Source organism: Puntigrus tetrazona, chromosome 21 (assembly GCF_018831695.1).
Source record: "Puntigrus tetrazona isolate hp1 chromosome 21, ASM1883169v1, whole genome shotgun sequence".
Classification (NCBI taxonomy): Eukaryota; Metazoa; Chordata; class Actinopteri; order Cypriniformes; family Cyprinidae; genus Puntigrus; species Puntigrus tetrazona.
This window is the reverse complement of record NC_056719.1, coordinates 1,910,440-2,054,618: the sequence shown is the minus strand read 5'-3', so window position 1 is coordinate 2,054,618 and position 144,179 is coordinate 1,910,440. Positions and strand designations below refer to the sequence as shown.

At 36.8% G+C, this 144,179-nt stretch overlaps 8 protein-coding genes and 1 long non-coding RNA gene across 10 annotated transcripts in view; 5 read left to right on the top strand and 4 right to left on the bottom strand.

Moving 5' to 3' along the window:
- The window catches only part of stxbp1a (syntaxin binding protein 1a), a 26,570-nt gene extending 2,055 nt beyond the window's left edge, over positions 1-24,515 (bottom strand). The window contains 23 exon segments of the mRNA XM_043221760.1: positions 3,863-3,938; positions 3,940-4,018; positions 6,090-6,175; positions 6,267-6,368; positions 6,466-6,575; positions 6,671-6,809; positions 7,420-7,500; positions 7,586-7,651; positions 8,052-8,112; positions 8,226-8,333; positions 8,810-8,892; positions 8,894-8,941; positions 9,245-9,328; position 9,450; positions 9,554-9,702; positions 11,252-11,343; positions 11,346-11,354; positions 12,035-12,113; positions 12,382-12,390; positions 12,392-12,459; positions 13,042-13,126; positions 13,428-13,477; positions 24,240-24,515. Of these exon segments, the coding sequence (XP_043077695.1) occupies positions 3,863-3,938; positions 3,940-4,018; positions 6,090-6,175; positions 6,267-6,368; positions 6,466-6,575; positions 6,671-6,809; positions 7,420-7,500; positions 7,586-7,651; positions 8,052-8,112; positions 8,226-8,333; positions 8,810-8,892; positions 8,894-8,941; positions 9,245-9,328; position 9,450; positions 9,554-9,702; positions 11,252-11,343; positions 11,346-11,354; positions 12,035-12,113; positions 12,382-12,390; positions 12,392-12,459; positions 13,042-13,126; positions 13,428-13,477; positions 24,240-24,276 (1,702 nt within the window). The 5' untranslated portion in view covers positions 24,277-24,515.
- A 31,056-nt stretch (positions 24,516-55,571) lies between these two features.
- Positions 55,572-58,832, bottom strand: slc31a2 (solute carrier family 31 member 2). Its single transcript, XM_043222176.1, is given in 7 exon segments — positions 55,572-55,639; positions 55,642-55,719; positions 55,722-55,772; positions 55,775-55,811; positions 55,813-55,835; positions 57,305-57,371; positions 58,650-58,832. Coding segments are annotated over 7 exon segments (330 nt in total). The 5' UTR covers positions 58,656-58,832.
- A 726-nt stretch (positions 58,833-59,558) lies between these two features.
- On the top strand, positions 59,559-68,045 carry si:ch211-282j22.3 (ER degradation-enhancing alpha-mannosidase-like protein 3). Its single transcript, XM_043222142.1, is given in 22 exon segments — positions 59,559-59,842; positions 60,801-60,846; positions 60,950-61,050; positions 61,279-61,318; positions 61,425-61,537; positions 61,705-61,858; positions 62,474-62,608; positions 62,691-62,796; positions 62,929-63,026; positions 63,135-63,260; positions 64,402-64,485; positions 64,624-64,707; positions 64,874-64,979; positions 64,982-64,997; positions 65,103-65,268; positions 65,414-65,565; positions 65,649-65,769; positions 66,322-66,498; positions 66,592-66,757; positions 66,852-67,043; positions 67,296-67,376; positions 67,379-68,045. Coding segments are annotated over 22 exon segments (2,556 nt in total). The 5' UTR covers positions 59,559-59,696; the 3' UTR covers positions 67,525-68,045.
- A 2,483-nt stretch (positions 68,046-70,528) lies between these two features.
- LOC122326018 lies at positions 70,529-72,696 on the bottom strand. The gene is made up of 2 exons (XR_006247411.1): positions 72,590-72,696; positions 70,529-70,749 (listed from the first exon to the last, which is right to left on the bottom strand). It is a non-coding gene; the product is annotated as an uncharacterized LOC122326018 (long non-coding RNA).
- A 99-nt stretch (positions 72,697-72,795) lies between these two features.
- npdc1a (neural proliferation, differentiation and control, 1a) lies at positions 72,796-92,603 on the top strand. The gene is given in 10 exon segments (XM_043220692.1): positions 72,796-73,048; positions 83,008-83,166; positions 88,040-88,123; positions 89,223-89,426; positions 89,848-89,914; positions 90,258-90,339; positions 90,450-90,462; positions 90,465-90,528; positions 91,085-91,184; positions 91,594-92,603. Coding segments are annotated over 10 exon segments (951 nt in total). The 5' UTR covers positions 72,796-72,942; the 3' UTR covers positions 91,666-92,603.
- Positions 92,604-97,194: 4,591 nt separating this feature from the next.
- pou5f3 (POU domain, class 5, transcription factor 3) lies at positions 97,195-100,427 on the top strand. Its single transcript, XM_043220923.1, has 5 exons — positions 97,195-98,547; positions 98,640-98,751; positions 98,833-98,963; positions 99,493-99,657; positions 99,751-100,427. Exons 1-5 carry the CDS (start codon positions 97,801-97,803, stop codon positions 100,012-100,014), a joined length of 1,419 nt encoding a protein of 472 aa, XP_043076858.1. The 5' UTR covers positions 97,195-97,800; the 3' UTR covers positions 100,015-100,427.
- Positions 100,428-100,508: 81 nt separating this feature from the next.
- clic3 (chloride intracellular channel 3) lies at positions 100,509-110,770 on the top strand. Of its 2 annotated transcripts, none has more exons than XM_043221807.1 (6): positions 100,509-101,368; positions 108,232-108,341; positions 109,208-109,333; positions 109,516-109,622; positions 109,793-109,968; positions 110,113-110,770. In XM_043221807.1, the coding sequence occupies exons 1-6, from the start codon at positions 101,366-101,368 to the stop codon at positions 110,275-110,277; spliced, it is 687 nt and encodes a 228-aa protein (XP_043077742.1). In that variant the 5' UTR covers positions 100,509-101,365; the 3' UTR covers positions 110,278-110,770. The 2 variants fall into 2 exon arrangements, with proteins under 2 accessions (XP_043077742.1, XP_043077741.1); XM_043221806.1 differs by lacking the exon at positions 100,509-101,368 and adding an exon at positions 107,603-107,871.
- LOC122326700 (fucosyltransferase 7 (alpha (1,3) fucosyltransferase)) lies at positions 101,393-104,883 on the bottom strand. The gene is made up of 2 exons (XM_043221805.1): positions 103,996-104,883; positions 101,393-103,114 (listed from the first exon to the last, which is right to left on the bottom strand). Exon 2 carries the CDS (start codon positions 103,105-103,107, stop codon positions 102,043-102,045), a length of 1,065 nt encoding a protein of 354 aa, XP_043077740.1. The 5' UTR covers positions 103,108-103,114; positions 103,996-104,883; the 3' UTR covers positions 101,393-102,042.
- Positions 110,771-111,769: 999 nt separating the features above from the next.
- Positions 111,770-133,349, top strand: pnpla7a (patatin-like phospholipase domain containing 7a). Its single transcript, XM_043221638.1, has 36 exons — positions 111,770-111,949; positions 112,389-112,435; positions 112,819-112,884; positions 113,679-113,766; positions 114,328-114,407; positions 114,747-114,835; positions 114,965-115,105; positions 115,220-115,379; positions 115,946-116,026; positions 116,109-116,237; positions 116,519-116,599; positions 117,672-117,813; positions 118,294-118,377; positions 118,484-118,569; positions 118,663-118,815; positions 118,921-118,998; positions 119,122-119,327; positions 120,250-120,381; positions 120,993-121,116; positions 123,150-123,263; positions 123,372-123,438; positions 123,544-123,693; positions 123,771-123,834; positions 125,687-125,855; positions 126,722-126,904; positions 127,944-128,062; positions 128,617-128,773; positions 129,439-129,555; positions 129,649-129,718; positions 129,806-129,922; positions 130,365-130,513; positions 130,995-131,147; positions 131,258-131,374; positions 131,452-131,536; positions 131,719-131,834; positions 131,961-133,349. The coding sequence occupies exons 1-36, from the start codon at positions 111,886-111,888 to the stop codon at positions 132,120-132,122; spliced, it is 4,140 nt and encodes a 1,379-aa protein (XP_043077573.1). The 5' UTR covers positions 111,770-111,885; the 3' UTR covers positions 132,123-133,349.
- The last annotated feature ends 10,830 nt before the right edge of the window (positions 133,350-144,179 follow it).

Here is a 144,179-nt window from a genome sequence, read left to right as displayed (position 1 = left end):
GGCATATTGGAATGATTTCTGAAGGATCATGTGACACTGAAGAATATTTAAAATGGTAATGTTTTCACTTCAGTTTTAATCAAATAAACGCAGCCCTTGTGAGCAGAAGTTATTTTCAAAAACATTAAAAAAAAAAATCTTACCAACCCTTTTGAATGGTAGTATATGTACATATATTTATTCAGCGAGTTTTCGTTTGGAACGTGAACATTTTACAATCGCTAAATATGGAAATATTTCAATTTGATTAGATAATTAGCTGAAGACACAGTTCTAACACATCACAAATACTGTACACTTAAACTATCCAAAAACATTTGTGCCACAGGGTCGTCTGAAAAAAAAGCAAGGGTGTGCACTGAAAAATATTTTTTTTCCTTTTTGGTGCCCTGTGGAACAAATGCCTATTCTACAATATTTTTTAGCAAAGCTGCATGTTCCCACTACTTGTAATGCGATAAAAAGTGATTGAAAAAACGCTTGATGGTAAGTGTCACATTAACTTAAAGAGTGAGGGTTGCCTACAGAAATACAGCTGAACAAGTAGGACCGAATGTGAACGTACAGCTGAATTGCCTGGCTCTGATCACAACTGATATAATCTTCCGGGCCAAGTAAATGCAAACATGCAGTTTTGCTAATCGCTAATCGGATTCACAATGTGATTTGTAGCTCTTCAACTAGATGAGCGGGTCTAAACTAAAGATCCATGGAAACAAACCATATTATTGTTCAGTAATGGCTGGAACAGTCAAGAAGTGTTTCATGTTGCAGTATGGGTTAGGACTGGCATACTGCTTATGGTGTGATCATTAACGAACACGAAAAACCAACAGAAAAAGGGGAAATCAAAAGGGATATAGCTTTAGCAGCCTGACACTTGAGTGATGGATACTTGATAGGGTTAAGCAATGATCGTTCTTGTACGATGGTTTAGTCAGTAAAGCTGTTTGAAAGGATACTTTGTATTACAGGACCTCATTTGTGTGCATTTGTTGGCTATTAAATGTTATCTGCTCTTTGTAATGCTTCGGAGGAAAATACCGGGTTCAATACAACTTAATCTCTATCAACAGCATCTATGATTACCACAGAAAACAATTTGACTTTTCTAGTTGTTTGACAAAAATGCTGTAATGCTCTTAAAAAGGAAGTATATGGGGCAAGGTATTCAAAAGAGTTCAAAAGACTAAAATAAGAAAGTAAAATATTATATACCAGGTTTATGGCTGTACTTTCAGAACTGTGCGTGCTGTTTTTGATTGTTATTACAATGTAATGCCCCATATGTTTTCATTTTAAGATCATTACTGCAAACGAGTTTAGCAAATGCTTTCAAACGAGTTAAAATGATTTCCTGTGGTAACTGAGAGCATGTGACAAAGTTGTATTTAACCCATAAGCACAACTAATAGTATGTTTTAAATGAATTGCAATGATTAATTCATAACATTTAATATAACCACAAGCTTGCACAAGAATTACAGTGGTGTAATATAAAGTGTTGCTTAGCTTGTTCAAAACATCATCTATTTTTGCTTACCAGTCATGAACTAAATTGCCATTTAATAATATAGTAAGTTATTTTTAATGCAAAAAACAGCACCTGAGGCATAACACATGAAGGTTTCTGAAAAATGACATAGCCAGGGCCCAAACTAGTTAGTTTCAAAATGTTAGTGTCTGGGGAAAGCGTTAGTGCTAAAGCATATCTGAAGAACACAGCTACATTTCAAGCTTTGGCATCTGCAGAAGAATTATAAAGAAGGAAATGAGCCAGTCGCTGTCTGGCGGAGGTATTTTTACATATATTCTTTGCAGACGGCCACTTGGTCATGTAGACGTGATGTGAGGTAGTTTGAGGAACTAGATTGAAAACAAAACCAAATCATCCTGCACTTGGCATCAATTACCTCTCCAGAGGGGGAAAAATAAAGTTAATATGAGTGATTGTCTTGAATTGTTTTTCAGAAATAATTGGAATATGGTGAGACTTAAGGGTAGATTAAATCTGCGGGAAAATGGAGCTTTAAAAATTAATGATATTTGGGAGGGCAAATGGAGGAAGCCCTTCCTCGTCGGAAGAGGAGACTCCATTGAATTAAAAGGCGCATAGTGGGGAGAATGCAGTTTAATCCACCCAAACTGAGAGGATGCGGTCAACAGGGATGGGGTCAGGACTCCTACTGCATCTGTCACTCAAAAAAAAAAGGCTCCGCCCACTGCAGTTCTGAATGACTCATTCAGCAGATCAATATTGGCTGGTCCCAGTCAGAAGGCGGAGCCCGAGTGAGACTTGCAGATCGGAGTCAGGAGCCGGACGCCCATCCCTGAGGCGTGGTGGCGTAGTAAAACGGTAGAGTGTGGTAACAGGAGCAAGAAAAGAAAGCCCTTGTGCTGTGGGGTTCAGAAAGGGTTTCTTTGTTCGGCTGCCTTTACTTTGTCAGAGTGTGATTTCTCTCTCCCACCCTTCCTCTCTTTCTCTCTCTCACTCGTCTGAGGGGTCAGGGTCCTCAAAGGACACCCTAGTGGATTCTCGGAGTCGGGTGCATGCAGGTCCATTAGAAATTTGGTTGGGGTGAGCGTGTGAGTAGAACCTGCGGAGGAACAAAGGTGGCTTCACGCTCAGAATGAATCTCACACCGCACCTCACGTTCTTTCACCACCGTTAATCTTTATGGGGACAAAAGAGGGTTAAAAACCATTTCCACCATCTGTAGATCTTGATGTTTCAGAAATATCGTCCTAGAACCCCGACAAAGAAAATGATTTTTTTGGAAGCTCTGGCTGGACGAATCAGTGATGGAAGACTCAATAAATGTCAGGCCTCCTTCAATCGACTTAAAAAAGTCATTCCGCAAATTAATTCCATAGAGGTCCTTCTGATGCATTGTTCATCTCTAATAGACCTCATGCTTGGACAAAATTGTGCAGGTTGCACAAATCCACCAATTAGAAATTCTGTGTTAATGTAAAATCTTAAATGCTCAAAATTCTTCTCAGAAAACAACAGACTGATACCATACTTTAACATTAAATTCTAAAGGGCTGTTCACACTGACAGTAATTTGCAGTTACCAAACTCAATAATTTTAATGAGAACTCATAATAGTTCACCCAAAAATGAAATATTGCTCACCCTCAGGCCACTTAAAGATGTATATTTTTATCATTACATCACTTGCTCACCAATGAATTCTCTATAGTGAATGGGTGCCATCAGAATAAGAGTCCAAACAGCTGACACATTTTGAAAACATCTTAATGATTGATTTATTTCTTACAAACATGCAGTTTTCACTTAATTGTTTGACTAGACTGTGGATTACGTGTGATTGTTTTCATCAGCTCATTCTGACGGCACCCATTCACTGCAGAGGATCCATTGGTGAGCAAGTGATATAATGCCAAATTTCTCCAAATCTGTTTAGGTGAAGAGAAAAATCGTAGACAATAAGTTCATTTTAAGCTAATTTTCATTTTTGGGTAAACCATTCCTTTAAGAGCAGTGTGTGAACCCTTGAAAGTAAGCTTAAAAGACAATTCTAAACACAAGTACAGATCTTAAACATGAACCTTATCACACGCACACAAGACACACACAAAGAAGAACTTACGAACATAGACTTATGAACACATCAGAGGCTCTCGACTGCAATTTAAAAGCAGTTAAAACATGACAGGCACAAAATACCATACAAGACAAGAGCACAGGAAAAATATACAAGACAGATTTTTGTCTGATTACACGTATTATACAACAAAAACACATGTATAGTTAAATATGAAGATATTAATCTAAATCTTAAAGGGTGGTTGCTTAATTTACAGTGACTTTTAACAGTATCCTCTGCAGACTCACCAATGATGGCCTCCCATTTGCCATTAGCCTGTGTGACCTCATAGGCACAGCGCATCTCGCTAAAGGACGCGCCCAATAATAATGAAGACCATGATGCGAGGGCCCGTACGGTACTCTCCAGGGGTTTTGTTCTTGTGCCAGTGGCCATATCGAGCACTATTATGGAAAGAACACAAGAATGCATGTTAACTTCAAGGTTAGTAAGGGAGTTACGTTTCTGACACATGCTTGTAGGGTTCGTCCAATCACAAAGCACTGTGCCAGCTGGCCAATCAAAGCAGACTGCTTGGAAGGAAGGTCTTTGTAGAAAATGATGCTTTTGAAAGAGCCGGGGCATAGAGGAGTTACGATAACGTACAGTATTTGATTAAAGGTGATCAAATTTGATTATTATTAAAGTATGTCAACGTATTCTGTTACACCAAATAAGGATTTTAAAAATAGCATCATATGGCCCCTTTGATATCTTTAGTTACTTATTTTCTAGCGATTATTATCGATTTGATTACAAAGATCCAATTGAAACTGAGCTGATCTAGACAATGACGTCTCTGCATTCAAATAATGAAATGCCTTTAGCTGAAAATTGAGTGTTTAATCTTGTTATATTTTACTGACACTCTATTTTCCAATTTGATACTGTTCAGTGCTTTGACACAATATGTATTGTTAAATAAATAAAGGTGATTGATTGATTGATTGATGAGTGACTAAAGACTAGACACTACAGGCAAAAACATCGATTTTTATTATAATTTGCTCTGGTAGCCATTGACTTAATATGGAATATAATATGGAAAAAGAAATACAATGAGAATCAATAACTTATTATTGTAGCTACCTACGTTCTTCAAAATATCTTCTTTCGCGTTCAGAAAGAAATTCATAGAGGTTTAGAACAAATTTAGGGTGAGTAAATGATGGTAGAATTTTCATTTTTGGTTGAACTTTCCCTTTAAGGAATGGCAGTTATTTGCAAGTATAATGAGAGTGAACGCTGGTGATCTCGAGTCTAATCAATAGCTACACAATGGGACCCATCAGCTCCCAGTTCTCCCTCTGTGGGAGTCAGGGACATCCTGCTTTGCCTCTGCTACTGTTTACAGGAGCTGTGCTGGTTTGTTTGTCCTGAAAGCAGAACAGTGCGGCGGGATCATTACTGCTGACCCTGAGGAAATATCCCAGTTTCCACCGCTTCTGAAAGAGACTTGATGTTCACCCACACCCCACATCGTACCACCCACCGATCAAGGTATTGATCTCAATGTTCTCCTTACCCCTTGGGTGCACAAATGATTATTGATCCAAGTTGCTTCTATCTTTTAAATTGTGCAATACAAAAATGCATACACCTGTTTATTGGGGTTTTAGTGTGTGTGTGTGTGTGTGTGTGTGTGTGTGTTAGGGTTGCCTTTGAAATTTCAAAATGAAATGGAAGTGTAATGGACATTTAAACTAAATAAATAACTGCTAGCTTTTGTTCATTTAAAATGTTGATTATAAAATCGATGATAATAAAATAAAAAATACAAATTTAACAGTAGGGTCCCTTTAGTTATATATATATTAGTGCATTAACCAATGCATTTGTTACAGAATTTATAAATCTTTGTTGATTTTAGGTAATAAAAACACAACTGTCAATTAAATAATATAAACATTTTAATTATGTATTAATATTTAACTAAGATGAATACATGCTTTAGAATTTTATTGAAAGTAATATCATATAATATAATATAAAATATAGAATTTGATTCTATTGTTAGTGTGTTATTTAATGTCCAGTAATGTTTAACCTTATTGTAAAACAATAAAATTAAGATTATAAAAATGAATATGTGAAATTATATATATAATGAAATTAAATGATTTATAAACATCATATACATAATATAATTTTTTTAAATATGGTAATACCAGAAGCATTAGAGGATATTAAAGATGTATATTATATTATTTTAAATATATTTAAAATGATTATAAAATGCCAAATATTTGTATTTTCTTTTTTAATTGTTTTACGGAAAATAGTAAAAGAACACAGAATGCTTTAATATATCTCTCATTAATTAAGCATAAAACACCTGAAAAATAATTTCTTGCTCATTTCATTTATAATTTGCTTCCTTTTTTTGCAAGTATTTTCCCTGTCATTCCAATTGAACTTCCTAAAGAAGTGTACAATTCAAATTCCTTTTTTTTCCGAACCGGTGAGCGAGCGTACCTGACTGCAGAAGTGCTGAAGGAAGAGGACGAGCGTGTTGAGATGTACGGATAATGTTTGGTGTCCAGCTTGTCATCGATAGCATCCTGCAACAACATTGACAAACAAAGCAAGACCACACATTTACACGCAATCTACACGCAGTTGCTCTGTCAAACTGTGTGGATCAGGACCGACCTCTATGATGTCCTTGATGAGTGGGGTCCAGCGAGAAAGCTGATAGGTCTGCTCGCTCACACGCTCCTTACGATCCAGCTTCTTGCCTCTGCGGAGAGTAGACTGCAGCGTACAGAAACAAAATGGCAGGTCAGAAAAAAACTGCTTTAACAGCCGAGGAGGCTTAAGCATTGCTTAGGATGCAAATCGGACAGCGTACATCCGTGATGATTGGGACGCCCAGATGAGCCATATTGGTGATGATCTCACTGTCCTCAGGAGGGATCTGGGCGTGTTGAATCAGCTTGTTATGGTTCTCCTCTGTGATCCCTGTTTCGCGACACAGGAACACATATGTTACAAAATGGCTGATCTGGGCGTTGAGAAACAAACTTCGCTTTAAAATGGCCGCCAAAGACTCTAACCGTTCTTGAGGAAAATGTAGAGCAGGATGATGCGGATCTTGTCGTAGGTGCTGACGTTGGCATCCAGCAAGATTGGCACGATGGCCCTCATGGGGTCTTTAATCTTTTCGCCCTCAGCGTCTGTTCCCATAGCGAGATCCTGCCGGGTGACAGAGCGCACTTCATAAATTAATGCTTAGCACACTGGAAGCAATAAAAATCTAAAATGATACGATGTTTTCATTTTCATTAGCATAGTTAGATTAATTTCATCCGCGGTGGTTCCTGGTATAGGTGATAGACCTAGTGCAGTGTTCTAGGCACACAGCTTTTAGACACGCAATACTCGATCGCTCATTGTGGCAGTTTCATTTCTCCTGCTCTCCGCTCTGCTCACCCCCTCACTGAAAATAAATCGTGACCTAGTGGGTAACTTTTCCAAGCAGCTCCTGTGTTATACTTCCTTCCCACCACCTCTTACTTTGGTTGCTTTCAGCCTACACCATAGAAATAGAATGAACAGCCAATGAAAAATGTCTTTTTTTATCTACTAGAAGTCAGAAAATGGAGGAGGTATGGATGATTATAGTTTGGTCAAAATACTAACTAAATATATTCTAGCTATATAGAATATATATATTCTAGCAAAATCATAGCAAATCTTTTAAAAGCATTTTAAGCACTTTTATTATTATTATATATATATATATATATATATATATATATAATAATATCACAATAACATTTTGATGTCTGTGGCAAACTTGTACCTGTTCTACACGGCACAGCTTGTCCACGGTTCCCTGGTAGTGCTTCATGCAGTCCTCGGCCAACTGCAGATGGGTTGAGTACTAAAGGGGCAGAGATTTTAAGGGTCAAAATTCCAACAAGGGTCTCTTGTTTGGCTAAATGCACATGTGTTTGGACTTCTCTCACCTTGCTGAGCTCTTTCTGGTACTGCGGCATCTTCTTTAGCATTTGAGACAGATCCCTCATGGTGGTCTGGAAGAAACACAGGACTGTCTCAGAAATGAAACTAGAACCAGAAGTAAAGACAAGTCTCATATCCAGCATGCAAAATTCGGGACACCGATTGCGATATAAAAGCTGCAATTGTTTGTGAGACTATACACTATTGCATATATAGCATAGTATGTCGCAGAAGAAATGTGTGTGTTTATGTCTATTGGCTTGTGCTGTGTCAGTAAACCAATCAATACTAATCCTGCCGTAGCGTGAGAATGCTTTCACATGAGTCAGCCATCATGGTTTGGATTGGTTTCGGCTGCCAGTGCAATCTGCCAGGCTATCCTCCTTCGCCCACGCTATGCTATTCTCTCTGTGCTACTCCTCATTTATTCTCTCCTCCAGGCCCCTCCCCCTCAGTCGGACTCCAGCGTACCTTCTCTCCAGTATTCATCCGTTTACTAGCAGAAAACTCCTTCAGGGAACGTGTCACCTCCCTGTGAGCAAGGAAAATGAGAACGTAGGAAGAGAACAGGGATGTCACCATTTACAGACGGAGTTCATCACAGGAAAACCAGAGCTGAAGACCAAAAATGTAAGGTTTACTCACTGTGAGACCTCAGCAATATGTTTGTGCCGTAGTGCCACCCAGAGGTCATCGTCTTCATGCAGCAGCACTTCCTTCTCACGAGAGTCTCCTATTCCACTGGTCTCAGACCTGCCAGATACAAATAAAACTAATTATTATATTATTATTTAAATTATTATATTATATCATACTAGATTATATATGGTATATTTTATATAACAGTTTTTTTATATTATGTGTATTTCAGTTATTGAATATTTCATTATAGAATGGAATAATATAATAAATTAACTCATTAATATTATTTAAACATTTTAAATCATTTAAATATTTTAGAAGTCAGATGTGGTTTAATTATTATTTTAATAAATCAGATGTATTTTTATTATTTTATGATATTATATTTGTAATACTATTATATAGTAATAAAAGAAGCTACATTTTAGAAAATATTATTTAAAAATAGAAAAAAATACATATTATACTGTATGTATTATAATAATTTTATTGTATGATATTATATGATATCTATACAATATAATATCCTGTAATAATATAATAATTTAATCTAGTAAATGTTATTTTAAAAATATATATTGACTTACTTGTAGACATCGTTCTCGATGGGCAGCAGGTCATAGGCCATAGCCTGAAAGGTGAGCTCGTGCAGGACAGGAGAGACTGGGTCAGAAACCTCGGTCCAGAATAATGAGCTGAGAGCGAGCCTTGTCTGGACCCTGCAGAGAGATCAGAAAAAAATCTACTATTACTCCATGATTAGCACAAGCCATTTTCTGATTAACAAGAATCCAATACAATAACTTGTCCACAGTAAGACCAGGACAGTCATCATTACATCAATACTATTTTAATCATAATTACTATTTTAAAGGTTTAACAAAATCAAAATCTTTCCAAGACTGCGCTGAAAGCTGCTTATGTTCCCCTGAGGAACATGCACTCCTTCTTCTAGCATATTCTTATATGCATGTATTAACTCCTTTCTCCCTGCAGTGCAGTAACTGAGATGTGCCGCTCACCTCCCCCATTGTGGGATCATCTGCCTTGTAGGCGTCCAGTTTGTCCTGAAGCAACTGAGCCAGAGTGGCGTTATCTTTATACTCCTGTGCACAGAAAATCAGAGTATTAGAGCAGAGAAAGCGAACGTGAGACAGCTCTGTTGATCCTGACGAGCGGCCACTTCCTGCAATCTGATCCAGAGATGACTGGGCATCTGTCTTCTACACTAGTTCCTGCTGTAAGTGTGTTTAGGTAGGATAAATATGATTGCATAATGTGAAAATGGCACCGTCAGGAACGGATGGGTTATGAAGGTGATTAATTGTTACCCTCGGTATCGGACGGCAGGGTACTCCTTCAGTGTGGCACACAGCGTTGCCAGCTGCTCTGCCAACCGCTCCATCACAGGGTTCTTCAGCTGTGTCTTATGAGGGCTGTAGAAACTCTGGAAGGCATCAGGGTTGTCCAAAGAGAACACCTAAACACACATTCACACTCGTCACTGATAGAGCAGTAATGTTCACAGGAGATTTGATCAGCTGGGGCTTTGTATCTGAGCCATTTAGGGGCGGGTCTATCTAAAATGGTTTGTTATAGTTGAGTACAACTGAAATTAAGTTTAAAATCATAAAAAAATATATATAAATGTTACTTGCAATAAATATTAAGTGAAAGAAAATATAAGCTTTTTAAGTTCACAAGGCAATGTCTTTCATGTTGATTTAGTTAGATGGAATAAAATAAACCGGAAATAAAATTAAATACATTTTATAGATACAAAAACAAAAAGTACTAAAATGACAAAACACAAAATGACTAAAATGAACATATATATATATATATATATATATATATATATATATATATATATATATATTCATAAAAATTCATAAATTAAAATGATATTTTTCTAATACACGTTTACACACAATTATTGACACCAATAATATCAGTACAATATCTCTGAAATATATGTTGATTCATATTCACAATTTTGAGCGCTCCACTGTGATTATGAACATGAATAATTTTATATTTTTTCTCAAGTAAAAGATCAAAAAGGATTAACAATGCAGATTAATTGTCACAACTGCCTTTAATCATATTTACCAATGGTGCTGATATTTTTGGCCAATGACTGCGTATGTGTGTGTATAAAACCATATTAATATTTCAATTATACTAAAATAAAACTGATCTGAAATAGGTTATATCACTATAAAAAGCCATGCTAGGCAATCTCAATGAGAAGTATATAGTATAATGCATAGTAAACCCCAGGAAAAAAAGCCAATAATTGTAAATGGCAGTAAATAATTCAGTTTATATTTAAAATGTTTTGTTATATTAAATAACGTATCTTAAGCTCACCAAGGCAGCATTTATTTTCATTTAATTTATTAGCATTTAACTCTAAATGAATTTTATTCTATAAATAAATATTTTTATGCTTTTGAATGCATGTCACATGTTTCCAGTCTAGTCTGAGGGATGAGCATGGAGTTAGTGAGTTTTCTCAGTCTCTGCTTTCATTCATTTCCTTCCTGTCTATGTGTTTCCTGTGGCTGAATCTCTGATTGTGTCAGACCGTCTATCTGTATAGGTCTTCACAACCACCCCCTCCCCCCCCTATCGGCACAAACAGGGTCACATGACCATCCTTCTGTTGAGCAGATGGGTTCCCCCTGATGCTTGTTTCCTCTCATAACCACCTCTGATTGGCCAAGGCTCTCTTTGGATGCTGCGTCGGCCAATGCACGCGCTGCTGAACGAGGCGGGCCTGCAAAACACTGAGCTGCAACATCACGCCAGCAGAAACGCACTGCTCCTCTGACTCCACTGAATTAATCATAGCAGACAGCCGAAGCAGCAAGGCATTGTGGGCCAGACTGCATCCCCCCAGCCACAGAGCTGTAACGATCTATTTCTGCATTCACAGAGTTGTTTCTGGATAGTTCTCTATACGGATAGTCATTATTCCTAATTATTTTTATCTCTGTCGTCCTCTCCCTCCTGAAATGGCTCACCTGGGACTCATAGGGCAGGAAGGCGATGTTGATCTCAGTTAGGGTTTTAATGGTTTTGGAGGCACGGCTCTTCACCACATCATTAAACAGGGGTCCGGGCAAGCTGGGGAAAAAAAAAAAAACATTGGTAGTTGACATAGCATTTTGAGCAATGACCGATAGTTTATTAAATTTTTAAAGTAAAATAATCTTTTACGCTATTTTATATAGATGTAAATATCTGAAATTAAGTGTAATATACCCCAAATCAGCTGCAATATATCAGCAATAAAATCTCCAATAAAATCAGCTTCAATATTTAACTGCAAATTTACACTTTTATAAACAAGTCAAAAATACAACCAAAATCAGCTGCAAAATTTTACTGCAACATATAATTCCGTTATTCTCTTATCTTCTTTTTTTGTTTATATATGTTATTAAATTTGTGTGTGTGTGTATGCGCCAAACAATTTAATGTCAAAAATGTATCCAGAATTTACTGCATATTTAAGCTTTATTTTATTTTATTGTTATAGATGCAGGTTTAACTATTTTTATGTATTCATTATGTTTAGTTAATTTATTATTTTTTTATTTTATTTACTGCCCACTTATATGTTTCCCACTCCTTTTTTATTTTTGTAACAAACTACATAATAATTAAGTTCATTAATATTTGTAGGAAAGTCTTGCTGATTTCCTGTGTAGTAGTCTAGGTTTGAGTGAGGTCCCATTAACACTGCGGTGTGTATTATGCTTGCAGAGCACTTGAAGTACAGTGGAGTACCCTCAGATACTCACAGTCAGTGAAGAACACATGAGCCGCTTTATATTTCGCTGAATGGGGATCTTTGAAGTCATTGACGAGAGTCTGCACGGACTGGTAAGAGAAATACAACAACCTTTAGATAAGACTGCGTCTGTGTTTTGTGTTGTTATAGCAACCAAAATGGCCAGCAGAAACGACAAAGAGTTTCAGGCTATCTGTGTAGGCTGTGTAAATACTGTGTGTGTGTATATACGTGTTAGTGAATCACATATGTTCAGTGTGTACAGTGTGAAGGTTCCGCCTCCACGCTGCGAAACGGTCTACACTGGTGGTGTTATTTTGCTTTATTAGCATCTTCTAAAATCAGTGTGTTAAGTACCTTCTCAGTCAGGGGTGATCAGGTAAATGGCCTCCAGTGACGGGAGAGGCTCTCTTCGCTTATTAATGTCTTCAACAACTGCAGAGATAAAAGTAGAAACAGCGGGTCAGTCACAGAAGCAGCTTTTCTTTTCTGAATGGGTTATTTTTATTAAAATGTTTGGCTAATTTAAATAAAGCTAAAATAAAATTTCATTAGATGAAAAGCTTTGCCTTGAAACATGTGAAATGTTGCCTCTACATTGAATTAATATTAAAGCATTAAAAATAAAATGTTTAAAAATACAAAAATAAAGAAAATTAAGCTTAAATAGTCATTTTAAATATATATATATATATATATATATATATATATATATATATATATATATATATATATATATATATATATATTGCCTAACATATTGCTAACTTTAATTTAGTGTGATGCTTTCCGGATCTGTTCTTTTGCAGATATCTCATAGACGTATCTTGTGTGGGCATAGTTTATGTTTATTTTCATCTGGTCGCTATTTTGCGATTATAGAATTGTTTGAGGTTTAGAGATCAGTTATGAAATTGGATATAATTTTTATGTCTCAAGTCTTTGAGCCATAGACTTGTTGTTAGCAGCAATGGTAAACTTTTACTTTAATCTGAAGATAAAAAACGGACGATTGGCTTACTGGTGATGCCTCTGTCATGATATCAGTCATTTTGCAGCAAGAGGACAGCATCCTCATGCTGAGCTGGTCCACAATCAAAGCCTACAGAGAAAAACAGAGAGCAGGAGCCATGAGAGAGTCTCAGAAACCCACTTTACTGCAACAGAAAGGTCTGTTGCTTATGCAGGCAGTGTGAAAACTGTTATTTATTAATATGGCACAGAAATAAATATGCATGCGGTGTGATACAAGCAGAACAGGATGGATGGAATTGTTTGGGCTTAATTATTCACTCTGATTTCCTGTCTGCGGCTCGGGGACTCAATGAAAGATTAAAACTGTGGTGCGGTGACATAAGGATAGAGTTGTTGCTATGGCGACGGGGTTACTGAGTTTGTCTTACCTTCCACTCTCCCTTCTTCTTCACCTTCTTGATGACATCATTCATAATCTCTGCAGGAAGAAAAGTTAATCAAACAACAGATATTAGTGATTTTGACTAGTCATATCCATGTTTAAACCACAAATACATGCTGTATAAGCGATAAACAATATTCCAGTTCAACTTTTGTTTTATTTAAAAAAATTGTATTTATTCCTGTAAAGCAAAGATGAATTGTCAGCATCATTACTCCAGTCTTCAGCGTCACATGATCCTTTCAAAATTCATTTTTATATGCCGATTTGCTGCTCAAGAAACATTTCTTGTTATTATCAGCGTTGAAAAAAAATGCGCTACTAAATATTTTTATACAAAAAGAAACGGGATTCTTTTGTCATTAGAATGCCAATTGGACATATTGGACATATTTAAATAACGTTATAAATTAATCAACTTAATCATCCTTGCTAAAAAAATAAAAATACTGTATTTTAGCGTAAAATAGCTGCTGCCGTTATTGAACAGTTCTTTGACTGTTTAGGACGGCTCTAGATTCATCACAGGAGAAAAAATCATTAGACAGTTAAGGGCTGCATATGTGTCGTACTGCATTGTGTTTGACAGGAACCAGCTTGTGTGGTCATTTATAAATGATGTTAATAGCTACTGATGTGTAGGAGGCAGATAAATATCTTGCACAATCAAAAATATGAAGGCATTGGTCATGACACAATGTATATCGCTCTCCATCGCACCCTTTATCATCAAACACACCTGCTACATTGCCATGCAAAGCCTCTGGCATTGTTGTGTGTGTGTGTGTGTGTGTGTGTGTGTGTGTGTGCCCGTTCTGTCCTAGTCACACCTGAGCCTGACTGTGCCCACTGGTCCTCTACTAAAATGGATTATCTCACTCTCCTTTTTTGCTATCTCTCTCTTTCTCTCTCTCTCTCTCTCCTTCAGAAGGGTTTTTTTTGGCATCTGTTACATCAAAATTCATAGGCATGCCTCTTAATAAACTGGCATTCTGGCTGCATAAAAAGAATCATATTCATGAAATGCAGTTAATCTGGTCATCCAGGTAATATTAAAATTATGATCAGGAATGTAACTGTGGGGGGGGGGCGAGACTGGCTGAGCTACACCCAGCTGCTTCTTATGAAACATTACCAACCCGATCACAGAAATAAAATCACAGCTGGGAGATATAAAGTCACAATTACAAGATAAGGAACACAACTGTGAGATGTAAAAGTCAAATTCTCAGATGTAAAGTCACGATTGTGTAAGATCCGAACTGTAAGGCTGTAAAATTAACAAGTGTGTCTAAAGTAACAAGTGTGAGAAAGATTTGACAGTTGTGAGATATAATGCCAAATTAGCAGCAATAAAATGGCAGTTATGAGGAAAAAACAGCTATTATACAACGTTCAATGCTAGAAAAAGCACCGATTGTAAGTCCCAGTTATATGGGGAAAAAAAGCATTGATGATGAAATATTAAAATTGATAGAAAGTTAGTATTATGAGAAAAAGTGGCAACTGATAGTCACACCCTAAGAAAAACCATCAGGTGTAATATATAAATCAAATGTTATATGAAATTATGAGTATAGTATACATGAAATGTTCTTCTAGATTCTCCTATATCTGTGTTCGGTTATTTCACTTTAATTGCAAAAGGCCTGCACATTACAATTAGAGTAAAATCACTGAACCTAAACATAGTAAAAATTTCATTTTAGATGAAAATAACAAATGCTTTTGCAGCTGACCTCTTCAGATATTCTGCGATAAGTCAAAATGCCAATTGTGAGATATAGTCAAAATTATGTGGGGAAAAAAGTGTTGATTGTGACATAAAATGGCAATTACATATTTTAAAAGCAGTACTTTAGCAAAAGTAACACTTAAATTATTTATTTATTGTGCTGTTTTCCTATTTTCTTATGCTAATGAAGTGTTAGGCTGATGCTCCACATAAAAATGAAGGCCATAATGCTCTATATTTATAAGATTTATATATTTATAAAAATTTATTCAGTATGCACCGTTCCTGTAAAGTGCATTTGTCTCAGATTGGGAAGCTGGGGCGCTATCAGATGTGAGACAGAGACAACGTTTGCTATGGTAGCAAATTAAATCTGTTTATCTCCCTCTGTTCAGATGCCACGATTGTGCTGCTTACAGACGATGTTAAATGAACACAGCCGATCGTTGAGAATTGAATCTATGCAGAATCTCTTTCTGTAACTACTGTTTCTGCTCTGTGGTTGATCTCTCTTACTCTGCTGTAAGTAATCCCATCATGCAGGGGATTGGGCGGAGGCGACCATGTTTGTGTGTCGGGGCCAATATTAGCATGATTGCAGTGCTAGCCATCTGGTTGTAGTGTCAGAATAAAGGCGCTCAGGGTGATTTTGTGGTTTTGACATTTGTGCCGGTGCAGCGATACAGAGTTAAGCTCCGCTGTGGATGAAAACGCTGAATCCTGGCTGAATCCAGATGGATTATGGGTGTTTAAACACCAAGCATAAGATTAGCAGGCAGTTTAGCTAACAGGAGATTTAGCATTGATTCCGGTAGCAATTTATGTGAACGAGGGCCAAAGCTAATCAAACCGAGAGTAAAGCAATCTATTAAAGAGTTCAATTGAAAACATATTTGTCAAAATTCTGACATGTTGGAAAGGAGAATGGTTTTAATAAAAACGAGTAAAGTAAAAAGTAAAGTATGACTTCAGTGAAAAAGCCATGCTTAAAAAGCTCCAGATACTAGCATTACCTTCCAAAATGTGTGGGATGTTTCTTTTGTAGCCAGCAGAATTCAGAAAACTTATATAATTCAAATCCTCAGCAGAGCTTCATTATTGTCTCATTTTTTTATTGTACTTTTCACACAAGATGATGCTTTTAAATCAGGTCAGGTCAAAGATACCTATATATATATATATATATATATATATATATATATATATATATATATATATATTTTATTGTTAACTAAAACTATTAAAAGCCTTTAATATGTAAATGTAACTAAACGAAAACTAAATCTAAATAAACCCTTTAATGAACTAAGATAAAGCTGTAATAAAATATGGCTTTTACTAAAAACTTGCACTTAAAGCAGTTACCAGTATATAAAAAATTACAAAAGTGCAAAGCTAAAACTAAACTAAAAATATAATATATATAATATATAATAAATACTGAAAAAAATTAATATTACAAAATACTATGTGGTATATAAAATAACAGGTACAAAATCTTATATACTTATATAGTATATAAATAATACTAAATATGTAATAATGTAATAATTCTTAATGTGCGTTTAATTTACATTGATTCATAAATAAAATACATTTAAAAGAAAATTACATTTGTTCTTATCCATTATTTGCTTGAATGAGTATCTATGCTTTGTGTGTCTTTGTGTTCTTCTACTACTACTTTTACTGAAAATAACACCAAGGGCACACACTTTCAGAGGTATACTCCGGTCACGTCGCTCTCAGCTGTCTCCAGAGGACACTTCATACAGTCATGTGACATCGGCACAACCCCCACTGGCCTGAGTTCACTTCTGCCCATGTTCAGCCTCCAGGACTAAGGTAAAAACCATTTTACTGTACAAATGGGGTTACTGTTGCGAATGAGGGAAAAAAAACATGGAAGGACGAAATGAATGTCAAACGGCCTCATCTAAGGCCTCTGCAATATTCTCAAAATCCTAATCAGTGCGCATTTAAACACCATCGGCATGCATGCATCTATTTTAGACACTCTTTTATGGGGACTTCTCGATGTATTGATCTAGCTTCCTTGCTGATGTGTAACCTTTTCAAGATGAATTCCTGCAGTGCGGTAGAAATAAACTGGTTATCATACTGTACACACAGACTGCAGGCCAGGTTTCAGTTAATGAACTCCATTTATTTCTTTTCCCCTCATATCGGGTAATAAAATGTACCATGCAGTCTATCAGCTATGTGTCACTGCAGGCCGGATCGCCTGAATGCTGATTTTCTCAAAAGGCGTTCCCAAAGGTGTTTGGGTTTAACTGATTTTGCAAAGACCAAATGGGGTATAATATATATCCAGTTACACTGGAGTCATTTACAGTTACATAGGTATAATTTTACCCAAAAATAAAAATTCGCTGTAAATGTAACCAACCACAGGTCATCCGAGATGTAAATGAGCTTTTTCTTCATCATAAAGAGATTTTGAGATATTTAGCATCACGTCACTAGCTCACCAATGGATCCTCTGTAGTGAATGGGTGCCGTCAGGGAGTCCAAACAGCTGATAAAATACAAATCACGCAGGAATCCACATAACTCAAGGCCATCATTTATCTTTTTGTAAAACAAAAACATGAATTTTTGCATATAAATGTTTTTTGCACATTTCTCTCCTGATTCAGACAAAACTTTTTCACTTCAGAATGCAATATTAAAGATAAAGGACCCATATACTTTAAGTTAAAAACATCTTGATGAATTTGCAAAGCGTAGATAGTTGTTAATTATGAATGTGGATCACTTGCGGAATATCGTGATGTATTTATTGGCTGTTCAGACTCCTGTTCTGACGGCACCCATTCACTGCCGAGGATCCACTGGTGAAGAAGTGATGTAAGGCTAAATTTCTCATCACAACGGCAGTCTAAACAGGAGCGCGAATGTGCAATAAGCACGTTGGCCAACAGCACACTAAGGTTTACAATGGTATCATTCATTTGTATTAATGATAGCGTTTCAGTTTGCTTTTAAAACTGACACAGATATACATGTTCTCCTGGTTCATGTCAGACTGATTTCTCCAGCACGTCACAAGAAGGGCAGATGCCGTCAAAAGAGCAATATATGGTTTCTGTCTCATGCTCTTTCACTTAAACACTGAACCTCTCTCCTGAGTACACCAACTGGAGTCTCATCTCACTTCAGCTCTTCACTCTTCATACTTAACCTTAATGTAGATGTCTTAATTAAGCACAAGCTGTAGTTTGCGATAAAAGTAGATGTTTGGTTAAACTAAGCTAGATCTTGCAGCTGTAATCAAAGATTGCTTTAGCAAGGACAGCGTTTTTGATATGATGCAATCACTGTGTTTGACTGCTGGTTATTCCTAGGCAATATGCTAATATGCTATTCATTCGCAATATACTTTGCTGACTATAATAAAAAGCAAGATTGTAAATGATGTAAATTTGCTTTAGTGATTGCATGCATGATTATTAACTTAATAATCAGTTTGTCTAATCTAGAAACATTTATGAGTGATGATATTTGCATAAAATTAGGTAGTATATCATCACCGTATTGATACTTATATCAAATCACCCTTGTAGGCCATTTCAGAGCAAATACAGAGAAAAATACCACCCAAGCTGTGCTTCTGGTCAATGCAAAAAAAAAAAAAAAAAAAAAAAATAGCTGCTCATCGCTGCAGATTTAACCCTCCATATTCCCAGGCTCCCTCAGGGCACTCTCATTTCATGACCCACTTTTACGCTCAGTCTCTCGGGATTTTTACGACCATTTACCTTAAAGAGACAGTCTGTGGTTTTCCTTATCCTTGTGGATCTGCTTTAATTTTCTGGTATGAAAACCAAACCTAGAAACCATTCTCGTTTTCTATTTATGTTGCATCACTTGGATGCATCAGTGACCTTGGTGCTTTTCTCTTATTTTTCAGCCAAGCTTTACTATAAATATCTGCTGCGTAGGATTGCAAACAGAAACTGAATCATGGGTTTCTTATAAAGGAGTTTTATTTTAATATATAGAGGCTTTTTGAAGAGAACTGGTGTTGTCTGAGAATCTCATCCATACTGCAGTGCGGTCTGTGCGCATAGTGTCAGATAATGCCCTGAGAAGGTGACTATCCAATATTGCCCTTGTGTGTAACAGACAGAAGATGCTCTGCTAAAGCCCAACCAACGTCACAGAGTCCAAGGACAGAGCACACACACACACACACACACACACACACACACTTGGCTGGATGCTGTCCTGCTGGTATAGAATTTCAGCATGCTGAGTCACTACGCAACATACCTGCTCAATGAATGCACACAAGAGCTTTCTGAGGAAAGAAAAGTGATGCTGAAAAGACTTCATGCCAGGCATGATATTATAATTCAGGCTGATCCTGACATGGCAATAATTATAATTGGAAATGAAACTATCACTCATGTCGGGCCAATTTATTTAGTATTTTGTAGCGGATGATGTTGAATATTTAATTAGCATGCTCTTTCCACCTATATGTTATCTAAAAAAATAGTCATTTAACAAGACTAATAAAGTTAATATTTAATAACAATATTAAATTAAATAAAAAATACAAATATGTATATGTTCACATATTGTACACTATAATTATGATAATTTATGTAATATACAGGAAGAAATATTAATATACTATAATATAAAATAATACAATTGATTTTTATTAGATTAGGAATTAAATTATTGTAGCTGTTAATATTTTTATACGTTTATTTTTCTTTTTAATTTCTTTTGATTTCTTACAAAAATTACTTTCTAGATTTTTAGATGTTAATATAAGTGTAAAATGGGTAAATGAACATGCACATAGATAAATGTAAACCGACCATCAAATAATGGATATAGCACTATAGTACATATATCTGTATTATAGATAATCTGCATGTTTTGTATTTTACAGCATGTTTTGTACTGTACTGCAGTAGTCCATTTTAGCTCTCTGTTTGTCTCAACATCTCCAGGCTCATTTTCATAGGAAAGCAATAAACCGTCTCTCAACGGGAGGAATTCTGGATAATGTATTCCAGGGGACTCAACGGAGACCTTGAATTAAACGTTATCTTTATTCTTTACCATTAACTTAAACATAAAAAGCATCCTAAACCAGATCATGCCGTTAATAACCACAAGGGAGAATTGACATAAAACTGCACGAACAAAGGCACGCTCATGGCTGATCTAAATAGAAATCTATAATTCATTTCGCCTGTTGGTACACTGTGCATCCGCCTGCAGAGATCGGAGATGTTACACTGGTCTGTGCACCCTTGCACAAAGCTAATGCAACACCCAAATGTCAGGGCGAGTGCAATCATGGATAATGACAGGCTAGTGGTGCATTTCAGACATGGAGACAGCCATGCCGGCGTACAGTAGACTAACAGACAGCAGCATCTTTAACGCGGTTCACGGCTTGCCAGAATTGGTTTTTGAGATTTGGGATAGGCGTTGTGAGCAAACATCTAAAATAACTAGAACACTACAAAAGCCTCTGGCTGGTTTGCTGCTAATAGTGCTTAATAACGCAAGCAATGGATTTGAATACTTTTCCGAGAGAAGATGTAGTTATTCCGTGACAGATGATAAAATGGGAGAAAATCAATCCCTAATCTGTTTTATTGTCTTCAAATAGAGCATCTAAAGAGTATTTTTAAACAACCTAAGATGCTTTGCCAGCCTAAGATGGTTTAAAATGATCTTGACGTCCAGAAAATTGCTCAAAAACCTTTTTAAATAAACCCTGAGCTGGTTTAAGCTGCTTTTTGGTGTTCTCTGAATATATAAGATCTAGTCTGTATTGCTACTCCCTTTTTTAATTTCACTCTGCCCTTCATTTAACCCCTCATTCTTTTTTCATCCACACTAGAATTAATCATCATTAACTGCTATTTTTTTATCCCGGTGCGTGTCTGGTCTACGTGTTCTTTATAAACGGTGTGAAGACATGGTCTGGCTTGCAGGAGAAACCTTGATGAGTTGCTATGGAATGCAATTCTGAAACAATAAAGAGCCACACGCTGGATCCATACTCCCCAGCTCTGTTAATGGAAAACGATAAACAATGTCCATTGTAGCAAAAGCTTCCTAATACATTCCACGTTATGCACGCTGACGTGACAGGCATGGAGTTGTCTTTGAGCTTTAAAGGAGTTATAAATGTCCTCCGTTCAAGTGAAGCATGAATCACACGCTTACAGTTTGCCGCAGGGCACACTGACTGTCCTCTCTTCCCTCTCCATACACAAGCATGCACGGTATGATCTATGACTCTCGTCTCATTTCAGCTTGTTATATTAATATTAAAACGTTTCAATCTATTGTCATATAGCCCTACATATAGGCTTTGTGTGTTTGGATATGAATCTGACATTCCCTGGTCTTTATGACTCAAGTTATACATTATAATAAAAAATCTAGTGCTGTAAAATGCCTAATCACAATTAATCACATGCAAAATGAAAGTTTTTCTTTATATAATATATATATGTGTACTGTGTATATTTATTATGCATATATTTAAGAAAATATATATTGAGTGTATTTCTGTATAATAAAAATATACACAGTGCACACACACACACACACACACACACATATATATATATATATATATATATATATATATATATATATAACCATCTTCTTCAAAATCAAGGTTTTTCTTTACTATATATATATATATATATATATATATATATATATATATATATATATATATATATATATATATATATATTGTAAAGAAAAACCTTGATTTTTTTGAAGGTGATAATCTATTAATAGCACTAATATCATATGCCTTCCTGAATGCTGAATGTGTAATTTGGCTAAATCTGGTAAGTAGGGCATAGTATAAGCTCAATTCATGAAAATGGATCAACAAATAGGCAGGCTAACAAAAGAACTGGTTCATTCAGAGCTAGACTAATGCCGATGAAAGACCCTTTAGACAAATACTGTGAGTCATTCACACAGATGCTGTCCATGTGTACTCACGATGTCCCCTTATATTACATCCTACAGCGCATATATAGCCCACTGCTTATTTTAAAGGTAAAAACAAATCAACAGACATCGACAGTCTAAGCAAAAACATATGTGAATTTGGTCAGTCTTCGGCTCATGCCTTTGCTCTCTGTCTGACCCTGCGTCTGATCATTGTTATGTGTACTGGATCTCATGTCCCTGGAGAAGACACACATACACCCACGGCACATCAAATCGCAGGAAAACCAATCCATCATCCCGTGTGTGAGGAAGACAGAATGCAAGGCAGGTGTTCGGAGCATTTATGGCTTTTAATGATCAGGTTTCAGTCGATATTGATTATGTGCGCGAGCCTTTCATTTGGACTGGACAATGCAATAGCTTTTTCACTATTGTCGGATTTTCTGTGCTTTCAGTTTGAAGTTAGCATAAGGTGTTTCAGCAACATTAACTGATGTATTACAAACAAAACAAACTCAAAATGCGGTTGCGGTGAATGATGTGGGCATAATATGAGTCAATGACAAATAAAGATAATGGAAAGGTTAAGTGTTTTTTTTCTTTTTTTAAATATTTTGGTTTTATTTTTCCTTTATCATTTCATTATTTTAAATCAAACTATATATATATATATATATATATATATATATATATATATATATATATATATATATATATATATGCTTCATTTGTGATTCATTCTTTTGTTTTAAAACGATAGACTTTACACAAATATTTTAAATAATTATTCAACATATTGCGTTTTTATGTATTTACATATTTTAATTAAAAATGACTCTTATACTCAAATGAAAACGATATGTATGTTAAATATAAATGTAAAACATATTTTATTTAACTCTATTAAGCTACAAATATAGAATACTTCTTAATTTATCTTAATTTATTAATAAATAAATAGTCATCTGATCATGGCTTATTATATAGTATTATATCAAATAGTTCTTATTTAAATTGTAAAATGTGTAAATGTAACAACTGACGTGAGATGACTGGAGTAGCCTGCCTTTGACACGAAAATACTATTTACTTGCCGTTTCTTAATCATTTGTGAAATGTACTAGTCATTTCTGATTGAAAACGCAGTGGCTAATGTCATAGACCCACATTGTGGAAAAAAAGTCACATTTGTAATAATATGTTTAATTGACCGTTTCAGAAGCTATATCAAAACGGTTTTCTCCGTATCCTCCCGCATAAGCCAAATATTTCTCTATACCGTAAGCTCCCACAACCGCCATCAGTCTGTCCGTACTAAACGCCATTCTGTTCCCGCACGCTCTCTCGGCTAGTATGCGCTACACATGACAGACACAGCTACACCTCTGAGGGATGCGCATTCGGTGCTCTCATTTTCCCTTATTCAACCGAACGCGAACCGCTCCGCCATTTAACGATCCATCTGGAGATGCGAGGCAGCTGCATTCGCGCTAAAAGCACGGGCACTTCCTGGGTAGATCGGTTCACCAGCTGGAGCTTTACGCAATGGAATATAATGCACTGGTGATCAATCACAGGGGTGAGGCTTTGCCAAAACGCATATATTAAGGCTCGTCTCCAGAACTAGAAGATTAGAGTTGGGCAAACGTCCCCTCTGTCCTATCCTCGTTACGCCTGTAAATGACAAACCGAAGCAAAATAAAACAAAAACGCAGAGGTCTGTCGACAGAACCCTGCGTAATTCCTCAAACGTCCGTGCAGAATAAGGGCGTTCCTGTGATGGACCATCTTTACGCCGGTGCATCGAGCGTTTTTTGGTGCTTGCCTGGTTTATTAATGCATTTAAACAGCGTGCGACGAGAATTAAACCTATTCACGTCATGATGCACAATGCGCATCCGCAGCATCCCGGGAGTAATGTCCTCCCCGTTCGGCACAATGGCAGGGAAACAACCAGCCGCATCCAGGGGGAACCGAACGCCGAGGAACACTAATGGCACATGCAAAGGAAGGTACCATCAAATAGCACGCGCATACGGTTGAATATTAAACCTCGGTAGCCGAAGATTAACATTATGCTCTTACTTTCGCCAACGACCGCCTTTAATCCAATTGGTGCCATGATGCTCCTGAGTGTTCGCCCGTGTGCTGTATCTTCTTCTCCTCCCTCTCCTCCTCTTTGCTGTCTCTGGCAGAGCGGTGCTGCGCACTCACAGCAGCTGACTGCGGAGATTCGTCACTGCGTAACCGCCCCTCCCTCGCGTGCGCTCGCGCCACCGGGCGCCGTTAAACGTAGCGCGTCTGCCAGAGGCTGAGGGCGCAGGCACTGAATCGCGGAAAGTGAATCCCTCCGTGACTTCACGCTGATCGCTCGCGCCGTGATCGCTGGATGTTGCAAAACGCTCTCGCAACCGTTTCCACTCTTCACTGACCGCAGGTTGCTCAATCAGAGAAGCGGCTAAAGGTTTAACGTTGAACTCTGGATTTAAATTTCGCTGACGACCGCGCGCTTACTGACTCACGTGACAAACGACAATCGTTAAAATACGAATGAAAAATAAATAAAGTTATATTTGACATTTTGCTCTTGTCATGCACAAGTATGGTGTGTGTGTGTGTGTGTGTGTGTGTGTGTGCGTGATCATATTCCTGGCTGTAGTGCAGCATTTAGTCATTTTGACCGCTTGGGGGCGACAGACGTCTAAACAAACCATTGGCCATAGGCCTAATATAAAACGATTTAAATAGTAATATTTAGACAGTTATATATGTTTTTGTTCAATACATAGGCCTATAATATTACAGTTCAATTGTTTAATTTATAAATTACATTATTTCATCCACAGTTTGTTTTTATAAAAATATAATTCTATTTTTAAAAGTTTGAGAATTTTTTCATATCTTAGGGAAATACTTAAATATATCAATACTTTAATAATAATACTTTAAAATGTTTTGTGAAATTATATATTATATCGTATCTATCTCCCATGCCACACTATAAAATAATATTATCAATAAAACATCAATATTATATAATCTATTTTTTTAATGTTTTAAGTTTTTTTAATAATTGCATTTTGCATATTTAATAATATTCTCTCTCTCTCTCTTTCTCTCTCTCTCTCTCTCTCTCTCTCTCTCTCTCTCTCTCTCTCTCTCTCTCTCTCTTTCTCTCTCTCTCTCTCTTTGATTTATATTTCTTTAAAAAAAAAAAGTTATATTTTTATATATTTTATATTAAAATATAATTTTGTCTTTTTTCACCTGAAAGAAAAACAAAGTTTTGTTCGGGTTCCTAAAATTTTTTTTGTTGCATTTCTGGAGAAATTATCAGTTTTCTAATTCAGTTTCAAAGACCTATGTGCAGAACGGCATTTGCAAACTCTATAACTCTCGTAAGTATGAAAAATAACAACCAATTAGGCTACTTCATTGCTTCAAGAAAATGCTAATTACTGATTATTTATTTAAAGATTACGAACGAATAAAATAAACAGATAAATGCGTCTCCCTGAACCCATCACATAACAAAAGTAAATCCCTGATCGTATCAGACTCTCTAAAATCATCTGTGATTAAAACACGACAGAAGGTTTGTTGTGAAGTTGGGTGTGGCGCGCGGCGTAAACCACACCCTCTGAATGTCACTCATTTGACTCGAGTTTAAGTGAATCGTTTCTCCCGAAGAAGGCGTCACGTAGTCAGTCAGTCGAGTCACGTCAAGGCAAAATGAACGCAGACCTCTGAAGTGACCAGGGATGCTTTACTTGGAAGACTTAAAAGGCACGTTTCTGTAGCGTTTCCTCCGTTTCGCATCCAAAGGAACTTACTTCAACATCTGCGACTGTCATTTAGATCGCCACCATGGGTGATGTGATTTCTACCAACCTGGACGAAGGCAAGCGGGAGATGATTGCGGGTAAAACGCGTTAGCGTGGCTTTTAAACAGGAAAGGCGATTATCTGTGCTGTGGAGCTAGCGTGCTTTAAACGAGGGCTGTTTCAGGCTAAATAAGATGGGTTTGGTTAACGTGGACACGCCAGCTACAGATCTTTACTAGCTGTTTTTTTAGCAGACGCGTGCGTACACCGAACAAACCTGTACGCGTTCGCGCGCTCAAAAAAGCTGTTTTTCACTCAAGAAAAATCTATCAAAACTCACTGTCGCCATTTACCCAGATTGCCTGCCTTCTCTCTAACGGCATTTTATGTTCCAAGGAAAGAATAAAGAAAGTCAAACGTGTTTGTACAAGTTCGTGAGGTTGAGTAAATCGCAACAAATTTATTTGACGCGCGTCTTAAAACGCGACGCGACAGACGTGCGCATGTGTTCAATAACCATCAATTAAAAGTAACTCGGACTGAGCCGTTTAAACGCCCCCTTAGCCTCAAGTAGACAGATGCAGGTTTGAAGCGGACAACGCTGGAGTGATACGTATTTTTGTTTTAAACACATTTTTAATATCGCTAATCGAAATGTTTTTTTTTTTTTCCACTGTACAGTTTTAACGTTTTGTTAACTCTACTTTTATTCAGAGTATCGTTGGTATGTTAAACAGTAGGCCTGCTTTTGTGTCCACAGATATATTTTTGTTATAACTTTAATGGTCAAATTGAAAAATGTCCTTCCCGTGAAGCCCATGAAGCTTCTACTTATTTTTGCTGCTTCCTCTAGCTCCTAGTTATGCTTCCTCTGGTTTGGAGAACCGTTTATGTCCTCTACCTGTAAATACACCTTTAATAACTATAAATTAGTTCCTCTCCAAAACATGAGAAATAATCACGTTCCTTTAAAGAAACATGCATTTGCAGTTAAAAAGCTTTAGGTCTGGATCACTGCAATGATGTTTGCAAGATTGGCGTTTCGAGTTTTCTAGAGACCATTTCATAGCTGTCCTGTGCGACCAACCTGACTCGTGGGAAATGAAAAGTTACCAGTCCATAATTTGTGACGTCAGTAGTGGTCGCTGTGTTTTGGATCTGCTTCTCGTCTTTTCCCTCATGTCAGTCATAGAAAGTATCTCTAGATGAAAACCCGACTTGATAAATATAACCCGAGTGTTCGTTGAGAACAATCTTCAGTTGTGGAAAACTGTTGAAAAACCAGTTTGATTGAAACGAACTTGGTGTGAGATAATTTCTGACGTTATTATGGAAGAACAAAAGCTCTTTTTGGCTGTGACTGGAAATGTTGGATCACCGCAACCTTGTATGCACACACACACACTCACTCTCACACACACACACACACACACACACACACACACACTCTAAGAACAAGTCAGGACTGGTTAAGAAGTATAGGTTTCATTGTGTATGTTTGAAGTACCAGTCCAGATCTTTCACTGATGATAGGCTTGAGTCACTTGGTGAGCTGGCACTTGAAGAAGTGATCGTCTTCTTCTGAGCTCATTTCAGGAAATATTTAATTTCTGTCTGCGATGAATGCAGGTGGATCTCACGCAGACGTGTGCGCTGATGTCATGAAATGCTGAGTGTGTCTGCTGACTCAGCCCTTTTGAAATTCCACCACTCTTTAGTAATGAACTGTGGGAAGATGTTTGGTCTTCACAAGAAAAGGCCGCCCTCATAGACTCTCCCTTCATGAAGCTCAAGCAGTTATGAAGATGTTTGTTGTAGATGGACAGGAGGTCAGGAGGTTGAAGGGTGGTTTGAACACGGGAAATTCCTCTAGGATCTTTAGAGCCTCCTTGTGAACTATTTGACTAATAGGGCTGGATGTTTTCTGAAAGATTGAGAGCAAGTTTGAACATGTCTTGGAGTAATGGGGAAGATCTTCTCAAGGAGTCATCATGCTCTCTCTTTTGTTTTATCTGTGTCCCCCATATCTTTCCCTCCCTAGGGTTCATCTGCTGACTGCATGTGGGAGGGGATGTTTGTCAGCTTTAGTTATTTTACCGTAAAAGTAAAGTCTGTGGTCAATAAATTGATAGCTTTGACTTGTTGAAGTCAATTTTATAAATTTGTTACCTAGGTAAAATAATCTAACTGGCAGTTAAGGTAAATTTTTTTGCTGAAATTACAAGAATGTCTGAGGAAGTGGTCAATAAATAAACGTTTTATCGTATTGTTTTTGTTAATAAAAGCTGAAATTATCTGAAGTATAATAATAACTTTCTTGGTGAAAATAGTTTTTATTTGTCTAATAAATAAATAAATTAAAAAAAAAAAAAAAAAAATATATATATATATATATATATATATATATATATATATATATATATATATATATATATATATATATATATATATATATATATATATATATATATATATATATATATATATATATATATATATATATATAAATTAGACCCAATTTATGCTATACATATTTAGCTTCTGTTATGTTGCATTATTATTTTTTTATTTATTTTTCAACATGCAGTACTTTTGCTTCTATGATTCAGTACTGATTTGTAATTTAATTGAATTAATATTTAGTTATCTTAATATGATTTTATTTAGTTTATTCCTTTTAAAATTCCTTTTTCTCAGTTTTTCCATGGACCTCCTGGCATTCTCTTTGCAGCCACTTAGGGGTCAAAGATTAAAAGCCCTGCTCTTATGCATTTATAACAGCTCGATCTTAGGATATGACGAGTGACGCAATGTGCAGTGTTTACAACCGAATTACATTTCAAGCTTTATGTCGATACAGAGTTTTCCAGCGAATTGTTGCCAGCACCTGTTCCGTCTGCAATCTGAGTGTCTAGAAACACTCTGTAAATATACATGTGAATGAATACTGTGGAATAGTGTCAACACTGAGCCAAAGCAAACTGAGTCTACAAGTTATTCTAGTTTAGTACAATAGTGGGTCTGCTAGAGAACGGTCTGCCCTCACAGACACACCGACTGCTGCATTCACGCAAACACAACAACATGCTTTTCATTCTCGAGATGTGCTGTAACAAGAAGCTTCTAATCTGATGGAGTGCTTGAGAAATGAGGTGTAAGTGAAGACATTCCTTCCTGTGGAGACCTTCTGTAGGCCATGGTACAGTAAAGATGGGCCCTTCTTCCTTTTCCGTTCCTGTCAGACCGTTTCTTCCTGTTTTTCTTGAAATATGTCCTTTCGCATACATTCAGAAACGTGCCAACTTTCATCAGCATCCAAGCGTTAAAGCTTTCTTCCTGTTAATATTAAATGCCAAGTATATGGTTTGCTTCAGAGCTAGACCACTGTGCTTTGAATATGGCATTCAAATGTGATCGCCTCTGATCATGCATCACTTTTCCATTTTATAGGCCTCTTTATATAAGCAAATTCATCTTAATGGCACCATCTTCTTTTCATAAAGCTTCGATAAGCCTGCAGGCTTAAGTCTTTTCATTTTTAATGTTTATTTTCATACTGTGTCCATGTTTCCACACTTGACTGTTTTTGCAACTGTATCGCTCTTTATCAGGAATTCCCGTTTATTGTTGATCACCTTTTGTTTTGTAGCCCTATTGAATTTCAGGATCAGCATTTTCACAGATAAGAGATATTTCATCAACTGTTATAATGTAATAATATAATACATAATGTAATAATATAATACACAATATATTGTTATAAATAAAATAATATAATACACAGAAGTTTGCACAAAATGACTTTATTATTATTATTATTATTATTATTATTTTAGTTATTATTTTTATTTTTATTATTTAAACTAATATTGTAATGTATTTTAAGAAATGTATTTGTATTTATTTAAATGGTTAAATAACTTTAAAAATATATATATGTGCATTTAAAATTAGTATTAATAATGATAATTTAATTAGATTATTTAAATATTTTTATAATAATGCTTTATTTTATTGCAACAATATTTTAGTACTACATTAGACTTTGAAGCTTGCAGACTTTATATTTATTTAAATAAATTTCAGCCTTTTGTGGTTTAATAATTGCATATTTGACTATTTTAAACCCATGCTCGCGATACATGGGCTGATGATGTGTGTTTGACAGTGGAGTCTCACTTGTTAAATTTAACATTGTAGTTTCATCATTTAAAATTCTTGGATTAAGTTACATCTCTGTTTTGTTTTGTGCCGTAAGAGGCTGGGATTTTCCTCTGTGTGTGCATCTTTGTTATCTTGCCTAATTTCTTTTTGGAGCAATTCTCAACTAAAAGACTAAAACTAACTAAACGGGTTTTAATGCTTTGCGATGGTGATTAAATGTTTATACTGCAATTTGACCTAAAGTAATCTTTTAGCAAATGCAACCTGCAATTTGCAGTGCACTCTGCAGCTGTAAAGTAATCATTTCTTTCCTTGCTGCGGTCCTCCTTTAAATCTAACATTCCTGTATCTCTGTTCCAACTTAGCCCGCACCAGCACCGTGATGGCAGAGTTTGGGAGGTTTTATGAGCAGCAGTATGCTGTGGCTTGTTCAACAGCGTGCACGCTATGAGATCGAAGGAGGAGGGAATACCCAGACACAGCTGTTACATAGAAAGGTAAACACCCTTCATTTCACCTCTTTCTGTCCAGTCATGAAGATCCCAGAGGATGGGAAAGATTGTCAAAGAATGGGGAAAAAATGGCAAAAATTATTGCCCACTCCAGGTTCAAATGAGAGTAGAATAAGCCTTCCTGGCTCAGGTTTTTCCTTTTTCTCTCTCTCTCTCTCTCCCTTTGGCTCTGCTGTACTGTTTCCATTTTGAAGGATCTTTGGTTGTGCTTATCGGCATGAAGTCAGCTAAGAGGAAGTGGAGCAGATTTCACACAAGTTAAATAATTGTAACAAAGGCCTGAATAGCAGATACACACACACAAAAGCACAAAGACTTCAGACGCCATTCCACTGACTATAGCATCAAAGGATCTTTCTAATGTCATTTTTCACCAAAATTATTCAGGTGCCAGCCCACATTTCCACTGAGTCTAAGGATGATGTAACTGACTACATAACCACACAAATTAACTTGGAGCATTACTGTCTTTTTGATTACGATTATTACTGCCAAAAAGTTATAACAGAATACAATTCATAGCAAACAATTAATTTAACCATTAGTTATGTTTCAGACATGAAAAATTGAAGTTGCTGGAGCTGCTGTCCAGTGCATGGGAACTTTGCGCCCATCAAATGAATGTGCATCACCTCATGCTTCCCAGTTTAGACTGATTATAATGGGAATTGTCTACTTGGTTTTGCCAGTCTAAGCTGTTGTTGTTTTGAGAACTTTCCACCCCTGTCCTTTGATATGTATTGTTTCTGGGTTGAGACAGGCATGCCTAAGGAGCTGAAACCAGCTTTTCTGCAGTGGAAAAATGTCAGTTCTCAAAATCAGTCACCAACACATTGCTGGCTGAAATGGTTTGATTGCATTAGGTTCAAGGGATGTTCTGAGATCTTCATCAGCTTTCAATTGTAAACACTCCTTTCTTATTAGTCTCCAAACTCCCTGGCCTCCACAATTATCAATTGTCCTTGAAGTCATTTGATCTCTACTCAACACAGAAATCTAGACCATGGCCAAGAAAAACGCTTGCATACTCTTTCGCATATTTGAAGCCCCTCAGATGTTATGCACCAGGACAGCTGGACTTAGAAAATATCTGTCCGGATTTATTTGTATTTAGCTTCAAAGATTACCAGATTAACTGTTCAAAGGCATGTGCATACACCAGTGGTGAATTCAGCATCCATTAACAGAAAGCAGTGGTTTTGATTGTAGACATAACACAAGCTTGAATGTCTTTTTATGTACCAGTTGCTCCGCCTTTCTTATTTTTGGCTGAAACGCTTAGGTCTATAGTTATATAAACTGCGTCTGAAGCTGGCCTTTTATTTATTTCAGACTGCTGGGATTGTTTCAGGTTGGTCTTCCAAACAACGTTCATTGTTTTGTTTAGTCATGCTTTTCATCTAGGAAAATGAGTTTGATTTTGCATTCATTGAAAATCGTTTGTTCCCACCACACAGGACCCTCTGAAGAACAAGTCCATCTTCTCCGTTTGTTTCAGTATCTGGAAGAGAGCAGAAATGGAGAAGCCGATTTTTGTATGTGGGCGACTCCTACAACATCAGCTTGTATGTAAGCAAAGCGGTGGTAGTAAACTGCAGAGCATGTTGTTTTTGTGTGTGTGTGTGTGTGTGTGTGTGTGTTGTGGTTTGTTTTGTTTTTTTCCCTCCCTAACTTTCACCAAAACATACCTGTGCACAGATAATTAAATGTAAACAAAGAAAAATGATCTGAATGTTAATCTTGCATTCACTGGACCTAAAGTGAATCTAAAGTAGTGTACAGCTGTTGGTGGACATTTTGTCATTTCACCAGCTGCAGCAGAGTGATTCTGAGCTGTCCATTTCCTCTACAGGCACATGATCGAGGAGTCTTCACTCCAAAGGGGTCATTAACTGTGCCGGTACAGAGCCCTGACCTCCATGGGAGAGAATACCTGGGAGCTTCTCAACAGTCTGAGTGGTGATATGATTAATGGATAAAATAATAAACAGTATTTTCTGACACTACTACTTTTCTAGCAGAATTCTAAAAGGATTCTAAAGTATAATTGTTGTTGTTTTGTCTATAATTCTCAATAATGGCTTAATTTATAACCATTTTATGTATACGTGCGTATCTGTTGTTTTAGATACAAAGGCCAAAGCTGCCAGTGCCCCATTTCTAAAATGTCCCACGCAGTTTCCTCCTCATCCTGTGGCATCCATCCGCCCGCCATCACTACTTCTGTGTCATGACAGAGAAAGAACAGAAGAAGTGGCATGTCATTTTCCAGGACTGTGGGTGAGACACAGCAACAACGGTGAGTCGTGCCACAAACAAAGGCTACGATTGCTGAGTTAAAAAAAACTTTGCCTTATCTATTTCACACCTAAATCCACAAGTTGCCATGTCAACTACTATCCAAAATAACCTTAAAGTAAATCTCCATTCCAGAGCATTCGCTGTATAATACGTTTCTTTCTTACTTGCGTCACAGTAAGAGATCAATTAACTGTGAGATTTGACCTGCAACATTTATCTTTCCTTTCTGTCACTCAAAACATAATCTATACAACATTTCTTACTAAATATGCTCAGAAATATCTTCATGCCTTTGTAAAAATTCATAGTATTACATTACCTTCAACTCCACCCTACGCAAATCACCTGTCTTCTGGCTTATCGTCATATTTCAAATCACAGCAGGGTGTGTATCTATGCCTGTGTTTCTGAGGAAGAAGTATTTGTATCACTGCTTTAAATGTTGAATGCTTTTGAAATTACTTTTAAGGTGTGGAGGATGTTCCTTTTGTTATTTTAACTGATGCTAAATATCCTATGCTAGAACAGTGAACTTTCAATGCTCTTTGTTTTTGACTTTTCTTTCTTAATATCAATGCATTCTAGATGTATTTATCTTCTAGGAATATATATATAGATAAATTATGTTGTTTTGAAGACTCTAGACGATTAATGCTGAAAAATGCATCATGGTTTCTACAAAAGATATTAATAATGTTTTTTGAACATCAGATAAGCGTATTATACTGAATTTCAAAAGTATAAAGTGATATTGAGTAGTAAAGATGCAGAAAATTCAGCTTTGCCATGAAAATAATAAATTGCTTTAAAATATATTATTACATACACTACAGAAACGGATATTAAATGTTTTTTTTTGATCATATAAATGCAGTCTTTGTGAACCTAAGAGATTTATTTGAATGGTGCAAATTAAAAATAATGAGAAGTAAAAATAATTACTGTAGTTGACACAATAGCTTATTAAGCAGTGTTCCGACATGACACATTTAATATGGGTGTCACGAGTTTATGCATAAGACCCGATTCCCACCACTTCCTGGCTTCTCTACACTTTCATATCGTAAGGGCAAAAAACAATATTGCAGTTTAAATAAAAATTAAAGAAATAATGTCTGAAGAATGCTATAAAGACATTGTCAATCCCTAATAAAAAGGAGGTATTGTATTTATTGGAAGATATAAGAAATGCCCAACTTGCAGAGCAGCATAAGCTCCTACATGTTGCTAACTAGACATCCTCTGACCACATGTCAACACCTTCCCATAATGCCTTGAGGCACTCTCAGTTAGGCTTGTCAAGGCATGGCTGGCAAATTTCTAGTTTTGTGGATCATGTAGATAATGGCATAAGACAATTTGCACTGATATATATCATCAAATACCTTAGGGGTGTGTCCGATAAACAGTAAAGCTATATCACTCACGCCCCTAACCTCTAGAGAGCCATATAATCATAAATTGCTCTTTAGCATCAACCCCTCACCCATCCTATTCCTTCTCAGCAGTCCACTTTGTGGAAACCCACTCCTCCCTGCTCTCCACAGTCAGAAATCTTTTAAAGACTGACAGTCGAGCACACACTAATTAGCCAGAGGCTGCATATGACCTTCCACTGATTTACCCCGCAACAAAAATGTGCTAATTATTTGACTGATCTTATTGTAACATACTTTTCATTTGTGTAACAATAAACTGGAGAAAATATATTGAGATGGACTTTCCATTTTATCTATTGGGAGGTAAAGTAGGTTGTTGTTGTTGTTGTTGTTGTTTTTTTTTTTTTTTTTTTTCAAAATTATGCTTCTGTTAAGTTGAGTGCATTTTGATTAAAGATAAACCATTATTTTCATTTAAATAACTTGACCAATTATGTTTTAATTAAGGTAAATGTTAGACTATACAAGATGTCTTAAAGAGGAATGTTGTTCTCAATTCCATTTCATATTGATTTTAAAATTAGCCTGTAACAAGGGCCTTTCATGCCAAATCAATATGTACAGCAAACATCGTGAGATCTCTATTGCCTCTAGGCTTTTAAGATCCTGAAGGTGAAGTACAGTGCTCAGATTGGTATCAGCCAAAAGTTCACAAGTGCATAGAAAGCCCTATGATTTCTGTGATGCATAAAACGGCAATAGAATCAGTCATATAAATGCATGTTACTGTATAACATGGACTGTCACAAAATTTGGGCGGTGAACAGGAAAATAGCACAAATTTCATAGGCCCTACATGGGAATATCATTTGTCTGAGGCATCAAAGGTGTTTCCACAAAATCCCTGAGACTAAGATGACTTCAGGCAGTGCTCAGCATACGCAGAACACAGCTCTGTGTTTTTGCTAGAGGGTTACCAGAGGGCAGAGAATCAACCACATGCAAAGTTGTGGTATTTACAGCAGGTGCTCAAAGTGCTTGGCTTATTACAGCATTGGAAAGAAATCAAGATAAATTATACAACAAAGGTTTTTCAGAGAGCCTTGCAAAGCTGGAAACCACAGATGAGTGCTCTTAAGATGTTTGGAATTTGAACTCGGGCTGTTTATGAACTCAGTGTATATTTTAATTGACCTGTTCAGCTCTTCAGGAATGGATTAATCCAATGGAGAGTTTAGAACCATGGGGATTGGATGCAAATGTTGCATTCCGAACCTTTGTTCATGTGGTAATTGTATTCCAAACGTTCCTCTGACAGCCTGTGGTGGTGTTTAGTCACTTTGTTTTGTTGTAGTCGTATCTGCCCCGTTGGCAACTGGGATACTTGGTAATCAATCATAACACCCATACGACATTATAGTGTGAAGACCAATGGCACAAGGAAAAACAAACAGGTTTTAAATTTAAAGTAGAGTAAAATGTCAATGTCATGTAGAATTGCAGACACTGTTGACAGTTGCAATACACAATCAAACAATGCTTTCAATTTAGCTGAAATTTAATAACAGCCCTTTGCACTATAATAGGCACACTGCATCATCTATTTGGGAAATAGCTCACATGTGAATCACAGAGCAGTTACTGTTGTTTTTCTTCACTGAAATTCAAACTTTTTGAACATTTGATTTGATACATGCAAAAATGTTATTTTTAATTTAAAGGCAAGTATAAAATGTATGTTCACTTACTTTGTTTATTCTGAAACAAAAATGTGAATATTTTTGATATAAAAATAATTAGTATGTACAGTCTATGGTAAAAATTATGTTTGCTTGCTCTAGGAGATAGCTTTCTTCCAGATTTGGAAAGAAATGTCATTTAAAAAGCTGAAATGTTTTCTTTGGTTCTTACATGATTCAGAGATAAGACATTTTGCTGCAACTCAACTAGTTCTTGCTTTAGCCCAAACGTGGAATGCCCAGTGAATGGAACAGTAATGGTGGGCAGAGGTTTCACACATGCGGTGGCATAAACCCTGGGAACCAGCCATCCCAGGAGTCTCTACTAACCACCGCAGCCCCCATGCTGAGGCGGCTCTACCACAAACTCTACCATATGTACCTATTTTGCTCACACTCTCGCATTGAGCTTCAGGCCTGCCAGCTTGCCACAGAGAAAAAGAGCGTAGCTTTTTTTTTTTTTCCACCTGACACTAAACGCACACACAATGAGCCACATTCAACTTATCTTTGATGTAAGGTGTCTCTTGAAATAGACTGTTGTTATATTACCGGTGGACGTGTTTAGGAAGAGGGGTTTAATATGGATTTGGGGTTATCGGTTTACAGAGCACAGAACTTCTAGGACTTTTTCCAAGTAGACTGCCGATGCCCATCTAGTTTTTCATGGGGCATGCCAAGAAAGCTAGTTATTTCTACTTTCCTTCAGTCTGTGTGCGCATGGCCCTGTCTCTGGCCTCCCTCTCTCTGGAAAAAAATGGACACTAGGATTTCCTGTTCCTGACAGACTGTTACACACCCATCCCTCCATCTCTCACCGGCTGGACTTCCTGTCTTTGTATCAGCCTGAACGTACCACAGCACACAGATATACATGCTCCCATCACCAGCTCTCTAGTCTTATGAGTGTTTGTGCAGCTTGCCATTGCTCATGTGCCATCTGTGTTTGTCTTCTCCCTTGCCCATATGTGTAACTTCATGGATCACACTACTTCCTGCTGTGAACAGAAAGCAACTCTAAAAGGTTTTTATCTTAAAAAGACTTAAATTCAAATAACAGTTGTTCAGATAGACTTAGTACGGGGAGTGTGTGACTGTTTGATATCTTTTTGACCATCATCTACATGGCATGTGTTCTTTCAGCTTGGCGCAAACAGTTCCATCCTCTCACTACAAAGTACTGTATAATTATATTCCTGTTTAAGTATTTTTCCAATGTCCCGTCACATTAGGCCCAGGATCGCTTGAGTGGTGGTAGCTTTAGTTTCCATCCATAGACTTTAGTGAATGTAAAGATCTCTAAGTGAGGTCTTAAAAATGATCAGCTCTTTTCTTTTTACTTGCTGGAAAAAATTGACAGAAGCTGGAGAATTTGAAACTCTTAAAGGCCAACCAAATTAAATTGTTGAAATTATCATTGTTAGTGCAAATCTTAGGATGGTTTTGAGAAGACTTAAAGGATGTTGGACACTTCCAGTTGAATATATGAGCAATAGCATGCATGTGTTTGTATGATATTGCTCTTGCTTTAGCACTGCTGATTTGGCCAGCGGGTAATCATATGAGATGTTATAATGTCATGTTTCGATCTCTCTCTAGGACTGTCGGAAATAGTGCAAGGTAGCGACACCAGCTACAGACGCCCTGTGGCTCTACAGGCAGGACAAGGGTCATTACGGGCACCTGGGACATGATGTGTGGAAACCAAGCACAGGTTTGAGAACATCATTCAAATACCATTTGGAACATCTGCTAAAATTTCAGAAATAAATCATCCTTTATACAAAACCGGATGCTTTGCACTGTGAAATGCATCATATCATTTAGCACAGTATGTTTACTAGTAAGTATAATGTGCTCCTGATGTTATCTAATGAGCCTGACATTGTCTTGAATTCATGGCATATAGAATATAGGGAAAATCAAAGCTTTCCTCGAAAAAGAATGAGACCATATATATAGAAAGAACAGTTCAGACAGCTGCTATCCTGTGCACTTCTGTTTTCCTTGGATCACCAGGAGTTTCTCTACATGTTCTCAATCCAGGCTTTATCTTCTGTCCCAGACAGGTGAGGGGCACCCAAACTCAGGTGGCTTCCAGGTAGCTTAACACTCTCTCTTAAATGAGCACACTCACTGAAAACTTCAGCAGTGAATTTAAGAGAATCTAGGTTGAAAAAATGAGGTCTGCAAACTTAAGGTGGTCTACTAGCCTGACAAAGGTTAAACCTGACCACCATATTTTAATGTGCTACTTCAGATTATCATAATAATTTTTCTAAACGGCATGTTCCTCTGTCCAAACTCATTTAAACCCACAAACACACCAGTACAATGTCTGCTCTGTTTCCATCTGACCCCAGTCCATAGGGCTAAAAGACTAGCTCTTTTAAGCTTTATCTTGATAAATCAGACTGATCACTCTGTATTTAAGTTTCTACTGTGCTGGAGCAGCACAAACCCTCAATAATGCTCCAAACCGCAAAGCAGAGAGACAGGCTGAGAATGTGTCATTAGAGGGTGAGCTATATCAGAACTCTGGTTTAAACTGGTTGTCTCATTTTAGTCATAATATACTAGAAATAACCTTTCCTAATAGATTTAGGAATATCTTGCCTGGTTCTTCAGTACACACACAGATTTGAATAAAATGCAAATAGGCAATCATTAAAATAATTAGTGCTGCTGTCTCACACTCTCGCAGATGACACACATCAAGATACAACACACACACATTGGTTTTTATCTTTTTCAGGATAAATATTCCTTTATCCAAAATTAAAAAAATAATAATTCACTGCATGTTGGGTTAAATGTTAAAAGTTAAAATGCCTTTAAATGCCATTGAATATTTGTCATCTACTATAGTTTAAATGACTTTTTATGCGCAGTCAAGTCTGATGACACTGTTATCAGGAGGTCACTTATTGTATTATTGTCAAAGATTGTTGTTAATAAAAAGATGATGTTAAATGTATTTTCTGGGTAGTCAACAGCATACATATAGCTTGGTTATTTGATGTACCTGAATATTCCTTTAAAAGCACTCACACCTTCCTAAGAATAATAGTTTGTTTTTGACTTTGATTAGCGTAAGTTGCTTCCTTCCAGAACACACCCTGGAAATGTTTTTTATGAATGAGCTTTTTGTGTGTATGAAGCCACTGTATTCCTGTTCTTACATCTCTAACCGCGAATTAGGAGTTGGAATAAAGAAGGTATTGACATTGTCCTCTTTCATCCCGCCCTGGCAATCGTTACAGGGCGTCACGGTCGCTCGGGATGTGGCACACTGGAAATGGCTGTGTCTGTTATTACTGCCGGGTGTGGGCCGTCTGTTTCTTGTTTTCGGGGGGTCTGTGTGGTGTTACTTCCCACCTGGCCCCTGCGCTGGGTGCTGGGCGTGGAAACCGGGCGATTGGAGGCTGGGAGAGTGAGCGCATTCTGCACTATTTACTCTGATGAAACCGTCAGAAGCTCCAAGATTTAAGAGAACTTGAACTCATCCCACCACCCAAGCATCTTAATGAAGTTCATCATATAGTTAAGGACACTAGTATGTTCATACAAAGCCTATAGCAGTACTTTGAATTCACCTTAGCCATTACTCATTAATCTCTTTTATGTGCATGGTGTGACCAGGATGCTTTACAGGCGTGGACCAGCACAATACACCTCAGGTGTCAGGTCACGACTTTTTGCCCTCTCTCTCTCTTTCTCTCTCTCTTTCTCTCTCTTCTCTTTCTACCATTTTCCATCGCATTACATTTGTTATCAGGCAACACAGAGTGAGCCAATCTTAATAATTAGACAGTGAAGTGTGTCATACTTGGCGTTTTATTCATAAGCCAATTGTCCTATCCCTAAAAACACACATGAAAAGAACTGATTCTTGCAGACACATTTCTCGGCATCAAAGGTTGTTTTCTGAGCTTTGGCTGTCAGTGTGCATTGAGCAGAACAAAGCAGCCGCTCGTGATGGGTAAGCCTGTGTTGTGATTTGAACGATAAAGCATTGTTTTTCCGAATTCGATAAATTTGACATTGTACGGTTCGCAGTCTAGTTATCAAGATATGATGCAAACCACTGAGCTGTTAGCATGAAGTTAGCCGATGCTTCGAACTCATATCAGTCTTACTGCTTTAAGCACTATTCGGGCCCTGCCATTGCTTACACTATATGAAAGAACCATTTAAGTAACAAAGTATTTTTTTCAATTTGCATTCAGCAAGTTTGTGTATCTAAAGATTCTGCTAACTGGTGATGGAGACTTTATAACTGAACTGAAGAATCTGATCGCACTGCTGAAAGGAAAACTGTAACAGAGACAGAGGGACTGATGCTAGTTGGTTCTCGTAAATTCTGAAGCTGTAAAACCATATTTTCATAATATCATAATGCTTCTCTTTGGCAATACATGTACACTACAATGGATATAAAAATTAGATTCCACTATTAGATTTCATTTTATTTGAATACTAATACCGGTATTAATATAAAAGTTTTTGTGTGTACTATTACACAGTGAACATTAGAAAATTGTTTAACACTGTTTGATACTTCACGGCTCATAGCTCTTGGAAATTTTGATGGCCTTATCTGTAAAGATTTTACCTTGTACAGGCTAATATCTTGTAATACATACATTACACAAAAACAATTTAGGTTTTAAGGCATAAAAACAAATTGATGCGATCAGCAAATGTCCTGAATGTGCTGAATTTCTCCAACTGCCCCACTTTTATTGTTGTGCCTCTATTGAATTACATTTGCTACTTGATTAAGAAAATTTTTATAAATGAATATGTGTATCTGCTATGAAATGGTTTATCATCTATTTGTTTGCTCTGTCAGATCTCAGATGGCATACAGACAGGTGCTGTCACAGTACAAAAACTCAACACGAAGCCTGGGCTCAAGTATGAGGTGGAACGCCCTGCCTGGACTCTCTGCTTTTTACACAGACATGGATCAGATCATCACGCCCAAAGAACAGTACATTTCTGGAAAGATCCGTGGTAAGAGAAAACACATACATTGCACCACACTTTGTGCTTTAAAAACACAACTTTAGTAAAAAGCAAAACATGTATTTGTGACAATTAAGATCTTAAGATTCTATAATTATGTATAATAATGCTTTATCATCAGCCTTTCTTGTGTTCTGGATGATTCAGTATTAAAGATACTTTTTGAATACAATAAAATTGTGACTTCCATTTAATACACAGATTATGCCACAATTTATTTGAATATACCCTATTCTTGTGCTGCACAGTCTTTTCACTTTTTCAGTCTCACATTTTTTCCACACAGATCCTTCTTTTCATTGAATTGTCCCATCAACATAGTTTGACTTTAACCTAAAAAGCTTTGACCTTCCTTACCATATAATGTAGGTTTGGCAAGAGTACTACATTTTTCTTTGTGTCATTTGTGGCTAGGGACTGTGTTCCCAATCATAACACATTTCAAATAACACAAGCTAAATGACTTTGACAGCATAAGCTTGAGTATTTGTATGAGCCTTAAATTACTTTAGAGTCCTTCATGTGTTTCAGGACGCTCCTCTTTTTTCTCTTAGCTAATAATAGGGTTGTTTTGACTCACAGGGCAGGTGCTTGTCACTTGTCTGCAGAGATGCTCAAGGCTCATTATTTGGCCTAGTCTTAAGTTTGGTAATTGAGTCTTTTTCTAAAATGTCATTTTGTAGACACGAAGAAATCTATCAAACATTCGAACATAAAAGCACCCTTGTAGCTCAGATATTCTTCTCACCTAGTAAACCAACACATGTGGAACTTCATGTGCTCTAAACATTTCCCATGAATTTAACGCAACCCTTAGATATTTTTTTTCTATAAGAGCATTCTAGTGCACTTTATATTTGTTTGTCTGAATACATTGGTGGTTGTCTGTACGAATGTAGCTTCAGAGAAGCAAGGTTCAGCTCCTACATCCACTCCATCCTGGAGGCCTCATGGAGCCTTACCAGCAGAGGATTCTCTGAAGTGAGAGAGATCCTCCGCGAGCTGGTGGAGGTTAGCAAAAACACGATGAACGAGCAGCAGCAGTGAGAAACTGGGAGAGGTGAGGCAGCTTTATTACCAATGTTAATGTTATCGAGCCTTTTTAAAGCAACAGCTAACTCAAAATCCTTTATAGCATACGGACAAGATTTCCTGATGTGTTGGCCTTTCCATCCGGTGAAGATGCAGAGCTGTTATGAGAAGATGGAGGCATTGAACCCTCGAAGGCCTCCAGCAGATGTGGAGGGTCCAGTCCTCCGTGTTCATCCAGAGAGTCAGATCCTCATGAGACAGGTGTCTTTCCTCTGTTTTTAAATATTAACTAAAAAACTTCATGGAAGTTTTGCAGTACTTGGCATTAGCACTTGGAATCGATGATATTAACTATTACATAGTTCGTATTAATGTTTTTTGTGCCTAAAAACAAAATAAAACAAGCATTCACATCGATTTAGCAGTGAGCTGCATGATGAATCAATAAGCATTTAATGCATATTAAAGAGCAGTTTATTGTTAATGAGCGCTCACCCTGAGATAATACCTTTTATTGGGCTGTATGGGATTTAAGACCCATACAAACAAAGTATACACTACGTTGTTCGACAGCAATTTTTAAAAATAAATAAATAAAATACCAAGTGAAATGGATCACGTTTATCAGTTAATTCATCGTATATTCTTTATTTTTTGGTATATAATATCCTATAGTCATCTTATTTTATATGAATGCAGAAAATGTGCATAGTATTACTTTACTTTGTGATATGTTATTCAAAATAAATGCTTGTCCTAAGAATTCTATCATTTACAAATAAACCATCAACCGATGATAATCCTTTCTTTAAAAATGTTCTATTGATGTATGTAAAGCAATGGACAACGCAGACACGCTTGAGCAGCTGGTCCAGGAGTTCAGACGCCACAGTGGAGAGGTGATCTCTGCAAGACCATCCACGCTGTCAGACAGAGTGCTCAAAGTAAGTGTTAGCTTGGTCTGCTCTGCTCTCTACAGAGCTGAAATAGGTTTCTGGCTACGCAGCCCTGCTCATTGCTGTATTAGACACCTCATTCATTAAAACTTGGTTTAAATTCTGTTTTGTTTGTGACCTCAGAAATATGATTACTGGCTGAGCAGCACAGTGAGGAAGAAGTTCTTCAGAGAGCTTTGCTTCAGATCATCATACCGCACATGCTGAAACAGCTCGGCCTTCCATCCTGTTCACCGTTCGCATAAGGAATCAGCCTCTGACTTTTAGAAGTGCTGTTCTGTGTCTTAAAAATTTTTTTTTACATTTTTCCTACTGTGTCGATCTTTTAACATTTGAGATATTATTGGGGTTATTATTATTATTATTATTATTATTATTATTACTATTATTATTTGTAATCGTAGACTTATTTATTAATTTCAAAATTTAATTTCATTAAATTCAAATTTATTTACTTTATTGTTATCAATAGTAATATTGGTGCTGCAGATCATAGTGATCTACACATTAATACTAAATTATCTGATTACCAACAATATTTCACAGCTATCATCACCACTACTATTATTATCACAAATTTGGTGGCTTATTAATATTAATAATAATAATAATAGGTGGTAGCAAGCTTTTTTTTTTTTTTTTTTTTTAAACCAGATAATATTTTATAATAATAATAGAAATGAGATGACTATAAAATACAAAATTCTGGTTTACAAATATACAACCACCACTACTGGTTATTAGAGCAGTAATATTATATGGAATTGATTTTAATAATAATAACAATATCCGTTATTCTAATCTATTTATACCGTGTCTGCACACACCATGGCGCTGCTAATGATAGTAGTAAAAATGTCATAAACACTACCACTACCACCACTCACATTATAATTCTATACTTCATTACATATTCAGTAGTATGTAGTATGTATAGCAGTAGTAGTAGTAGCATGTGTAGTCTAGTAGAGCAGTATGTGTAGTAAAGTAGAGTAGTATGTGCAGTAGCAGTAGGAGAAGTATGTGTAGTGGTAGAGCATATGTGCAGGCAGAGTAGAGTAGCATGTAGTGGCAGGAGTAGTATAGTATGTAGTGGCAGGAGCAGGAGTAGTATGTGTAGTGGTAGAGCAGGAGTAGTATGTGTATGGAGTAGGAGTAGCATGTGTAGTATAGAGTAGGAGTAGTATGTGTAGGGTAGGGAGTAGTATGTAGTGGTAGGAGTAGGAGTAGTATGTAGTAGATAGTGTAGTGCAGAGCAGGAGTAGCATGTAGCAGGAGCAGGAGAGACAGAGTAGTATAGTATAGCATGCAAATAGTAGGAGTAGTATGTGTAGTAGGTGCAGTATGCAGAGGAGAAAAGAGTAGATAGTAGAGAGATGTGTAGAGTTAGTATGTAGAGAGTAGTATGTAGTAGAGTAGTATGTAGAGAAAAGTGTAGTAGGAGTAGTATGCAGAGAGCAGTGTAGTATGTGCAGTAGATAGTGCAGAGGCATGTGTAGCAGGAGCAGTGTATGGGCAGTGAGGAGCAGTGTAGCATGCATGAGGAGTAGTAGGAGCAGTAGTAGTATGTGCAGCAGCAGGAGCAGTAGAGCAGTAGTAGTAGTAGGAGCAGAGCAGTGCCGTGTAGATATAGCAGAGGGACAGTATGCAGGAGGATAGAGATGAGCAGTAGTAGGAGTAGTATGTGTAGGAGGAGTAGTAGGATGAGTAGTATGTGTAGGAGGAGTAGCACAGTAGGAGGAGCAGTAGTAGAGAGTAGTATGTGTAGAGAGTAGTATGTGTAGGAGTATAGTATGTGTAGCAGTATGTGTAGTAGTATAGTATGTGTAGGAGGAGTAGTATGTGTAGGAGGAGTAGTATGTAGGAGGAGTAGTATGTGTAGGAGTATGTGTAGGAGGAGTAGTATGTGTAGAGAGTATAGTATGTGTAGTAGAGGCGAGGTATATGTGGAGTAGTAATGTGTAGTATGTGTATGTGTAGCAGAGTAGTAGTAGGTGTAGCAGAGTAGTAGGTGTACAAAGATGTGTAGCAGAGTAGGAGTATAGCAGAGTAGAGTTATGTAGCAGATAGAGCATGTGTAGTATAGGAGTATAAAGAGCAGAGCAGGAGCACGTAGCAGGAGTAGGAGGCAGAGAAATGAGTAGCAGTATGTGTAGTCGGAGAGCAGTATGTGTAGTCGGGAGTAGCAGTATGCAGTCGAGCAGCAGCATGTGTAGCCGAGTAGCATGGTATGTGAAATGAGTAGCAGTATGTGTAGCCGAGTAGCAGCATGTAGTCAGGAGGCAGTATGTGGCATGTGTAGCAGAGAAGACAGGTAGCAGGAGTAGTGTATGTAGCAGGAGCAGGTAGTATGTAGCAGGAGTAGTGTAGTAGGTGTAGCAGGAGAGTGTAGGTAGTAGGTGTAGCAGGAGTATGTGTGATGTGTACAGGAGAGTAGTGTAGCGTATGTGTAGCAGGAGTAGTATGTGTAGCGTATGTAGCAGGAGTAGTGACAGGAAGGTATAGGTAAACAGAGTAGTATGTGAAGAAGGAGTGTGTATATGGAGTAGTATGTGTAGGCGTATGTGTAGCAGGAGCAGTATGTGTGTAGCGATGTGCAGGAGTAGACATGTAGAAATGATATGTAGCAGGAGTAGTATGTGTAGCTGATGTGTAGCAGGAGTAGTATGTGTAGCTGTATAGTAGCAGATAGTAGGAGATATGTGTAGCAGTAGAGGAGGGAGAAGGTGTAGCAGTAGGAGGAGGAGAAGATGCAGCAAAATAGGAGGAGGAGTAGTATGTAGCAGCAGGAGGAGGAGTAGTATGTGTAGGAGTAGGAGGAGATGTGTAGTAGGAGTAGTATGTGTAGTAAGAGTAGTATGTGTATAAGTAGTGTGCAAGAGTATATGTAGTAAGTAGTGTAGTATGAGTAGTATGAGTAGTATGTGCAGTGTAGTATGTGTAGTATGTGTAGTAGATAGTATGTAGTATATAGTGTAGATGTAATATAGAGTAGTATGAGTAGTGTAGTATGTGTAGAGAGTAGTGTAGTATGTGTAGTAGATAGTATTGAGTAGTGTAGTAGAGTAGTATGAGTAGTGTAGTATGAGTAGTATGAGAATATGAGTAGTAATATAGTATGTGTAGTAGAGTAGTATATAGAGTAGAGTAGTACGTAGCAGGAGCAGAGTAGTACGTGGTGAAGAGGGAGAGAAAATGCAGCAGTGAGTAGAGTAGCACGGTAGCAGACAGAGAGAGTATATCGCAAAGGAGAGTAGCACGTAGCAGGAGTAGAGTAGTGCACGTGGTAGCAGGAGCAGAGAGTATGTGTAGCATGTGCAGCAGGAGTAGTATGTGTAGCAGGAGTAGTATGTGTAGGCAGGAGTAGTATGTGTAGCAGATAGTATATGTAAAGAAGGTATATGGGTAGTATGTATAGAGTACAGTAGCAGGAGTAGAGCATGTGTAGTAGTATAGTAGTCGATAGAAATATGTAAGAATGAGTAGCAGTAGGTGTAGCCGAGAAGTAGTAGGTGTAGCAGGAGTAGTAGGTGCAGCAGGAGTAGTAGGTGTAGCAGGAGCAGTAGGTAGCAGGAGTAGTAGGTAGCAGGAGAAGATGTGTAGCGATGTATATGAGTAGTAGGTAGCAGGAGAAGCATGAGCAGTGTAGCACGTGTAGCAGGAGCTATAGTAGAGCAGTAGAGCAGTAGGTGGTAGCAGAGTAGTAGTAGGTGTGAAAGAGGAGCAGTAGCAGGTGGAGAGTATAGCAGTAGGTGCAGCAGAGTAGTAGCAGGTGCAGCAGAGTAGTACAGGCAGCGTATGTGCATATGAGTAGTAGGAGAAAATGTAGTTATGAGCAGTAGGAGTAGCACGGTAGCAGAGTAGTAGGAGTTAGCACTGGGTAGTTGGTATAGTAGGAGTAGTACGTAGTATGTGTAGTAGGAGTAGTATCATAGTAAGAGTAGTAGTATGTGTAGTATGGTATAGAGTAGTGTAGTATGTGTAGTAGGAGTAGTGTAGTGTGCATGTGTAGTAATGCAGAGAGAGTAGTATGTAGTGTTATAGTGTAGCATGTGTAGCAGGAGTAGTGATATGTAGCAGAGTAGTAGGTGTAAAGAGAGTAATATAGTGTAGCAATGGTAGTAGAGCGTGTAGAGCAGTAGAGTAGTATGTGTAGTAAGAGTAGTGTAGCAGGTGTAGTATATAGCAGTAGGTGCAGCAGAGCAGCAGTGCAGGAGTAGTAGTAGGTAGCAGCAGCAGTAGGTGTAGCAGAGTAGTAGTATGTAGTAGTATGTAGCAGAGTGCATGTGTAGTGTTATATAGTAGGTGTAGTAAGAGAGTGTAGCATGTAATGGAGTAGTATGTAAATGAGTAGTATGTGTAATGATAGTATGTGTAAATGAGTAGTGTAGTATGTGTAGTCGATAGCATGTGTACAGATATAGCAGGAGTAGTATGTGTAATAAGAGGTAAAGAGGAGTAGTATGTGTAGCAAGATATAGTAGCAGAGTAGTGATGTATAATGTGATGTGTATAGAGAGATGTAACAGATGTAGAAGTAGAGGAGGAGGAGTAGCATGTGTAGGAGTATAGATGAGGAGCAGGCTGTAGTTGGTGATAGTATGTAGCAGGGGCAGTATGTGTGAATGTAGGTAGCAGGAGAGGATTATGTGTAGCAGGAGCAGTAGTATGTGTAGTAGTATGTGTAGCAGGAGTAGTAGTATGTGTAGAAGAAGGTGTAGCAGGAGTAGTAGTATGTGTAAAGTAGTATGTGTAGCAGGAGTAGTATGTGTAGCAGTGAGTGTACAAGAAGAGAGTAGTAGTATGTGTAAATGAGTAGTATGTGTAGTAGGTGTAGTTATATAGTATAGAGGAGAGTATGTGTAGCAGAGTAGTATGTGTAGTTATGTGTAGCATGAGTAGTATGTGTAGCGTATGTGTAGCAGGAGTAGTAGGAGGAGTATGTGTAGCAGAGTAGTAGGAGTAGTATGTAGCAGGAGTAGGAGTAGTATGTAGCAGAGTAGAGTAGCATGTGTAGCAGGAGTAGGAGTAGTATGTGTAGTAGTAGGGAGGAGGAGTAGTATGTGTAGTAGTAGTAGGAGGAGGAGTAAAAGTGTAGGAGTAGGAGGAGGAGAATATGTGTAGGAGTAGGGAGTAGTATGTGTAGTAGATAGTATGTGTAGTGAGTAGTATGTGTAGTAGAGTAGGTATGTGTAGTAGAGTAGTATGTGTAAAGTAGTGTAGTATGAGTAAAGATGTGTAGTGTAGTACAGAGCAGTATGAGAATATGAGTAGTATGAGTAGTATGAGTAGCAAGATAGTATGAGTAGTAGGAGTAGTAGTATGTGTAGTAGAGTAGCAGAAGAGGAGTAGTGTAGTATGTGTAGTAGGAGTATAGTAGGAGTAGTGTAGTATGTGTGTAGTAGAGTAGTATGTAGTAGAGTATAATGTGTAGTAGAGTAGTATGAGAAGTAGAGTAGGTAGCATGTGTAGTGTAGTAGGAGTATACATGTGTAGTAGGAGTAGTGTAGTATGTGTAGTATGTAGTAGAGAGAAAGTAGTATAGTAGAGCAGTGTAGTATGTGTAGTAGGAGTAGTGTATATGCAGTAGGAGCATATGTGTAGTAGATAGTAGAGAGTAGTAGGAGAAGCATGTGTAGTAGTAGGAGTAGTATGTGTAGTAGCAGAGATAGTATGTGTAGTATAGGAGTAGTATGTGTAGTAGCAGATAGTATAAGATAAAGATGTGCAGTAGCAGATAGCAGTGGGAAGATAGTGGCAGTAGCAAGAGCAGTGTGGTAGCAGAAAAGAGAAAATAGCAAGAGCAGTACAGCAGTGTAGCAGCAGGAGAAGTAGTAGCAGGAGCAGTGTGTGCAGCAGTGAGGAGAGTGTAGCAGGAGCAGTAGCAGTGAGCAGTATGCAGTAAGAGTAGTGCATGTGTAGTAGGAGGCATGTAGGAGTAGTGTGGTAGAGTAGTACAGTGCAGTGTGAGAGAGCAGCATGTGAAATGATATGTAGTATGTGGAATGAGAAGTATGTGTGAAATGTGACAGAAGCAGAGTAGCATAAAAGAGCATGATGCAGTATATGATAGTATGTGTGTAGCCGTATGTGTAGCAGGAGTAGTATGTGTAGCGCATGTGCAGCAGGAGTAGATGGTGAAGTATGTGTAGCAAGACAGGAGGAGAGTAGCATGTGTAGGAGTGAGGAGGAGAAAGACAGAGTGGTAGGAGTAGTATGTAGTGTGGTAGAGTAGTATGTAGTGTATATATAGTATGTGTGTGTGGCAGAGTAGTATGTGTAGCAGTAGAGTAGCATGTGTAGTATGTGTAGTAGTACAGTAGTAGTAGAGTAGTAATACATGTGTAGTAGTATGTGTAGGGCAGTAGTACATGTGTGTAGTAGCATGTGTAGCAGCATGTGTAGTAGTACAGTAGCAGTAGTGAGGGAGTAGTAGCATGTAGCATGCAGTAGCATGTATAGTAGCAGAGCAGTAGCAGGAGTAGTGTAGGAGCAGTAGTATGTGCAGTGTATGTGCAGTACATGCAGCAGCATGCAGCAGGAGCAGTAGTAAGACCTAGTAGTAGTAGTGTAGCACTGGTAGTAGTATGTGTAGGCACCGGTAGTAGTATGTGTAGTACTGGTAGTAGTATGCAGTAGTACTGGCAGTAGTATTGTAGTATGTGTAGTAGTAGTAGGAGTATGTGTAGTAGTAGTAGTAGCAGTAGTAGGAGCATGTGTATATAGCAGTAGTAGTAGAGCATGTAGCAGTAGTAGTAGTAGTAGTAGAGCATGTGTAGTATAGTAGTAGTAGCAGTAGCAGGAGTATGTGTAGTAGCAAAGGTAGTAGTATAGTAGAGTATGTGTGTATAATTAGTAGAGTATGTAGTAGGTGTAATAGTAGAGTGTGTGTGGGTCTAGTAGTAGTAGGAGGTGTAGAGTCTAGTAGTACAGAAGTAGTAGTAGTAGGAGTATGTGTAGTAGCAGTAGGAGTATGTGTGTGCAGTAGTAGTAGGAGTATGTGTAGTAGTAGTAGTAGAGTATGTGTAGCAATTAGTAGGAGCATGTGTGTAGTAGGTATAATAGCAGGAGCATGGTGTAGTAGGTGTAATAGTAGATATGTGTAGTAGGGTCTGCAGTAGTAGGAGGTGTAGTAGGTCTAGTAGTAGTAGTGGTAGTAGTAGTAGTATAGGTCTAGGGTAGCATGTGTAGAAGGAGGAGTAGTAATGTGTAGAAGTATATGAATATAGGAGTAGGTCTAGTAGTAGTATGGTATGAGTAGTAAAGGTGTATGAGTAGTAGCATGTGGAGCAGGTCTAGTAGTAGCATGAGCAGGTTCTAGTAGTATGTGCAGTAGTAGTGGAGTAGTATGTGCAGTAGTAGTAGGAGTAGTAGGTGTAGTAGTAGGTTTTACACAGAATTTTGGTGTTATATTTTGAGTAAAATAAAAATTGTATTTAACATCTAGGACCTACCCAAGTTCAAGGAGCTCATCTTTGAGGACTTCTCTAGAGTTCATACTAGTAGAGAACATCTTTGAGAAGTGGTCCTGCAGTCAGTCAGCAAGGACATCATGATGGGTGAGTGTTTGCACAATATAGCACAGGCTCCATACCTTACTGCTTAAAAATAGCTGTATGTATAATAATGTGTTTTCTGCCTTTGCGTTATGTAGCTGTGAAGGAAGCTGCGGTCCAGCGAAAGGCACAACCTGTACAGAGACAGCATGGTCCTGACCAACAGCGACCCCAACCTGCATCTTCTGGGAGAGGACACCATTGACTGGGCTGGCCAGTTTGGAGGAGGAAAAGGAGAGAGGCAAAGTGGAGAAGTGACCAACAGGAAACGCAAACAGATTGTCTCCATGATCCACTTGGATGGGATGCCTCTGCCGTCACGAGTCCTGCCAGGAAGTACCAGGAGTGGGCGGCATCCCAGAGAGGAGAATGAAGGGCAGACAGAACAAGATCTTCAAACAGAAAAGCCTGTGAACCCGATCCAGCACGTACCCATCAAGGAAGAACCAGGTTCTCCTGACAGTATCAATGAGATCGAGACCTCATAAACCCTGTGCTGGAAGTTGTCGAACAAGATGGCTCACAGTTGACCAATGGGATGTTGCCTTTGGGAAGAAGGTGATGAGGTAAAGCACATCACAATGGTAACGGAGAGATCGTGCCAAAGGAGTCACCAAAAAGAATGACCTAGATTCGGATACTGCCCAGATTGAACAGTCTTCAGAAGAGGAGCAGTGCGTATCGGCCATTGAAAGCGCCATTCAACAGATCGAGATCGCCATCCAGGAAGACCCCAGCGAGAACCTGAGCGAAGGCGCCATCGACTCGGATGGAGAATTCGTTCAAACATCTCCCAACTCCAGCCCTCTTCATCCACGATGACAGTGGCTTTCCAGTCCCCAGCCAATGAGAATGTAAGAAGAAGTGGAGCCTCAGCCAATCACAGATGAAGTGGTGGACACAGAGCAAGTGATGTTAACTCTGGTGGAGGAAGTGAAGAGTAGCATCGATTTAGACGCAAAGGCTCCTTGTGATGCTTCGAAAAGAAATTGGAAGTCCAAAAGAAAGTTGAAAGTGAGAGATAAAACATTTTACAAACTGAAAGTGTTTGCTGACACTCTTTTTCTTTTGCTTTTCATTCAGCAACACTTCATGGTTGATTTATTTCAGCCAATTTGTTGTTAATTTAATTTTATTTGAATTTGGTTTTATTTTTGTTTTTCCCGTTCTTTTTATTTTATGTAACTCATGACTCCCACGCTAATTACAATGTGGCAGAGGTTTCATAAACTGTCATTATCTTGTTAGACTGCGGTTTGGTTGAAGGTGGTGTAAACCGGCATGCTTTTACCTCTTGACATCAGTTGAGGAGGTTAGTATTATAACTAAATCAAATCTATGGACTTCACCTGAATGTATTTATATGTACAGTGAGGTGGACTGGCGCGTTACAATTGATCTTTAAAGTACAGTGATATTTCATAAGGGCCAACTGAAACATTCATCTTTTTGCCTTCGTTACTTGTGGAATATATTTAAACACTAATTGCACATGTATTCTTGCAGCTTCATTAAGCACTTAAACAATACTACAGAAACGTAAATTAAAGCTTGCTTTTTAATGCTTGTAGCCTTTGTGGTTTTAAAGTGAGCTATTTCTATAAAATGCATCTCTGTGTAAAAATGTGTCCTGTGACCCAGATTCACATCCTCCACCTATTTACGTGCATTAAGATGGAAACCTCATTACAGATTGAGCTTCACGGCCAAGGTTTAAAGTAAGGTGTATAAAAATCCTCAGAATCAGTTTGTATTTTAGTTTAGTAGCTTTGTGGATAATTTGAGGAATTCGAGACCCCATACAGGACTGGAGGGCAAAGGTTTTCTCTGGCATGCAGCTGTGGGATTTTTTTTTTTTTTTTTTTTTTTTTTTTTTACTAAACTGTTAATTCATTACTGGATATATTTATGTTTTACCGTTTTCTGCTCGTGTATCTAACATTTTAGCTCCACACATATTTCACTGGTTATTTATTTTTTAAAGTGTTGTGATTATTTTCTGCATCTTCTGTTCCTTTTTGCAAGGCAGCGATGGATAAATAAATGACTATTATTTTGAAATGTTTATGCTGTGCAAATTCATTTAAGACCATACCCTGGCATTAAATCGTTTACTTAGGAGAAATTACTAATGCACATTAAATTGATATAGTGACGTCTAAGAATGTGGTTACAAAAACTAAATATTTCAAACATTTCAACAAAAACACCTAAACGTTTGAACAGTAGTGTAATTTTAAGATGCTATAATTATAGTCCCTTTATGGTTTACATGCATATCCATATGAATATGTGACATCACTTGCAAACAGCTAATCACGAGCCTCGGTTAAGAGATTGAAGAATATGATGAATTTAATGCATTTACAATGAAAAAGTACTTATTAAAGAGGACAAGTAGAAAAAATTATCAATGCAGTTCACCTTAAAGGTGCCATAAAACTGCATTTAATTTGGTATAGTTAAATAACCATACATTGAGGCTCACGGTCATGTGATTTTAAACACCAGTGCTTCCTGTTTAAATCTCCTGAATAAACCTTTTCAACGGCTGTTCGTTCCGTTTAGGAAGTGACGCCTTTGGTCCTCGGACGTTTCCGGTTAGTGCTCGAGCGCGTTCGAAACTAAATGGCGGGAGGCGGTTGATGGACAATTTAATTGTTGTTTAATCCCGCTGTTTATAATGGAAAATTAAAATGAGACCCTGCTGCGCGGTCGGGTGCTCCCCTCCGGCCTGGAACTAACATTCATTTATATAAAGTCTGAAATTAAAGACGTAAGATTTCGGCGAAAGCGAAGAAGAGCAAGTCTTGGATCAGCGCACATCTCAGTCAGGTGAGAAATGTCGTCTTGATTATGTGTATTTCTTTCCGTTAGCGTTTTGATTGTCATTTAGTGAAAATGGCAAGCTTTTATTAGCGTTTCGTTGCCAAGAGTTGTGTGTGCTGTAATTGAATGAGTTCGCGTTAGTTGTCTAGCTAGTAACGGAACCCATAACAGAATGAATGCTGTATAGTGTAACAGTCGACTGCAGCAGTTAACGATAAACATCATTTTCCTCACATCGCTTCTCTAATCCTAACTCCGACGTGTAGTGATGTATTAAACAATAATAGTGTTATTTATAAATATTGTGTTTTCTGCTTTTGTCTTTAGGAAAGCTATCGTCTGTAATGCAAGACACTTAAGCCAGTGCTTCAGGGAGTTAGGGAGGACATCTGATCGTCCTGCGTAGCCAAACCACATATGAACATCCAGATGTGTTTGAGAACTTCAGGATGAGATACTTAAAGCTGCTTATGGCCAGGGCAGGTACTGACCGCTGCTATTGATAGTGAACACATTAATACATTTACACATAAAAGGTTTTTGGGTTTTGTTGCCCTTACTGAAGTAGATATCAAAGAACAATTTAAAATACTGAATCGATCCACCTTTAAGCAGGGGTGGTTCTAGGATTTCATCTTTAGAGCGTAGCCTGAGTTTATTTGAATGCTCATCAAGACAGCCATTGTGACAGCAATATATATTGTGTATTTGCTTGGAAAAAAAAGCGTGAAAGTGGACCCGATCTGATCACTAAAATAAATTTCAACCATTTTAAAGGCCAAAGTAATTTAGAAAAAAACATTATTGGTGTGCATCTTAATACAAAACAAAGGTCAGTCAGCACAAACTTACATTTTAGTCTAGGACTAGGTTTAAGCCTTGTCTGTGAAAGCAGGAATGAGGTCTCTGAGAAATCCCTCGACCCGAAATCCATAGCTGGTGGTCAGAATATATGAGCTCTTGGCTAAAATGTAAACCGTAAAAGTCATGTGATGCAACTTGGTATTTTCATCCACAGACAAGGGTGTAGACTTGTAATCAAAACCTTTAATACATTCTGCAATAAACCAAATTTCATTTAAAAACTATTAAGCAATGAAGAAAAAAAAAAGACTGCCTGGAGGAACCTTACTAAAAGTGCATTTAATTCACTGTGGTGAGGATTGTGGTATCTAATATCTGATCTCAGTGAGTCAATCAGTTTCAATGCGTCTGTATTGCTGGTGAACATTAACTAAGGCCACATGATTTGCATTTCTCTTTTTACCTAATGGTTCGAACCATTGTTTGTTCTGCTATTCCGCAGTTATTTCCAGTCGACGCAAAAACGCCTGATCTTGACTCATATAGGAAGTTAACTATGAGGTTTAAAACTAGTCTGAGTTTCCCAAAATAACAGAAAACCACCGGCTACAGTAAAGCAAATCTCAGAGAAGAGAATTGAAATATTCATCTGTGTAACAGAAAATTAGCTTATTAAAAATCACATCAGTAGCTGTAGAAAGCATAAAATGAGGCACACCTCCGTTTAGTAGAGTGCTGATCGTACAGCCTCAAGGCTAAAATCAATGCATTCAACGCCTGAAAGACATTGCGTTTCAAACCAGGTTCAAAACCTAACCTCTACACTTCTGAAAGTTGGTTTTAACCAATGTTACAATTGGTTATCGCCGGATTTCATTTAAATAAGATTCTATGCAAGATCTTTAAAATACAACCTCGCATTTTGCTCTTGATCTAGAATCTGTGATAAACCGCCACGTTTTCGTTCTCCTGTGTCTTCTCAAATGTGATTGAGCAGAGGAAAAGCCAGGAAGTATCCCAAGACGGATCCTAGGACGACCCCCAGGAAGATCCAAACATTGTAGGACATGGCGTTGGCATGAGCATGTAGCCTAAGCGTCACCTGCAGGATGTGTATGGCGGTCAGGAGGCAGTGTAGAAGCCAGCTGAAAGACAGGAAGAGACATTAAACTATAATACAAGAGGTATAAATAATCATCAGCTCGTTGGTTACCGTTCCACCTGACCGATTTTGAAGTCACACCAGTTCTTGGAAAACACTTCCCGATTGTCTCGCGAGGCTCACCTTTTCTAGCAGTGGGCGGCGTCAGCAGTGGTGGCTGTATTCTCGGTGGGAGCTAATGAGATCTCGGAGGGCTGTTGGTCAGAGAAGAACTTCCTTCTTGATGCTTCATGACGGAGGAAGCAAAACAAGACGCTTCAGGTGAGAAAGACACGGGGCGGATGATTGCTTAACGGAGGCTTGATTCCGTTTTCCAATAGTGATCTTCAGACTTTCAGAAACTCGTAGATCACCGTGAGCAGTAGAAGCGACAAAGACCGACAACACCATGCCTGTAGAAAGAGAAATCAAGACATGTAGGCGTCTCACACATACAACCCATAACCTAATTGAAGCGTAATAACTGTTTTTTAATCTTTTTGAATTCTGTTTTTCTTTTTATTTATTATACAATTTGTAAATATGTGCGCATTTATATACACAAATATATTATGTAAAAAACGTTTATTTTGGATGTGATTAGTTGCAGTCATGAAAAAAAAAAAAAACAGTAAAAGCGTATAATGTTACAAAATATTTGAAATATACTGTCCTTTTGTACTTTATTCAAAGAAAAAAAAAAAAAGTTGTTTCCACAAAAATATTCATAAAAAAAAGTTTCTTGAGTAGCTAATCAGCACATTAGACTGGTTTCTAAAAGGAACTTGACACTGAAAACTGAAGCAATGCTGCTGAAAACTCTGAACTACTGAAAGCTTTGACGTCACATGATTAATTCACTGTTGAATATATTAAAAAAAAAAAAAAAGTTTAAATGTAATATTTTACAATATTGCTATTTAACACAGAGTGAGCATAAGAGACTTCAGGAACCAATCTTGCCCAATATGCATATAATATCATTGTCTCTTTTGACTCCTTTCAATGAACTGAATGTAACAGAACAAACCAGAAAAGTGTTGTTTATGTGATTCCCACAGTTTGACTGAATACACACATTCATGCCTAAACTACAACATAATATACTCTGTAAAAGGCATGGCATTTCTACAACAAAGAGCCTGATGTCAAAAAAGATGTCAATTTTCTGGTATATTTCAAGCTCATCAATGTCTGTTCAAGATAACGGTGATGCTTTCATGTGAAGCGCAAGGTGTTGCATGCTTTGCACATTTTCTACCTCAGATCATTAACCACTAAACCACAGCACCAGCCAAAGTGCTATTCAGTGTTTAAACCATCAAAAGAGCAAGAGTGTAGTATGGTGATTTGATTTAAGATTTAGAAGTGCTTTTAAACTGCAAATGTTTTATTGTTATTTTAAGATAATATTACGGTTTTAATATTTTGAATGAAATTCTGCTTGTTTTTATAATCTTATTTAGTTTTTAATGTCTCTTTCTCTCTATACACATACACCTTTTTATCATTATTATTGTTTTGGTTTTCTTTGCTTGTTTTTTGTTCTATAATCAAACTATGAAATGTTAATTTATTTCAATTAACCTTTTAGTTTTTTTTGGGTTGAATATAATATAGAAATTCAATTGAAAGCAGTATGTGTGCGTGTATAATATAATAAAAATATAAATATATAAAATAATAATAACACTGATTCGATCTAACACTAATTGATGAGATCACTGTAGTCTGTGCAAGGACTATCACTGTAATGTGAAGTAAAGTGTACAAGAAAGCAAGTTAAACAACTAAATGATAAAAGCAAGCACAAGATGGTTTGGTATAAACTGTCATGAATATTATATGATCATGTTTGGTCTTGTTTGTAAATCTCACGCACCTGCAGGTCCACGCACATCCCAGAAGTCAAACAACAGCGTGGCGTTGCTGGATCCTATAAAGTGCATCTGCAAAAGACAAAACACGAGAACTTAATAAGCAGGTTTGTAATTAGTGACATGTTCCCACCGAGGGTTGACTGTCAACCCATCCAGTGGGAAATGTCTATAAACAGAAGGTAATGATGCTTCCATTACCTTGTCAAAACAGTAATGCAATCCTGCCAGTCCATGAAGTTCAATGTTTAAAGTCTGATTAAGTGCTATTATACACAGCAGTAATTCAATGCCATCAATCTTTCTTTTTTTTTTGCTTGACTTGCTTAAATTACCTAGCAACTGTCAGAAGTCGCAATATCGTAAATCCAGTAGTCTTGGCTTTTCTCAGTACGTGTGCAGGTGTTATGTAAAATGTCATAAAAGTGTAGTAAAGAAAGCCCTGCTATTTTCTCGTGACAGTCACATTACAGGAAACAGCACCTTGAGGTTAACTTGTACTAAAAAGTGTGCTTCCGAATCAGGAAGTGCAGATAGTAGAATATGGGACAAGGAGGTCCCTGTTATGCCCCTGATCAACAACATTCCATAACTTGCTATAATCGGGAGCAAATCTACTGTTCCGTCTTCAGATGTAAAATTTAGGAATTCCATCCAATCCACTTCAAGCACCGGAGAACTCCAGTGTCCTGCACCGCATGTCCTCTGTGCTGGAGATATTTTTGCATTAGCCAGGCAGAGACAAGTGGCTTTTGATACATTTGTGCCTTTATCAAGCGCTATCTCAGAGCAGCTGTGTAAGCTCTCACATGAATACCACTGTTATTTGCAGCATGAATAGCTGCTGACTGGTCAACTTCGGTGCAAAAATAGGTTAAAAATCGTTTTGACAATTTTGCGAAACCTGCTGCTTTTTGTGCGCAACAATGATAGAATGACGGCATAAGTCATCTTCACTTTTATTAAAAGCAATACAGATGCACTGTTAGTAAATGCTGAATAAGGCTGTCAGCTCCCAATACTGAGGTTAAACGAAATTTCCATGTTTTCCATCTTTTTAAGCAGCTATTAATATAACGCCCTTGGTGTATTAAATGAAATAATGCATGCACACGTAGTAAGAAACAGCAACCATTTTAACCTTTTAACCCCCTAACACGGTCTTGGATTACAGATCCATTATTTACATGTAAATGATAGCATAGAAATACAAGAACGATTAAATTAAAAATGGCTATTACTTAATCAAACCCATAAGTTATTTTGAAGCGTAGTGTTGAACTGACTAAAATGTACAGGTGTGAAATCAATGAAACTATATAAATATCTGTACACAAGAGTCCAACTTACATTCATGGTGAAGTCGCGCGTGGTCTTCTAACGAGGAGTTCAAAGAAATTTAATACAGATGACAGGACCCTTGCCTCAAAACCGAAACTTTCATTACCCCTGCACCTCAACGGCCAAATTAGCCACATTTTTCTGCGCCCGTACAGCCGGACAGCTGAGGACCGCTCAGCCCAAACAAAAAGAGTGCCGTTACATCGCGAGGCTTTATTTATATGCGCCGAAAAGGACTGTGGGAGTTGAAGTCCTCTGATGTCCTATGCGGAAATAACCAAAACTCCATTAGAACTACATACCACTCCAAATTGCTTTAGAAATGCAGTTGAACGCGTATAAAGACATATTAAACACGTAGTTTACAAATACAACGGGTTTGTACATTAGAAAAAACACTCTTAGGAAAACACTACATTAGAAAAAACAGTTTTAATAATCCGATAAAATCTTTATTACCACTTGACAGACATAAATGGAGTATTTAAATACAATTTAAGTGTAATACAACAAAATTGATTTAATCAAGCAATAAATAAACACAGCTTTAATAAACGATGTGCCCGACTCTAGTTGATTATGTCATCAGCTTGCGCCCGGATGAGGCTGGTCAGTCGGCTAAATCAAACTGCGAAATGAGGGGCTAAATCTAGATAGGATGGGGATTATCAGGAGCTGGACACAGGCAGTTCGACAGGATATATGTCTAGAAATTTCAAGACTGACCAACGAGATCAAAAGTAACGTTAGTGCTGGGAAATACATTCGTGGGCAAGTTTGCTAGTTAGCAGTCGTTAGCTCGCCAAGTAGAGGCAGTATTGTAAGTAAAAAACTGTCAGGAGCTTTTATCCAAAGTACATATTTACTTGTTTTCAGTTTTTCTGGAGATTATTAAAGTAAACTATTAACGTAGGAAGTCAAACCAACTAATGTCAACGAAATACATAGGCCAAGTTGACCAAGAAGTGGTTAAGTATTGGCAGGCCTGTTATTGCTGTACATAAAGGGTTACATTATATAGTATTAAAGGGGCTAAAAAGAAAAAGACCTCTACAAATGGGGGGAAACTGGATCAGAAAAGAATCATATGGTTGTGGTGGCTTTGTCATGGCTCTGGCAGCTGTGATCTTCTCTTGTCTTTTGATTGGAGTTACTGGTCAAGATGGACATGCAATGACTGCAGAGGAAAAGTCCAAAATCAGGTGAGTTTAACTTTTTTTTTTTTTTTTTTTTTTTTAGACACTTTCATGTTCTTGTCTGATGTGATGTGGCATGACTTTTTTGATGATTAATGGTGTGATTATGTTAACTGATGTTGTCAAACAAGACATTTACTATTTTCATGGGTACATTTAAGTATATATGTATATGAAGTTTATATTTGGAGACTTTGATTCCAGCCCATTAGACAAACACTTCTGATGCCTTCTACTCAAAGAGATACCTAGAGGATGATGACACACTGTAATGCTTTATGTAATAGTAAACATTATCCATGTACTTTAATTCTATGTCATTTTGGTTTTGTCTGACATTATGTTAGTACATCAATTATGTGTACTTGGACTGTAAATCCATACATGACCTCATTGCTTCAGTCAGCGGTTGATTCTTAGGAGAGGGTTGCTTCAGAACGAATTGTTGACCAAAACAATTACTTAATTTAATGATTGAGTTTGCTGTCATGCTAATTTCTGTTTTAAATCGTCAAGGTGTGGTCCATTTTAACTAAGAGGTAATGCCTTTATACAGCATCAGGATGTGGACCTACAGTAGCAGACATCTTTGGTTGACCGTATATACATATGTCTGCATTTATATGTGTACATTATATCATCAGTGTTAAAAACAGTTGCAGGCTTTATTTATATGCACGAAAAGGATTCTGGGAGTGTAATATTTTAGCGGAAACTAATTTTTTTTTTTTTTTTTTAGAATTATTTAATGAAAATTTAAATTTAAAGAATTGCAAAAAAGAGAAAGATGTGTTTTGTACAAAATATAATGTCAAACTGTGTACAAAAACCGTATATGCACATTTCGGCATCCAAAACGATTATTATCGCAGTTGAATTGTATCTACATGGACATTTCCATTGTTTGTTTGTTTTCTAGTGCGATTTGAAAGAGTAACCTCTGCACTCTTGTTTATTTTTTTAGGGACCAAATTCTAGAGATGTTTGATCATGCCTATAACAGTTACATGGTGAGTAAATACCCATCATTTAAATGACTGACTTTAGCAGAAGGATTGCATCTGTTATTAAGACTATTTGATCCGCATTTTTTCTCCTTATTTTCTCTTTTAGGACTATGCCTACCCAGCAGATGAGTTAATGCCCCTCAGCTGCAGAGGAAGGGTGAGAGGGCTGGAACCCAATCGAGGGGACATTGATGACTCTCTGGGAAAGTTAGTCAAGCTCATAAACATTTTGTACTATAAAGTGATCCATTCAGCTTCAGCAGCACATGACCCTTGTAGTGACATATTACTTCAGACTATGGAAATTTGATGGGACAGTTTTCACTATTTAGTTTCAAAGATTGATATAAACATTGATGGGACATCTGAAATTTCTTCAGTTTTTGTGTTGATTCTTTGAGATATTAATGGAAACCTCTCTTTCTCTCTTTATAGGTTCTCTTTAACATTAATAGACACTTTAGATACTCTTGTGGTGAGTTAAATCTTTTCTCGTTTGATGAAAATAATGCTGATTTGATTTATTTAACCAGACAAGTAAACTTATTCAAATTAACTTTTTTTTGGTCTCTTTTGAGCAGTTGTTAAACAAACTGGATGAATTTGAGGAGGCTGTGAAGAAGACGGTGCAAGACGTCCGATTTGATAATGACATTGTCGTCTCTGTCTTTGAGACTAACATACGTGTGCTGGGGTACGAATCATAATGATTTTTTTCGTTTTGGATGTTTATCTGTGTTTATATGTTTATCTAACACAAATACAGCAGATTTTTAAGCTAATCTTTTAGATAATTACAGGCCTTCTGTAGACTTCCTCCATGAAATGCATTATTGATGGAACTTCTCCCTTTTGTTTCAGTGGCTTGTTGGGTGCACATGTGATGGCAGATGTACTAAAGCAGCGTGGAGAGAGGATGCAGTGGTACAGAGATGAACTGCTACACATGGCCAAGGAACTGGGCTACCGCCTCCTGCCTGCCTTTAACACCACCAGTGGCCTTCCTTATCCTCGGGTAACTCCACCACTAAATACGTAGCATTCGAACTTTCCTTATATTTGCAACAGAGTGACATAAAGATGTAATTCACTGCCGGCAAAATGGGCTTTTAATAAAACTCGAATAACTTGACATCGATGCTACATAACTAGAGGAAAAGGGTCGTTCCAACTTGCCAAAAAAAGTTCAGCACACATTATGCACTTTTCATTTTGGCACTGATTGTTTATCTAGCATGATTTGCACTTTTTACAAAAGCCGTAGAGCTGCCAAAAGTCAGCTGGCAGAATTTTGCTGACAAATAAATATTTGTGTGCAGGAAAGTGTACGAATGGTTTATTTACATATACTACTGCCATTGTAACAATAAAAATCGGGATGCATCTCTTGAATGTCGCAATCAAAATGACTTACGTTCATTTGAGTATAACATTTTTATGTTAATTGAAATTTTTAATTTTGGGGACAAATCCCGTAACACTACTCACTCTGCCTTTTTTATTTGATAAAATATATCCGTTGATGTGATTTACACGCAAAAGCTGCATGACAGTGATTCCAGAGTGTTTTAAATCTTGACCCCTAATTTTTTTTTTTTCATATTTAAAGCATCTTCATTTTCCTCTTCAGGTAAATTTGCTCTATGGGGTCGTCAACCCCCTTTCTCGGACGGGGACAGAGTCGGACACCTGCACTGCTTGCGCGGGCACCATGATTCTGGAGTTTGCAGCTCTCAGCCGACTCTCCGGGAACCCGATATTTGAGGTAAACATCCAGCATGTTTTCTTGCTAATAACAGATCAGGACTCGAGTAAAACAAAGTGTGCTAAGAAGTTGTTCAACCTAGGAACATGCTAGGAAAGCTATGGATGTCCTCTGGGAGAAAAGGCAAAGAGGAAGTGACCTTGTCGGCACTGTGATCAACATCCACAATGGAGACTGGGTTCGCAGAGGTGCGGCTTCACATTGACGGTTCTGCTATTTCATTTGCACCGTGAAAATATCCCACTTGACCACGTCTAATCCCAGTTTGACTCTTATAGAGGCGGTATTCACATGAGCACCTTCTCCGTTTCTCATGACAGATAGTGGTGTTGGCGCTGGAATCGACTCTTATTATGAATACTTGATGAAAGCTTATATTCTTCTTGGGGACAAGGTGTACCTTAACAGATTCAACACAGTAAGGGCTCTTTGTTCTCCAGGAATAATCAAGCCTCTATTAGTCAAACTGAGCTTGTTTTACATCTGTTATCTGCGCGTGTGACTTTGTCTTTGTCTGTTGTGGCAGCACTATAGTGCCATTATGAAGTACATCAGCCAGCCTCCTCTGCTGCTCAACGTGCACATGCACAACCCCACCGTAAACGTGCGAAGCTGGATGGATTCCTTGCTTGCCTTCTTCCCCGGGCTGCAGGTTCGCTTCTTTATCCTTTGCATTCCAAGTTGACTTCCGAGAGTTATTTTTTAGCATTATCAGGGTGGATCAGCACTTCATAGGGGCGGTTTAAGCTGGAGCGAGGGTCAAAATGATAGTTTATTGAATGAGAACGGACTTTATTGGCTACTATGTTTTTGAGAATTACAACATTGTTGAAACCGAATGCAAGAACGGTAGCCACCTTTTTGGTTTTCTGTGATGTATTCAAATATACAGGCGCTAAAAAAAACAATCTTGTCAATTGACAAATAGCCGTTTTTACCTCAATGGAAGGCCAGGTGTTTGGCTAGAAAAATTAGTTTTTCCTTCTTTTAGTTAAGACAACAAGAGGAAAACGTGTAATGAAATAATGATAAGTCACTACCAGTGTTGTTACTGTTAACTAAAACATATTTACACTTTTCTGAAAATAAAATCAATTTAAGTGGAAGTACTGAAATTACAAAAATTAAAGTAACACAAATTACTAAAACATAAACTAAAATTTATACTGATAATATACTTTTTCTAATATAATACATTTTATGCTATTATTAATCATTTATTCAATCATTTCATTCAAAATTTTAATAAATGCAACAATAGTATTTAAATAATATTCAAATAAAACATTCGTGACATATTAATAGATGGTTCCAATTTTCTAAGGGATTGAACGGCATATTCTGAAAATGACACAGTAGTCTAATATTCAATGCAAAATAAATCTGTATTCAAATATTTTGAATAAAACACATTTTTATGCTCTTTAATAAATATTTAATTTCTCAGTATAATGCCACTGGATGGCATGTTAAATTTAGATTAATTTTTCAAATGTAAAGAAATGTGACCATAAAACCACAAAATAACCCACAATATCTCAAAATAAGTTGCACAGGGATATTTGTAGCAGTAGCCAACAATTATTAAATATTTTTATTGCCAAAAATCATCAGGATATTAAGTATAGATCTTGGTGCACGATTTTATTCAAATATTGCCCTATATCATAACGAACCATACATCATTATTTATTTAGCTTTCAAAAAATATATAAATCTAAATTTAAAAAAAAAAAAAAATGGTTTTGTGGTCCATGGTCACAAATGAATGAATTTTCCAAAATATCTTTCAGGTTCTGAGAGGAGACTTGAAACCTGCCATAGAGACGCACGAGATGCTGTACCAAGTGACTAAACAGCACAATTTCCTCCCTGAGGTAATTAATGGGCTACATTTGCGCAAATAACTTTAAACCCAAACAACATCCTCAGACTTTAAAGATCAGAGCCTAGTATTACTTCTTTTAATAATAATCCTCCAATTGTATTTGCCTGCAATGTATGTTGTTTAACAGGCCTTTACCACTGAGTTCAGAGTTCACTGGGGCCAGCACCCATTGAGACCGGAGTTTGCTGAAAGCACTTATTTCCTTTACAAAGTAGGTATACCACCTGATACAGCTGAATATAAATGCTTACTAATAACAACAGCTCTGGGACTTCCTTACTTCCAGTGTGAACGGATCTTGAGGTCACAGCTGACTTGCGCTGTTTTGTCAGACTAGTTAGTTTGTCTGTTTTCATTGTTTTCTGCCTCATTTCTAGGCCACAGGTGATCCTTACTATTTGAAAGTAGGCCAGTCTATAGTGGAGAAGCTGAACACTCACGCTCGAGTCCCTTGTGGCTTCGCTGCCGTGCAGGATGTAAGGACAGAACGCATGAGGACAGGTGAGACTCCAATTAGTAGTTCTTCCATATTGTTTGGATCATTGTGTGTCTAGATTATATTTAAAGGCTGTAGTAGTCATTTATTTTTATGTCATTTCTTTCAAGAATGGATTCCTTCTTCCTGGCTGAGATGTTTAAGTACCTCTACCTGCTTTTCTCAGAGAAGAGCCAGTTGCCTATAAACATTGATGATTATATTTTCACTACTGAGGCTCATTTGCTCCCAGTATCTCTGTCTACAACCCAACCCCCCTGCCACACCAACAACACAGTAAGAGATCACCTTATTCTCAAAGCGAGACTCTGGTTTTAAACATTTTAAATTCCCACAATGTGATCATTTCTGCTACTTTTGGCTTCATTTTTCTGTCTACAGTAGCAGCATCTCAGTAGCAACATTGTTTTGTATCTTTCAGGAACCTCAAGCTCATGAAGACGATTTATTTTCATACTCGTGCCCCAGTGCTCAAACCCTGTTCCCTAACAACCCCACCTTTGCCAAGACGATCAGGGACAGCTATAAATACCTCACTGGTGTGGGAAGAGCCCAGCAGGCCTTACCTGTCAGGTGGGTCACAAGTTACAGGTTTATAAACGGAGCAGAATCTAAATGGGAAAAAACGGCTCCTATTTTTTTTTTGTTCAACACAGAGGGATAGAACTGCCTCTTCATGATACGGGCTTGGAGCCGGTGGAGTTTCTGAAAAGCATGGGCATCTCTCTGACGCCCCTTACTGAGCTGGTCTCCGCCAGCCAAGGCTCAGCATTTCAGGTGAATTATTCCTTTTATTTTAGTTATTTTAGTATATACTGTTCTTGTAGTACTTCATCTAAAAAATTTTTTTATTTTAGTTCAATGGACCAGCCAATTGTTGTATTACTTTTAATATTTTGAACTTTTATTTGTATATTGTTTATTTTCATTTTATTTTATTTTTTTATATCTATTTATTTTTAGCAATTTTGATGTGTGCTTTTTTTTTTTTTAAGCTTTAAATTATTTTGATAATTTTATTACTTAAACATATTAGTTCAGTTCAGTGGACCAAATAGTTAAGTATTATTTCTATATTAATGTAATATTTATTAATAGTTTTTTTTTTTTTTTCATTTTAAGATTCAACTAACTTTGTTTAGGTTTTTTAAATGTTTGTTTTTATAATTTCATATATACATCTATATGATAGTTTAATAATGTTAAATAAAAATAATAATAGTTTTATATTATAGTAATAAAAAAAAAACTGTAGGACCAACCATAGAATTTCAGTGATCATCTCTTCTTTCATATGTCAGTTCATTCATTTATCTCTCTTTTCCATAGGACTCTCAGAAGGGTGTGTACAAGTTAAAGCTGGTTGCTGAGGTGAGCCAAACACCTGAGCATGAGGAAGTGGTGCCACTAATAGTGCAGCTCATTTCCCCCCCATTTTTGGGTCGAACGGTTCTTACAGCTGGTCCAGCAAAGTTTGGATTGGATCTTACCAAACAAGAGCATGGGGTGAGGAACCGTATAGAAATGTCTCTACTACGCTGCATGTATGCCATATACTTTACACAACCGGTTATTCTTTCTCCTGTCTCTCTCTATAAGGTCAAAGGCAGCATTGTGAAGAGTGTTCCCTATACAGCATGTGGCCCAATTGAAAATGCAGTAGAGCTGCAGGGACGCATAGCGCTGGCATTGAGAGGTGACTGCATGTTTGCTGCCAAAGCTCGGCGCCTGCAGGAAGCAGGAGTCACCGGAATCATCTTCATTGGTGAGATCTAGTGCAGCGTTACTTGTAGACCGTGCACCCGATTTCTCTTCATCGTCTTTGAATCCGGTCCCTGCGGTTTCGAATCTTCTCACAGATCACAGAGAGGGCAGCAGCAGCGCTGAGACTCCTCTCTTCCAGATGGTTGGAGATGGAGAGCCTACAGATGACATCACAGTTCCCCTGGTGTTCCTCTTCAGCAAAGAGGGAGCTACACTCACTGCCGCTCTGCAAGAACATCACAATGTGGACATTCTTCTTCTGCCCAAAGAGAAACAGCTAGGGAAAGGTATTTGACTAGACCAAAACTACTGAATATAGATTAGTGCTGTACTCTTAGTTTGTTGACTTGAGCAAATAGTCAAATTGGTCACCATATAAACTTTTTCCAGTGACATATTTGGTAGTTTTTTTATTTTATGTGTGAGAGAGAGAGAGAATAGGACTCAACATCATGTATAATAAATACACACACACACACTACAATTTAGATACTATCCATGTTTGATGTGTATATATTCTCTCATCTTTTTTTTTTGAGTCTCCTTATTTTTTTTTTCTCCTTTTAGAAAAACCGAGAAGTTAAATATTAAGTTCCGTTTAGCTAAGGAAGGAGAGCTTGCCGAGGTGAGACTGAAAGCACTACCATCCAGCTGGTGCTGGAGCAAAGCGAGACTGTCACAGAGACGAACAATGAGGCCGCAACGTTGATGAGGAAGAACCAAGAGACCTGCAGCTCACCGCAGAGAGACCCTGAGAGCAGCCCCTGACGGCTGGATCGGTCACGACCACGACCACGCGCTCCTTCACCGAACACAGGGCCGTTGCTCCCTGTCACCGACCTCAGAAAATGCAGGCCGCGCTATTAAAAAGTGTTTAGGCTAAGCCTGGACCGTACCATCTGAGCTCCTCACAGGGGATCACAAGTCCTCCCATATTAAGATGGTTTTCTCTTGCATAGTTGGAACTACATTGATCTGCACAGAGTGAGATGGTACGATGCACGAAGCTCCCGTCTCTGATATCGTGGTAGTTGCAATAGATTCTTCTCAATTGTCTGCAATTGAAAAGCATCGGTTTTGGGTATTAAAGAGATGATTCTCTCACCCCACTTTATGTGGATCAGATTTTATTTGAATGTTTTTTTCTTTCACTGCGGATCACTGGTTCTTAGTCCTGTGCTTTTTTTTTTTTTTTTATGCATTCTTAAAAGTGTAAGTGGCTTGAAGTCTTCAGGACATCCTTAACACAGGGCTCCTATGACCAAACCCCCCAAAAGAACAGTGTTTAAACGAGGAGAATGGACCAGTAAAACATAGTTTAACATGTTTTAGATACAGAAACATCAGGGAAATCAATGATCTGACTTGAACGTGTGTGTGCGTGCGCGTGCGGAAGGCATGTACGGTGGCCTTTATCATTTTGTCACAGACTGTGCATGTCATCTTGTGCCAATACTAAATATTTGTGTGTGTGTGTGTATGTGTGTGCATATTTGCAGCCAATGCATTCATCTCCCTGGTGAGGGGACGTTTTTGAAAGAGAGTTGCCCTTTCCTCTACCAAAAACCTGCATCTGTCATGAAGGCCCAGGACACAGGCAGATTATATAGTGATAAATACGTTTTTGTGCAATGACGAAACCATTTCTGCAGTCAGGGTGGTGATGATGTATATTTAGATTTGTCTAATTTTGCCATTCTGACCACCTCCTCAGTTACTCGCGCAGCTTTACCACCACACTAGAGGTGCCGCATACACTAGATTCATCGCTTTCGACGTCTCACCTGAGAATATTTCAAATGTATAAACGTTATTAGACTACCATTCGCATTTTGGGTGTCACAGCCATTATGTAGCTCAGTTTATTACAATCTGTTGCTTTGCAGAATGCAGAGAAGCGGTTATATCAGCCCCAGACCTATCCATTTCAAGTCTTAATTATTTATAATTACTTGATAATTTTGTCACTGATGGCTGTTTTCAAAAGGATGTCAACCTGTGTACCTCTTGTTTCAAAAGGGCTTATGACTGATTCACTTCAACGTATGGGCATATTATAGATTAGATGGGACTGTATTTATTTCTCAAGATATTTTCTATACGTTAATTTGAGACGAAGATGCTTGTCACTGGGGTCAGCTGAAGCATTTCTTGAGGGCCAAAGTGATGTAACATTCTGTTGCTGTGACAGAACAAGGTTTTTATAGCGTCTTTTTAATAGCCGTTTTGTATTGACTGATGAAATGTTAGTAATTGCTATTAAAATCAGATTTATGACCCTGAATTGTCTTATTTTCGCTGTGGTAGATGGATATTAAAACATATGTTCAAGAATGTCATACGTGATTACAAAATAAATAAGGTGAACAGGAATTAAATCAATTGTTTTATCTTGTCAGGGTTTTCTATTTTGAATAGATTTTTTTTTCTTGTGTTATATAGAACTCATTTGTACACAATGCCTCATTTTGAACATATTGTCTTTGTAAGTCAGTCTACATATTTTACTCAAATACATCAACAGCATCATCAATACATTTAGTTTAAAGAGAAAGTCGTAACTTCAGGAAGGCTAATTTTCTTAAAATTGAGTTGATGAGATATCAGTATCTATCATATACGCTATGTTGATAACTCTCATCGAAAGCATAGCTACTTGCAAACAACTACTCTCGATTCTTGAATATTTTTGCATTTTTAGAGGAATGATTTGCCAAGGAGCTAGTATCAGAGCTACATTTTTCTTCTTCCTCCTCGTAGCAGAATGTTGCAGTTTAAACTTTGTTGTAGTTGTTGTTTTTAGCTGACAAAATTAATTGTTTAAAGATGGTTTTAACGCCGTTAGTCAAATGGTTGAACTTTAAAAGTATTCGCTACAATGTCCTGTCAGATTTATGTCGTTGATGCTTAAATCTGTTTTAAAAGTCCTATTTAAAATGCAGTTGACGTTACTGCGCCCCCTTCTGGACCTTCTTTTCTGAGCCTGGATCAAGCCAGAGGTGTGTGTGACCAACTTATCCTTACATACGTATCACCTTTATTTTATTATTATTTTTACATTTATGTTTAGTGAAAGTACTCAAAAAAACTGATGCTTATACATGTGTTTTTAACAGTCTTAATTACACACCATTCTTGTGTAATTTGTGCAGTACACAATAAATCAAAAGTATTAAAATATTAACAATATCAAATTATATGTATATATACACACACACATGCACATCTTCTTCTATTTACCTGCGGCAACCTTTCATTTTAACATCACTGTTAGATAACAGCATATTCATAAATGTGTTTATTTTATAACGTCATGCCTCTCAAAATTTAGAGCTGCAGCCCATTTCCATTTTCGTCCAACCGATATGGTTTGTAGAAACCTTTTTGGCGAATTACGACCATCTAGACATCTAACATCTTGCTCATCCAAAACAGAGGTATCTTCAAACAATCTTAGGTCCCACTTTGGTGGTAAAAAAAAAAAAAAAAAAATCTTTATTGGTTTAACAGTGAATGTTACAGTGTTTAAGCATCAGTTTTGTTTCTGGCATTATGCTTTTGCAGATGATTCTACCAGAACTGACCTTAGAACATCCTGTAGAAAAATCTCTTGCCTCCTTTGCACATCCTATACGGCTTTCTGTCTCAGGACTGGATCCATCCACAGGTAAGCAAGCAGAACAAATCTCCTTATACGCTAAACCGTATGTATCAGCACTTAGATATTGAGTTTTAACCTCACTGATGTATCAAAATAAGTTCATGCAACTTGTAAGTTTTCATGTCTGTTTTATTTTTGAATCTCTCTGGTTTGCAGTGCAGCGTTCTTTGTATAAATTCCCACCATCCAGGCCACGTACCATGAACCCGAGCAATTGGAAAAGGTCCCTCAGAACAACTGAGTCTTGAAGATTGTGGATCTCTGAATATGATGGTAATAATAAAAATATTTATTTTCTCCGGGCAAGGACCTTGAGCTATCTGATGACAACCCTAGATTGGGAGCCAAAAATAATGCTCAATAAATAAATGTATTTGCGGTTGAATGTTTATGCATGCATGCATGTATTTGTTAGTCTGCTTGTTTATTTCTTAATCCTTAAAAGTGTCACCAAGAAGCAATGCAAAAAAAAAAACATACTTTGCACGTGGTAACTCTGGCCACTAGGTGCCACTATCAGTATGAATTCAAAATTTCATAAACATGACATTTGAATTTTCACATTATTTCATCTGTTCATTTCCCTGCTCTTAACGTAGTCTGATGCAGTAAATGACCAAATATGAGATATATTATGTCATATTTTGCTAATGTTTAAGAACTGAAAAACCCAATCAGAATTAGACAAAAGTCTTTTTTTCTAGCAGGGGCTTTGTGAATTTAAACCAGAAATTAATTCGTAACTGTCTTTATATTTCCAACTAAAATTCCAATACATTTCCAATTATAATTCCAATTGTATTTATACTATAGCTCAGCACAATAAAATTCATTTTAGAACCAACATGGTTTAATTTTTTTTCTCATTTCGTATTTCGTGAAGTACAACAAGTATTTTATAGTATGTAAATTTAAGACAATTCATTATTTACATTTTCTTTCTTCCAAAACAAGGATTTTATACTTTTAAACATTTTGCCATTGAACATTTTAGAACATTTTCACTAAAAAGACTGTAAGACACCATTAAAGGAATAATTTACTCTCAGGCCGTCCAAGATGTAGATGAGTTTGTTCCTTCATCATAACAGATTTGGAGAAATGCAGCATTATGTAACTAGCTTACTAATGGGTTCTCTGTAGTGAACGAGTGCGTCAGAATGAGACTGAACAGCTGGTAAACACAGAATAATAATCACGTCTTAATAATGGATTTGTTCATTACAAACTCACAGATTTTCAGTTCACAAGACGCTAATTGATTGACCGCAGTCGTGCGGTTTAAATGTAGATTATTGCGATGTGTTTAGCAGTCTTTTGGTCTTTCAATCCGTTGGCACCCATTGAATGCAGGCTATCCATTCCATTGGTGAGCAAAGGATGTATAATTCTACATTTTCTTCAAATCAGTTCCAAGACATCTTGTACGGCCTGAAGGTGAGTCAGTTTTTGGGTGAGTTATTCCTTTAATTGCACATTTATATATATATATATATATATATATATATATATATATATATATATATATATATATATATATATATATATATATATATATATATATTCCATAACAAATAATTCTTTACTCACAGTTTAAAAATTTTTTTTTTTTTTTAATAAATGTATGGCCTGAAGGGGAGTAAATTTTAAATGTGTATATACATTTAAATATATATATATATATATATATATATATATATATATATATATATATATATATATATATATATATGTAAAATTTAGAATTAATAATAATAATAAATAAATATTATATATATATATATATATATATATATATATATATATATATATATATATATATATATATATATATATATATATATATATATATTCCATAACAAATAATTCTTTACTCACAACTTAAATATGTTTTATGTATGGCCTGAAGGTGAGTAAAGTTTTGGGTTTTGAGTTATTACTTTAATGGCTTTAACGTTTCCCACGACGACAATTTTCAGTTCTGCTATATATTTTTTATTAAATAAATTTAAATGTAAAAACTAAATATATATATATATATATATATATATATATATATATATATATATATATATATATATATATATATATATATATATATATATATATAACAAATAATTCTTTACTCACAACTTAACTATGTTTTATTTTGATAACAGAATGTTCCCTCACCTGAGAGGAAGCACCCACGTCAGCGTCATTGCGTCACGAGCTCATTCATCCTCCCGCTGCTGCATGTAGTTGTTCTAATCTCTCCTGTAGCGTGTCTATCAGCTGAGGTCCTCCTCCTCTCCTCCTCCTCCTCCTCCTCCTCCTCCTCCCCGTGCCGCAATCTCTCTCCTCTATCTTTAGCTCTGTACCACACAGGCAGCGGCTTAACGCTCTTCTTGAGTGGACGCTCCCATCTTTATTCGGGCCGGTTTGTCTCTCTCTTTGTAGCGTACGTTTAAGCGACCCACACAGATGTGGGAATGACACTCCGGAGCTTTTATCTGCTGTCCCGGACCTGAGAAGCGCAGTGAAGGATGTTGTTTTGGCCGAACCGGAGCGCACGGCGAGCCCGGGCCTCCCTCCTCCTGCCCGGGGTCTTGATCTGCGTGATCCTCGCCGCCGTCGGTGCGAGTATGCCGGGTAAGAGTCTGTCCGTCTGACATATGGTGGTGGCTCTGCAGCTTTTATCAGCTTTCATTCACCGTAGGTCATTTGTTTTAAACATTATTTGTGTATTTCACAGTGTGCGATGGGAAAACACTGTTTAAAGTGGTTTTAAAAATGTTATATCGTTGATTTTATGAGTTTGAATATTTGTTTTGAATTTCTTTTTCGGTTATATCATGTGTGGGTTATTATTAATAGACTTTTGTAGATTATTTTTGACAGAATAAACAGGATTCAGACTAGGTTAGCCCTAATCCTCTTGGACAAGTGGAAAAACCGAAGAAGGAAAAGATAAATTTAATGGAATTTCCTTGTGGCTGTTTAAAATTGTTTTAAGGTCAAGGACCCTTTGATAGACATTGGGATTATATACAGTTGCGTAAAACCTGAGCGTTGCATTTTAAGTCTGGGTTATAGTAGCTGCACTTGCATGCTTTTATTATGTTATATTATATCATGTTTACGTGGCACAACCACTGACATTTATTCTTGTAGCCTTTTAAAATTCAGCATTTTAATTTTATTCCAAAAAATTACATGTAGGAGGGATAGTGTGACTTTTAAATAAACTTCAGCTCCTTAATTTTAGCTTTTGGTGGAAGTTATTACTGCATTTTTAAGCCTATTTTCTTTTTTTCACTAAAACTAGTTCACGCGTTAATTGACAGTCACCCAACTGTACCACACTTTTTAGTTTTTAGGGATTAGAATTAATTAATTATTATTTATTTGTATTTTTTTACCATTCTTGTTCGGCATCCGGGGACTCATTTGCACTTTATTGGAAACTGAAGCAACAAGATCGAAACTATATTTAATTTATTTTATATGCTCTTTGAAGCAGTGTCTGTTCAGTGGCTCAGATGATCTTTGCCGTGGTCTAAGAGTTTCACAGTTGGCAGTGTGAACTAAATTGTGAGATGTGACTGCAGTAATGAGCACGAGCGGAGATTATCTGTCCGTGCTTTTTTTTTTTTTTTTTTTTTCCCAGACCCTTTTAGTAATGACAACAGCTGGACACTGACAGGACACTATCACACAGCACAGAGAGCACTCCTAGCGTATACAGTTGCCCGATACAACTGTAAAAGTCATCAATATTTATATTTCTGTGCTAATATCATACTTTCTTGCCTGCAATATCGCTCTAGGGGTTTTTAGTGTTCTGCAACATGTTCCAGGGGCTGAACAGTCTATGGCTTTCTCTCTTTTATCTCATGTCCCAGCGCCTAAACGTGTTTATGCATGTTTTCCATTGTGTTTGTTGTTCTCTAGCGTGTGACATCAAAAAAGCTGCCACGCTGAAGTCCCCCCTCAGGCTGTTGATCGCCACAGAATAGCATGTCACATTTCACACAGAAAGCCGCTAGCCATGCAGTCATTTCACAGATGGTGACCAGGCCATGTGTGGATAATCAGGCTCGTTCTCACAAAGGTGAACAAAGCAACCTGTAGACTGTTTATAAAAAGCAACCCCCAATCGGTGTCCTGCTTGTTTGAGGAGCATTCGTGAAAATTATCATCATTTCATATATGCCTTGCTATGGTATGATATGTAATGGAGTGATACTGATCATCATTATAGTCTTTTTATCCGTTCATACTTTTTGTTATGATTTGTTTTGTTTTAGTTTAGTTTTTTAGTATTATTTTCCATAAAATGGTCACCGATGTTCATCTATAATTTAGCCTTTTGACCAAATCAGGTTGATTTTTGGACAACATCGCATTCAGTGTTATTTTAGTAGTATTTATATGCTATTATAGTATTTGTTAATGTTTTGGATTTTAAAATTCATTTCAGTTAGGACATTTGTTGAGCGTTTCTAGTTGGTTTTCTAATTCATTTTATTTCATATTATTTAATTAATTATTATTTATTTTAATAAGTTTTTTTTGTTTAATTCAATTGCTGAAATGGATTTTTAATAGACTATTTTTTACAGTAACAGCTGATCGCATCGGCAGGGCGTTCAACCGTTCAATGCGCTGCAAAGACTTTTTCCTTGAAGAAAATATTTCTAGTTAATCTACACCCAAGGTGTGTATTTTGTTACGCTCATTCAAACTTGTCGTATTAGAACAAGGAAATGTTTTCCACTTATGTGTTTCAGGTACAACAGGGCCGTGTCTTGAGCCTTCTTTTATTTTGATTTGTGAGTTATGTTAATTGCAGCCTTTTGAAGCTGCTTTTAGTATAATCAAGTGGCAGGCTGGAAAATGGGCTATTTAGTCTGTGCACAATAGCGTACTAATCTGAAAAAAACTTGAAATCCGAACCTTAAAGTGCCACCTTAACCCAGTTCCCCGTAAAGCACGGGGTGAAATAGATAGAAATGAACCCTCCTGGTTCACATTTGAGGGACGTCCTCTTCACGCTATGCTGCAGTTTTGATCGCAGCTCGCTTTGTAATGCACTTACATAAGAGGTGTTTGGCTAACGTGAGGTGTCTGATTGCTGCATTGCTCTCTTCGGAGGTGATGGAGTGGATTGAGAAAAGGTTAGCTGCGTTGCTGTGGTAACCACAGAATTGGACCCTGCGTCTGCGGTCTCAGGGGAACGTGAGGATCTAAGGCTCTACAGAGATCTGGAAACAGCTTGTTGTCGCCACGATGATGATTTGCAGAGCGCACATTGAGAGCGGCGGCTTATCTCTGCGGCAGATCCCCGAATGAGGCCACGTACTGTATACAAACCCAGCCAGGAACCAAGCAGCTGCGGCAGCGTTATCTGTGCACTTCTTATAAAAACTAAAGGCACAAACAAACACGATCTACATGTTTAAATACGCGCTATAAAATCCAAACACACCTTTGAGTGCTCAGTAACAGAGAGCAAACATCCACCTTTAAGTCTTCCCGTTGACTACACAGGTTGCCAAGTGCTTTTCGATCAGCAGGGGCTTCTGATCTTCGCGTACTGTACGAAAGCTTTCTAAAACAAAATAGCGGTTTTCATTGAAGTGCTCTTTAATGTCTTAATGTGGGCATTGAAAGATGTGGGCGTAAATCTGGGTTCTCATTTCCTGTGGTCCGCTGCACTTCTTTCACTAATGAGGGTGTGTGTCATTATTGGGTTTTCGTTAATGACAATTAGGATCCAAGCCAGGCGGATTAGAAGAGACCCTCAGATGCTTGAAGCACAGTCCGACGTAAACAAAAGCTCTATTGTGTTGAATATGGGAGAGTTTTCCAGACGCAGTTGTTGACTTTTGTTTGGTTTATTGCGAAGAATGACATGCAAGAAAAAAAAAAATCATGCATGCTATTTTGTTCCCTTGATTTGCTAAATTTGTGCACATGATTTGTTATCGATTTATCAGTTGTGTGCATGATTTAGAAAATTGAAGGAACGAAATAGTAAATCGTACGATCGATTTAGCCTACTATATTTTTTTCTGCATGTCACGTGCGGGGCTCCGTAGTTTGAACTCTTTAGGCATGTATTTATTTCCTCATTTTGTACGGATACAAGTACTAAGGATGTGAGCTGCACATTTATTTTCAGATCTTGGTTTTAGTGGCCTATTTGTATGGTTGTAGAGCAATTATTTCGCTATAGGCGAAGGAGATGCCTGGTTAGCGTCATCTGTAGTCACATGTCCTTTTGCTGTATCTAGAAATCCCACAATCAAATATTTTATTGCTGGAGAACTGAAGTATTAAAATGATTCTACATCCAGCTGTTATCTTTTACTCTGTGCAAATGAAGAGTGGAAGCCTGCCTACTATACTACACATCTTAACTCTCACACACATTCATTCAAGTGATTAATTTAAAGAATTAAATTAAACTGCATATAATACACTCTAATGTGCTTTGATGTTTGATTAATTAGCATATATAGTGCATATATAATGTGTGTGTGTGTGTATGAATATACACTGCAGTTCAGAAAGTTTTCTTTAAAGATATTGGCTTTTAATTGTATTTAACAAGGATGCATGAAATTGTGACAGTAAAGACATTCATAAAAAGATTAGCATGTAATATTTCATATTTGATTAATTAAATGCAGCCTTGATGAGTGTAATTTTCAGATATAAAAAAGTCAATTTTGAGATCACCATTATATTTGTGAATTTTCATATTCTAGAGATGGCATTTTGAGCGTTGAAGCATGTTTGTGTGAAATGTAACGCAGCCATGGTTACCATTCTGTTCAATCCGGATCCAGATGTAATCACATTAGCACCTTGCTAATATAGCCAGACAGCATAGTTTCCATAGCAGCAGGGATTGTAGCTCGTTCCCATGAAGTTAATAAGTACAGAGAGTGAGAAAGAGCCGAATGGATGGAAACGGGTGAGCCCATGGCCTGTAAGGCTAGGAGTGTCTCACAGAAACAACTTCAAAGCTCTGTTTTCAGATCAAGAACATTGGATTGAGAATGCATGTTTGTTTGAGCTGTGGATATTTATGACACGTCACGTTGTGTGCTGTTGCTATTTTAAAGGGCTACTTCACTCCAAAATGAAGATTTTGTAATTAATCACTTACGCCAATGTCATTACAAACACACAAAAGCTTGGCTTGTGACTCTCCCATTGACTGAACACTGTCAAGGGCAAGAAAAGTACAAAGTATTTTATGAAGCAACGAGAATACTTTTTTGTATGCAAAGAAAAAGAAGTAATTATTCAAAAAGTATTCTAGTCGCTTCATAAAATAAAGATCGAACCACTAATGCAGATGGACTATTTTTGACGACGTATTTAGTACTTTTCTGGACCTTGGTCGTGTTATTTCATTGGGACAGTCACAAGCCTCCCGAATTGATTCAAAATTGTGTTCTCAGGACAAATGAAAGGACAATATGTGGGTTAATGAAAAAATAATAATTTCTGAGTGGAGTAACTCTGTAAGTGATGAAGACGGGTAAAGAGTCCTAAGCTGTATCTCTACCCTTGAATATAACCAAAACTTGGCTTTTAGTTTGTTTTACTTGGACCAGAAAGCCATATAACATACCTTATAACATAGCGATGTTTTAAAAAGTGCTATGAACACTGTAGCAAACGCATAGTGGTGTCGTGGCAGCAGTTTTTCCATTTCCTTGCATTGTATCTTCAGAAAATATTAAGTCTAGGTTAATAACATGAGTTCGTCTGTAGACATGGAAGAGAGCCAAATTAAACCAGAAAAACAACTGGCCCTTAGCTCGACTTTAAGTGGAGCAACAGGAAAGTCCACACAATGGGAGTTTCCCTTTATCCATCCACACTTTCCTGTTCATGGCATCTCCTATCGCTATTGCAAATTATTATCTATCTTCATTTTTTTTCCCATTAGCTTTATTGCTTCTTAACAGATTTTTTAAACATTTGTGGCCGCTTATGATTCACATCCTACCTCACAAAGTAAATGGAAGCTGTCAATATTGCCACGTAAGCGTTTTTCTGTTCCCGTGCTGCAGGTCTGTGCTGATGTTGGCTTCCTTCCCGCTCAGAGCTTGGTTAATGATTTCTGAGCCAGCAGCAGATGGTTAGAAATATTCGGTTTTAATCCAGCTTTATGATATGCTGATCTTTTTACGTAATCATGTGTGCTTTTCCTTAGTCTAGCAAATGACCAGAGATGTTTTCACAATCTTACTTCGCAGCCAGCTGAAAAGTTTGATATTTTGGCCAATACAGATGCGTTCGAAAACAAAAAGCACAACAATGTGTTTACAACCAGTTAATTATTTATATTTGTTTATTTATTTAATTATTTTTATTAATTATGCAAAGAGGAATCTGTGCATTTTTTTTAATGTGAACTGGTGTGAAAAGACCAAATTGCTATACTGCGTGATAATTAATTAATAAATTAATTTTATACCATGTTAACTATGTTTTGTGATGAAAAATGTATTTTATTACATGGACTTGCTAATTTTTATTGTATTTTAATTAAATCATTTACAAATAGACAATACCTCGTTACTTTTAATGTCACATAATCATGTTGCAATAATTTATTAATTTAGATTTTATTTTATTTTTAATTTGATACTTTCCGAATAGAAAATACCTAATCAAATTATGATTATTATTATTATGAAACGGGTCATGTATGCTATTTTGTAGCATCAAGTTATTAGTACAAAATACTTCTTACTATATGAGCCATGCTTGTGAGCCGACAAACACACTAGCGTATCAGTTTATTTAGTTTGATATAATTATATTCAGTACTATATTATATTAATTAATTTTTTTAATGTATTTTATATTTTAAAGTTGTCTTTAGAAATGACCATGTTTCAGATATTGTCCAGTGGTCGGTTCTCTTTTCTTTTGAAGGTCTTCATGTCATACTTGACTGTACACATCAATGGCCGTCTCATTTCTATTAGCTAGTCCTTCAAAGAGTCCAAATAAAATTATAAGGTCTGTCAGGTTTGACTTTGATCAGTCAGTGATTTTAGATGCACTGGCGATCAAAGCATCTTCTCCAGAAACATTATGGTTTGTGATAACGGTCTGTGAGCCCTGTTAGCTAAAACAATGGGGTTCTATACAAAAGAGATCTCAGTGGGGGTTTCTTGTACATGCAATAAGTCATATTAAAAAACAGTAGTCGAGTTATTTAAATAGAAGTGCACTTACTGCAGTGTAGCTTAAAAAACCCGTTGCTTCCAAATTTCCTCTTTATTTCCAAGCACAGCTTGAGCTTGAGGTTGATTGTGTAAATTAATGTCCCTGACCGGCTGGAGGTGGGCGGCCCAGCGGGGTGTTTAGAGGAATGTGCATCTCTCACATGCACGCATACAGTTGCACCTCATTAGTCAGTTAATCTCAGTTCTCATGACTCCTCGTCCAGATTTAAAAGCAATCTGGTGGCGTTTTATAAAGACTAATGAGAGACGATGATGTCTGTGAGCAGAAATCAATGCATATTGTGCAGAAACATCTGATAAAAGGCACAATGATGATCGGAGCTAATGGCAAGATGCTTGCAGGGATCGTTTCAAATGCCTGTGGCACATTATATTGATTTTGACATTGATTTTTATATGCGGAATGTCAAATATGAATATGAAATGCCCAAGTTTCTGTTGTTGAGATCAAATGTTGCCAAAAGTCTGTTTAAACTATTATATTTTTGTCATAAATTAATCTAGTAGAAACTGTCCGACAGGTTCGATGACATACTAAAATCATATATTGCAGTGATTATTTTAAAGATTTACAGATTACAAATTTAAAGATTACCAGTCAAAAGTTTGGGAGCAGAAAAAAAAATGTAAAGATTAAGATTATTATTATTATTTGTTAAGAATGTACTAAAATGATCAAATATGGTGGTGCAAATTAAAAAATTCTATTTCAAATCAAATTGAATAAATGGAGGCTTCGTGAGCATTTCAAAAATATTTTCAAATTCTTACAGACCTTATTTTTTTGAAAGGTAGTCCATATGTCAAATATTTTGGCGTGCGTTGGTCGCCACTTGATATATATATATATATTATATATACACACTGCAGAATCTGGGACTTGATATGAAATTGTTTGTAGTCTATTAATTTGTTTTCCAAAATGCCTATTAGAACAGAACATATGTATGTCTACTGTATGTACATTTCGAGTGTGGTGTATGGAAGCATTTGCCTTGGCAGGGCACTTGTATGCTTTCATAACAACGTAGAAGTGCTGTTAAATAACTATTGTTGCCTGGAAACACATCATACTCAAGGTGGCTTGAGAATATAAACTGTAAAAATGAAAAGTATCATTTGATATTACACAAGTTTGTCTAGACCATTAGTCCAGTTTCACAGTCCAGTGAAACTCTATTCTCCTTCAAGAACAAATTGTAAATGATTGCTTTATGCTCATTGAAATTCTTTTGGGTGGAAAATGTGTCATTGTTTGATATTCAGCTTTGAGTTTCTACTGACGTCTGCCTGATGATGATGTCAGAGTGACAGATAGAGATCCAGTCATCACACAACACTGAACCGCTTCTTCTCTGCAGCTGAAAATTATTTTCCGATTTTGCTTGGAAGGGTCTTACTACGGGTAAAAATACTTTATAAAATGCCTATATTTATTGTGCTATCTTATAATATTTTAAGGAATGCCTACTGTGGTATGAGCTCCCAGGTTGTTATATAATGGAATATGCATATGGATTTATTCTATTTTATTTTATTTAGATTTATTTTATTGATTTATATGATTTTTTTGCTTTTAGCTTTATCATATAAAATTTCAGGGAATGCCTACCATGGCATAGGCTTCCAGGTTTTTAAAAATAATGCAATATGCATATTTTAATTTGTTTTTATTTAATTTTATTTTATGTTGCTTTATTTATTAAAAAAGAAATACAACCCCAAATACCATTACTATTGTTTAAAAAGCAAATGGCCTGTTTACGATGTAATGGAGAAATACAGTACATTTTAAGTTCTGCAAAAGAGCACTGTATTAATCACATACATTTATAATTTTTTTTTTTTTTTTTTTTTTTCACAAAAATGGAAAAAGAAAACCATCCATCGATAAGGCTCACAGAAGGCTAAAGCTGAAATGATAAAACAAATTACTAAAATAAAATCAATTATGTTTAAAAACTTTCAGCTAGTTAGTACGACAGCATTTCTTTAAAAATCTAAATAAACTTAAATTAAACAAAAATCACAAATATTTATTTATACTATAATAGTATACCAGCAGCACTAAAATGACACTGATCCACCATGAAATCCTCAAGCACAGTCACAACACACACACACACACCTGCTGCTGACCCAGATTTCTTCTGCACCCCCACAGGGTGAATTACACAGAAAATTGAGGATTTATAGAGAAGAGGAGCACATATGAAAAGGTATCATCGAAGAGAAGCAGCTGAGATTATGATTGCGTCTGCGGACCGATTTTCATCATTCAAGCATGTTTGTACCGATGACTGACGTCTAGAGTGATTGAGAAGCAGTCAAGGATATTAGGCAGCCTGAAATCAATAGCATTGATGTCACTGGGTACTTCAGATGCCATAACCATTGAATGCTTTTGAGGCTTTAATCATTTTTCAGGTTGAAGTAAAGCTCCATCGACAGCATCTGTGGAATGCTTTACGTCATGTCCTTCAGCTCTGTCCTTGTGTACATACACGTGTAATGTGAAATTGTCCAGATTTACTGGCTGTGCATGAACACGAGAAGAAAATAAAATATATGGATATACACTCATGTTTTTGTGGGGTTTTTTAAACCTTGTGATGTATTTGTTTAAGATAACTATTTTCTATTTTATTAATTTTGTTTAATTTTCATCTTGTGATGGTCTTTAATCACATGATCCTTCAGAAATCATTAAAATATGTTGGTCTGCTGTTAAAGAAACATTTCCTCTTATTATCAGTATTGAAAACAATTATTCGGCTCATATTTTTGTGAAAGAGCACAAAATATTTATTGTCTTTTTAGTGATATAAAATGCTTGCTTTTTCTTCTAATCAATTTAATGGTTTTTGTTTAATAATAATAATAATGTTTTTTAAAACGAGCATCACTCTTAATCTGTAATATTTTCCAAACAACCGATATCAAGAAATGTAATAGATTTTAAAGAGACTTGATTTTGTGCTATACATACTATCCTTTAAAGATACTGAGTATTTAATGTGTAGTGATATACATGTTCTTTTTTCTGTTTCATAGTTTGAAAGAAGAAAAATAAACTTTAATAAACTGATACTTTTTTACTTGCAAAAACAACAACGACAATTAAAAAAACAAAACAAAAAAAACATGAATCTTAATGTTGGTGTGACTTCAGAGGGAAATTATGACTTTTAATGAACAACAGTTTTTTTTCAGCACCTGGTGCACTACTGAATAATGATTTTAAAGCACATAAATATTCAAACACATGACATGTGACGTACTTTTTTTTTTTTTTTTTTTTTTTACTGTTTTTTTCTGTTTTCTCAGCGAACAAGTGCCCCGATCACATAGACTGTGCCAGAAAGGGGCGGCACTTCTGCAAGCCTGGCTCCTCCCACTGTGGCCCCTGCCTCTCCCCATTGGCGGAAGATAAAGCGGGTCATTGTGTTGCTCACAGGACACACTTTCTCCCACACCACCACCAAGGTACGAAGGCTTTCACGCATCCACCCTACCCTCATTATGGCTGCTGTGTCACGTTTTATTTAGCACCTATTGTCTAATCTGGCCTTTGCTTTGGTACATCAACAAACTGAGTCAGACGGCACAGAACCGTTTTCTCGAGCAAAACGCCGTGCATTCATTAACCGAACCCTTGGCCCGTGACTAATGCCTTCGTGAAAGAAGAGATGATGTTAATGGTTTTAGGCCGCAGATCCTCCCTTCATCTGGCCTGTGCTTTTGCTGTCATTTCTATTGGTTTTGCGTGGAGCGTAATCTCTTTCTGTCCCTCCTCGTGTGGCAGAGGCACATGACTGAATTTAATCAGATGGATTGTAAGCATGCACGCGTGTGCCTGTGTGCAGCCTTGGCTTTAATATAATTCGCATGTGAGCGCTGCATGCCCTGGCAGAAATAAATAACACTTCTTTTTTTTTTTTAAATCTATTGCAATGCAGTAGTCTTAGGTGGAGTTACGCCTTTATAATAAATGTCATTTTTAGCAGCATATGCTTTCAGAAAGAAATTTTTTGTCTTCTGTAAATGATTATTAATCGTTTATTAGGTTTTATTAATGTGCTATTATAGCTGAAAAATCAAATGGTGATCTGATTTTTATAGATTTTGACACATGCAGCATAACAGTAACTTTAATTTGAACTATAAAAAAACAATAGTTCTTAAATAGTTTTTCAAATGAACTAGTTTTGTTTTGAAATGTAATTGTTTATAGATTACAAGTTCCAAGCATCCATTTAAATTACTTTATTACTTTATTAAAGTAAAGTAACCGATTACATTTGATTCGTTTTTTGTTGCTTACTACTTTTCTTAATTTTAAACAATGTTTTACAACCATTTCAAAACATTTAAAGCAGGCACGGTTACCAAAAATTGGGACTCAGCGCTGATTACTGACTTTCACTTGAGTTATGATTATATTAATGTCATTTTATTATCACATGCACCACATAATGAGACTTTAGCACCTCTTTACTTACTCAGCTATGACAGGAAACACTGGCATCTAACAATGCCTTGGACAAAAACAACTAATCGTACACAGTAAAGCGTATACTTGAACCCAAAGAGGAAATAAAACGGTTGAATAAGTAGTATTAAGTAGTATTCTGGGTCCAAATCTCCTGAAACATTCTTCATAAAAAAAACGTTTTTTTGTGCATGAAATGTATTAGTATGTCATGTGATACGGTTACGTGTGATAAATACTATATAAAAATTCTTGAATATTTACATATTTGAATAGTTTATTTGCCAAAACAGATAAAAAAATGTATAAATCATGTTTAGTTTTTTTATATATTGTCATGTTTTCATTAAGTTAGCTGTATACTTTGTTAGTTATCACTCTTTAAAAATTAGAGTTAATTAGATCTAGAATTAGAATATAAGTGTGTGTGTGTGTGTGTGTGTGTGTATTTTATTTATTTATTTTTTTTTAAACATGATTTTTTTTACATTTCTTAAAAGAAATTTAATGTTTTTACAAATTAACTCTTTATATACTATTCATAATACAAAATGTTAAGATCCATTAAAAACAGTTTCTTTATGTCGAAAATACCCTATTATTATTATGCAGTTTAAAATTTAGGGGATTTTAACTGAATATCAATTTGAAAAATGTATAAAATCTTCAAAAGAAATTACAGATAAACGGAGATCTATTTATTCAATGCAGTTTTGCCTCTTAACACCTTTACCTCTGATCTTTTGAAAGCTTTGCAGAACGGTCTTGGAGCACAATGTTACTCAATGTTGGATCAAGGTGGAACCTGCTGTTAAAGAGTTTACTGAGCAAACAGCCCCGTGTCACAAGTCTCTTTGCCTTGATATGGTTACAAGTGAACAACACGTGGTGCTTGAGTTTTAAAGAACAATACAAATTCATTCGGATTTTAATACCCCATTATGTTTTTGAAATCCTACTTTTTTTCCTACCCTTGAATTTGGGCCACACTGACAAGGTATTTAACAGCCATCAGCTAAACCGTCTGCGACTAATCATCATCTGTCTATGTAGGTCAGAGGCCTGATTTTTGCAGCACTCATCGGACAGAGAGAGAGACACCAGACACAAATAAACAACTTTTAACACATACATGGCTATGTTAATTATCATATTGATTGAAAGGACAGACTGTCTGGTGGTACTGCTTGTGTTAACCTGCACATCAGTGAATGGCTTAGAATAACTGTACTTTGGTTGTTTGATTTGAGTTGAATTTTAATTTTCAGCACTACATTGTTTTTAGATTTGAGCACTGTCGAAAACAGCCAGTAATCACTGACCACTGCATTTAGTAAAGCCACCACTAGATGGCAACATAATCGTGTCCAAAACTTCAGAGGTGTTATATCCTGATTAATATAGAAAGATGGATTATATACTAACACTAGAAAATAGTGTCACAAATCACAAAGATTTTTGGAGTATGCACTAATGCAGTCTTTATTTACTTATTTTTTTACTACTTGCAACTTTAAAGGTTAAATAGTCAAGTTTGTGAAAGAGTAATATGTCTCAACGCTGCCATTCATGAAAAAAACGAGAACATTTAGTCCAAAATTGTTAGTAGATTTCACAAAAACAGCAAGTACCACGTGACGTTTTTTACTCCTATAATATTTTTGCTTTATTTACAACTTCAATTTTTTCCTTCACTAGTGAAGTGCAGAGTTATAGTTGGCAATAAAAGTGTGAAAACTGAGTAACATTATGTTAGATTTAAAGTGCGCCTATTATGGGTTATGAAAGGTTCGTGTTTTGGGAGCCCCAAACAACAGGTTGGCAAGCAAGTCACATGATGCTAAACACTTTTCTTATAATATGTATTTATTTTTACCTTTTTGTTCAGCAACCCCAAACAATTTGTTTTAAGAATAATTTTTCCAAACACCTCTGTCAATCGATTGATTTTATTAAAAGTAGTGTTTGTGAGCTTTTAACACTCAAAAATTCTCATTTTGTATTTTTAACTGGTGGGCAGGCGATATGCCAATGTTTTAAAAAAGGACTGATTCAGTGATTCAGAGTTGTCTCTTCCTTTTTTAGACAATAGCGTTAACTTCGCAGGATGTTTTCATTCGCTTAGAGCTGTGTATGAATCTCATTTTAAAAATCCACAATAGGGGCGTTTTAAAACGACTCTTTCTTAATACGCTTTTACACAAAAATACTAATTAGATTTTCTAGTAATAATATGAACAATTACAGTTCTAGTGTTTACAACATACTTTACGCATGTAAAGTTGTGGAAAAAGTTCTCTTACTCTTCTAGCACCTACTGAGTCAAAATTGAATCAAATTGTTCAGCCGCTTTAGTCAGGCTGGACTGTTTGTGAACACCCCCTTTATGCGTAAAGCACAGATGTACAGGTTGACTTGTCCCTAAAAACAAGTACAGATGGTTTGAGCCGCCCCTTCGACACCTGCTGTGGTGTGTGGGGTGCTCAGCCAGAGATATGTGCTGTTCTATCACATCAGTCTTGTTCCAGAAGGCAGATGGCCAGTCATCTGTAGACTAAACACAAACCTTCACGATAATAAACGGTAACTATCGACTGTCTGCACTGATCTGCATGATACAGTGCTGAGGAAAGTTTCGATATTTATAGTCCTGTATGGAAATGTCACTTGTTCAGCAGCTCTTTGCAGCCATAAGCTGTGTTCGGTATGCAACACCTTACCATGGCTGTTAAACATATCTTTGTTAAACTGTTAAACATATCTTTGTCAATGTGTTTCACTTATTAACACAAAGAGCTTGGAGATGCAATAATTGTTTTTAACTAAAATGCCTTTTAAATAAATTAAATATTTATGTACATTATATATGTTATTAATGTGCTGTTATATGTATGTTATTAATGTGCTGTAATGTGTGTGTGTGTGTGTGTGTGTGTGTGTAATTTTTTTTTATTTCAATATAACATATCAACTATATTTTCACTATATTCTGTGTACCAACTGGGGCTTTTTATGAAATTAAGAGCTGCTTAATACAGCTTATATTTGCTAAATATTCTATATTACTTATTTGTTTTTTATATTTCATAAAATTAACCTTCTAAGGCTGAATGATGTAAAGATATATAATATTAATTTATTGATGATTTATAATTTACTGACTAGTGCTGCTGAGCAAATTAATCAACATTTCTGAAATATTCAATATAGTTTTATGCCATTATAAAGTGTTTTATAAGTCTTACTATGTTGCTATATGTTTAAAATTAAATAACTCTTAGTATAGAATCACAAAGAGAGAAATTCATTTTAATACTGTATTTAAAAAAAAAAAATTAAGATAAATGACAACAAGTTTTGATTCAGTGAATCAGTTGATTCACTCACTCACATCAACACACTACTTTTCCTTTTCTGAATGTTGTAGGAGTTTGTTGCGTTCTTGCGGGTGAGAGATAATGAGCGATCACACACCCCCTCTCACTGGCCACACACACACACACACACACACACACACACACACACACACTCAGGCTGGTTGTCAAGAGGGACAATCTTCCATAGTCTTGGAATGCAGCTTACTGTCTGGCCAAGCGTACCATTAAACCATGTGCTGCCTTTGTTTTCCCTTTAAAGTGTGTCAAACAAACAACACTCTGGCACACTCTCGCTCTCAGGACACACACAGCCCACTCATCACACTTCCCTCACAGATATATATGTGAATATTTACCGTGCTTCGTAACATATTTTCAATACAACTGAGACTGAGCTCAATTTATTATGAAGTACAGAAAAAAAAATTTGTTGCCTGCTCAATGAAAGAATCAGCTTTGTATTTAATGTTTTCTTTCTTCATTTCCACAGCCTCTCATCCTGACGTCGATGAAGAAATCGACTATCTGTCCTCCGTCATTGCAAAGCAGCAAATGTCAGAAGTCAAACAGCCAGGTTTGAACTATCTTCTCTTAAGATCTGTGTGGTTATGGTTAGCCGGGTAGTGTAGCGGTTATAGTGGTCATGATTCATAGCATACCCTTGTGAGCTTTGCGTCCTGCTCACACTTTGCTGTGTGTGAAGTTTCTGTTTTAATGTAGCGTAAAATAAACAAGCGGTACGTTCGGATTGCAGAAGCAATGCGGCTTAGTTAACGATTCATCACATCACACCCACTCACAAAATATGATTTCATTGCATTTTTGCTTTTGACAAACAGTAAGGTGAAGTCCTGTATTATTTCATCACGAGAAAAAGTGCCACAAAGACATGATTCTTCTGATCCAGATTAGAACGTTTTGTTCAGTTCTGAACTCGTTTGTAGGAATGATTCTGAACACGTTATTTTACGCCTAATCCTGATTTTATGGGTTAAAATTATGGCCAGGGACTTAAGATGATGCCGGATGTGACCCAGATGTTTCCTGCTACATCTGTGAATGTTTTACTAATTAAAAAAAAGCACTTCAAAGCTTTTAATTTTTTATTAAAATGCAGCTATTATGGGTAATGTAAGGCTCATATTGGAGAAAAGGTTATTTTATCAGCTCCAACAGCGGTACCCGGTGGCAAAGAATGAATTTGCATTTGCATTCAGACCAAGGAGATAAGACTAACACAGGGCTGTCTAAACTCGGCCCTTTAACTTGCCTTAACACACCTGCATGGGAGTTTCTAACACGCCTTGTAAGAATTTGATTGGCTGCTTAAAGTTTTAAGTTGACACATGAAACCGCTTCGGATTCGTTTCATTGATACATGATATCTTTCTTTTGAGAGACAATAACTTTCACTTACACGGCGCACTTTCACATAGGAGGATGTTTTACACACTGCATGAAAAGTCATTTCAAAAATCCGTAATAGGGGCACTTTAAATATCGTGCATTAAAGCTGAAACTTATGTATCTGAAAGCTATATAATTAGAAAAATCTTAATTGTTAATTTGTGGGGGGGAAACTATGTGATGGTAAATGTTTGTTTGTTTTTTTACTGTGCATCATGAAACTATATACAATTTTTTTTGTCTTTGTCTCTTCACCTCCTCTCTAGACTCTCGCTCGCAGTCTACTCTGCAACACCAGTCAGAATCGAAACAGAAAAGTCTACACAAACCCACCACTGCAGAACCAACGACCAGCGGCCCATCCACACCAACGCACCAGACCCCTAAAACTCTCCAACCGGTCACAAACTCGTCCGACCGCCACGGGCCAATCATCTCCCCCCACTCCTCCAGAGACAGCCTGCTAGTCCGTATGTGTCACTCAGCTTCTTCTGATTTTATTTAAAGCCTAATTACGATCAATGTGTTGTGAGTTGTTATTTATTTTGAATCATTTCAATATACTTTGGCCCCGGTTTCCACAGAAATCTTTCTGTGTCCCATTTTGAATGCCATTTACTGGATTTATTGTGGTTTGGCTGACCTGCCTCCCCGACAAAGATGGCATTTAAAAGCAGGCCAATCACATGATGTTTTGTACTTTTATAATTGGCTTGTCCTTAGATGTTGGGACACTGTGAGCCTCTCCGAATTATATATCGAAACGTCTCTGGAATGTGTCCATTTAAACACTTCACGCACGTACCTTATTTTCGATGAATGTTCTGTATATGAGAATGCTCCTCATAGTTTTTCTCGTCTGTCTCTGTCTCTCTTTCTCTTTGGGAGCAGTGATGATCTCTTTATGCATTATTGTGGGGTCCATGGCGCTCATCGTCGCTGCTGTCTGCTGGATCAGGTGAGCTGAATCTTAATTATTTTTATTCGTCAGTTTGTAACGTCAGTCTAAACCTTCGTCATGGCCTTGTAATGTGTTTCTAAAAACATCCTGTTCAAACTAATGAAAATAGCTTTTCTAAATAAATTAAGGTATAAATATATATTTAAAATATATAAATGATTTTTTTGTTGTCAGTGCATTATTTTTTATATACTTTTTAGTTTTTGAAATAATAAAAATAAATATTATATTAGTATTAAAAATGCATCCTTTTAAGTTCATTTTTCATACTTTGTATTTCTATGAAATTTTAGCTTGATGTATTATTATTATTATTTTTTTTTTTTTTTGTCTTTTACAGGTTACAGAGAGAAACTCGTCTGGCTCAGAAAGTTGATTACCCTGCATTTCATGCTGCTGGTGCCAATCATAATCATACTTCAGTAAGAGCATTCACATATTTAATGACAGTTCACACATCCGGGAAAAATACAATAAACACTTTGACACTTCTTGTAATGTGTGTTTATGTCCACCTCTTTCCACGTTTTAGTCTGGGGACAAAACCCTGCTCACAGTGCTCAGATGTATCACTACCAGCATCAGAAACAACAGATGCTCTCAATGGAGAAGTAAGCACAAAATGTGATCCCTTCTCTTTATTTCACTTGCTTTAACTCTAGCATTGTCTCTACTCGGCTCTTTGTCCCTTCAATTATTTGGGCCTTTTTATCACAAGTTGCTGTGAGAGAATGCTGACCAAGAACATGAACGTAAAAAAGCATGTAATTGTCCTTACTCATTTCCTTTCTTCTTTATACTTCGTTTACTTCCACTTTCATGTACATATATGCACCGCACTTGGTACGATTCATGCTACGAGTGTTAGTTTGAACATACATATTTTGAAACCATGACTTTTTGTATCGTGATTTTTTTTTTTTTAACGTTTGTTTGAGTGTGAAGTTGTCTAAATCCTCCTTTTCGGCCCGGCACCACTTTTCTAGTTGGATGAAGTTTTGGTTATGAAACGTAAAAACATATATTCATATGCTATTTTGAGAAGCTTATTACATTATATGTGATTACATCACACGAAAGCTCTTCACAAGTTCTTTCTACTGACAAAAGTGCTGTCACACACGAGTATACAAATTTGTAATATAACAATTTTTATGTTAAACGCAGGCATAAAGCAGAACCTAAAGTGTCAGAGTCTGGGGCCACATCAGATGAGGAGAATGAAGTGGGAGATTTCACTGTGTACGAGTGTCCTGGACTGGCACCGGTGCGTAAACAGTTTTGTATTTAGCATGTATTTTTATGATAATGTTAACACAAAATAAATTTGAATAATTCAAATATAATTTTTGGTTAAATTTAAAATTACATTTTTTATTTTATTTTTTACTAAATTTGTTTTAATGCATGCACATGTGTAAGATTTTTCCAAAACCATTAGTCTTTTAAAGCTGAACAAGGCTGTTTATATATATATATATATATATATATATATATATATATATATATATATATATATATATATATATATATATATATATATATTTAAAAAAAAAATATATATATATATATATATATATACACACACACACACACACACACACACACACACACACACACGTATATGACCGTTATGTATTTTGGTAACTTAGTTTTTTTGTTTTTCCTCTCTCTAGACTGGAGAGATGGAGGTGAAAAACCCACTGTTTGACGACTCCACCTTACACTCCCAGAGAAATCACAAGTGACCTGGACACACACACACACACACACACACACACACACCTGCATACTTTTAGAATAGGTCTAACACGCCTAAAAGCATTCCTCCATAGGGTGAAGCTGCATCTGTTACACCACACACAAATGAAAAAAATACACATGACTCTGTTTTTCCTGGAAAATCTGTCCTCGGAACAAAGTGAGAAAAACACCCAAACTCTAAAGATACCGAAGAAGCGGCGGTGTGTAGTCAATCAGGTAAATAAAAGTAAAAGACAGCAGTGGTTAAAAGGTTTTTCTTTTACTCAGATGCACATATCTCGACTCACCACGCACCACAAACTCTCAGTGGAAACTCAGACCGGCCTTTCAGTGCGGTTTCTTTACACCACATCTTTATTCTTCAAGACTGGTGTTAGTTTTCACTCACTTGCTTTTTATGTCACCTCCCTTTTAAAATCATTTCTCTTTCGGGTCTTGTTAGGAATCTTTATAAGCATCTTTTTCTGCTAGATGTACTTTTTTAACAAGGCTTTATGTTTTTTGGCAAAGCTGCCTCTAAATGCACCTCTTCTTATTATTGTGTATAAAAATACACAGTGCTCTCTCTCACACATTAACTTGTGTTATTTGTCTCTCCTTATCTGAGTATTATTTTCTTATTGTCAACTTTCGGTTGTCTTTACCAAAAAACCAAATTCTAAAAAAAGTTCAATTCAAAAGTTATTTAATTTTTCACATTAGTTTTTTTCCCTATGTTCTTTAATGTTGAGGCTCTTTCTCCCTCTCCTATTTTTCTTTGTATTCCTCATTAAATATCAAATCCATTTTATCTAATGATATAATGGTTGTGTCAGAAATTGAAATACTAGTTAGACTGAAACAGAGAGATGTTGAGGTTCCTGTGCTCAAATCACTTTAGTGTAAATAAAGAAATAAATAAACTTAAATGTATTATATAGTACTTCCTTGACGTGTGTGAGTGAAGTTTTTGCAATTACACTTTTGCATACATCAGCTGTGATAAAGGTTGTACACTAAAATTCTGTCTTGTTTATACATTTTTTGTCATATATAATCAGACATCATTGAAGAGTTTGGGGTTATGAAAAAAAAAAAAAAAAAAAAAAAAAATATATATATATATATATATATATATATATATATATATATATATATATATGAACAGTAAAAGCAGTAATGTTGTGAAATGTTTTCTAGTTTAATATATATTTAAATGTAAAGCTGAATTAGTTTACATTAATTTAAAATGTATTTATTAAAAAAAAATATTTTGTTTTAATTAGAAAAACTTTACTGGCCCCAAACATTTGAATTGAATTGAAATGCTATTTTCAAATTATTATGTTGTGCTATGTCACAAAAAGTGAATATTCAGACCACAGGTGTATATTAAAGAATGAATAAATTTGATTATACAGTTAATGACTTTTTATACTTTTATGAGGTTAATATTATAATATATATTTATATAAAGCCTCTAAATCTGATATCTGTAAGAAAGGTTACATAACATACATTACTGCAAGAATCAAGTTAAGTTGTTTGAATAGTGTTGCATCAGCTATATATCAAGGACTTTTGGAAAAAGGAAAATGATAATAATTATGTTTGATCTCAAATCCTGAATTCTTCTGAAACACCTGTCTCGCGCTTCATTTCTGTTGATACTTGTTTTAGGTTTGTTTGTCTTCTCCAGCTCATCCCAACTAAACAGAACGTGGGTAAAGGAGACACAACCTCCCCCAGTATAGGTTCTTTTCTGCGATGGGCCACTTAACTGCTCCATAAGGTGTGGTTCAGAGCAGCCCATCACAGATCCAGCCTCATTGAGGTGTCTGTGGGGGGAGAGCCATTAAAGGCCATTGTAACTGTGAATGGTGAGGAAGGCAGCCATAGGCCACCCGATCAAGATATGTGGGGAGAGAGGCAGTAGTCGTCAGCAGGGTGTCAAAAGCAATCAAAAGGCCATCGGACAGGTTGTATAAGTGAATGGGGCAGAGGGAAGAGAGGTCACATACCTGTTTATCAGATACTAAAACCTAAATGTCGTTTTTTAAAAATAAATAAATAAAAATCACATACTTATTTTTCCCCACACTTTGGGCCTACATTAAGCAAAATTTATAGGGCACTATAAAATGATTTATTATGACATAACATTATACTACATGCTGCATCTTGAAATATTTTTATGTATTTATATTGCTTTTATCATTATTATTCAGAGGAGTACAGCCAACAACCGAGAGTTTTATACTGGTGTTGGTATACTATTATAGTTTTTTTTGTTCTTTTTATTTTTGTATTTTCCATATTTATTTAGTCATTTTTGTTAGTTGCTACTCTTTTATACATCTATAAAGGTTTTTTTAATTTTTAGTTGTTTTAGCTCACCAAGTAACTGAATAAAATGTTGCTTTAGCAAATATTTCAAATAAAACATTTTTCTCTTTTTTTTTTTAAACTAATAACCCTGTTTCATATAATACAAGATGCCATGATATTTGATCTCTGCAAAGTTTTAGTTATTTGATTAACTTTTTATTAGTGCTGTGAACCAATTAATTATGCATCCAAAATAAACGTTTTTATTTACATAATATATGTGTGCGCGCGCTGTTTATATTTATTATGTATATATAAATACAAACACGTGCTTGTATACATAATAAATAAACACAGTACACATGTTATGTAAACAAAAACCTTTATTTTGCATGTGATTAATCGTTTGACAGAACTACCATCCAAATATTTTGGTTAAATATTAATAGGCTTTTTTATATAGACGCATGTAAGAGCTTTATGTTTGCTTTCCCCGCATTTCCTTCCTCCTCAGATTGTGATCATCAAACGCATCATTTCATCTCAACTTGCATTTTACCACATGTCCGCCCTTTTGTCAGCAACAACATTTGGTTCCCACATATCTAAAATAAAATTCTGATGCAGAAGTAACCACCGTCTGAAATGTTTTAGCATGCGTTACACGTAAACATGGGTGGGGCGATGCTGTCGCCCCGTATTACTGAACGTCCGGTTGAACAATAAAGTTTTGCCGCCTGTAGATCTTGCAGTACACAAGCCTGCAAACGGAGCCATCTGGGAGTGTTTTTCGCGGGCTAATCCTGGTTCTGCTGTCCCTCGCTGGGCCTGTTCTCATCTATCTCCACTTTCTCCTCCTATGTCTGCACTTTACATAACAATCCCCACCCAAGTCCATGGGCCACCACAATGCCTGCAGCGGTGGTTTGATGTCTTTTAAAAGCTTTGACTGGCCCCGGAGGCCTCCTGTGTGTCCTTTCCTAGGCTTTGTGACCGGAAGAGATGGACAGCTCAGTTGTGACCTATAGCTCCTGGTCTGAGAGAGTGTGTTTGATGGCAGGGGGTTGATTGTTTTAGGTTGGAGTTGGCTGTGCTTGTGCTGATGCTGTGTGATGCTCTGGGTGGGTGGCGAAGCTTTAGGGAGATTAGAATAGGAATCAAAGCAGACTCATGGAGGCACATTTGTGCATAGTAGTTATTTCGATCATTTTAAATCATAGATTCAGTCTCTATGATGACATGCACTTTAACCATCCTACACTTTTTTCTAATCAAAATATAGCATTATTTAATGTTTTGTTTAATTTTAAAACACTTATTAACCTTACTACTACTATAATTTTATTTAAATATAGGGCACTGTTATTTGAATGTTTTATTTATTTATACATAGTGTGTGTATGTGTATATATATATATATATATATATATATATATATATATATATATATATATATATATATATATATATATATATATATATATATATATATTGTCCAGTGTTCTTGTTATGATTATTTATTATATAAAAAATTACTTTCCAGTACAACTAATATCTTAAGGACGCTGTTAGAGAATGTTTTACATTAAGTTTTGGCCTTATTTATAGCTTTTAAAAACGTTATGTTGTGAGAATGTGCCTCAAAAGGTCCTAATCTTGTCATTTTCACAATTTAGAAGTTTTAAAACTTTTTTCAAAAGGACATTTAGTCGATAAACAACATGCCATTAAACTACAGTACAATGCACCGAACGTCAATAATTAAGGTCTAAAACGGTCCATTCGTGATAGTGCGTATAAATAGGGGAAAATGAAGGTCGGCGCGTATGTTCTGCTCGTGGGCTGGACGCGTATCATATGTACGCGAAAACTGCTTATAATATGCACGTGCGTGCAATATGAACGCCAGGATCGATTTAGCGTATCAGCACCGAGAGGTTTCGTTTTTGTTTAGTTTTCGTGATTACATGTGTGCACGTTGATGCTGGAGAGAGAGAGTTCGGGATGTGCGTCAGTGAAACTTTGTGTAGTGTTTGCTTCAGAGGAGGGGGTAGGGGCGGAATCAAAGGGTTGCGACTTATTGTTCAGCGCTGAAAGGCAGCTAATGGCCGGCCATCGCAACTCTGGATCTGGAAGCGGCGGGGGGCCTCGGGCTCTTCTGGCACAATGCCTCCCCCATCCACTTTCCTGCGGCGCGTCTTCCTGCCGCAATCTGCACCGATCGGCTCGGTCGGGGGTGCACAGCTGTATCGATGAGTCTGCAGAGTCCTTCCAAACTGTAAACGATGCGTAAAGGCTACACTGCGTCTTAGCCCAACTTATGCCATGCTATTTTATATCAGGCCAATTTAAGTGGCCAAAAATTTGCATTTATACGGAATTCAACGACACTTTTAAGTGCTCTTGAATATAACTAGACTTTATCATTTCAGCTAATCTACTTTTTAAAAAAAAAAAAAAAAAAAGACAGCAGCTACATTTCTTAAAGATAAAGCTAGATGGATATTTACGGTGCACTTAGAATAATCACAGTAATATATAATACAATAAATTATAAATGTGATGAAGATGATAAAATCACAAACTCTTGCAATAATAATAAATAATACGAGGAAGCACGCTTGTGCATTTTGAGTATTAGATCATAAAACGACTATCCCATAATGATGCAGCTTTTTAAATTATATTATTGAGATTCATCCTCTGATGGCTAGGATAGGCTTTTATTCGTATAAATTCGTTTTGAAAAACATGTAGCCTAAAAATAGCCTATATGAAACTAAAAGTGAACTGAAATAATAATTGCGATTCCATAGCAGCAAGTCATTATTGTCTCCATTTTCAAAATACTCGTCTGTCAGTGATTCGGCAGGCGGCGTGAAGGTGGGAGATGCCACGCTTGTAATCCAATTGCTTATCAGCAACAGACAAACATTTCACCTTTTATTTGTCGCTCTTGGCCAAACAGAACGGCGAAAATACACGTGGATGCAATTTTACCGATTGTACAGTTTGTTTGCATTTTTTTATATTGAAAATGAAATGAAAATCTGAATGAAATCGCATTTTTAAGCACGTATAAAAAAAACTTTAAAAACTGTATTTACAATTCGTGCACTGTGAACTGGATTTTTTCCCACGACTCTCGAGAATTTCAATATCAAGAAAGCTCATTAAGTGCATATTACTGAAACACGGTTTACTTAATGTGGCATGAATATTAATACAAACACGAATAAACGGTGCTATTTGCATTGCAAATACTCCACGTGCGTAAGATAAAGCGGGATCGGCTTATCGTGCGTTTCGTCGTATGATTTTTTTATTATTAAATGCGTGATTTGTGTACTTTTGGAAAATGCAAATATACACAGATACACCTCACATTCCCAAGCGCGTCTTCGCCCAATGAGAAAACCAAGTTCATTCACAAATTCACCGTCAGCTGTGGCTTATTGTCTGAGGCGACCAATAGGAGAGGAGATGGTCAAGACCCCAGCCTCCAACTCCGATTGATTAGGAAAACCTGTGGGGGACAGGATCAGAATTGAGATTGGGAAGAGTTGGTGTTGGTGAGTTTCTAGACTCTTCCGAAGGCCTAATTGATGGCCGTCACAAAAGGACTGCGCGCATTTCCACACAGGCTGATGTTGGGACGCGCGGTTTGAGGCTTCGAAATCTACTTTGGTTTACAAAATCTGGTATTTACAAAACATCCTGGCATGGAGCTACTGATGGCCGTTTATTGACGATCAAACCAACAGCCTCAACGCTTTCTCGCTTGAAATCTACAGCTTTTTTTGGGTGCGAAGATGACGGATAGATCACAGAGCCCGACAGGAGCGGACTGCAGACCCTACGAGGTCAACAGGGCCATGTATCCTCAAGCGCCGGGCCTGGATGGACTCGGCGGTGCGTCTTTGCAGTTCGCGCACGGCATGCTTCAGGATCCGAGCCTGCTTTTTAACAAAGCCCATTTTAACGGAATCGGCCCTGCGACGCACCAGACCTTCTTCCCGTTTCCCGGCGATTTTAAAACGAGCGACCTGCAAGGTGGTGATTTTGCGCAACCCAAACACTGGTACCCGTTTGCTGCGCCCGAGTTCACCGGTCAGGTCGCGGGAGCGACGGCGGCCGCCCAGCCGGCGAACATCAGCCCGCCTATCGCTGAAACCAGGGAACAAATCAAGATTCCGGCTGAAGTAAAAACCGAAAAGGATGTTGATGAATACACAAGTGACGAAAACAAGCCGACGGCACAATATAATCTTACGCCCGGGACATCATCAGTACCCACCGGGGTGAATTATTACACACCCTGGAACCCCTCGTTTTGGCCCGGACTGTCACACATTACGGCCCCCGCTAATATTTCTCAGGCCCCCCCGACCCCGTCCGCATCATCCCCATCGATGTCTCCATCTCCGCCCGGGAATGGTTTCGGAAGCCCGGGTTTTTTCAACGGAGGCTCCGTGCAGAACCTCTCTTCGGGTCAGACGCAAAGCGCAGCCAGGAGCAGCGGCTCCTCCAGTGGAGGGTGCAGCGATTCTGAGGAGGAGGTGAGGTTTTTGACCTTTTTAATCAAAGTTCAGTTCAAATCTTTCGTTTTTGATATAACTAACATTCCTATTTACGTTTTGGTTTTTTTTAGGAGAATCTGACTACAGAAGACTTGGAGCAGTTTGCCAAAGAGCTCAAACACAAGCGCATCACCCTGGGCTTCACGCAGGCAGACGTGGGGCTCGCGCTGGGAAACCTCTACGGTGAGTTTGAGGCGTCTAACCGCTGTGTGCAATTTACGCGTGAAGAAACCGTTTCGTGCTAACTGAAGTGTTTGTGTCTAGGCAAAATGTTCAGTCAGACGACTATCTGCCGCTTTGAGGCTCTCCAGCTTAGTTTCAAGAATATGTGCAAACTCAAGCCGCTTCTCCAGAGGTGGTTGAATGAGGCCGAGAATTCAGAAAACCCTCAGGATGTAAGTACACTACGACCCCTGTCGTTAAACTTGATTTTACCTCAGTCGCTTGTTTACTTGTTTACTCGGACATGACTGGTTTCTAATCATGCTAGGTAGCCTTATTTTTGTGAAAATTGACATTTGAAACAGTTTCAGTTTATGCCGTGCTACATTTATTACTCCCTTCACCAGTGTTGGGAAAGTTAGAAATGTAATGTGCTACAAAATGACAAGTTAACCCTAGTTAAAATGTAACAAGTAATGTAATTACTTGACGTGACTGGTTTGATTACTTTTCTTACAAATGCCTACAGCTGTTAAACCTGACATGGTTAGCATTGCAGTACTGTTGTAGCACTACAATAAAATATCAAACTACTGATGGCCTGTAAAACCTGTTGTTTTTGCTATGTTTAATACTAATCGTTTGAACAGTCAAATATGTAAGCTTAAAATGTCACATGCTTGATGTTTAGTTTATCAAATCTTATTTCAAACAAGAACAAGTTTCTCATCTACCTCTTTATTTTTTTTTCATATTTTCCAGATGTACAAAATCGAACGGGTGTTTGTCGACACAAGAAAAAGAAAGAGGAGGACCAGTTTGGAAGGCACAGTCCGTTCTGCTCTGGAGTCATACTTTGTGAAGTGCCCCAAACCCAACACACTGGAGATCACACACATATCTGATGACCTAGGCCTGGAGAGAGATGTAAGCGTGCCTCAAGGTTTTGGCTCCATCATATTTATTTAATCTAAACGGTTTCCTTCTTTTTTTTTTTTTTTTTTTTTTTTTTTAATTTAGGTAGTACGTGTGTGGTTCTGCAACCGCAGACAAAAGGGAAAACGTCTAGCATTGCCCTTCGACGACGAATGCGCTGAAGCGCAGTATTACGAGCAGAGTCCACCACCTCCACCCCACATGGGTGGCACAGCCCTCCCAGGGCAAGGCTATCCTGGACCAGCCCATCCCGGAGGAGCCCCTGCCCTGTACATGCCATCCCTCCACCGACCGGAGGTCTTCAAAAATGCCCTGCACCCTGGACTGGTGGGTCACCTCACCAGCTAAATTTGATAGAAATGCTCCGAGCAAAGCTATGGATCAGATCGGTCATGATTTATTTTTATGTAAACATTGCATCTGTTTATTTGGTTCTTTCCATATGTGCCTTGGGACACTCTGATTGCACACCAGCAACCTGATGGATCAATGTATAATGGGTGCCTTGTTCAACTAATGCGTTTGCACATGAAGTCATAGGTTCAGATGATTTTTTTTAATAGTGGTTTTTATTACATTTTTTGCTCCTGTATCAATTTTTAATGTACATATTTGTCTTATCGTTCAATATTTTGATGATTCCCAAAGTATATTTCCGTATTTGTCTCCATACTCTAGTTTTTCTCCACTTTTTTTTCTGTGTGAACTGGCAGCAAACTCTTTGAGTGTAATTGTTTTTTAATGAGATGGATTCTTTTTTTTTTTTTTTTTTTTTTTCTTTCTTTCTTTACTACAATTTGGAGGAGCCCCCTTTTTTTTTTTTTAAATGGTTTACAAAGGACATTAGTCATTGTTCTTTTTCTCTAAAATCTTGCACTCTCCCATCTCCAATTGAAAATAATTCTAGGTGTAATATCTTATCAGGGTGATTTAGATGAAATTTGCTGCCAGTTTAAAAAAAGAAAATAAGGCCTCTCCATGGAGGTCATGTGCCTTATCTTTTTGGTGTTTTATCATGCATGCTCATCCCTATGCAGTGTAAATGAAAGCCATATTTGATAATTTATTGAAACTGTGCTCAACACATACAATATCATTGGGTAGCAATTAAAATGGTTCCATTAACAGTCACTACTTGTTTCAGGTTTTGTTTTTTTACAGATGAAGTTCTGTGTTCAAAGCTTTGATCATGTTCAGTCTAAACGCATGCATTGCAGAGAAAATGGTTGATATGGGTGTTTAGTTTTATTTGCATTTCCCCACACACGCATGCTGGTTTACTCGCAAACACACAATCTTTGTTGCACAGGATATACAAGCGTGCTGATGGACGAAAAAGCAAGGTTTGCACATTGTGGTTTTCGTTTGGTACCATAGCCCCAGCAGCATATAAACAGAGCAGAAAGTGCACGTGAACATGTTGTATTTATGCATGAAAGTGTTTTTGATGCTGTCAGTATGACTTCGAATGAATACCGCACCTCACAACCTTTTAAAGTGCTTGCAGACTATTCACACAGAACGTGTTTGAGTTCCACTGGACGCATTAGATTAGCACATGTGCCATTTGTGCTCATGCTCATTCTGCATGACTAAAAATGTACCAAATTTAAGTTCAAATGTTTAAACTTAAACATTCACAGTGAACAGCTAGTCGCCTAGAACGTGTTTTTGCATTCTACTGCCCTGCTTTCTAAAAATGGTAAGTTGACCTTTTGTTTTTTTCCGTTTCACAGTCCACATCATGTGGCGTGCGCTTTTGCTTTTCGCTGTACTGTTTTTGCAGTTTTTGTACATTAAGCGTGCTATTTTGCCCGTTTTTTCATTCGCATTTGCAAAAAGGCAACTTTCAAACGGTATACTCTAGACCCGGCACCCCACTACCCTATTGCTTGTTTGTGTGTGCGTTTTTTGCTTTCCGTTATGTTTTTCAGTTCCATGTAGACCATCACTTCCCCTTTAACGGACACCTTTGATGTCTCAAGTTAATATAATGTTAATAAAACTTATATAGGACCTTGCATTTTTTTCTTTTTTTACCACCCTGCATCTTTTTTATTCTATCATGTAGCATTTTAATAATTTTTTCCTGCGTGAACGCGCTCTAGACAAATGTCTTTCATCTACACACGTGTCTTGCATCTTTTTCGGTGCAAATGCATCGTTCAAGTTGAAAGAAATTAAACGTTCAGCGTCTTCCCTGGGTCAACATAACTGTCCAAAAATACAGACTTATCCCGATCCCGAACCCATAAGACAAAATAAAAATGTTGTTCTGGGAACACATTGAACTCAGCGAAATTAGGACATGTATCTTCCCTGATTCTTGAGAGATTTATTAAAGCAGTTCTGTGTGAACGCCCGCCGCCCGTTACGTTACCATTTTGTCCACACACTCAAATCCTCGTAAACCTTTTGAGTCGGAAATCGTCCGTATATGGGACAGATATTGCACAGTCTCTCTCTCCAGTCTGTATATAATTTAACCACATAGTCTTGTCTCCAGGTAAAATACTCATTATACCTTTTCGGATCTTTAATTACGCCTCTCAAATACTCAGCCAGGGCCTTAATAGATTTAAAGTCATCTACGTGGATGAAGGAGTTCGGAGGCACCACGGCTTCATAGTCTCTTCGGGACGGTCCCAGCACCACAGGCACGGTCCCAGCCTGGAAAGAGTTCCTCCAGAGCTTCTCGGTGATATAATGTGGAGACTGCGTGTTTTCAAAGGCCAGGTAGAAATAACAGCGTGAAATCGTTGGAAGCAGCGCCTCCTTCGGTAGAGGTTTTGTGGCGGCGAGGCCGTAGAGTTGCACTTTGAGGTTCTTCTTTAGCTCTTGGTACACGTCGCTCCTTTTGTGCCGTTTTTGGTAGTTGCTCACCACCCAGCAGGCTTCGTAACTCTTGTTTTCTGGTATAACAACATCGAAATCTGGTTTCTTCTGTAACAGTTTCCCGTACGGCACGGTAATGTCGGCTTGAGGGTGATATGACATGGTGAGGTTGAAAAGGGTGTTGTATGGTGACAAGTTGCCGTTGTTTTGTGGCGCTTCTAAAGAAAGCCATACCCACTTCTGCTTGGCAGGCCGATGAATATCGACTGGAAGGTGCTGATTGTGCACCCTTAGCTCAAAGTGATGAAAAACCACTAGATCGGCGCTCTCATAGAGAGTGCGATTGTCCACCAGGATACATCCGGAGATGTTATAGTCCCTCAGACACACGTCCCCTTCAAGGCTGTACTGGGTACCATATGGCCAGTGCCACAACAGGATGGTAATATTGTTTGGGAGCGACTCAGTGCTGCCATTGAGATGTTGTTTATCAACCAGCAACCAGCTAATGCTAATGCTAACGGTCAGCAATAAAACAAGGACAGTCTTTAAGGCTTGCAGATGCCTTTTCCTCCACTTTGCTATACATCTTATGCTGCAGCCCATATGCGTGCTGTGGAAGAAGAAGCAGAAGTGGGCATTAGTTTGCTGTTTTTTTTTTAATGTTTCATGCAAGCTCTAAGCCTGCAACTTGTGGTTTTGTCAAAGTCAGTATCCATGTCATTTTCTTCCTTCCTGTGAATGACAAGTGAAGTGACCAGCAGAGGGAGTGTCTCTTCACTCAACCAGAATCTCGCTTTCTATTTTCAGTTAAGAAATTGTTATTCTATGCAAATGCTGGTAGAATTAACGCTTCAGGAAATAGCCATTTTATTTCTTCTTTCTTTTTTTTTTTGCTAAATGCCAAATGTGGTACCTGTGCACAAAAACAAATTGAACCGAAGTTACTTTTGAATCACTGTTATTTTTCCATGCTTTATAAACTATTACAGTATTTATATTTTGAAACAGAATTTATTTTAATATTCAGTTTGCGTTTGAATTTTAGTTTTAAGATTTAGTAGTGTATGCTTCTGCAGATTGTATATTTCGCTTTTATATCTAACTATCAGATTAGAACTTTTGTTTATTATAATTAATTAAAATTTAAATTAAAAGTTTGTTTTACTTTATAATGAAAATGTTGGTTTAGTGATTTTTTAACAGAATGTTTTAAATCAACTACATTCACACAGACAAAGTCTACAGTGATAGTAGCCTAATAAAACCTAATAATAACTGACTGCAACTGAAAGTATTGTATTGTAAAGTAAACATTATATAAATATATACATATAGAGAGAGTGAAACTAAACAAGCTATTTTGCTCAGACAACATATACTAAGATGGTGCTTTGTATTTCAGGAATGTAAAAGAAAGGAAAACATAAAAGACAAATGTGTGTATTAAATTGCAGAAGAAAAACAGAAGTACATTAAAAGCCAAGTTCTTACCTTTGTTTTTAAGGAACGTGTCTTGTGGAGAAGACCGCAGCTGTCGAGTCCCTCAAGAAGATGTGGTGGAGGATAGGTGGAGACCTGTCCTGTCACTAAATGATGGAAAGATTTACTAAGTGACTCTTGTAGGAAACAAGAGCTTCCTGTTAAGATCGCTCAAATTTCATGTCTTCCCCACCCATTTTGCATCGCCCCTTGATCATTAAAGCAGCTTTGACACATGCCTATTTCCTCAAAAACAACATAGAACGCGATATAATGGCTTTCAAAGCAACACACCTTCTAATATAAGCCTGCTTCATGTTCACTAGCTCACAGGGCTTTTAATGTCCTTTAAACAAGCCTGACATTGATTTTACTACAAACGGTGTGTAAAAGAGCAGAACGAGCATGGCACGATTCTTTGTGTATCAGTGCGTGTATCAGTGTCTGTGTGGTTGTGGTTTCTCTGCGCTGAGGACACTACAGGAGGAGGAAGTGAGCACTTGCGAAACTCTGCGCCTCACGCTCGCACGTTTATCCTGTCTTTTTTTTGCGGCCTGTGTTTTCATTTAAATAGAGAAGCGAAAAGTGACTGTTGCAAACCTTAATGTTTAATTACCCATAAGAAAAAAACGTATAGAAATATTCCAAAAAGTAAGAAATGTAAGAATCACCGTTGGGCAGCTTCTTTGAAACAATCTAAATTCACTTTTTTTAGAACCTTAAATAAACGTTTTTGCTTTAAACTACAGGCCCAGCACTGCATCACAGACCTACTAAAAATATCAGCTGATATCAACATGCTTTTTCTGGTAAAGGTGGTTGATTAATGCTGTATTGCAGTATTGCCGTCATTTAGTCATCCTCATTACTTATGTTCATGGCCTGAGTTAAAACATGAAAAAAGATTTTTTGAATAATTCTAATAAAATGCATTTGAAATGTTGTTTTTGACCCCACTGTTGTTACATGGCCTAAAATATTCTTCAAAATATTTTAATGTTTGCTCACCAGAAGAAAGTCATGTTTTCATTTAGTTTTTCTGTTGTTTTGAGGTGACCTCAGAATTTTAAGTAATCCATTCTTATATATATATTTTCTCCTCTGTTATGAAAGTCAATGGTGACCCAAATCAAACTATCCTCCTTTATGTTCGGCCGCAAAAAAAGAAATTTATATAGATTTGGAACTACTCTATGGTGAGTATTTAAATATTTTATTGCCTCAAGTGCCTCAGAGCTACATTACACAAACCTTACACTAGATGGCAGTGTTTTTATTTTTCTTCCCGAAAATGACCCTTGAACTCTCATCACCTGATTAGCGTATATTCATTCAAAAAAACAAAAATGCTTTTGAGGTAAGATATTTTGTTTAAATCTCAGTGCTGCTGTAAAATTATAATATATTATAGTTATTTTCTTCCTATCAGATTTTCTTTTTTTTTTTTTTTAAATTGATTTAGGCAAACAAATTGCACGTGTTCTGACAATTGTGTGCTAATGATTAAATGCAATTGTCTAAAATAAGCACAGCATACATACATGTACATTCGTACAGTACATTTATCTGTAGATGTAAACTGAAAATTCACAGTTGTTTGTTGTGGAAGAGCAATAGGAAGATATCTAAGGATGTGTGTTGTAGGTGGTGTTAGGGGAAGACAACAGAGCCTTTAATAATTAATAAGCGACCATGGGTTTTCACTTTACATTATACAGTTGTACAACACAAATGTACTGTATATAGATAAAAATGTTTGCGAACACTACAGTATTGACTTTTTCAATTATTTTGAATTTATTATATAGCAGTATTGGATTTTCTCGGTGAATATACAAATATTAACATGCTTTAAAAAGTTTTTAAAAGCATTTCGACTAGTGTAATTTTGACAAAAACACTTTTTATGTTGCTGACATTGGCCTAGTCATTATCAAAATAACTACATTTTGAAGCATGAATTTAATGTTTTGGGTAGTTATGACGTTCCAGCAGTCACTTGTATGTGTTTAGAGAACATTAAGACTGTTTCGAAAAATGCTTTAAAAAGCTTAAACTCAAGATGTTAATTAAAATTATTTTCTGAATATTTTGTCCTTTTTTTAAAGACGGTGATGGCTGACACTAAGCTGCCATTTTAGTTTTAATGTGATGGTATGATTATAGTGTTTTGGTATTTATAATTACCCTGGTGATTTTACAAGAGTTGATATCATATTTTTCCAGATCAAAACTGGTTCGGCTGACGTTGCTATAATTTCATTACTAATAGTGACATGACTCAAAACACAAAAGCTTTGTGGTGATTCAGTTCAGTTGTTCTCTGTGTTAACAAGTAGTAACTTTTTTTTAAATCATGTATTTTAGTTTCTCCGATGAGTCTTTCAGCTAACAATAAGAGAATAGGGCTTTTAGCCCTTCACCATATGGATTACAAATTTTTTTGAAAATGAGATATATATGATTTTATATATCACCTGAAAGCTGAATAAATAAGCTTTGATTGATGTGTAATGTATTGTTAGGGTATGGCAGTGTTTGGCTGAGATATAATAATTTGAAAATCTGGAATCAGAGGGTGCAAAAAAATCTAAATATTGATAAAATCACCTTTAAAGTTGTCCAAATTAAGCAATGCATATTACTAATAAGAAAATGAAGGCTTGATATATTTACAGTAGATTAATTACGAAATATATTTATGTAACATGATATTCACTTAGTTTCCTAATGATTTTTCTACAAATATACCCCAGCGATTTAAGTCTGGTTTAATGGTCCAGGCTCACATATTTAAATTCGGCAGGGTTTCACAGATTAGTGCATAAATCATAATATTGCTATAATTCAGGGACGTTGGTTTACAGTGTGTCTAACATTTTTTTAAACAGTTCCCATGTTTCTTCTGTGAAAACAACAAAATGTTGGTGTGGTTACAGCATATTATACAAATTAAAACAATAAATCTTTAAATGACTGATTTGTCATACACGGCTAAATGCCAGAATTTACGTCACACCTCATACCTGTAGTAAATCACTCTCTCTCGACCCTTTTTTCACTATCTTTACCATCAAACAAAAATGCAGGTCAAGGGTCAAAAGGGTCAAAAGGTTCTTCAACAATTTTCAAAAATACAGGAATTAAAAGTATTGTTTCAAGTGGCACTAAATTTTAACCAAATAGCCATACCTGTTAAAGCACAGAATATGCATGAAGCTAATCTTATTAAAATATTTATTCACTCATTATGTTTAGCAAAATTTTCATTTTTGAATGGAAAAAGTGCAGCGTGAACATACTGTCAAACATCTCCTTCTGTGATCTATGGACGGAAAAAACAAAATCGCATGCGTTTGAAACAACACGGCGGTGCGAAAGTGATAACAGAATTATTATTTTTGGGTAAACCTGGGTAAAGCGACTGTGTGCCTGTGCTAGCAGTGGAGAATCATGGGAGTAGGACAGAACATAGCAGTTTGGAGAGCAACTTTCTATGACTAAAGCCGCAGAGAATGAGGGAAGATACAGGTTGGACAGGTTCAGCCAGTGGGCTGGTATTCCGAACACTCGAGACCAATGGGGTGTGGTGGGAGTTTGGGTTCTCAAAGGGAAACGGTAGAAACTGCGGTTGGGAGACGAAGGAAAGGTGCTGCTTTTAGTACCATCGGTACAACTTGATTCTTCAAAGGTCAAAGCAGGAGACAGACGCATCCAAGCGAGAACACGTGAGGTGAAGTGGTTTCTAAGAAGGCTCTGAGGCGGATCGATTTAAACCGACCTGATCCCGAGACAGAACCTGGGCATCTGAGACACCGCAAAAAAAGAGAAGGAGGTAGAGGAGGACCAGAAATGGCTGAAGCGACAAAGATTGAGCTATTTGTCAAGGTCAGCGCTTAAACGGTCGAATAGTATCAAATAGTCCAAGTGTTGTTGTTGTTGTTGTTGTTAAGCTTAACTTGTTTTCTTAAAGCTACGGCGCGTAAATGTTCGGCTCCTGCAAATCTAACCTTTTCTCAAAATGTTTGTACTTCCAGTCATTCTTATGACATAATCTTTAAAAACAACAACATCGGTGGCCTCGAACTGGTTTTTCTGAATTTAGTACTAATGATTAGATCTCTAAAACATGTTGTTTGATTTGTTGTCAGTGTTGTTAGATTTTTTTTTTTTTTTGTCAGGAAGTAGTTCCATGTTTCTGCTTCTACATTAAATAATTAAAATTTACTAACTGAATGTTGCCTTCAGGCAAGCGACGATGGTGAAAGTGTTGGCAACTGCCCGTTTTGTCAGCGGCTCTTCATGATCCTCTGGCTGAAGGGGGTCAACTTCACCCTCACCACCGTGGACATGAAGAGGTGAGAGATGCCATCAGGATAACACTTCTTCTCAGGTTCCCTCGCTTAGGAAAGAAAAGTCACAATGAATCCTCTTTAATATCTTGTGGACAACAAAATTAAATGGGTGTAAATTTAGTACATAACAAAAACTACATAAGAAAACAAGTAATCTCTTAATTTCTATAAAGAACCTTTAGAAAAAAGAAAAACTTAGGATAAAAAGTTGTGAACTTGTGAGCTATAAACAATATCTGAGGAAAATAGTATTCTCCGGGCATATTCTGACCACAATGGCTATATTTAGTTATTTTTGAGGGGTGCACCTTAAAAGAACTCTATGTAGTTGTGTGTATTTTTTTCCACGTTGGAATCCACTTTAGTTAAGTAAGTTGAATTCACTGTAGTAAAAAAATAATTTGTTACTGCGTGAAGCAAACTTTTTACATTTCAAATCACATCAGAAAAGCATTTATTTTCAATAAAAATTAAGGAAATAATCAGAATGTTAAAATTAAAATATTGGGTGGGGTTAGGGGAGGTGTAAGGGAGGGCTTTTTAGTTTGCCAATAAGGCATCTGTTTAATCATTTGAATTAAAATTTCAGTAAATTGCATTCTGTTTTATAATGTATTCAATATGGAGGTGCAGACAATTTCCACTTGCAATAAGTAGTATAAATAGCAGAAAGTTTAAATATGACTAAATGGCACTTATGCTATATATATATCTTAACTTAGTGTAAATAGCATATCAAAAATGCTGCTATGTTCACCTGGTGTAAATAGAATTCACTTGAACTACTTGAATTGCAGGAAGGTACAAAAACACTACAATGTATGGCTTAGCAGCACATCCACTAGTCTAAAAGTTTTCTTTATTTCTAGGGCTCCAGAGGTACTAAAGGATTTGGCTCCAGGTTCTCAGCCCCCTTTCCTCATCTATAATGGAGAGGTCCGTACTGACACCAACAAAATTGAAGAGTATCTGGAAGAGACCCTTGCTCCCCCACAGTGAGTATGCATTCATATAGCACCAGACCAAGTACTTTGTTTCTGAAATGAGATTTCCTAAAAGGAATATGTATGTTACTGTTTCTAACGAATGCCAAAATGTTATAAATTTAACCTGTTTCAACTTCAGAAATGATATCAGCATAACCCAGTAAACCTTTTTGCACCGTTTTTTATTACAGGTATCCCAAGTTATGCTGCCGCTATAAGGAGTCTAACATGGCAGGAGATGACATCTTTCACAAATTCTCAGCATACATCAAAAATCCCAATCCTGGGCTCAATGACAGTAAGGGTCACCCTCTAAACGTATTTCTGCAGTGAAACGTATGGAGGCTTTTACCTCTAAAGCATTTTTGTAAAGATTGTTGCTCTAATTGGTATATACTCATATACATATAGACAGATTTGAGTATCAATTTGCATTTGTTAACGGTATGGTTAATGCATATCTTTCAGTGCTGGAGAAGAAATTTCTAAAGAGTTTGATGAAGCTGGATCAGTACCTGTTGACTCCTCTTCCTCATGAACTGGACCAGAATCCAGATTCATTGCAATCCACAAGACATTACCTGGACGGAAATGCGCTTTCCCTTGCTGACTGCAACCTGCTTCCCAAACTGCACATTGTCAAGGTCCTTTTTTCCTATTTTAGATTTATACGGTAGTGCTTATATAACACAGCCGCTACCTAGCATAAGTGGAATTAAGTGAAATCTTCTCTATGATCATTAAACTTCACCTCGCTTGTAGATTTAAAAGCTTTGTTGACTTTACAGGTGGTTTGCAAGAAGTACCGTGGTTTTGAGATCCCTAAAGAGCTAAAAGGCCTCACAAAGTATTTGGACAAAGCATACAAGGAGGATGTGTTCCACCTTACCTGCCCCAAAGACAAGGAGATTCTGCTTGCCTACCATTCAGTGGCCAAATATCTCAACAAGTAAAACTGGACTTCAAAGGAGGAGGACAAAGATTGCGTGGAATTTATTGTAAAGTTGTTGTTTTTTTTGTCTGCGTACCCCACAACTGCCTTATTATAGATGTTTTCTTAATGGGAATTTTGTTAAACAGAGTATGCTATGGGTGGAGGTTGTTTTCATTCGTCATTTAAAAACCACGATTGTGAATACCACATGCCTGCCTTGTTTGTTCCTGCCATTTTTAGTATTTAAATGTGTGTCACTTTTGTCTGTGGTTTTGATGGATTACTTTTGTTTGATAGCCGCTCATTTAGAAACGTCTGTGAATGGTGTTTGTAACGGCCGTGTGAAATGAGACGTGCAATTGGTCTGAAATTCTACCCCATGAGAAAAAAGAAGACACAGCACTAGACCAGGCGATGTTCATCTTATAATGATGTTATTGATGTCAAAGGATGTAAAAAGTCCAGAATGTGTAAAACTGCCTGCAAACAAATAAAATTAAGAAAGTATGGTACACTACTTTATTGCATTTGGTCGAGCTAAGAGAACTTAGAGAAACACAGATGTACACTGAATTGTCTAAACACTTCCTACAATCAACAATACAAAATATGTAGGTTATTACAGTACATAACATAGTAATGTTTACATAATGGTCTGGCACGTTTTATATATATATATATATATATATATATATATATATATATATATATATATATATATATATATATATATATATATATATGTATGTATATATATATATATATATATATATATATATATATGTATATATATATATATATATATATATATATATATATATATGTATGTATATATATATATATATATATATATATGTATATATGTATATATATATATATATGTATATATATATGTATATATATATATATATATATATATATATATATATATATATATATATATATATATATATATATATATACATATATATATATATACATATATATATGTATATACATATACATATATATATATATATATATATATATATATATATATATATATATATATATATATATATATACATATATATATATATATATATATATATATATATATATATATATATATATATATATATATATATATATATATATATATATATATATATATATATATATATATATATATATATATATATATATATATATATATATATATATATATATATATATATATATATATATATATATATATATATATATATATATATATATATATATACATATATATATACATATACGTGTATGTGTGTAGGGGCGTATTAATAAATTTCACGTTAGAGGCATTTAATTTTAGTTTTATTATTCTCCACCACTTTTTTTAATTAATATTATTCTAATAATATTACTATTCATGTTGTTTAGCATCTAATAATAAAAAAACGATAGTCAAACAACAGTGATCCTGATTGGCCTCTCGATTTTTTGTGTAGCCAATGAAACTGCACATCACTATTACGTGAAGGACTGTCAAGGCAACAGCAGAGATTTGATTTCATGGGGCGAAAAAGCAGCTGTCAAAGTTTACAAAGCAGTGAAATTTGCGTGGAAATGACAAGAAAGCGACCCAGCCAGCAGTCGGGGCATGAATGAACGGATTCAAACTGGATTATTTCAGGACCGGCCTTCAATTTCGCTGCCTTTAGTGAGTAAGCTACCGTATGCTAGCAAATTAGCACAATACTCTTTCACGTAAAAACCACCCGCTAAAGAGAAGATGAATGTTTCGTGAGATGTATGTTTTATTGATGTATTTTTGCAACGAATCTAAGCCTAAAATAAAATTAAACTGTTTATGTAAGTTGACGTTGTTGTTTACACTTTCAATACCTGTAACGCCCATAATACACATGCATGCATCCTTACTTCAATGACAACATAAACACAGCTTCGTATTTAACTGGCATGCTTGCTTTTCCTTGGGATTGAGCGCAACTAAAACAGAAATTCGTCTGGCAACACTTTACTCACAGAAAAATTCAGACTTTTTGACTGTTTTCTTGCTTTCAGTCTCATTGATTTCAGGTCATGTTTTAAATACAGCTAAAACCGTTCTCCGTAAACTCAGTGATTTTGTGTTTTTTTTAGAAATGGGAGAGAGTGAGAATAAGGGCGAAGATCAGTGCGTGTATCCTGTAAGTATCATGCATCTCACAGTCTTAAATCATTATCAGATCACATACTTTGTTGATTGTTTGTCAAGTCATTTTGTTGAAAATGTACAGTATGGTGTTGACCGCAAACAGGTTTGACATGAGAACGAGTAAGTAATAACAGTGTTTTCAGTTTTGGTGAGGAATGTTATATGATGGTATGCTATCAAATGTTATATTGAGCAGAAAGATCCATTTTTTTATGCAAGGGGAAGTGCTTTTGTACAAGACAGGAAGCAGCTGAGCAAGCACCGTTCCCTTTGAGTCTCTTTTGAGCTCAACTTTTAAACAAACTCCACATGAGCTGATATAGACATAATTGTGCGTGAGTCTGACTGTTTGTTTGTATATTTGTGTTTCCTCAGGCTATTGGGAGTGAAATTCGGTCCCGCCTGCAGCAGTTTGTGGAGGAGAGGATGCAGACCACCATGGTGCGGAAACTTACCAATGTTTTCTTTGAATTAAAAGAATAGTTCACCCTCATTTCAAACCTGTAAGACCTTCAGCCATCTTAAAAACACAAATTGATACATGTTTGATGAAATCCGCTCTCAGATTTTATTAAATTTAATTTGTGTTCGGAAGATGAATAAAGGTCATACGATTTTGGACCGACCTGAGGGTGAGTAATTTATTGGCAGAATTTTATTTTTTGGATGAAACCTATTCATACGAAGAACAAGAGCAAATGTTTCAGATTTTTTGGCATCTGCTGCTTTAAATGCACAAGCACTTTAAAGTCTGGTTGCGTGATGTTTTTTTTTAATCTTTAATCAGTTAAACATTTTTTTTAAGTGACTCCATCTAGATTGTTTGTCTGTGTTGTTATCATTATAGCTGCTCTGTGAACTCTGCTGTCCTTTTTAAATTTAGAACAGTTTTTGAAACCATGTTGTTATCGTTCTTGGTGTAAACAACAGGCCTTTACTCTAGAAAAAGCTGTGTTTTCCTACATTAGTTTCATGGCAGAGGGGAATGAATTGGAGTGGTTCAGATCAGCTGTACAGATTATGTAAAAAGTTAGAGATGTTTATAACATGTTTCGTTTGAACGATACAGCCATTTTAATGAGAGCGCTATTTCCTGCAGCATTTTTACTACGTTACTAAAAACATATTTAGATGAAAGTGAAATCAAAAGTCTGGAAGTAGATGATGATATTTACCAGTTTTCCTGTAATATCAGATAAATTCCCTTATCTTTCTGTGATTTTTGTGTGTTCCAGCTGACAGGTGTATTGATCGGTGCTGTAGTGGCTATGTGTCTGATAGGAGTCTCTGTGCTTTTCCTGTACCGCAGATATAAACTGGCAAGTATGTGTCACTTCTGTGCCCAATACAGGTTCTTTCACACTGTTATTAGAGTTTAAGTCTAAAGAACTGCATACCAGTTTGAGCATTATGCTGTTTTTACCTTGCTTCTCAGTTCTAATACTTGATAGAGTGTGTTTTGGTCATACCTTGCCTGTCAGAAAAAAAGTTTTTTTTGGTTTTTTTGATGTCCTCCAAGTCTGTATTTTATTTAATCACAAATATAGTAAAAACAGTAACATTGTGGAATATTATTACGATTCTAAAAAAAAAAAAAAAAAAAACCCAAAACTTTTGTAATATATTGTATAATATAATTTATTCCTGTGATGGTAAAATTTAATTTTCGTTACTTCACTCTTTAGTGTCAAATGATCTTTCAGAAATCAACATGCTGATTAAAATGCTAATATACAGTTTTTTTTCTTTATTATATTATTATCAATGTTGAAAATAGATAGAACTTAACACTACTATTAAGCAATCTGACCACCTAGATTTTGAATGGTAGAGTATGTCTATCATACTACTATTCTTTAAGTATTTGCTTGTGTGTGTTTTAAGATCAACAGGCTGGTGTTCCTCGCTATCGCTTCAGAAAAAGAGATAAAGTGCTCTTTTACGGCAGAAAAATCATGAGGAAGGTGGGTCACATCTCAGTGAAATCCATTTGCTTACCTGTGATTTGCACCCTGTTTTAGCTGGTGATTAATAATCACGTTCACAGCAGTCTATTTCTGCTCCAAGACAAATAGCTGAGTGTTCAGACTCTGACTCTGTAGAGACTTGCTTCAGTGCTCATTTATAAGTGTAATTAAAACTGACATCAGCTAAAACTTCAGTCTTCCTCCACTGGAGGGCAGCACAGAGTGTGCTAAGCGGCATATGAACTGTCCTGTATGTGTGGCACTTGTATGACTAACAGCTTGATATTTTTATTTGCTCTGCATCCTTCACTTGATTTTTCCATTTCTGTCTTTCAGGTCCAGACCTTGTCCTCGACACCATCCTCCTCTTCGGTGTCTAAGCAGCGCTCTCGCAAGAGGCCTAAAGTTCTAAGTATAGCACGCAGGTGTGTTTAGCTTCTCACATACCTAATTTTTACAGAACATATGGCATCTGGTTTTATCGCCCACACAGTTTAAGCCAGAAGCTGTCTGATCACTGCTTCTTGTTTGACTCCTGCTATGATGTCACGCAGGATCTTGCGGATCAGGAAGGAACCACCCACTTTGCAGCCCAAAGAACCCCCTCCCTCTCTTCTGGAGGCGGATCTCACTGAATTTGACGTGCAGAACTCAAACCTGCCCTCGGAGGTGCTCTACATGCTCAAGAACGTCAGGTGAACACCTCTGACCCCGTGGGGTCACATTGATTGCAGCCGAACTGCATACAAATCACATGATACCTTTTCATGTGTGGGGTTCGTCTAAAGTTGAATGTTCGTTCATTTCAGGGTACTTGGTCATTTTGAGAAGCCTTTGTTTTTGGAGCTGTGTCGGCACATGGTGTTTGTGGAGCTGCAGGAGGGAGAAGGGCTATTCAAGCCCGGGGATGATGACGACAGCATTTATGTGGTTCAGGATGGAAGGCTGGAGCTTTGCATTCATGAGTTTGTAAGGACGAGCCTTAAAAGAACCTTTTAGAAGTAATCCATCATTACAGCATTTGTTTAGAGAATTCCAGTTGACTCATCAACCTCATGCACGTGACATTATTAATTATTAAATAAATTGTCTACATTTATTAAAAATAAATGATGAATAATGGTAAACAATAAAAAAGAAACACACACAAACACAATCATTAGAGTACTAGTGTTTTCACCAGTTTGTGAGCAGCCAGTCTCAGTTTGTTACACATACTTCATATCTATTTTGTTTTTAAACAGGTTGTGAGTGTACCATTGTAAGTGGAAAAAACTACTATAAAAATGTTTAGTTCGATCCAGTATATTGGGAAATGGAAATGCTATTGGTTCGAACCCCACAACAAATGATTTATGAAAAATCACCATCATTTCCTTGATTAACCTCTGGTTACTTCACCTGGTGTGTCCCTGCAATAAATTCCCTGTAGGTCACTTTGAATAAGAAGTGTCAGCTAAATGGCAAATGAGTAATTAAACTTAGTGCCCTCCCCTAAAGTTATTATATTATTTTTCTGAATGTGTGTCTTTTAGGATGGCACAGAGCCTGTGGTGAAGGACGTGTTGCCCGGGGACAGCGTGCACAGTCTGCTCAGCATTCTAGACATCATTACAGTAAGTTCTCTGTCTGCTTTCTTGACGACTTATCCAGCTCTAGTGAACTGAGATTAATTTTGGATCTTCCGTTTTTCCCCAGGGTTATCCTGCTCCCTATAAAACTGTGTCTGCTCGTGCAGCGGTCAGGTCTACCATATTGCGCCTGCCTGCCTCAGCTTTCCAGTCAGTGTTTGAGAAATACCCAGAGACGCTAGTGAGAGTCATACAGGTAAAGATGGGCTTAAACTCACACATGGCTGTCTGTATCAATGTGACCTTGCTGAACATCTATCTCAACCACTATAATAATGGACCTTATTTGGAGATGTTGTCACAGTTTAGTCCGTTTCGGTTTGTTTTATATTTGTGTGTGTGCAAAAAATATGGCTCATTTTACTGCATGGACACTGGTATATTATTAGTGAGACCGCATAATGTTATTTACACTAATAAGCATAGTAATTTAGATGAATGACAGTGTTAATTTGTGAGTTATTTCTGTCTGCTTAGATAATCATGGTGCGTCTGCAAAGAGTGACTTTCCTGGCACTTCACAACTACCTGGGACTGACAACCGAGCTTTTCAATCAGGTTGGAGGAAGAGTACACACGTACATCTCAGCATTATTACTTTTAGGATCACGCACACACTCACGCACTCCATCACTTCTAAAATATGTGCTTTTCCTCACACACACACTCTCAGTGTTATTTCATGCTACGTTAACCCCCATCGGCATAATCACTCCTGCTCTTGAGCCATAAAACTCAGCTAGATTGAATAACATGGATCATAAGACCACGGCTTTCATTTAAAGGACACCGACTTTTAACACCCTCTGGGTGGAAATCTCCCATCAGCCATCACTGCATGTCACAGCACAACCCTACACACGCGTAACTCTCCCTTCATAGGGTGGACAGACTGAGGGAGTTGTTTTCCGTTTTGATTTAAGAAGTGCTTTTGGCTTGCGCTGTGAATTTGAGTGCTCTCCCACCGGCTATAAATACAATTTAGTCCCAACAGCAGGCAAGGTTATGTGACAAAACAGCATCAACTCGGTGCAGTTCTCACATTTATCATTTTGTGATGTTCTGCTCACCTGATGTTTTTCAAAAAAAGCAAATGATGAGTTTAAGTGTAAAAATGAATGAGGTCTAGTGATTAAATAAGAATGTTAAAAAAGGCTATATCTAATATTAGAAATGTAATAGTTATTTTACTGTTTGTTTCATACAGTTTTGGACCTTTTTAAGTCTATTTAGCAAAAGATACATGACTTTAATCTAAGTCAAACTTTCTATGTCTTTATAAGAAAATACGAAAAATTAGAAAAAGTGTATAAAATATATAGCCAAAGTCATTTAATCCAATTAAATAATGCTTTTTAGATATTGTTTGGTCATTTTGGTGAATGAATTAATTAACTTCGAGATGAACATTAATCATCACTTCAATTACCCACAAATCATTGTTATGAGTAATTCTGAGTTTTTGGTTTTTAACTAGTTCAGAATTGTTTGAGTTAATATTTCTGTGAAGAAAGACATCAGGCTGTCAGTGGCTGTTACTTTAGACCTGTAAATTGTTTAATGTGTCCAAGATGCTTGTAAGTGTCTATCTGAGGATTGTGTGTGTGTGTGTGTGTGTGTGTGTGTTTAGGAGAGACAAGCAGTGCCGCTGTTTGCGGTCAACAGTGTGCTCACTGAGGGGAGTCCCAGCAGAGTCCCACGCAGACCCCACTTGCAGACACAAATAGAAGACGAGCACCTGCAGGGCTCCGGAGAGAACTTGACAGATTCAGGTTCAAGTTTGTTTTGAGTTCTTTGCAATGAATGTAGTCCAAATAGTTCACAAATTGTTTCTGTGTGTACATACATATGTGTGTATATATTCATATATATTCAGTTTTACTTTCATTTGTTAATAAATCCTTCATAAATCCTCCATTGTTTCTCGAGCAACATTACTGTTGAACAGCAATACTGTTTTTGCTATGTTTCTGTTTTATCAAATAAAAGCAGCCTTGGTGAGCACAATTAGAAAACATTCCGAAAACCATACCACCTTACTAATCCTTTAAAAAAATCCTTTCTCTGAGTAAAACAAAAAACAAAACTTTGTGATACTGACTTTATTTTTGCTTCTAGTGGTTTTGTCGGATTTTGCTTTGTCTAAAGGCATATTTTCTGAAGTCGGAAGGAGCTATTTTGACAAAAATACAGGTTTACAGGAATATTGTTCATGGCTGTTTTGAGAGTGATATAAATGTCTCATCACTTAGATGGAGGGCAAGCAGGATCATATGAAAACACGTCCGCTGTTGTGCGGAGGTCTCGCTCCGTCTCGATGCCTGTAGAGAGCTCAGGTAACAAATATCCTACCATCTGTCTAACCCCTCTTATTCACTCCACACAGAAATAACACCTCTAGCACTGAACCCTCCAAACTAGATCTGATTTCTATGTGTTCAGGAGTGGCAGGAAATGACCTCAACATGGCTTATGAACGTGCCCGAGTCACCATAGATGACCCTCCATCCAGTTCTGTCACACACAAGGTCTTTTTTTCTTCCGCCATCTATCTCTCTCATCCTAAACATCTCTACATATTAAAAAAACGAATGATCTTGATGATGTTTTATGTTCTTCAGTCCATTTTGAAGAAGAGTGTGACCATGCAGCATGCTCCGTCCGCTGTGATTCACTACACAGACAACGCACCACACTCTGACGTTCCCCCTAGTAAAGTGGGTGCCATTTTCCAGGCCGCCAAGAAGGATCTGCTGGGGATTATTCAGCTGCAGGTCAAAATACATCTCCATTAGTGCGATATGAGTTCATGGTTTATGTATGTTTGGATTGATTTATGCGTTTGTGTTGAATATTTTTATTGGGCTGTGCGTGTCCAGGACCCCAGTTTGCTCGAGGGCAGAGTAACGCTCCATCAAGTTAAAGCTGGATCTGTTGTAGCTCGCCAAGGAGATCAGGTCAGGCAGCTCACTAGATTTTAAAACCTAGCTAGTGAGAATAGCTAGACATTTCAATGGATTTCTAGTATGTTATCCCGTTCAAATGATTTACTTGACTGTGTGTGGGTGTGTGTCCCTCAGGATGTAAGTGTGCAGTTTGTAATCTCAGGCACGTTGCATGTGCACCAGAGGATGATTGACCGAGAGGTGGACACGTGTCTGTTTGTGGCTCACCCAGGAGAGCTGGTAGGTCAGCTAGCCGTATTGACGGGTGAGCCACTTATCTTCTCCGTACGGGCACACCGGGACTGCAGCTTCCTGTCCATCTCGAAAACGCACTTTTACGAGTAGGTTTTCAATCCATATTTCTTTATTTTTTGCACAATCTGTGTAAAATTTAATCGTTTGGTGTCAATAAGATTTTTATTTAAGCAAATGCTGTGCCCCTATTATGGGTTTTTAAAGGTTTATATTTTTTGGGAGTCCCTAACAACATTTTGACGTGCATGCAAGGTGAAAAAACCCTTTCGTTTTCTTTATAATATACATTTATCTTTACCTGGGTTGTTCAACGACTCCAATGATTGGTCGATTTCATTAAAAGCTGTCACCAAGAAGTGGGCAGACAATATGCCAATGTTTCATGTTGACGTCCAAGTGAAACGGCTTAGCACTCCTTTTAAAAACGACTCGTTTCAATGATTCAGAGTTGACTTGGCGCACTTTCAGATTTAAACTTTGCAGGATGCTTTTATTCACTTAGAGCTGTGTTACACACTGCATGAAATAAAATGATTTCTGAGGGATCATGTGACACTGAAGTTGAAAATTCAGCTTTGCAGCTTAACAATGATAAAATGCTGAATATATTAAAATAGACAACAGTTATTTGAAATTTTAATAATAAAATAATTTCACCCTTTTGTCAGCATAATAGCGTTCTTTTTGACCCCAAACTTTTAAATGGTCTGTGATCAATGAATTCACATGGCCATAATAGAATGTTATTGAAAAAAAAAACTTACGGTCATATAATTGCTCTATAACTTCTGTATAGAAATCACAGAAGAAATTAATAATCATTTAATCAGAATTTAAGCATTAAGAAATGGTAGAATAATGCATAGTTATACATAACTTTTAATCCGAATTTAACTTCTTGTTGACATTGGCAGGCAAATAATGAACATAAGCTCACTCTGGCTACTGGTTTTAATGGTTATCTGGCTGACATGTTGATTCCTCTCATATTTTTGTGTGTGTTGTCAGGATCATGCGAGCTGAGCCCACAGTGGTGCTGAATGTGGCTCATACAGTTGTAAGAAGGATGTCACCTTTCGTCAGACAGATTGATTTTGCCCTTGACTGGATGGCTGTGGAGGCGGGCAGAGCTGTCTACAGGTCTACTTCATTTCCTCGCATATTTACTGGTTACATTTGGCCAAATATTACCTTTTAATTAGCAGGCATTTTTTACTGTTTCACCTGCATCCAGTTGCAGAAAATCTTACATTAAAGACCAACATTTATTTATATATATTTATTTAAAGAAATGAGTTATATTTTTTTAAATGTCTTAAAAAATGTACTGTATTTTTAATCAAATTAATGTAGCCTTGCAGAAAGTTTTTTTTTTTTTTTTTAAATGTACGTAATCTTAAACTTTTGAACAGTAGTGTATATTTGATGAGTACTTACAAGTGTATCATTTGCATGTCCTCATAGTTTTGGCTGTGCAGTGTGTTTATTATTATATTAGTATGAAATGTCCTTTATAACAATTTTGGCTCTCTTTTAGAAGAGCTCCCAGATAAACTCTATTGTTATGATCTTTTTCTCTTCTCTTTTCCTATGCCTCCTCTGTAAGAGATTTGGACAGAATACAATCTAATAAACTTGGAGAAATCTTTTTCTCTTCTGCCCCTCTGGCTGAGACAGATAAGCTTCCTCAGCATTTCATAAATCTTCTATGATAAACGACCTCATCCTTTCTCTCTCTTTTTCTCTCTCAGGCAGGGTGATAAGTCTGACAGTACTTTTATAGTGCTCAGCGGCCGCCTGCGTTCCGTCATCATGAAGGAGGATGGGAAAAAGGAGCTGACTGGAGAGTACGGTAGAGGAGATCTTATTGGAGTGGTGAGCTATTCCATTTGTACAACATATATTATAATACAATAACTTCTTGTCATAGCAAACTTATTTCTATCTCTCTCCAATTTAGCTCCTTTATTACCTTAAAAGCATTTATATTTATTCAAGGCTCTAAAGAGCTGTATAGTAACCAATCAGCATGTTCCTTGAGTTTCATAGCCTTTTATAGTCCAGGTAGTATGTGAATATAACATTCATGTTTTTAAAAAAGCATGAAACTTGGTAGATTTCTATAGTTAGTGGCCCTAAACATTTTCAGTAATGGAGCCATGACAGAAACGCCTTGTGGTTGCCATGGCAACCATTTTACGTTCTGCCATAACCACATTGTGTATTTTGTGCCATTTTTTTAAATATCGGCATCAGACTGTACATTTCTGTTTGACCGATGTTCGAAGCAGTGAGAAAAGAAGCATCTTAGCACACAGTGCTCACATTCTCCCTCTTGTTTGCCGCCATCATTCAGTTCTGTTAAGCAAAGGAATTAAAATGTTTGCAAAAAACAATTATAATGATTGCTTTTAATTATTAGTAATAGAAAAGCAAACATTATAATTCTTTCTTGTTTGCCGTCTGCATTGGGCAAATACACATTTATATCATGTAAATCTTTGAATGACTAATGAACATTTAAATTGTTGGAACAGTGTATTAGATGTCATTCCCCATACTGTAGGTTCACACAGAACCATTGAGCCGTTCTGTGCAGGATTGTGGCATCTTTCGAATATTCATTGATTACTATGGTGAATGACGTCAAATCAGACTGCTTGTATATCATAGCCCATAGAAGCAGTCTCTAATGAGGCATCTGGGTATGTATATAATTTATATGGTTTTTGCGATGGCTCCATTTATGTTCAGGGCCCCAACCTGTACAATTGTACCAAGTTTCATGCTTTTATGAAAAAGTTAACATATCGCCTCAAATTTTGCACATATTACCTGGACTATTATAACTTTTAGATTTTTCAGTGACTCAAAGATGAATCAGATATTGTTCCATGTTACATAATGCTGCATATGTACTATAGAAAGTGGCCCTATTGTATGTGCAGCATCTCCTAGAATAGCTTTGGTGACATTTACTGGTGTTGATGTATTCAGTAAATTTCTGCCACCTAATCAGGTGTACATAATAAACTCAGTAAAATAAACTCAGTATCTCCCATGAGATCCCTCTCTCTCGTCATTCATAATGTTTTATTGTGATTGGCTGATGCCTTTTGCGTCTCTGTGATGACGCCTATGCTGCTAAGAATACCTGTCCATGTTGATGCCATGGTTACATTGCTGGGTGAACAGTGGTGGTTCATTGTTTATGGACGTGAGCGATGTGAATGAAGGCCTGATTTGTGGATCCAAATTTAGACTCAATCCACGTCATGGAATTTTATTGGTGCTGATCTTTACTCTTGCGTGAGCAAAAATATAGTGTCTTAGTAGCATAAATATGTCTAAATGGGGAGATAAATGATAATTCTCTCATCATTAAACCTCTATGTTCCTTGCTGAAAGCAGTTGTATGACCAGGATTTGTAAAAATTTATATATCATTATTTTAGTACATTTTTTATTATATTCCATTATTTCTTAGCATTTCTTAATATTTGAGCTAGCTATTCTGTTTTGGTTTTTTTGTAACATATAGCTTTTAATATATTTTTATTTCAGTTTCAGTAATTTTGCTGCTTCTAATTCAACTATTTATTATGTTTAATAGCCACGTTTCAGTTATTTTATTGTTATTATTTTTTCCAGAAAATATTGTAATAAAATGTTTTCTATGAACAGTAATTTTTGCAGTAGTTATATATATATATATATATATATATATATATATATATATATATATATATATATATATATATATATATATATATATATATATATATATATATATATATGTTAGTTAGTTTTAGTAATTTTACCACTTCAAACTGTTGTTTAAACATTTCTTTTAATATTGTTATATTATGAATTCATTAATTATTTTGTGCGTGTATGTGTGAATGCAGGTGGAGGCTCTGACCCATCAGAACAGAGCAACTACTGTTCATGCTGTTCGAGACTCAGAACTGGCTAAACTACCTGAGGGGGCTCTCAGTTCCATCAAGAGGAAATTCCCACAAGTATGTCAGCCACACTGCATTTGCTTTGTAGCCAGAAACAGCAGTGAGTCTCTGGGCTCTCTGTACCTGCATAAAGTCAGTTTTGTTCTCTTTATTTTATCTCATTAGGTAGTCACAAGGCTCATTCACCTGCTTGGACAGAAGATTCTCCAGCAAGTTAATGGACCTTTAACAGGTGTGTGCCTATGTGTGTGTGTGTGAAGAACTATCTATTCAAGGCCAAGGTTTCTAGACCAGCTAGTGCATGCCAACTGCTTTGTGTCTGTATTTTAACTCCCAGCTCGCAGTCTAGCTCTACACACACCCGGCAGTAAATGGGATGCTGGGAACCCTGCCTCAAACCTGGCCACCGTCACTGTGCTCCCGGTATCAGAGGAGGTTCCTCTGACTGCGTTCACCCTGGAACTTCAGCATGCACTGTTAGCTATCGGTGAGGATGCTTTATATCAAAAAGATGAGAAGGTTTATAATTGGAAAGAAAGTTTGAGTCAACTTTATGTCTTTCAGGCCCAACTCTTCTCTTGACAAGTGACATCATCAAACAGCGCCTCGGCTCTGCAGCTTTAGACAGGTATGGCGTTAAAGTATCGTTATATCATTATATAATAGTATGCAATGTTCATATAGCATTAAATATTAGTTTATATAGACATGTGGCCTCTCCGTTTATCAGAATATGTAAATTCACTACATGGAAATTCACAATTTGTGTATTCAATGCATGCTGATTTTTAGGTAGAGTGTTTTCGGGTTGCCTGAAAAACAACACCACACTCATCTTTTTTATTTTTACACATTAAAGTAGTCGTTTGATGAGCGAGATGAAAGCAGTTTTGTGATATGGAAATGAACAACACAATTAACCCCATAAATAAACAGTCTGCATGAGTCCTGTCCCTCTAACCCAGCATGAGATCTTCCTCTCTCCCTGTTGCTAATGTTTGTTTCTGTTGTACTTTGAGTTTTACTTAAATTTAATTGAGGAAAAAGTGCTGATACTGGCCTGGTTTCTGTCAAGAATATTGACAAGCGAGAATGCTGTCCAGTGTTTATTGGACAGTTGAACAAAAATGGATCCACAGAGACAAGGATCCCACACATGTTTAGTTCAGTAGCTAGAAAAGGACTCTTAAAACCTTAGTGGTCACAAATTTGCAAAAGATTTAACTTGTGTAAAATCTAATCCTTATTGGAAACTCAAACTTCGTAGCAACATCTTTCCTAAATTTCACATGGTGTCAGATGGTGCAATATTTCTTTTATCAGATGATGCTATAAGATTATAACATAAACGCATACATCATTACATACATTAAGATTCCAAAAGTCTCCTAAGCTCACTTTAAAATAGATATTTAATTATATTTTGAAATAATATATATTTATTTACTGTTTATAGCAAAGTTGAGTTTTCAGCAGGCATTCCTTCAGTCTTCAGTGTTGCACGATACTTTAGAAATCATTCTAATATTTTGATTTGGTGCTTAATAAACGCATGAATAATTAACTTCATTATTATTATCAGTGTTAAAAATGTATTTTTACTTAATATTTTTATGAAAACAGTTCAAAAGAACATACGCACAGGGATGCTCTTCACTGCAAACACTACATATGCTTTAAAATTATCTCAGTTAACCTGAGGGAACTACATATGCTTTACAGTATATCTGTAAAAACCATTCAAATTATCTGGAAAACTATGGTAATAGTATCTAAGCCATTAAAAAAAGTCATTTTAGTACAAAAAAGAATCTAGAAAATAATGGAAATGTGTATAATATGTAACCATTGAACACAAAACCAATCTTAAAGGTCAGTTTTCTGAAAGTCTACATCAGTCAACAGGACACTATTTGGCTGGGATGCAATTATTTGAAAATCTAAAAAGGTGCAAACCCCCCCCAAAATATTAAGAAAATTGCCTTTAAAGTTGTCCTGGTTCTTAGCAATGTATATTATTAACAACTAATAATATATTTACAGTAGGAAATTTGCTAAATAACTTCATGGAACATGATCTTTGTTTAATATGCTATTTTTTTTTGGAATAAAATAAAAAATAGCTTTAGCTTAATTTATTAATGCAACTTTGTGGTTTTGTGGTTGGAAAATCTCTGTACAGTAGACACAAATGCTTAAAAGTCATGGATGCGTCATGGATATTCATTGGTCAAAAGGTGTGGGAGCCTGCAGCTCTTCACGTTCAGTAAATTAAGAAGTTATTTGAATCTCTCACATTAGTCATTACAGTCATAGTCTGTAGTCTCACTATCCTACTTAATCTTGGATGAATATACACAATTCTAACCTAACTTTCGACTTTGACGTGGTTATAAATCATTTTTAGATACAGGGGATAAATCAGTTTATTTGCAGATACCGGGAGAAGTAGCTAAAAATAGTCTCTCCCTCTACTCCAGTGTGCATGAGTACAGGTTGTCGAGTTGGCTAGGTCAGCAGGAAGACATCCACCGCATAGTCCTATATCAGACAGATGTGTCACTCACCCCATGGACTCAGCGCTGCATCAGACAGGCCGATTGCATCATCATCGTGGGACTGGGAGAGCAGGACCCAGCCGTGGGAGAGGTATGATGCTGTTACATCATCACAGAGTGAAAAACGCTTACATGAACTGGTGCTAAACTTCGCGAACCAAGATACAGGAGTTCTGGCTACTTCCACTGGAAACAGAGAGAGTTAATATAATAACTCTTCTGACTCAAACAAAGTGGGTTTAGAGCCAGTAATTTATCATTCGCTCAGGACGGCAGGTACTTTTATAGGTTGAGCCCAAAAAATATTACGTTGTGTGAACCATAACACACTGAGCTAAAAACAGCACCTACTCTTCTGTACTGTAAGTCACCGCTGAACTGCTCTGATCACAGGCAGTAATAAACCATGTTGGCGGGACTCCAGTTGAACTGTAGGACTTACTCGGTTCTTTTCCTAGAGAGCGAGAGATTAATCACTTACGTGCGGAGAGAGAGAGAGAGCGGTTTTCGATATCCAGGGGTTTCGACAGTCAGATCTGTGCATTTGAAGTTGGATCAGAGGTCTGGGGTAGAGCAACATCCCTATTGATCATAAATCCTGCTGGCTTTAAAGGGTACGGACATTATAACGCTGCTCTTTGAATCAGGAACCCAAAGCTCAGATGTTTTAAACAAGTCTGAAATGGGTAATTGTATTCATATGAAAAGAATCAAGAGAGGAACGTGAGTGTTCTCTTAAACGCACACCGTCCCGTCCCAATCAATAATTATTCTTTAGAACAAAATGACCTTCTGAAAGAAATGGATATATTTCTAATACATTTATGGATTGGGTCTCCATTCAGTGCGTTCCATTAAAGAAATTTATTTTATTATTGTAATGCATTTGGACAGAGGGTTGTCTAGTTTTGAAAGGATGATATTCAGACGTCTCTTTTCGGTGTCTTTGTCTCTCAGTTGGAACGTATGTTAGAGGGGAGTGCGGTGAGAGCGCAGAAACAGCTGGTGTTGTTGCACCGTGAGGACGGCCCTCCTCCCAAAGGAACAGCTGAATGGCTCAACATGCGGAGCTGGATCTCTAGGCACCTTCACCTGTCCTGCCCCCGAAGGGTCTTCTCCAGAAGGAGCCTGCCTAAATTGGTGCAGCATTTAATATCATGTCATGGTTCACTAAAATAACTGTATCACCCCATTTTATATATTTTTTATTTTATTATAATTTTCTTTTTAGATAGATATTTATATATCTTTATTTATTTCTGCAGACACACTTGACTGAAGGAAAAATTACAAGTTTCAAAATTTCTTAGCATTCTGTATATAGACACTTTTGATATTCCTGTCAAGTTTCCCAGGAATAGTAGCTATCAGCTTGAGTTAAGTTGGCAGCTCTATTAATGGTTTGAAAATGTCTCAAACCATTAAAGGAACACTCCACTGTTTTTGGAAATAGGCTCATTCTCCAACTCAGAGTTAAGTAGTTTTTTTTACGTTTTTGAATCTGAGGAACTATACTCTCATTCTGGCATAATAATCAAGGAAGTTTGCTGCCACAATGAGAGTAGTTCCTAGTCATATCAAACTAGAAAATCACAACTTTAAATTTTCCGCCGGTCTTAGTACACAATATAACTACAGAAGAGTCATTTGAACACGATACTACTGGTCTAATTGGATTCAATGATCTATGTTAAGTTATGCTAAAAGTGCTATCGCCAGACCTTGAGATCAGCTGAATGGATTTAAAAACCGATAAAACTCAATTTAACTACTCCGGAGGAGTTGGAGAATGAGCCAAAAAGTAGAGTGTTCCTTTAATAGAGACCAAGGTCATTTGAGCTTGATTTTTAGATGAAAATAAGATGATGATGATAATTTTTTTATTATGAAATGTTGTTGTTATTGTTATTATTATTATTATTAACTCTGTCGTAATTGCAATTTTTAGCTTTAGGCAATTTTATAAGTTGTCTATAAATATAACATTAAGGCATAATTTATGTTCTTTTCAGACATTTTTATAATTTTTTATTTTTCAACCAGTTACTTAAATACATAGATTGGTCTAATTTGAATCTGAATTAATTAACTGCTGGTTGGCCAGACTAGTCCTTAAGACACAGGCTTAACACAGTGACAAAGCTCAGCCTCTGATTTCCTGTGTCTTCTGTGTTTTCAGAGAGAAATGTACCAGCGCGTGTTCCAGAAAGCCGCAGATCGCCACTCTGATTTCTCGCGTCTGGCTCGTATTCTTACAGGCAATGCCATTGCACTGGTGCTGGGAGGCGGAGGAGCCAGGTATTCACTTTTTTTACACCTTATAAAAACTAAAAATAAAACTTTGAAAGTGAAGAAAAAAACACCTCCACTATTTTGAATGCAGTTCCTCACTCCCACTCTTGTTGACACTACTGTGGCATTTTTCCTTAAAAGCCCTTTACCACCCCCTCTCAGGCTTTGTTTGACCTCTTTCCTCTGTTGCTCTCTTTCTGTCAATTTAATTTTTTCTGACAGCTTCTGTTTGTCTATTCTGTCTTTTTCGTGGTTGGCAGGAGGTGTTTGAAGGTTGGTTACTATTTTCTCCCTTCTTTCCTTTGTGTAGTAACCTGTGATTGATTCTGCGTACAGTTTTACTTCTGCCCAGTTTCCTTTAGGGTTGAAAACCCCTATAGAGCTGTTCAAAAAGAGAACAACACAATGCCCGCTTCGAGTTGTCGTTTTTAATAAAGCCATATTTGAGCATCGTAATTCTTTTGGACCAATAGAACAGAACGCGGTTATGTATTGATTGACCTTGTATCACTGGGTTTATTTGCCCCCTCACTCTCTTCTTCACATCTTCCTTCTTTCAGGGGCTGTTCTCAGGTGGGCATCATTCGAGCATTGAGTGAGGCGGGAATCCCCATTGATCTTGTGGGCGGCACCTCTATTGGATCCATGATGGGCGCGCTGTATGCAGAGGACCGCAGTTACAGCAGGATGAAGATCAGAGCCAGAGAGTGGGCAATGGTGAGAAAACACTCAAAATCCTGAGATGAACCTTGTGCTTCTTTAAAACGCATTTTAGTGCTCACCAAAAAATATAAACCAAGCACATGTTTTCTTTTTTAATTTTTTTTCTTCTTCTATTGCTTTTTTTAATGTTCTTCATCCTTTTTTAATATTTCTTTCTTTTTTATTGTTTTCTGTTCCTTTTTTTATTTCAGATTTCCCCACCTTCATTCATATTTCCTTTTATTTGTTTTTATTTCCTTTTTTACCCTTTTTACTATTCTTTTATCCTTTTTATCCAGTCTTTTTTTCACTGTTCACATATTTTTAATACATTTTCCTGTTTTATTTATTTTCCTTTTTCCAGTCTTCAACCTTTTTTCTGTCTTTTTTCCTGCTTTGTTTTACTGCAGTGTTCTTCTTATTTTTTATTTCCTTTGTTTTATCTGTTCCTTTTTAAAAAGTTATTTTTCTTTATTATTTTTTTTCTCATTTCATTTAATTTCCTTTCCTTTTTTTAATTTAATTATTCTTTTTTTTGGTCCCTTTCCTTTTTCCTTTTGTATTGATTTTCATTCTTTTTTTCACTTATTCCAATCTGACGCTTTATTTTTCATCCAATTTAAAAGCCACTTAAATTAGACAAAAACAAGCTAAATTTGTTCCCCTTTCCTCCTCTGCAGGAAATGACATCAGTGTTTAAGAAAGTGCTGGACTTGACCTACCCTGTCACTTCGATGTTTTCCGGTGCTTCATTTAACTCAAGCATTAATGCAGTCTTCAAGGACAAACAGATAGAGGTAGCAAAATGGCTCTTTTTGGCTTAAAAAAAAATCTTACACTGGGTCACAGTGCCAAACTCAGCAGCCTAAATGTGTTTGGCTTGTTTACAGGATCTCTGGATCCCATATTTCAACATCACCACAGACATCACTGCCTCCACAATGAGAGTGCACACTGATGGTTGGTACTGTTACATACTCCACCTTCATTTATGAGCCACTGCTCAACCACGATAAATGTCTGGCGTTTCCTTTTCCTCCATCTCAGGCTCCCTGTGGAGGTATGTGCGTTCCAGCATGTCTCTTTCTGGTTACCTGCCACCACTGTGCGATCCAAAAGATGGACACCTGCTCATGGACGGAGGCTACATCAACAACCTGCCAGGTTTGTAGTAAGACATTAGCTCCCCGCAGTGAAACCTCTTTAGAGCCTCACAATCAAATCCCAGTATACAATGAAAAACACACTCACACATGTTAAAGATGCAAATCTGCTAAAATAAAGTAGCCAGTTAACTATTGGCCATATAGTCTGGACCAAGATGATTTGGCTCATTCTGTCCAAGGACCGCCCACAGGAAAGATATGTCTGGGGGAGGGTTCTAAAATAGTCAAAACTCCAATAATACTACTTTTGTGAAACTTTGAGCCATTTTTGTGTGCGATTTGCATTTGACATTCAGTGAATAGACTGTGGGAGGGACTAGAGTGTGTCATCTATTTATTAGATCTGAAGAATTGGGTAATTTTTTTTTTTTTTTTTTTTTTTTTTTGCAATAACGTAGGTTCGTTATTTTTAAAGGTATTGTTTTCTCTTCCTGTTTCAGCGGATGTGGCACGCTCCATGGGTGCCAAAGTGGTTATTGCTATCGATGTAGGCAGCCAAGATGAAACCAACCTCACCAACTACGGGGACGCCCTTTCTGGATGGTGGCTGCTATGGAAACGGCTCAACCCACTGGCTGAGAAAGTCAAGGTGAGCCAAGTGTAATGTTTACTTAATTAGTTGTGTTTTTCTAAGGCAAGTGTCACTATTACTATTGCTCGTACTTGTGTCAAAGGTGCAGCCACAATTGCTGTGCATCATACATCACTCCGCTACTAACAATAGACAATGAACCTTTTTTGCCCGCAGAATTTTGCTTATCTGACCGCACCTTTAAGTGTAAACTTTTAGTGATTATTATACAGTGACACAAAAGACTTGCCTCAGCAAATAAATCATACTGGAACTTGTGCAAATGGACAAGAGGTATGTTATAATGAGAAGGTTTTGTGATTTTTACTCGACAGAAAATATCACACAGCATTAAAAAGGGACTATGAGCCATATTTGGAATGTTATTAACTAGCAATCACACAGAAAACGTTTGTGGTAACCACTTTTGCATGCACAGACAATTACATTTTCAGTCAAAAATGCTTAAATCCATTTTTTGTTTTTGTGGCTGTTTCAGGTGCTGAACATGACTGAGATCCAGGCTCGGCTGGCTTATGTGTGTTCAGTGAGACAGCTTGAATCCGTTAAGAATAGCGACTACTGTGAATACATCAGACCTCCCATCGACAGATACCGAACACTTGAGTTTGGCAAGTTCGATGAGATCAGTGTGAGTTTTATCTTCTTTGCTTTTTTTACTCTATACACCCTAAATATTCTGTCTTTGTTCTGCGCTTATATTGTGTTTGGTCGGCCTCATGTGTTCATGTGTACATATAGGAAGTGGGCTACCAGCATGGGAAGACAGTGTTTGATGTGTGGTGCAGGAGTGGTGTGGTGGAGAAGATGATGAAAGACAGACATCAAGAAGAGTTCCACAAAACGCAGAGCAACAATGTGAGCCTGGATCACCTGAAAGAGATCTGTAATCTGTTAAAACAGTTCCTTAATTCAATTTATTGATGTTTCTGCAGTTGGTGACCTGTCCAAATGCTTCCTTCACTGATCTGGCTGAGATCGTCTCACGGATTGAGCCAGTCAAACCAGCTCTTGTGGATGGTAAATGAATGTTAAACCTTATAAATTTACCTTTTAAAAGCACATTTGGCTGTTGTTTTCTGGGATTTTTGGCGTGAATTAGAAGCATATTGATCTGTTTTTGGCTTCTGTTTAGCTGGATGTGATTTGTGTACTAACATCATTAGGCTAATGGGTTGGAAATATCTCCGTCTTTCCCACAGATGAATCAGACTATCACACAGACTATGAAGAGGAGATGGCAGAGAGTGCTCTGTCAGACATTGAGCTTTACAACCATTACAGTGAGCACACAGAAGAGGAACTGACCGCAGACACTGTAAGCCTCACATACACATGCAGACTTAAGGCTGGGACGCACCAAGCCAACCTGCATGGGTTTATTTAATTTTAAAATTCGTATTAAATCTTAAAACTAAACTGATTGACTGATGCTTATGACCAGGATGAAGAGTTCGAGAGGTCACACAGGCAGCGCGTGCGTTCTGAAGTGGAAAACCTAGGGCCCGTGGCCTCCAAAACACCACAAACCTCCAGTCCCAACAGTCCTCCAACCCTCCACAACCGAAAAGCACAAGGAATGAAACCCCTCCATTCCGACCACTGACCCAGATAGCACCACGGCAGTGAACAAACACTGACACTCCTGTGATTTGGGCTTTGGCTTTCTGTACACATTCCAGTCACATCAAGTACATCCAGGCCTTGAGGAGCAGGAACCAAGTATTTTGTGTATTTACACAAGCCTTTTTCCTCTTTCATACAAAAATCCAAAGAAAACATCTATTGCACTGGAAGTTTAAGATGGACATACTGGATCACAAGGCATGGGGTTGAAATAATACCCCCCCTTGCTTCTGAGCAGTAACTCGAGATGATCTCAGAATGTCTGTGAAGTTTCATGCTGACTTTGAACTCTTTTAATTACCAAGTGTTATCTTTACTCCATCTTGAATTACCAGTTAGTCAATAGAAGAGGAAAATCCATGATTGAGACAATCGGCTAAAACATTGTCTTTACAAACAGTTAGATTGGATTGCATGTTCAGTTCTTTCATCAATGAAAGTAGCAGAAAAGAGCTATAATGATTTAGAGTTTAAAAAAAAGAAAGATAGTGAAATTGAATGTAGAGCTCAGATGACTCATGCTGACTTTTTTTTAGTTTTAGTAAAATTTAAAACCCTGAAAGCCGTTTAACAAGTCATTTTGTCCCGTGCAGGTCAGCGACTCTAGCTCGTGATCTATGTGGACAGTTGAGTGATCAGCGTCATATATCACACTGAATGTGTCTGATGAGTTAATCGTACCTCTAGCTGCATCAAACAATACAACTCAGAAAGGCAAGCCTATCAATGCAATATTTTTTATATTTTTTGTTTTGAAAAAATTGTTGTATGATACCTGTAGTGCCTTTTAACCGCAGTACTAGCCATACAAGACGATGGGAGTTCGATAATGATCCAAAATATATTAACAGCCTAACCACAATGCCAGTATTGATTAATATGTATGTGTGAGACATCATTTGACTTTTAATTATGCAGCTATGATTGAGATTAATTTTGAGATTTGTGGTCACCCCAATCTTAGATTCATTCACAATTGTTATGCTGTGTGCCAACAGTGCCACTTAAATCCTTTGTGGTAAAAAGAAAGCACTTACATTGTTAGCCTCGGTTGTTTAGTGTAAGCTTGTTTCCTAATTTAAAGAAATATGGACATCTGAAAAACCAAATTAGATTATGTAATTGTTTTCGAATGACGGGAGAATCTAGTGTCATATGTCTCAAAATCCTGATTCCTAATAAACCACATTTTGCTGTTGTCTTTTGAGTTCTAGTGTTCAAAGACCGCTGAAGCTTTTGAAATATTTGTTTATTTGCATATTTGTTGCATAATGCAGGACGGCTCACGTTTGCTCTGTCTGCTGTACGCTGCACCCCAGGAGCCATGTGTGCCCGGCGGTAATTATGAGGATGAATTATGGGATTCGGCTGCAAGTCTATGGTTTTTCTGCCTAATGGAGACACCGCTGCATTCAATCATTGCTCTGCGCCAACTCCGAGCAAAACAGCCTCAGCAGGCCGCAGCACGTGAGATTTAATGCATTCAGACATGTAATGAAGACAAAACACTTCCAAATGAGTTTTGTGAAGTGAGAACTAGGAGATAATCAGACATGATGAACAAACGTCTTATGCATCACATGCAGCGAGGCGTGCAGCTACGCTAGGCTTAGGGTCAGTCAAATGTTTTTCTAGTTTAAGGGTGTTGGAGAACCTGTTTATATGAAATTGCAGTGTATATATGGCTTTTTTTTTTTTGTGAAAACTTTTTTTGATCAGCTTAATCAAAGGTCCAAAATATGGTCCAAATGGTTTGCAAAAACCATTTACTCATTAACAATTTTGAAAAATCATGTTTTTTCATTGTGCTTTCTAATTAATCTCAGTCAAAATGCAATAAAAACATAAGAGACATGGATATGTTTTTGCAAATAGAGTTTAGTGTTGTTAAATGAATAATCTTGAATAATCACATCCATAAAAGTTTTTTTGTTTACATCATAAATGTGTTTATAAATACAAACACATTCATATATATATATATATATATATATATATATATATATATATATATATATATATATATATATATATGTATATATATATATATATATATATATATATATATATATATATGTGTGTGTATATATATATATATATATATATATATATATATATATATATATATGAACAGAGAAAATCCAGCTTTTCCACAGGAATAAATTACATTTTAGAATATAAAATAGTCATTTTAAGTTTCAATTTAATTAACTTTAATATTTCACAATATTGCAGCGTTTTGGGTTTTTTTTTTTGCAGTTTTTTGTATCAATAAATGCAACTTTGTGTATAGTAGGGTGATTGGGTGAGCTTTATTAGATTAATTAGACCATAAAGCCATGTTTTATTGTTTTGCACCCCCTTCTTTTCTTTGTTCCTGTTTTCTAGCTGAAATTCACCTGCATTTCCTGCATCTTCACCTTGTCGTTGTCATGGAGAAACGCTTTCTGGAATCGCAGTCTGTTGTTTAAAGATGGTATGATTCATTTAGTCTTTTCAGATAACATGCATCTTTGTCGCCCGTGGTCCGCTTCTCACCAGGTGTGCTGTAGACAAATGGGTATTATAATGGACGTCCTGCGTTTTCCAGAACAGCATGAAAATAATGAATTGATTAATGAACGAGTTGAACACCCACTGCACATTTTTTTGGTGAATCAGCTTAGCCAGTTCCAGTTTTACATGTGAATGCATGCTAAATTGTTCCTCTGCTCTCATTTTATATTCCATTTTTTTATGCCCTTTATGGCTGCGTAAACCGTTGCCCTGGCTGGGCAGATATTGTGAGCTTGCAGAAGTGCTAATAAGATAATGAGAGATGGCACAGTTTGGGTGAAAGGTGAGGAATGTGTCTGGATGTAGGAGCGAGAAGCCATTAAAGCTGGTCTTTATTTAAACTGTCAAAACTCTGGGAAGGATCAGTGCACCGCCAATGACAGTGTGATCGTTACTAAGTGTCTGAATCAGAAAAAAAAGGTTATTTATTTTCAGCTATTCACCTACAATGCAAGCATTTCTCTGCTGTTTTTATATTCTATGCAATTAATTCGGCCAGAACTACTTCATGTATAGACTGTAATGTGTATACTGTAATGTTCTTGAACATTAGAATCTAACCAAATATTTGCAGTTACTATTTATTTATTTGCATACTATTTTTGAATTTGAATGTTTTAATAATTTATTTATTTATTTAATTATTGAATTTTATTTTATTTTGCATTGAATGTAATGGTATTTATTTCGAAAAATGCAGATCTAGTTCTAACTGACATATTATGAAATAATACATAGTATTAATGTTAATGTAGTATATTATTATTAAATGATCTATAAAATGTTTTTGACCCATCTAAGTGGATCAGACGCTGATTTACTGTTTGTCGTTCACAAATGACTCTGCAGAAATGACTCTGCAAAACTGCAGTCACTTCCTGTGTTCTCCACTAGGTGGCGTCGCGCCGCAGCCTGCCCTCCTCAACGCCATGTCTTCCTCGCGTGGTGATTAGGAGCAGGTAAAGGACGGTTATTTACTCTGCTGTTTAGCTCCTGTCAGAATGACGGACGAGGGGCCGCCGTGACCTTTCTGCTCTGCTGAAGCAGACTTATATTTTGCCAGCCTTGTTAATTCATTGTCTTGTTCTCCCCCAAGAATAGGCACCAACGTCGCCGCTAATTAATGAGTTTGTGAGGAGAAATATGGGTCATAGTCTCTGAAAAAGTGAGCGGCTAAAGAAATATGCAAAAAAAAAAAAAAAAAAAAAAAGTGAGTGGTTAAAGAAATACTCTTTCATTGTTTATTTACCATCTGAATCCAGGCCACTCTTTTGAATATAATGAAGCCTGTCAAGTTTTAAAATGAGGAAGAAGCACCGTAAGTATTATGAAAGTAAATCTTATAATTTTGTTTGAGGAAGAGACAGATATCAAACTCGTTATTCGTATTCGCCTGAGTTGTATATGCAGCACTCACGAGAGAATGTCTTAATTGTTCATTTGAATCAAATCTTTCATTAAAATAAGTCTGAATGGTTCAGTCACAAGTCTGGCCTTGTTTTGAGTCGATTCGGTCAAAACAGTTGAAGCCTAGACTAACTCCAGTGAAGAAAAACTTTAATTTACGTCTGTCGCATTTTTGTTGATACTTTTAAGTTTTTTTGTGTCTTTCCGAAGCTCGACAGGCCCAGTCTTTAGTCGCTTACTGTGTATTGAAAAGAGTGGCCTGGATATTCTTCAGAAATTCACCTTTGTGTTCCAAAGAAGAAAGAAAATCTGCAGCGACATGAGGGTGAGTGAATGCTGACAGATTTTCACTGAACTATTCCACTTGTATGTGTGTTGAATCATCTTACTGGTTGATCTATATGGGAGTTTCAACAGGTTTAGCTGGATTGAGAGAGTGTTTTGGCATGGTTTAAAGCAATGAATGCATGAAACGGAGAACAATGCTGCAATCTTTTGCCACTTTCAGAAAAAAATGTTTCTGCACAAGTGGACAAGTGTAGCACTGTAATTTCCTTTCTGACACTCTGGCATGGCGTTACTGTCTGATGCTCTCTCTCTCTCTCTCACTCACTCACTCTTGTTCTCTCAGTCGCTATTCATCTTCCGTCTTTAAAAAGCAATTTGGGTTACAACAGGTAAATGGGTCACTGCGTCGCAGAAGTCGGATCTCCCTCCTGCTCTGACGCACATGTACACTAACACTCCTACGCTATGATCAGCAGACCACATGGGAGCACAAACTCTCTTAGAAACAACAAAACCCTCTGGCGTCCGATGACTTTGAGTAGGCAGCGTGAAAAGCGCACATGCAATAGCTGGCCGAGGTTTCTGAGAGGGGAACTGATTTTTCTGTGTTAACTAATGACCTCTTATTTCCCCTGATAATAAGTCTCCACTGTGAGCGCCGAGCTCACTGCACAGCCCATTTACGCGAAACTATTTAGTTTGGTTTTATGCATTTATTTAATACAAACAAGCCATTGTGCTTCATTAAATTTCCTAGGCCCTCTTTCAAAGTTAATCTGTCCCTGTTTCTCATTTAACATTTTTATCTGGAAAATACACTGCACAAAGTGGTCTCATAGGATGGTCCGACTTTGCTCTGCTTTTTAGATTTTTATTCCACAATGTCTGTTAAATTGAAATAGTCTCCTGTGCTCACAGAGGCTGCTCTCAAAAACAGTAATGTTGTGAAATTTTATCACAATTTTCTACTTTAATGTATTTTAAAATATAATTTATTTTATTTTCAGCAGGCTTCAGTGTCACATGATCCTTTCTGAAATGCATTTGCAGCTCAAGAAACCTTTTTTTATTATTATTTTTTTTAAATTCTAAGTGTCTTTTAACACTTTTGATAATTTTTTTTTACTAAATTCAAGACACCTTTTTGAAGAAAAGTAGTAGTATAAATGCTTTCTTTATAAATAACCCTCCATATATCTGCCTTTTGGCTTTGCTAACTGAATAATTTCACGGTATATGCATTGCTTTAAAAATGATTTTAGTTTGTTGTTAACACCTATAGATGAATCAAACCTTTTACATATGACAATCAACAGTTTCTGTTACGGAGAACTTAACGTGTTTTGTACCCGACACCTTGATGAATTTTGGAGCACAGAGAGGAACATTAACCATGCTTAAATGGTGAACCATAGGACAGAAAATCTAGTGGTGTTAGTTTAGCCCCCAAGCACGCTCATTGAGAACTAAATTAAGAATAATTGGAAAATAATTTCCACAGGCTAAAAGAGCAATTTAGGTGAAAATGGTGTAATTTTTCTTTTCCCACTGGCTTCAGGATTATCAAGGAACTCATTTAATTTTGGAGCCAGTGCATCATTTAAATGTTTTCATTTAAAGCTTTCATTGTGTGTGTGTGTGTGTGTCAGTGTTTTTGCTGCAATCACTTTTTTGTTCTTTTTTTTAAGGTCTAACTTGAAGCAATACAAGTTTGGTAATGAAATGTGTGACTATTTTGTGTGTGTGTGTGTGTGTGCGCGTGCATGCTGGTTTTTGCTCAGCAGCCCTTGTTTCCTCTCATGTCTTTAGGTTTCATTCTGATTCTGATAAATATTCATCAACAAGATGTACCGGTGTTTGCTTACATTTGCGTGCAAGCACCTGCATGTGCTTAAACCTTGACTCGTAACCTCTATCAGAAGTGATCAGACAAGGGAATGAAAATCGCCTTGACCTGAATCCTTTCCTCTTTTCGCATCCGATTCTCTCAGCAACAGCCTATCGCTCAGATCTGTGTGTCAACATCCGCTAGATCAATGGATGCTGCTCTTTACTAAGAGACACGTTTGTCAAATCTGACATAGTTCTGTCATATTAAAACAACTGTTTGTCTGAGCGTCCCGACCAGCGACGTTGACAACCCATGGTATGAGGATAAATTGCTTTGTTTAAAGTGCATCTATTATGGGTAATGAAAGATTCATATTTTGGTTTTGGAGTCCCCAACAACATGTTGACATGCATGCAAGGTCAAATACACTTTCATTGTCTTTATAATATGCATTTATTTTTTCATACTTGCTCAATGACTCCCAAAAAAATTGTTTAAAGATTCATTTTTCCAAACCCCTCTTTGCCTGACACTAATCTGCAGTTCGATTGGTCTCATTTTTATTTCATCTTGTCTAATGGCTGAGTTTGCATGCAGAGTGCTGCTTTGTTTACAGCATTACCGGAGAAACTGCTATTTTTTTTCACTCCAAAAACGGCCTTTAGCATTAACGCTCAATCCAATCTGAAAAGACCAACAAGTGGGCGGGCAATATGCTGATGTTTCATGTGGACGTCAACATTAAACGGCTTGGGATTCATTTTAAAAATGACTCGTTTCAGTGATTCGGAGTCAACACTTTCTTTTGAGACGTTGACTTTATATACAGTGCAGTTTCAGATTTAAAACGTTGCAGGATGTTTTCATTCAATTAGAGCTTTTACACACTGCATGAAAGATCGTTTTCAAAAATCCATAATAGAGGCACTTTAATTGTTTTCTAGAATTACTTCTTGTCGTTCAGAATAAATCGCTGTATTTGTTGTATTTCTCATTTGTACGTTGTGTATGTAAATGTGTGAATTTGAGGTGGGGCTATTGATTCATGTGACCAATAAAACACAAGGAAGACTGAGAGAACACCAGGGGATTAGACTTTTTAACCCGAGGAAGCATTATTATGGATTATGGACTCACTTTTTTTTGGCAAGAAGTGACCGTTTGAAGTTAATTAAATGCCTTAATAATGGATTTGTTTATTTTAAACGTGCTTTTCATTTCACAAGACATTAGTTGATGATATGTAGTTGAACTGATTACTTGACGATTATTGTGATGTTTTTATCAGCTGTTCTGAAGGCACCCATTCACTGCAGAGGAGATTTAATGCTAAATATCTCCAAATCTGTTCTCACAGAAAAACTAAATCATCTACAGTTTGGATGTCTTCAGAATGAAGACATTGTTAAGCAAACGTCCTCAAACGGCTTGCAGCATGACTGTTGTCCCTGATTGCAGAAGGGGTGATTTTTGCACAATCGTTTGCAGTTGAGTTTAGTAAACGTACAGCGGTGCAATAATTAAAGTGTTGTTGTTAAGAATCCCAATCAACCTCCAGACTAGTAATTGAACCTAGTGGCTAATCGACTGTTTTGAAGTGAACTGTCATGGTCACTCTGCCCTGGTTTTTTCCTCATTGGTTCCACTGTAAATCCAGTTAATCGGAATGTTCCAGATTAGCTTTCTGCCTGTTGTTGATATCATGGCTTTTCTTCTTCCTTTAGCTACGGCGTCACTGTAGGGGCACTCGCACCCCTGATGGGATTTACTGCTGGATTGGACACTAGTTTGTATGCAAATTGTTTGTTACTAAAATGAGACTGTTGGGGCCATGCACTGTATGATTATTAGCTCCGTCTTTTTCTCTCTCATCCGCATATCCGCTCATTTCTATTCTTATTTCTGCTTTATTAATTAACTTTTTTCATCTCTAAAATTACAACAATAAATGTTTGTTGGAAACCTATAGGACTACTGACAGCTACATAAAGTTTCTATATTGGCATAACGATTTGCTTTTTTCTACTTGCCTGAATGGGCTTTTCTCATGTGACCTCTTTCCCATGCCTGATTTCCCGAACATCTCAATTTATTATTGACCTTTAGTTTTCCTTTCATTAGGGCTGCTGGTTTTGCTTTTAGGGCATTGGTAATGTTTCTGATTCAGTGGCTTTTGGTTGTTTGTGTTCCTTATGTACTAGGCCCTCGGGACAAATTAAGACCTTGAACAAGTGACCTGTTCTGTAGAGTAACAATAATTTCAGAAGGTAAATTTCACAAACAATAAAATCTAATATTGTATATATGTGAATTGTGGTTTACATCACCCAACAGGGCCACGATATTATAGTCGTTCTACTTATTTGCAGTCGGTAAGTGTTGGTGTCACATGACCTTTTGTTTTAAGAGTGGCACACTGTAATGAGTCATTCTTGAGCACTCTCGGTTTGAGCAGAACATGTCCAGTCCTGTCGCAGCTTCAAGCTGTGATAAATGAGCTAAATTATAATTAAATTAAAGAAAGGATAATGCGTCTCCTTACTCCCCAGTGTTGACACTGATGAGGAAAAAGCTTCAAGTGGACAGAAAATTGCTGCCGACGTGTGTATCTAAGTAATGAGTGTGTATACCCATTGGGCCTCTCTCGCAAAACACAAGCAAAACCAATGTCTGTGAAAACTGTTTGTAACACTGTTCTTGCTTAAAAATTTGCAATGAATTTGCATAAGAATAGCTTAACAAATTATTTACACAGAAATTGGTTTTTTATGTCTCATGAATAAGGCTCCTTGTATTTTCGATTGTTGTTATTGTTACCTAAAACAAAAACAACATTTTTTGGTAACTGAAAAGCTAAACTAAACTAAAATATTTGCTGTAAAACTTAAGTTAAAATGCTATATATATATATATATATATATATATATATATATATATATATGAGCATATCAGCATTTATTTTAACTTAAGTTTCAGTATGTGTGTATGTGTATGTGTATATATATATACACACACACACACACACACATACACACACACACATAAATATATAGACTTGACTTGAATATATGTGTATATGTATTTCTGTGTGTGTGTATATATATATATATATATATATATATATATATATATATATGTGTATGTATATGTGTGTGTATATATATATATATGTATGTATATGTGTATATGTACACAGATTTACTAATAAACTGAAGCTATATATAAATAAATAAAATTTATTTTAAAATATATTTAAATAATTATTAACACTTAAACCAAACAAAGACCTATATATTTTTGAAAAGGACAAAATAAACATAAAAATATTTACTTTGTTATACAAAATGATGGTCTGTGAAAAAACATTGGCTTTGCAGTACTTAACATTAACCACATTTTGAACCTTGTTTAATTCAAGCTGAAGTACTAAATGACTAAAACTAAATAAACTAAAACCGTAAAATTAATGAAACAGATTAATTTATTTTAATTCTATGTATATGCCATAGTATTGCCTTATAATAATATTAATATTCCACGACAGTACTTTTTTGCACAGGAAATGTCTTCATAAACACATTCTTTATGTATGTAGATTGACTAAGACATGCCAAATACAGCTGCAGAAATGTATTTAATAATAAAAAATGGTAGTATTTTTAGAAATCTTTAGGACCCTTGGGGTATAACTGATCCGTACGTTGTTTGAAGCAGGGATTTTGAGTTCTGCTCTTCATCGCTCTCTCTCTCTCTGCCTGTGTTTATCCCTGCTGCTCTCCTCCGTTTAGTCACGACTGTGTGTGTGTGTGTGCGTGCTTGTGTGTGTGTGTGTGTGTGTGTGTCCAGGGGTGCAGGGAGGGAGAGGGTTGATTGATCTTGCTGTAAAGGTTGAAGCAGCGGCAGGTCGGCATACGTCTGCAGTTTAATTTAGGCAGACGCTCTATTTTTGCAGGTTTGGGACTATTTTTGTGCGCTGCGAAAGGTGGGAACTCACCCCTTGTGAAAGTGCGTCACCCTGCGCATGCAGTATCTAAAAACAGATCCACTACACACGTGGCCACGCACGCAGACAGACACACAACACACCACGTGAGACGCTTTCGAAAGAGAAACTGCTATTTTTAATCACGAGAACACCAAACCAGATCTTTTCTTAGACCAAACCGGTGCCGGCTTCGTCGTTCGCACGCATTTCACAACATTTCTGAACTGATTCTTTTATAAAACCGGCTGTCGTGTCAATCTGAGGTGCTGAGTTCGATTCTGGCACAGGTGTATGTGCATTCATTTGACTTGTCATTTGCATTACATTAATGTCATTATTCATCTGTCTGGCTCGCTCATCTTCTCTACGGCTGCGGTGTGAAGAAGGAGTCGTGACAGATGTGATTATCGGTGATTTATTATTATGCGAGTAAACACAGTTTGGCTACACATTGGGTAATGTTTTGAAATTGTTGCTGATTTCTTTTCCTTGCAATCTTTTCGTTTCTCTTGCTCTCATTTATAAATCTGTCATTCCCCAAACTGTTGCATTCATAACAGGCGCTTTTATCTAAATACAGTACTACAAAATTGAAAGATGCAGGTTACAGCAATAAAAGAAGAAGAAGAATTTGGCTCAAATGTGAGTCACGTTCTGAAAGATTCTTAAGACATCTCAAGTTTGCAAACATTCCATTTATATATTTGTTTTTATATTTACAGTAACTTGTACACTAGTGGGTCTAACTGCTCCAGTATGCTTTCTTTCTGATTTATAACCCCAATATAGCAGGATTTGTTGTTGTTGTTGTTGTTGTTTAAAATTTAAAAACAAAAAGTGACGAAATTTGTATTCACCAGAAGATTCTTGGTTGCTAAACAAATGTAATCTTAATGTCTTTTCAATTCAGTTTTTTACTTAAGTGTTATTATACTGATAATAAATTGTAATTTAAAATATTTGTATTTAATTAGAAAAATTATAATAATTTAGAAACAATTAAGGAAAACTATAACAATTTTCTATACTGTCTCAGATTTTTGGATGGATTTATATTTATTTATTTGTGCCTAAATTAATAATATTCTTACATGAATGGTATTACAGGTATTATATGTATAGGAATAATTTATTATTACTCTATTTTACAGTGTATATACCCAGAAGTGAATTGGGTTTTGGATTTTGCCCAAAAAAAAATGAAGGAATGCTGCAAAATGAAGGAATTAATATTCTGTGCTTCATGGTTACTAATCAAATAACTATTTTAATATTTTTTTGAAATATACTTTTCACTGAATTATACTGATAATATAATTATCAGTATACAAAGTACAATTTCTGACCATATTGTCTCATATGAAAGCAAATACGTTTGATATTTTTTGATGTTTAATGGTAAACTGTCCAAGAAATATCGGTTTAGTTTGTCGTCTCCACTTTTGGTTAAATAATAAGACGGAAGTAGAATAAACAGTTATTCAGTTATTCCAAAACAGGAGAAGATTGACTGCTAACAGTAAGTAATATATGCTTTATTACATTAACATCATTGTTCATCTTTCTGGCTTGCTCATCTTCTATATATATATATATATATATATATATATATATATATATATATATATATATATATATATAATATGCTGTATATTATTTGTTTCTGTTTCAAACCTCTTATTTGTTGAGGTTGTTTTCCCATCACATATTGTCTCACCAACTCTGCGGTGGCCAGATCTTTCTCTTTCAATCTCCCTGTGGCGTACTGAAGTGGATGTGCCATGTCTGAACTTGTTCAGAGAGAGGCAGCAATTTATTACCGCCAATCCACTGCTGCTCTGAGATTGTACTAAAAAAGCCTTCATCCGCTCGGTCTGCAGCACTGAAGATGCATCTCTAGCTCCAGTTTATTGAAGAGCGGTGACGTCAGGAGCCTGAGGCCCTCATGACAGATAAAATCAATATTTGAG

Bases quoted from the DNA above. Each gene is read 5' to 3' on its own strand.
- clic3 (XM_043221806.1), top strand. From the start codon at position 107,836: ATGGCTGAAGCGACAAAGATTGAGCTATTTGTCAAG. The intron at 107,872-108,231 runs GTCAGCGCTTAA...TGTTGCCTTCAG, and splicing joins AGATTGAGCTATTTGTCAAG to GCAAGCGACGATGGTGAAAG. The intron at 109,969-110,112 runs GTCCTTTTTTCC...TTGACTTTACAG, and splicing joins CCAAACTGCACATTGTCAAG to GTGGTTTGCAAGAAGTACCG.
- LOC122326700 (XM_043221805.1), bottom strand. From the start codon at position 103,107: ATGGGCTGCAGCATAAGATGTATAGCAAAGTGGAGGAAAAGGCATCTG.
- pnpla7a (XM_043221638.1), top strand. From the start codon at position 111,886: ATGAATGAACGGATTCAAACTGGATTATTTCAGGACCGGCCTTCAATT. The intron at 120,382-120,992 runs GTCTACTTCATT...TTTCTCTCTCAG, and splicing joins GCGGGCAGAGCTGTCTACAG to GCAGGGTGATAAGTCTGACA. The intron at 128,063-128,616 runs GTATTCACTTTT...TCCTTCTTTCAG, and splicing joins CTGGGAGGCGGAGGAGCCAG to GGGCTGTTCTCAGGTGGGCA.
- pou5f3 (XM_043220923.1), top strand. From the start codon at position 97,801: ATGACGGATAGATCACAGAGCCCGACAGGAGCGGACTGCAGACCCTAC. The intron at 98,548-98,639 runs GTGAGGTTTTTG...GGTTTTTTTTAG, and splicing joins GCAGCGATTCTGAGGAGGAG to GAGAATCTGACTACAGAAGA. The intron at 98,752-98,832 runs GTGAGTTTGAGG...GTTTGTGTCTAG, and splicing joins CGCGCTGGGAAACCTCTACG to GCAAAATGTTCAGTCAGACG.